Here is a 105,654-nt window from a genome sequence, read left to right as displayed (position 1 = left end):
CAGCTGTTTTTACCCAGTCAACCACTGAATCCTCATCCAACACACACACACTTCCAAATCTACAAACACAGGCCGACCCCCTGCGGTGCTTGTGACAGCTATTGACTTTACTCAATAGATGTTTTCCATTGTAACCCAAGTGCACAGGCTAAATGTCACGGCAGCAGGACACTGGGCTATTATAGAGCATTATGTGTCTCTGAATGGGGATAAGAACCTAAAATTTGACCTCACAATTGCTCAGCCATTGTCCCAGTTCTCAAAGACTTATGATAATACACTGAGTGTCCCTGCAGCTGCTGAGTGCCCCCCCCCCACCAGCCTCTCTCTTCTTTGGGGAGTTAATTTTGGATCAGGGCGGGGCTTGAACGCTCACCTTCGCTGTTATTGGACAGTGCCCGTGTCCGTCAGTGCTGCTGCTCCCTCCTTTGCTTTTAAATGAAGCTGCAATGGATCCAGGCGAAATTCAACCTGTGGAAGCCGCAATGAACAGCTGATCCTCCCACAGTGGATAAATCCAATCACAATGGTCACCGCCGAGTCATGATTTCTGAACCCACGCAGGACACTATGTGAATAGTTACTGGAGAAGTAGACAAAGGAAAATCACTGACAAGGAAAGTAGGAGCGTGTTCTTTTTCCTCTCCACGGTGTGGACCTGTTGATCAGCAGTGCGACGCACGGACCCTCCGAGCGCACAGCCTACCTGCCGCTCCCTGCTCCGCCGCCGCTCACCGACCATCAATTATGTTATTGTCAAGTTTCCTAATCGTCACCTTTGCTCACTTTTTGGCGCCTCTGCTTTTTTGTTACCTGCCACAAGTCTCCGCACAGAAGCCTGGTTCACGGGTGAGTGCATACCTGGGTCTACACACATGTGCGTAATGTTCGGGGGGAGTTGTTAAACCGACTGAACCTTAGGCCGAATTCAAGCCCCGTTAACGGCGAGTCGCAGGTCGTGACTGGGTTTGTGTCCTGACCAAGTGTAAAACAGAGTAAACGTCACCTGAACAGGTCATCCTGCCGCAAAACGAGTCCTAAAAACGGATCAATAAAGTCAACAAGTGGCGTGAGAATGAAAATCGGTTCAATCTGAACTTCAACAATCTGAAGATGCAATAAATGAGAATTAAAAATATAAAATATAACAATTCATTTATTACTGATTGATCTCACTTATTGAGTCCTAATGTAAATTCTGTTTTAATACTAAATTTAAATTAAATTAGTGTATTTATTAAATACATCTCATCTATATGAGTTTTATTCTGTTCAGTTTCCCTCAACACAGCATCCCATCTCCATCTCTTTTCTCAAACCCTCTGCCCTCTCTCTCTCCCTCTCACACACTCACACTCTCTCTCTCTCTCACACACACACACACACACACACACACACACACACACACAGCTTGTGTTTGTTCCCCTTCCTGTTCAAGCTGTTTTACAGATACCCACGGCACCGTCCAGGCAGAAAGTGAAAGACGTGATACGGAGTGGAGGGTTTCAGAGTTGTTTGTGTTTGTTTGTTTTTCAGTTCACAGATGCAGCGCGATATTCGTGGTCAGAGGAGGGAGATGAGTGGGGGTGAATATGTAATACACTCTCACATATTGGAACCATTTCACAATGTCTTTGAACCCCCTCCCTCCCTCCACACCTCCTTACACAAGACACTGTGGTCAAGACAGTTCTATGGAAAGAGTCGCAGGGATTTTTATACTTTGTGTAATCGCATCTTTGTTCCTCACTGAATAGTTGTTTTCCTATTGGCCAAATAATGGGAAGACTGGTTTTACAGTTATGCAAGTGCATATATTATTTTTTGGGTGGTTGATTTAGGTGGTAGATCTGTGGTTATAGGCAGAGCAACAGAACAAGTAACTTGACTCACCCCACTCTTTTCCTTTTGTCCAAGGCTCAGTGAACAACTGCAGCATCTCCGTCAGTCTGTCCACTAAACTGAACTAAGACATTTCAGACTTTTGGTTTGTCGTTGCTGCTGTTTGTGTAGTTCAGATACGTCTGTCTGGCCCACTCTGTCCAAATCCTTCATAGTCTAAACTTAAAGTAAGGATGATTGACACACTACCATCACATTTTCCTGTAATGATACTGCATAACCAAACCACAGACAGGAACATTTAACTAAAGAAGGAGATGTCATTAAGAACAATTAAAGTTGTGATATTCTGCAGGTTTATCTGGTCTTTATCACCAGGAACAATCCCAACGAGGCAGATGGTGTGCAAGCAGGCACACTCTTTATCAGTTTCCCACAGGGGATGTGTTCAGTATTCATTAAGAATACCTTCCACGCTTCCCCATCAATCCTTAATCCACTTCATCAAGTCAACCTGTTAGTACCAGGAGACGATGTGATGAGCATTCAGCTCGCATACTTTAGTGAAAGCATCAGGGAGGACTCATAAACTCATCGAGAAACAAACAAACATCCGAGCCTCAGCGACAAAGCAGCCAAGACTGCATACTTTGAGCATGGGAAAATAAGAGCCCCAGTTCAAAAGCAGGAGAGCTGTTTTATGATTGTGAGGCAGATCACAGCCACAGCACAGGTGCGATGCGAGTAGTCTGCAGATATGTTAGTGTGAAACGTACCTTATGTGTGCAGATGCTTGTAGTGATGGCTGCATGATCAGCCATGACTTATTTATGCTTCAGGGCACAAACGAATGGGGGTCATGAACTCAGCCATCCTTTTTAAATGAGAGACAAAACTAATATAAATTAAAATGAGATTAATGTTTGTTCTGATATTTAAAAATTAAATGTGCCCCTAATAAGCTCCTAATAAGTGCTTTATTTTTATTCGTGTGAAGAAACCATTTGAGATAAGTGACCCCACATATTGAGAACTTAAAGGATGAAGCTGTGAAAGTGGGAACTAAACAATGTCTGGGGAATACAAATTATTTAAAGTTGTGCTTTCTTAAAAGTATCTTGCTATTGTAGACTGGATATAAACAAACTGGAGACTTACAATCCACTGTAGTGTATCAAACGGTTCTACACTTTACTGACCTTTTAAAACTTAGAAGCCAGTAGCATCTTACAAACCCTGTCAACTCAGCAGTGCTGTTGTCATTCTGCATTCAACAATGACTAAACATGAGTAAAATAAAAAGAAGATGAAGAAATGTGGACTTTTAAGGTGTCTAACGATTGCTGCAGGCTGGTGAGTTTGTCAGGGACAACAGTAAATGAGCAAGATTATTTTGAGTAATGGCTACATATAAATAGCACACAGGACCACTAAACCGAGTGGCCTTAATAAGAAAGCTTTCTTACAGATTATCTAATGAATGACAAGAGGTTCAAAGCCAACTTAAAAGAAGTATGGTCCTGATTCTATCAGTACAATGTGTTATTTAGACTTCGTTATAATCAGCATCTTTCCAAAAGAGGCTGGATGCAGTGTTTACTGTAAGTGAAAGCAGAATTACTGATTTTGTGTGCATCCACATTGTAGAGTAATGGAAATGTAATCCACACTCAATGAATGAGCAAAGTTGTATTTAATTGATTTTAAAGCCTGCATATGACAAAGTAAAAAACATTTATTTCCAGAAAAGGTGCCACAAGGGCTTCTGTTTAGGGGATTTTAAGGATAGACTAAAGAAACTATTTATTGAAGATAAAAAGCATAGAATAGTTCTAACAAACATAAAATCTACTTTTAGGATATCCAGTACATGCATTTTATTTATTTTTTATTAGACATTAGCAGTTATCCTTTAACCAGCTACCTGCTGAGACGTATAGATGAGGAGCCATTTACCATAATCACACAGATGTGCACAGCACATTTCTCCATTTAGTCTTTATGGGGAAAAACAATCTTGGCAAAGTGATAAGGTCATAGTTTGGCATCACCATCTTGTGTGATGAGAAGCCATGAAATACAAACCTTTTAGATTAACTTTGTCCTGACGTTTTGTTCCACAGCCGTTTCTGATTAAGAACTGAAAAGGGAAGTCTCTAAAACATTTTTTGTTGTATGGCGGTGTGATTTTGCATTCTGATAGAGCATGATGATACATTGCCTTTGCATTGCATTACACAGTATTATGTCTGCGCACGTGAATGTCCAATAGATACTGCGTTTTTTCATGGTGGTGCATGAAGAAAAGTTCAAGGTTTATTAGCCTCTGGTTTAACTGTCAGACACTTTGACATTACCACACTTTGAGACTTAAAATCGATCCACCCCACTCTGCCAATCCCTCCTCCTTCATGCTCTGCTACACTCAGTCCAACGCTTCATGTGTTAGTCGGATGAAATTAAAATAACTAAGAAAGCTCTAGTTAGAACGTCGAGCTCTGTGAGTCTGGGTCACGGAAGCCTTTAACAACACCTCTCTACATTAGTGATGTCACCTTTTATTGATCCCCTTGGGGAAATTGTTGTTGTTGTTGAGATAAGGTTTGGAGCATACTTAAATGTCTTAATGTAATGCAATGTCTTAATGACTGATAGATTATTGTGCAATTTGGTGCAAATATTCGTGGTCTTTGTAGACTTCAGTGAATGTGTATTTTCATCTAGGGCCATAATGAGCTAAAAATTCAACTGTCTAATCATGGTTTTATCAATTTAACTGTGTGATTGTTATCTACAACGAGAGCTACTAGCACGGCTGTGTGCCGTTAGTCGTGCTGGGAAAAAGAAAGGAAATTTCTAGATAAAGTACAAGAAGTTAAGGAGAACAGGCTAAACACTAAATAAATGACAACTCCTTAAATGTTAAATCAGATTTCTGTTACTAAAAGTTCAGGTCAGGTCTGAAATCTTAGGTTCCTAAGCCAAGGCCTTACATAAGCTGACCCTAGGATCCACTCACATATCACAGGACACTGACATTTGGCTTTAAGCAGCCGATCAAATTGCTCACATATGGTGATTCGCTCTGATTGCATGATCAGAAAACACATTTCATGCTCAATTTCGGGACTTTCTAATCAGTATAATGAAATTCAGCCCAACTCTGGGATTTCAGGCTGGTCAGCTCCATGTATGGCTCATCACGGTTCTACTCAGCCTTTTTCCTCTGCAGAGCCTTACAGTGATTTTTAGGGTGTGTTTGCATTAACATGGTTGTCTAGTCCATTATGGGAACTTGCTCTATGTAAATTCAGTGTATTGGCAAATTTCACAGACTCCTGTTTGAGAGCAATACTGAGCTATGGCCTGTAATCCTTCAGATTATCAGGACGACAGAAATACTTCCTCTTCCCTGTCAAACTAGCCGGCAGCCTGCAGATTAGCCGCCGCGCTTCCGCATTATTAATCGTTTCCTTTGATATGAGCAAGTGTGTGGTCTCAGCTGTACCTGGCAATGATGGTGTGGAATCTGTTGTAGTGTGTGATGAACACACACACACTTCCACTTTTCCTGGGAACAGCAGAGACAGCTGACTGTTCTGTAGCCAGGATGTAGCATTAGTGACAAACAAGGAATGTTGTTAATCAGATTTAGAGCCATTTCTGAAAAGGAAGAAAAGCCCCCTCCCCGTCACTTACTCACACTTTTCTTTTAATTTCTTTGTACAACTTTGAAAGAAAATAAGGTAGTCATTCCTCCCATTATCATCATCTAAAGAGGAAATCCGATTTCAGCATGGTGTGAAAATATTTTTCATCAACTCTGCAAGAGATGTATTAAATATACTGTTTAAAACCAGAACTAAGACATGAACACTGTTAAAAATCATTATTGTTTTATTAACAGTGGATCAAATGAGTATGTGTAATGTGAGAGTAGTTATCTGTGGTGATAAAGCGACAAACACAAGAGAAACTTCCCTCTGTTAGTATTAATTAATTAAGTATTCACACTATCTGTATTACTGGCTTACTTATTCTCTAACTTAGCTGCAGGGAGTCAGTGCCTTTCAGCTCATTGTTTTGGTTTTTACATTGGCTCACCACTTGTTAGCGCAACTTTATCAGATATTAAAAAACTAACTAGTTAAATAAAGGTAGTGCAGTAAAAGTGCTACTTGAACAGAAAAGGAAAAGTAGAAATCCCCCAAAATGCAACAGTATTCAGTTCATCACTGTCCAAATAAACGCTAATATTGCCTCATATGTTCTGTGTGTGAAAATAAGCAACTATTCACCAAAGCAACATCACAGTGTGAGGTGTTAATGCCGTTTCTCAGTATTGCATTTCTAATTTATTTCCTCAGCCCTCCAGTGGCCAGGAAAACATCTGGTAATGCAAGTGATTCCACTTTGAAACAACTATCCTCAATCTACTTTAAAAAACAGCTTTGCCAAATCTTTCTAGTGAAACATGACAGTAATTAGATAAAGAGGTGGAATTAAAAGAAATGCACTACACTTTCATGCTTACGGCTCCATCCCCAGCCCTCCTGCTGCATGTGGCACACACACTTTACACCTTCTGCGTAGCAGCTCTTTTAGCGTTTGCCTGTTCACAACATGCTAAAACTGTGTTTTGAGAGTTTTAAAGGCATACTAGGAAAACAGGAAGACAAAACCCAATTAGAAATTTTAAATGAACACAACGAAGGAAGAGAAGCATTGCAGCTTTTCATAGATCCCATTTTATTCTCTGCATTTTTTGTTAAATAACACGGTTAAGTTTGTGTGATCGTTGACACTGCATGAGCGATGGCATTCGTTTTAAAGAAAACAAAATGCTAATAATTGGATGAAAGTGGTTACCACTGCTTGTTAAAAGCACAACAACAGTGCACAATTAGCCTGGTGGACAACTTTCATTAGCTTTTTATCTCCATAGTCGGTTCATATTTATCCTCCTTATCCTCTATTGGACTAATGCACTCATTAGCTAGAGAGGTAGTACCAGAAACAGCTGGTGATTAGACGATCATATGCAGTATGTATGCATTTATGTTTGTGGTTATGTTGTTGCGGTGTTGTTATGGCTAAAGGGGATAATGAGCCCGTCGCACATTAGCTGGCACACACACATGTAGCTGTGCTTGTAATGAATCTACATCTGTTCATGCAAAAAGCTGGGTTTTCCTTAGAAGCAGTGACATCACTCACGTCTAGTCCCAGTTAGGTAAATAGAACAGATGTTTTCCCCACTGTACAGGATGTCATTAGGTCAAAGTATGAGCTTAAGTTGACCCTTGTTAGAACAAAGTGGAGAGGGTTGTCACTGCAGTGTTCGAATCAGGAGAATCAATGGCAGAATCTGGATCATATCACTATAGAACATTATTTAAAAACCATATCGCAGAGCTTTAAAGTTAACACTTGGAATGGGACCTGCAATTATTACTGTACTTAAGTCTACAGACAAAAATAACTCTAATCAACAAAGACAATTTAGCTGTAAAGCATAAATTACATCCAATCTGGGACATAATCCCAGATCAAGCAGAAATTTCTTGTGTTATTAAATTCTTAAGAGGTGTCCGTTACTTATTTGGACATGAAAACACAGAGCTCGGGGAGTTAGACTGTAAACTAAAGTATTATATTAAATGGGTGTAGTATAATTTTAAGTTTTAATAGTGACAGTAATACAGCCGGTCATTTCCAAACACAACATCAGTTTCAAGGACAACATCTACTGCATGTTACTGGAAGGACTGGCTGCAGGTCTGAAACCTTAACTCTCTGTGCAGCTCATAAACTGGATTGCACTAACACTGAAAAGACTTTTTATACAACCTTCGTTATAAGAGAAAGAAACACACAAACACACCGTGACTTTTGTTAGCCGCCACTGCTCCCACAGGCTACACTTACTAATGCTAAATCCAAGGGTTTTAGCTCCTCAACCACAAATTATATTTGTATTATATTAATAATAGTGACAATGAAACCTACAGTGTTCTGTTGTGTTTTAGAACACTCTTATTATAGCTATATACATGTTTTCATTAGATAAACAATAAAAAAGCATAATGCTTTCTTCAGGCAGATTCATCAAGTCTGCACTGGCAAAAGATTATTTAGACTTGACATTCACATCTTGAGCAATCAACAGATTTTCATACCTCATTACTGAATATCTGGATTAATGAATTCAAGTTTCTAACACAGCTATTTACACAGATATGAGCTTCCCTCTGTGTTCAGTTCCTCATCTCCAATTGAACTTTGAGGAAACATTAGCCGCTGATTGCCTAACAGACTTGAATCTCTGATCTCTGAACTGTTAGCGGTTAAGTTGGATTATGGGTAATGTAGGCAGCTTGTTTAATTGTTTAAAAAAAAAAAGTTTTGATATTTTGAAGAATGCTAAATCTGTCGAACACAAACAGTGTTTGAGACGTGATTAAGACATAAAAGCGAAATAAAAACAGTTTAGTCAGGTTTGTTTTGTTCCGTCCCCCCTCTGGTGTATCTGGGATCTAAATGAGCTAAAACGATAACTGGCCTGTTCATCACTAAAGGAAGAGCCGATAGATTTAATACATTTAATGTTTACATTGTCTTACATGTTTGTCATCTACAAGCATAAAGCCAGTTGGGAATTCAACTTAATTGCATTGCGTAATCCACAGATTTGTTTAATTACTACCTTTGAGCCGTTTCACATAGCCTGCTTTCCCGCCCCCCCACCAGCCTGGTAAGCGTGCATACATAAAAATAATTATATTCTAATCATATTCTTTCTTCTTGCTCCACTGCTGTGGTTTGAGTTGGAACAGTTCTCTGCCAGTGACGGTTTAGAATAAAAAAAAAAAAAGACCATTTTGCTAATGCTGCAACGGTTACACAATGGGGGTTGCATTTCACTTATTTTATGAGTGGTGGAGAGAGCTCTGGGCTCTGTGTGCTTCTGGCTGAGATGTGTGTGTGTGTGTGTGTGTGAGCATGTGTGTGTATTTGTGTGAGTTGGGGGAATTTGGCTTGTTAAATGAGATTCTCTGTGCTCATTGTTTCCCGGTCAAGATATCAGTACCAAACCATCCTGTAACTCCCCTGGTGTTTTACCTTCGGTTCATCTTTGACTTCTTCTCTTTGGTGGGCCATCGCGCAGAAGAGGATAGCATCTCCTCACTATTGTAGGGGAATTATATCTAATGTTTGCTTTTCTATTAAAGAGTAAAAAAGTATTTTCTCTTGTTTTCATGTAGGACAATTAAATAAAGTGTCTCGGAGCAGTTGTTAAAATGAGATTATTCCCTCAGGGATGCATTCAGTGTTCCAATATGTTGTTTGGCACTTGAGTTACTCTATAAATCTTTGATGTGGTGCCTCTTGCACTATGATGTAAAACTCTGCACAGTCATCTTCAACAAGTGAGTATGAGCGAGTTTATCCACACGGGTTTAGGTAATGAGTGTTATTTAGAGCAGCACATGTTCCTCAGCAGATCCAGTAATGGCTCCTGTTACATGTTAGTCGATCTAATTTAGATGTGTTTGTTTGGTTTTGATTATAGGATGTCGGGTGGGTGTCAGGCCCAGCCATTATTGTGAGAATGGGCTGTTTTCTCTCAGGAGATAATGCCAGGTGCTGTCATTCTGCGTAATACTTTAGCAGCTGATTCCTGTCCTGGGTAAGACAATAACCTTGCATCTTAAATTGTGACGTGGGTCGAGTTTTATCACATCAGTTCAGTTAAGATATTATATTTGGTGAGCTGGAAACCACAGAAACTACTGTTGTTAAATGTTTCGCTCATTGCCTTTTCTACATTGTACGGCACGAAAAGACAAACATCACTCATGTGGTTTCTTCTGCTCAGCTAAAGGAGTAATTTCTCAAATACCATGTGATCCAGGCTCAGATTCATTCGTCACTGGTGTGAGTGGCCTTTATTTTGGCAGTTTGTAAATTTGAACCATGTGAACATTTAGTGTTGTGAAGAATTTAAAGAAAAGTCTTGTAGAAACTGTTGATCTGACCTGAGAGGTGCCTGTGATGCAGAGCAGAGTCTGAGTCAGCGCATTGAATTAGATAGGTCCCTCAGTAAAGTCCCTGATATTCGATAATCTCTTCATGGCATGATGTTCTTTATTTTTCTTATATTTCTCCATTACTTAGATTTTATTAAGAAACTGCTGGAGAACATGATCAGACCACAACGTTACAACATGATCGACAGGTGCCATGTGTGTCCATGCTGACCCTGGTCCACCAGTAAAGTTAAAGTAAAATGTCACGTGCTGTGAAACGGGAGTTTACTAAATAATAATACTACCTACAGTATAAATTGTATTTTAAACATACAGCTTAGTGGTAGTGACACTAAAGGATGGTTGCTAACACATTTAAAGCTAAACAATGAGTAAAGATGTTCCAGTAACATGTCTTTGCCCTCTAAGAAAACTTTATTAAAATTCAATTCAAGTAAAAGAAACTTTTTTCCATGAGCCAGAGTCTCTGGTTTCACCTTTACGGGATGTGAGTCTGTGGGTGGGACAGTATGACTAAGAAATTATATGTGGGAGACAGGGTAGGAGTGTTTATTTCCACTTACCAGACAATGCTGTCTCAAAAACTGTGATTTAACTTTGCTTTATTATGACAGTGGAGGTAGAAGGGCTGCATCCATTAAGGCTGTGAGTCAGGGATGGGGAGGACGGGTCAGTGTGTGGGCACAAACCAGACTCTGTGGCTCTTAACCTGGAGGAGTGGTTGGACAGAGCTTCTTTAAGAGCAGCTTGTTTTGTATACTAATTTATAAATGACACAATCCATCACATAAGCAATTTGCTTTATGTTCAGTGTGCGTCGTCTCAATATAGTCCCCACTTTTCTGCTACTACTGCTTCATGTTACGCTTTCTCCTTTTCTTATACCTGAACAGAGAGTTATTATGGTGGAGTAAAAATAACCCAATTGCTTTAAGCTTTTACTTCTACCTGACTACTGAATTATTCACAAAAGCCAAAAGGAGGACACGCAAGTTAAAAATAAAATGATGTGCAATGTTTTCCTTTTGGTCTGCACTTTCTCATAAGGAGGCTTCAGAGCCAAAGATGAAATCACATTAAACTGTCTGGCATGTTCATGACGTATTGTTAGAGCGAGGTGAGTGAATTTGTGTCCTTTAAAGTATTAAATCTCTTTGTTTAAAGCTCCTTTCACCTTGTTAAACTTTATTTTCTTTTGCTAAAATCAATTTAAAGAAACATTTCTTTGTTGGAGTTAAATCAGCAAAAGATATGATTTTATATAGAGGTTCAGAGTATTTCTATTTATTTTAGGAAGGGTATAATGCCTTCCTGTACCCACACCTGTGACAGTTACAATAATTAATAATAACCATGATAATTCCTCACCTGCAGAACACTTTTTTTTAGGTTTTATTTATTACCACAAAATTGTATTTCTCTGAGAAATATTTTGCCTATGAGGTGGACTACTGTAAGATTTTTCTCCGCCCCGATGAGGCTTCGTCTATTTGAGTAAACGTTTTAAAACAAGCCAGACAGAGGCATTTTTCTACACTACTATGAAGAAAAGGATCCACATCAATTGATCTGGAAACCAGAGACATTAACTCACCACTTGGCGGATTTTTCATTTTCATTTTTGGACTCAGCTTGTGATAAAACTACTAGCATATAGAAATTAATGTTCATGACTGTCATAACTGTCAGCACTGGCAGAAACCTGCATTTGTAAAGTAAATAAAAAAAAAAGAAGCTCAAAGAACTGGAAATACATTATTTTCTGACCCGTGTCACATTTTCCTCTCCACATTTTAGATTTGTAATTAGAGTGGTTTTAGCCAGAACATGACAAAAAATCAAGTAGTAAGGCTATTTTGCCAATGTGGCACTGTGAGTGAGTCTTTGTCATTTTTTTGAGCCACACTAGCAGCATGTTCCACCATTTTGGTCCAGACTTTTCATCTAGTGCCACCATGTGGTTCACATTTATGGTTTTGCATGAAATATCTCAACAACTATTTAATATATTACCATGAAATTGCTACAGACATTCACATTCCCTTAGGATTAATTGCATTTTTCTGTTGATCCTGCTCTTTCCTCTAGAACCATCATCAGGTCACCATTTAAATGCGTTTGAAATTTGGTTTTAAGCCAAAATAACAGCAAAATTAAAATAAAATGTAGATTTTAAAAATGCTGATAAACTCTTTCAGTAAAGAGCAGATTACAGGTGATTAGTTAAGTGTGGGCTGACTGATTAAAGGCAGATTTCACAGGCAAATAGTGGTGTCAGTGACAGATGTTTAAAGTATGATTTTATTGGAAGGTTAAGGGTATACACTAATGCTTTAGCAGAAAGAAAGAAAGTCAGATGGCTACTCAGTTAATCTGTCTAGAGCACGTTAGATCAAAAGACCTGGTGGATATGAGATCCAGTTGTGCACCAGCTCATTCATGACATCAGTGGTTTGGCTTTGTTACCATCTACACTTTGTTCAGGTTCGGTCTGATTGCTCTTTAAATATGCAGAGAAAATCTGTCTCCAAGCAACATTTGTCATGTTTTTCAAACTAGTTTTATTTTAGGTCAGGCATTTTGAGAAGAATGCGGGTGTGCATGCAAACACGCATGCATCCCTGCGGTGGATTTGATAGGAGTTGGCATGTGAATGATGGAAACTGTGTCCCTTGTTACTGACGGTGTCTCGTTTCCCACCACTCTCTCCTGTGTCAGAGTCACAGCTCCAACTAGCTCTCTGCTAATTGCTTGAAAGATTTAAGATGAAACCTTTATTTGAGGAAGCCTCTCAGTATTTTCTTCATTAATCTTTTTGAAAAAGGGTTGAGTTTTGTCTTGTGGAACAGGTGTCTAAGCAGCCACTAAAACACAACCATCGCGCTCGTGAGATAAGACAAATCAAGTGCTGTTTGCGTTTCTTTCTAAAACCTGAAAGCTTTTCACTGAGGCCTGGCTGAGCTGCACTGCTGGGCCACTTCACAGCACAGGATTCTGGTGCTGCTCAGTACACACCTACTTTTTCTCCTGACTAACACACAGCTCCATCTTTTTGGCAAAGTTTATGCTCCCCTGAAATCCTTAAATATATTTAAAGCATCTGCAAAGCCAAGAACCATTACTGCTGTCAGAGAGAAGGCTGTTGTCCAACAGTAGAGTAGAATTGACTCCCTAATAGATCATAAGTAAAGATTCAGGGAGAGAGGGAGAAGGATTCCCATTACTCTGTGTGTGGTTTGGCGCATTGGAAGTTTAATCAACTCGTCCTCAGCCAAAGATCAATTCCATAAATTAACTACTATGTTGAGCTTCACTGCAAAGCAGCTCATATATACGCGCTCATTACAGTAGCTTAAACAAAGAAAGGCATCCAACAAATGTTTTGATCAAAATGGGAAGGTGACTCTTGAGTCCAATTTGTACGTTAGCTTGGCATCCTCTCAGATTCAGCTGAATGCAACCTTTGTTCAAACATGGGGAAACTAGAAAGGAAGAAAAGCAGCCAAGAAGAAGGTGCAAATCATGTCATATTGTGAAAAACCTGAGGTCAATTCTTCATGTAGTGCACTATTGTTATGTTTTAAATTGCAGTGGCTGATTGGAGACAGAGACAGTCACTGTGGGGTCATCTGCTCGCGGACGCATGGAAAGCCGGTGTGTGGCTCAGACGGACGGAGCTACGAGACTGGCTGCGAACTGCAGAGGGCGCGATGCAAAGATAGGACGCTGACACTGGCACACCGCGGCCGGTGTCGAGGTGAGAGAAGAACTGTGTTCATAAAAATGCATTACTACTACCTGCATTAATGGAAAAGATACTACCAAGCAAAACAGGCCTAATCTCTAGTGTGCCTTAAGAGTGACTGTGCCTTTTAGACTTTGCAGGACACTGGAACACCTTCTTGTCTTTCAGGTAAAAGCTGGGTAAAAAATGATCAGCTGCAGGTGGCTCCAGCACCAACTTCCACATCTGAGGGGAGAGACTTGGAACTCAAAGGTAAGTGAGGGGGCGATGATGGGGAGATAAGGTCAAATTGTGGATCTGTTGGCAGGTTTCAAAGCCAGCACAACATCTACACATGCATTTCTAAAATAATGTTGTATCTAAGTGTAACCTAATGTTCCACTGTAAACCTAGAAAGCATGAAAAATGCACTGATTTAATTAAAGATTCAATTAGCATGTGTGAGATGTTGAAGCTTGGAACCACAGACCAAAAAGTATGGGAAAAGTGGAACCGACTGAGAAGATGTCTTTTGTTTTATGCCTATGATAAGGCGTGCAAATTTTTACAGACCTCAGTCTCTGGATGCCGGCCACTTAACAACGGCAGAGATTGATAGGTCTAGAGTCAAGGTTGAAACTTGGCATTTTTCCCTCTTTGTCAGCGCCCCTGCAATAGAGCAGTCCCAACCAAATCCATTTTTGGAGTGATTTTTGTTCCCTCTCTATGATAATACATGGTTTTGTTTCATAATATCATGGTGTGCCAAGGAAAGGAAAGCTGGGCAAGCAAGCTCACGCAGTGCTTGCAGATGCAGCAGGCCTCTTTCGTTCATGAGCATGAGATTCAGATGAAATGCAACAGCTAAGACTGATTACAAAGACCCTAACAGGCACAGCAAAGTATGTCAGACAACAGCAAACCTGTAAATATGACTAGCACATCAGACCTTTGTCGGCATTAATTAGCTTTTAACAAGCAGCGTGTCAGAAACCAACTCTAATACTTTAAAATTAAGATGATTAAGTCTTTTTCCACTCAACTGTAGTCAATCCAGTGGTGGATATACAGTAAATGCTTGCAGCAGTACCTCACTGGCTTGCCTTACAAAACAATAATATAAAGAAACACACCTTTGGCTGTACATATATTGCTGGCTTGTCACAACTAACAAGCACAGACAAGCACAAGGCAAGAAATAATGAAACTGCAAACAGCCTCTGATGATGAAGTTGTTTTTACATTTTAATAAATCAGACTTATTTAAATGAGCAGTCAATAGGAAACAGGACTGACATGAGCACTACAATGTTTAATGAGCCTTTTTGCTAAAGCAGGACTCAATATACTCATAGTCCACATTTATAAATGCGTTTAGCCGTGTCCTTGTCAGTGACATCACCACCCGGTTCTGGCTCTGTCTGTATTTTATGGAGGAGACAACATGTCTGTCTCCTCTCAGGTCCAGAGACAACTTTTTTTAAACTGTTAAATTTATCCAGGGAGGAGGTTTGCCAAAAGTGGAGGTGAAAATGTGGTTGCACTGGTCAGCTCCCTGGTGTGCATGTGTGTACATGAACAGTCAAACGTGAATCTCGGCTCCACGGGAGCTGCGAGTACATTTAGGACTGCTGGCCAGCTGGTGTGAAGATGACTTTATTCTCTGACCTTTCAGTCACTTCCATCTCTGTCCCCTGAGAGCAGGTCTGGATCATCAGAGCTGCAGAAACACAAGCTTAGTTTCCACTGACATTTCAAAATATCAGCGTACAGAACATGACGTAGCCCCAAGCACTAACACTGTGCTGCTCATGGCCAAACTCTGGCACTGGTACTGGTCAGTGGCAGTGTAATTTGTCAGAGAACGTGTTGTTTTAGCTTCGTGGAATAGTGTAATAAAAGGTCTGACTCGTCTAGGCTTGATGTATGTGCAGCCATGCAAAACGTTTTTAACATGGGTATGAAAGGAGTGTGTTTCTTTTTACTGTGTTATGGGCAGTCGTCACTGCAGCTCGCTAAAACCTTGTAATCTTATAGCACAAGCATCACTTTTTTAGCAGCTACACAACAGAAGAGCAGCTGGTGGAGGAGACTCACTGTAGGTAATACCCCTCCATGCCTAAACGTGCTCTTGAGCAAGGCAGTCGAAAGTTACACCAAGCTCAGCGGCCAACAGTAGTAAACTGTGGTCATACTGGTCAGGTCCCAGGTGTGAACAAGGCGCTTGTGACAAAAAACACACATTCAGTAATAAAAACTAACAGTAGTGCTGCAGGTTTTAAAGCTGTGTATGAGACCAGACTGTCCTGTCAACGTGCTACAGATGCAGGTCAGTCCAAGTGTCGGGTTGAGAGGAACCAGGCGTTGGAACAAGCCAGGAGACCTCAGGAGTTTATCCCAGAATGCAACGAGGATGGGACATTTGCCCAGGTCTGTGTCTCAGTACTTGATTTCTGTCTTGTACTGCTGATTTCTTTTCCTTCGGCTTCTTCATTTACTCACATTTAGTCCAAGGGATCAGTTTCAGTTCATTGAGCGGCATCTTTGATTATACTTATATCATATTCTGCTATTTCCACACTCAAATATACTAACCAAATCACACACGTAGATTACAAAGCTACAAATACTTTTTATGTGGCTTACCATTTTATCTCTGCAGGTCCAGTGCCATACTCTGACCGGTTACTGCTGGTGTGTGACCAGTGACGGCAAGCCAGTGAGTGGCTCCTCTGTGCACAACAGGACCCCAGTGTGCTCAGGTACTGGGAGGCAAATACCCTGGCAACCTGTGGAAGGAAAAATCAGGCATTATGCCAAAATATTTATATAAATAAGAGGGTCCAAAACATTAGAAACACCTGTTGATATAATGAAAACACAGTATAACTCCATCAGCCACTATGGCCTCTATAATAAGTGCATGAAGATATAATCACCTTTCTGACAGCTTCAACAAAACCTGACAAATCACAACCTTGTAAAAGTAGATTTAATGGCAAAGCTGCTGTATTTGATTACATTAGATTGTACAGGTGTAAATACACAGTCAGTGCACTGAAATAAACGCCTTACAGGAAGCGTGATCGTGCTGATGAAGGATAAAGAGTGAACAGCCTTTAGGCTACAGTTTAAGAGGGTTTGTCGTGCCATACTATGGAAGCATGTGTATTACATGTCATGTGGCATATAGCAGGTGTAAGGTCAAAGAGAAGGTTAATGGCCATACATCCAGGGGCCTCTAAACTCTCCTAGCCCTCTCTACTTGTCTAAGTGCTCTCAGCAGGCCAGAAGAGAGAGTACGGGGCTCTGAACACTCATCCTGGATGGGAACACTTTATGATAATAACCATCATTTTCTCTTAGAAGATAATACATAGGGGTCTTTGCCAGAATTGGATTGCAGTCACTGGAACATATGGTGCAAATTTTGTGTGGAAAGTGCGGTGAGGGTGGTTGCATGCCCGTCTGAAACTGCTCAGCAGACGGCCAGAGGCTTCCCGCTCGCTGTGTCTTTCCCTCTGTCTTTCTCACTCTGTCTCAACTCTTCAGCCGACTTTCTTTTCCTGCTTTTCCCCACGTGTGCCACTAATCGTCCTCTATGGCTGCCCTCAGCACCTGCTGTGCTTTAGGCAAAGAGATTTAGAAAAGTTCACAAATAGAGCATGTCCATTCACAGTAGGAAATCATATCATGTTTTCTGTTTAGAAAAGTATACTTAGATCTGTTGAAATTTTGATATAGGTCCATACATCTTTGCGGTTACTGGACTGAATCAAACAGTCTATCACAATCTGATTAAACAGATTTCAACCCTGTACTAGTTTAATTAGTTCTCAGGCAGTAATATATTTAAAGATCGATGTGTGGTGACTTTCAAGTTTCTACAAAAGTAGTATTTTACGCACTACAGCAGTATTTAAGGGATAAATAAACAGAACACTTAAATGTAATGGCACAAAAATATCATCTCTACCAGTCTCCTTCCTGTCCTGCATAAGATCCGATATCTTCATTGTTTCTTGCAAAGGTATGTATGACACCGGAACCAGAATCTGGGCACAGTAAACGTGACGCTACATTCTCACCTTCCCCTACATGCCTCTGAACTGACAACAGATAACCTTTACTGACATGCACAGATGCCCCTGTACACTATGATCCAAATCAATCATCTTGCATACATTTGCAGGAAACATCCGTGAATTTATGGGAACTCATGCTGGGACAAGTGGATTGTCAGGTAGTAAATTTCCTTTTAGTTGCTTTAACCCAAAATTGCCCATTGCGATTTTATAGTAATTGGTTGTACTGTCTAATTTTGCCCTTTTTTATCAATGCATGGAACTGACTGTCTGCATGCACCAAACAATGACTTGGAACTGTGCAACTCTATTTAATGATCATTTTCCACAGTTGGACGAGAGCACTCAGGTTTGCATTAGCCAGCACTACGATAATGCAACAAGCCAAACGTTTCCATGTGTGCCTACTATCAAGTACTAACAGAATGTACACATCAAACTTTGATAAACCTCAGTGTCTAAAAAAGAAAGATGACAGTGGGTTGAGTAATTTGTGGGAGTGATGTTTTTCCTATTGGCCTGGGTCCTGTGTTAAACTGGAACAGTCAAATTGAATTCCACATCAGAAGATAGTCATTAAGAGACACATGCTTTTGCACAATCATTTAGTTTTCGGTGAGCTGTGCCAGATTGATAGGATTTACATTTTAAGGTATTTTTCCATTTCTGAAATAAATAAATAGCATTTTAGAATCTAATTCTTTCAGTGCTCCCGGGGAGTTGTTGCTATTGTCTCGTCTTTGCTGTGTACATGTTTTTATTCCCCTTCACAGGGTCGGTAACCGATAAACCACCTGGGCCACCGAACTCTGGTAGAAAAGGTGAGTTGAGATCTGCTGCATGTCGTGTGTGCATGTGTGTGAGTGTTTCTGTTTGTATGAGACATCAGTAACAGAGCACAAGTTAAAATGTCTTTTGACCTGATTTTGTTCCGTCTGTTTGGTGCAAAGTCCATTCAGTATTTGTGCAGAGCAGAAAGGTGCATGATGTAATGTTAAGGGGATGAAAAATGTATAGGTTTACAGTTAAAAACCAAAAGCACAAATTAAATCTAACATTTGTTTTAGCGTTTAGCATGAAGCTGATCTCTTCAAATAAATAAATGTATAAAACCTATGACACAGACCCGACAGTATAACTAACACTAAGCTAAATGATACACTACACAAACATGACTAGTTGCATTTTAGTTTTGCCTTTTGTTTTGTATCTGCTGAAACCATAAAATATGCAACAGCTGGTGACCTCTGAAATAAAAGATAATCCCGCTGCTCCTTGTAGTGACTGTTTTCACCCCCACAGTTTGTAGTTTACAGTTCAGACGTGGATCAAACACTGCAAGTTACGTGTTGTTTTAACATGCTCAGCTTACGACATCCGTTGTCAAAATAATAAATCTGTAGCTTATCTATAACTAGGTTTACACTTAGCTGAGCTCAGCCTCAGAATGACTGTATATTTATTTAGAACAGTTTGATCAGCTCAGGTCAGTTTGACCTCAAGTATTTCAAGATACTGGCAGGACTTCTGATTTAAGCTCATAACATTAGTGTTTGTAATATGACTCAAAGTTTCTCTGTGGTTTGCTTTTGACCAAATTATTTCCAAAGGAATGTTCCAGATGCTACCAAACTGCACACGGGTGAGTATCACAGGTAGCAGAATTAACATCTTTATATAAAGACCTACAACAAGTCCTCCAACCTTAACATCCATTCAGGCCGTTTGTCCCAACCCTCTCATATGAGTGTTGTAAGTGCACCACCCACGTAAATTGCACCTCTTTTGGTGTCAGGTGCCAAAATGGCAGATGCTGTATTGTACAATGGCATCAAAATGGCAGCTGGTTTAACACTTATTTTTACCCTAAACTGTCACAAACACTGGATAAAAACTGCAAACAAAGCAATTTGGTCGGGATTCCACATAAAGACATCTGGGTTCGACTTAGGCACCAAACGAACATGGTTAGGGTTACTAAAAAGGAATCTTTGCTTTACAAACGACTGCTTCCTTAACTTGCCGACGTTTGTCATGAACATTATGTTCGTAACCGCTCATGTTTGATACATGACTGGGTACAATAACAGCAACCGACGGTTGTTTTATACAGGACTCGAACTACGCTCTCCCTGTGGGAAAGTCCTGGGCTTTGTTGGGTCAGCCACCCCCCCGGCAAAGTTTGGTGGTATAAATAGTTGGTGGCTGTGTAATGTTCTCTGCAGCCGCTGCAGCCACACTGTCAAATGGTAACTGGATGTACGCACTGCTTGTTTTGTTTTTCCTGCTGTTACAAATGAGCAAGGCGTATTTTACACGAGGACAGTCTGTTTTAGAGGACTGCTAATATTTACTACATGTGTTACAGGATAGTTGTTCCCAAGTTTTTTTTTTAAATAAATGATATATATTAAATAGAAAGTTATGTGACATTGTATATTTACAATGGCTTTTATTAGAATTATTTTTATTTGCACAAAGTGATGATAGTGACATCCATTTTGACTCAAAGATGAAGACCACATCTACTTTTTGGTCATTTTTACATTTGATAATTTGAGTAATGATGAAAAGTTTTTCACCAACACTGAGTAAAAAGTTTAACCTGCAGCATAGAAACTTAAATTTTACAAACTTTATTGCTACGGTAGTCTTTGTGTACCAATAAAAGTGTAAATGTAACAGTGCTCAGACCATATTATTGTCCTGAGGAGACTATTGTTACTCAATTTAAGTACAGTCTCCCTTCTTATTTAGTTCATATTCTGGACCAACATAATGGGAAACTGACTGGCCAAACCTTCACTATCCTTAGTAGGATGTAATCAGTAATGATGATCTTTACAATGTTCATTTTGTTCAGAGGTCCAGTCACCTCTGTTTGGATTAGCTGTGGGTGGGCTTTCCATCCCCATCAGCACACACAACACCTGCACTGCAATCATGCGGGCCCTGATGAGGGTGGGGTCGGTCTCCTCATGTGAGTGTATGTATGCGTATGAGCTTTACAGCCTGACTGTCAGCGAGTGTGCCGAATGTGCAGGCTGATCCTGTTTGTGTGACGATGTCGGTGTGAGGAGTTGATTTATTGACGTGAGTGTGTGAGAGAGATGTAGAGCCACATGTGGGTGGTCGTCTTCTGTTTTTCTATTTTTCTATCTGTCTTTCTGTCTGTTTTTCTATCTGTCTTGGCCGGGCCATGTGCAAATCCCAACCATTCAACAGTTCTGGAGAGTAGATTGTATTAACCTCAATAATGGTAGTCTCTTTCCGTTTTTTTCTCACCCTGAACCCAGACGATGGCTCCAAGCCCACACCCACTATGGAGACGCACGTCCCCCCTGAGGGTGATGGTAAGTCTCCTCTAACTACTCCTCCACCTGTATAGTGGTAAAACTTTCCCTTAGTTATCCAAGATGGTAACTCAACTATCTAAAGTGCTTTTTATGGAGTTACATCAGCCGTCACTGATTAAAATTTCTCCTTTGTGTATTTTTAGGCTTTTTACCTACCACATGTTCCAAGTCTTTAGTGATGCTACAGTATTTTATGACTTTAGTACTGAAACCCAAGACGATGCGAATTAGTCATTCACCATTACATCAAATGGAAAAAGTCTTGATGTTAAAAAAAGAAAAAGAATAAAATGACATATTTGATATTTTTGGACATAGTGGAATTTCTGGATGCACTTTAAATTAGGGTTTTGTGGTAAATGCAAGTTGTGTCTGAACTATGCAGCTACTGGTGAAGTTTAATAGATGTTTAGATCATCTACAACTGTTAAAGCGATTTATTTATACTTGGTCATTCTGTCACTATAGAGATAACCGCTCCAACGCTATGGATAAAACAGCTGGTTTATAAGGAGAACAAGCAGAACAACTCCACTTCCAGAAAGCAAGGTGAGAGAAGGAAATCCTTTAACAATCAAAGTGACTTTTTGTTTTATAATTTAATGCATTTATAAAAATGAGTCCTAATGAAAGTCCTAATTGACATGACAGCACTGTCAGTATCCAAAGACTGCAAGTTTGAGTGTGGGAAGCCAGTGAGGGATCACATCCTTTACAACTGCTTCACCTACCAGTAAAAACACCTACACTTCCCTCTAAATGTATTGGAAAAGTGATGCCAGTTCAGTTGCTATCTTCTAAATTGTGTATGAGACCCAGATATAAACATCTGGAAATGAAAGCTGAAATGTTGATCTTTTGTCTCATATACACTCCCCTCCAAACGGGGAGTGGATATCTCCTTTAATTTTAAGATATCATCACTGCGCTGTTTGTCGGATACAAACATTAGCAACATATTGATCTTAAGAAGAAACCGGAGAAGTAGCTGGAACCCTAACAAACGTGCTGCTGGTTTCAAAGCAGTTTAGGTGGAAATGAAGAAGCTTTTCCCGTGAAAACAGCCCCACACTACTGGGATTGTGTTTCTTGGTTTTTCTTCGGTGTAATTTGTTTAGCTTTCTCTGTCTCCTTTTCAATTATGTCTCAACATGTTCACTACCCTCTAGGCAGCTGGACGCCTTTCACGCTTCTGAAGCAAGTAAAGGAGTGAATGTAGTGGGGGTTATGAGTTTGTGAGCTGGTGTGTGTGTGTTGGGATTCAGTGGATATACTGATTAGTAAAAACTCATAAAAGTAAAAAATGTACTAAAGGAAAAGATCAATTTAAACTGATTTGCACCCTAATTTTATTAACTTTAAATTATGACCCAGTAAATGCATACAAGAAGGAAATAAATATAAGGAAATACAATACAGTATATATATATATATAGATATATAGAGTATAGTGTACTGTATGTGTGTAACCCTTTTAGTGCTGTATTTGTTCATAAATATTTGAGTAATGAGTTAATAAATTAGTTTGTCTCACTATTAATATAATATTCATGAATTTATATACTGTGTAAAATGATCATGGTCTAGCTGCAAGGTCCGCTGTCTTGTTGAGCTTCAGTTTTGGAATGGATACCTTCATATTTTCTGTACAACTCAGAATTCATAGCTCCATCAGTGATGATAAGCTGACAATAAGGGAGGCCAAATGAACAAACTGTAAATGGACTGCACCGTCCTTTGTGGAGCATAGTGGCTTCCGTCTTGCAACTCTGGCAACCTTGTTGTTTTTTATTGTCCTGATGGACTCATGGATGGTTCATGAATTCCAGCCATTCAAAATAGAGCTTTAGTTTCTCCTGAACTATTTGACAACTTGATCTTGATATATTCGTTGTAGGTTGGCTGCTGTACTTCAAGGCAGGAACTCTTTTAAGCCTGTTGCTCATCAATAACTCTTTTTATGGGGTCTTCAGAAATCTCCTCTGTTTGAGGCATGAATCCAAACCTGCCTTGTCAAGATTAGACTTCTTTAAGATTTTGCTTTGTTACTTCTTTTTAAATTAGACATGACCTCCCATTGATTAGATTTTAGGTCATAATTATGCAGAAATAAGAAAAATGGCTAAACTACCACACCGAAGGTTCATTGTAATGCAGGATTTCTTTTGAATGATGGCGATGTAGCAGGAATAACTGTGGTCAGGGCAGCATTGAGGATCATATTTTAGCTGAGAGATATTTGCTGACAGCTCTTTGAAACTTTTGTGGAAACACCAGCTTCCTGTTTCCAATTAGCGTCTGGTGTCCTCAAAGAACAAGCGACAAGGCCGACTGAGGGGGCGATGTCATCACATACAGTTTTAGTGATGTGTGTGTCTGCCTGTCCATCTGTACGTGATTGCATATAATGTGTGTGTGATTGGTTTGCGGACGTGTGTATAGAATTTAAATTCTATACCTTGTCTATGTTGGTGAACGTTTGTATTTGTGAGTGTGTTAGTTTAAAAAAATGTATGTTTATATTAATGTGCATGGGAAAATGACGATGCTTGTGTGTGTGTGTGTGTGTGTGTGTGTGTGTGTGTGTGTGTGTGTGTGGTTCCAACTCACTGCAATATTGGTAACTTTCTTGCCCCAAATGACCCTGAACACTGTCATGTTAAACAAAAAGGAAAATTTAGAGACAATAAAGAGATTAATACTAGAAATAATTGGCAGATTAAGCAAGATTGTGTAGTGGCCCCAATTTGACCTGATCAGGTACCTTTCTATGAGGAGTTAGCTTGTTTTGGTTTCAGGTTTAACTTTAGACTAAATGTCTAAAATTGTGTTTGGAGCATAAATGTTTCACTAAACAAACAAACAAACTAACAAACAAACTAACAAACTAAAAACACTACATAAGGTTAAATTAAAATGCTGCTAAACTTAAAATGATGAGGTAGTTAATGCTGCTTCCTTCACAAATTCAACTGCTTTGGGTTCGGGTCGGGTTTGGCCACTATATTTTAAGGCTGGGGCCTGATCCACACTCTAGCTTCAGCATCCCTGCAATCCTTAACAGGAAAAGCAGTTTAGATAACAGATGGACAGATCACTAGCAAAGTAAATCTTGTATGTGCTAGTCTTATAGGGTAGGGAGTTTTCTTCATCCTTTATACTGTGTTTTAAGTCCAAATCTAGTCAGAAGCCGCAAGCAGTCAGCTAAATAGATGAGCCTGAGATAATTATTCAGAGCTTCCTTTCTTTCTTCTTTCCTAAAACTGAGAGGATTTGCTGCAACAAGTCCTCATTATTTAAACCCTTCTTTAGAAGCTGGAAGCTTCAGAGCAGCTGTCCTGTGTGCACATAAACTACGTTCTTCATTTACTGTCTCTGGACACCTCATAGTGATGATTGAGAGTGATGCAGAGATTGTGTTAGGGAAACCTGTTTGCTTAGGCAAAGCAATGCAAAATCCATTTTTCTAAGAGATGTTTCGTTGCCAGACTGCGACATGCTGTTCTTCCAATGTTGCAAGGAGGAGGAAACACTCTGTCATGTAGCTCATTTATATAAAAGTGTGGAGAACCAGAAACTTGCCAACCACCGCTCCTCCCTTGTGGTGAGGAAAACAAAAGAAAAACAAAATGTTGAAGTGATATAATGTGATCGTGTCAGCTAAGAACATGATTTTGTATAAAAATCTGCAGGGTTAATTTGATTTGCATGTCTAGTTTGTGGCAACATGCACTTGTATTATACTTCCCAGGACAATAAGTGATGACAGTAACATGTTGCGTCCTTTGCTAATGACTGCTGTGCTGAAAACTAACAACTGTGTCAAAAATATCCATTTTATGAGTGAACTCGCCGTCATCTTCCTGTTTTATTGCACTCAAGGTAATAAAGACAAACACATGCACCTTCCTACCTCCCTATTACTAACATTTCCGCTATTTTAACTGCACAGAAGAGTCGCTAGAGACAATATTGCAATGATTACTCCACAGCTGAAAACTATTGGAGTGAAGTGAAGAGGAGAGAGAGCTCTGGATGGATGGGGAGGGTGGGGGGAGATCAGAATGGAGGAAGGCAGAAAGAGAGAGATGAAAGGAAAGTGAAGGCATGGGAGGTTTAGAAAGGTGGAATGGGTGCACGAGATTGAGGGAGTGACAGAGGTCGTATGCTAAAGGAAGAGAAATAGAAACTGAGACATAAGAAACGTAGAAAAGGATTTAAAGTAGTATACCTTGGCTCAAAGCCTGGGGAACAAGGGCCAAAATGAAAGGCATAAAATGTTCCCATCAAAGATACCGTCTTTTGTCCATTATCAGTCTGCCCCGAAGAAAATCACCACAACAATGTTACAACTGTTCCTGAAATCCACTTGTGTGGTTTTCCCTTTTTTCAGGACATTATTTGTTTTCTGAGGGTTTGTATTTCTGATCATTCAGTTCCGGCCAAGGGAAAAGAAATAAAACTCAAAAAGCAACAAAAAAATAAATAAAGCAAAAATGCAAATATCTAAGTCAGGCACAGAAGTTGTAGATAAAATTTCACGTCCCCACAAAACTAAGAGGTTTACATTGCAAGCGCCCAGCCTTTTTCCATTTATATGTATAAAAACAAATTTCTTTTTGGGATCCTAGTGCCTGGCGCCAGGATAACCTCTGTATAATAAACAGTGCTAAATAATTTGGATGAGAAGGAACCTGGGTGAGGACCAGAGCCACGGCGCAGCACTAAGAACACTTCAGTGCAAGTCTTTGCAGAAGAAAAACTTCTTTGGTGCAGGGACACGTTTAGATCTACATTGACAGCCATGGTCAAGAAACATGAACCCCCCCATGATCTTCCACATTCTTGCAGCTAAACCTGCCACCACTGTCATCAGTAACTTTATTAAACAAAGGCGGAACAATTTGTACTTGATGTTTTGTGTTTCAGTCAGTCTCTTCCAGTTCACTCCAAATTCATTGTTCTATTCTCTGAAATCCTGCAGACTTGTTTTCCTAAAAAATTGCAGTTAGATAAGGACTAATGTGAAGCTTCAAAATCAATTATGAAATCAGTTCACATGCTGCTGTAACGTCTGTCCAATGTCAATGTTATTAACATGCATATTCTGTTCGGTGTGTGCCGATTTAGTTGGTACTATTCCTATTAATCTGTTATTCATTCATGTTTTTTTGGACCTTTTAATGGCAACTCAACAGGCTATTGACCTCATAATGCTGTCATGGCAAACATGTCAGGAAACATTTGTCTGTTTTAGAAAATACACTTTTCATTCTGCGATATAAAGGTGGAGTTTCTTCCCTAGCTAATAGCCAACTCTGCAGCTGCTCGCTGTGACTGGAAACAAGTTTAATGACATCAGTGAGACTGAATGAAAAAGTTATTAGCTGTGAAAAATCAATAAGTTAAAAGATGCTAGAATTTTCCGTATAGCTACAGAGAAACTACAGAGAGATTCTTAACATCAGTTATTTGATTTACAGTTAATATACTTCTACCTTTGTTGTGGTGTTGAAAATATGCAAAAAATTCTGTAGAACAGGAGACCCTTATCGAATTTCACAAGCTCCTTGTTATTTACAATCGACCAGCGACTGTGCCGTATTGTCCTAATTATGGTTTGGTTACTGGAACTGTGTGAGCTGTGACTACCGGCAACACTGTGGCACTAATGAGCTCCACAATGTAAAAATACCACTTGTCACCACCCCATAAGAAAAGGCTCCAAACGATTAGCATGACCCTGTTATTGTAGCATAATGCTTCACAGAGCACTTGAATGTAAAATGAAGAATGGATCCAGAGTGGTAAAAGCACACTTCATCATCATGGTAACAAGCTCTGTTGTACTTGGCTCAAGAGTGAGCAATGGACTAAATGGATGTGAAAGTAAATACAGTGTGGTTGGACAAGGTGTAGCAGGAGCATCTTTCAAGCTCAGAGTTGTTGTTGAAAAGGCCAATGTGAGAGATAGTGATGAGTAACGACAGCTCTAGGGTCGCGGTTCTTCAAAATCCTTGGAGCTGGACCAGTCAAACATGCCACTGGACACCATCTAATCTCAGTGACTCTGGATATTTACCAACTGGGAATCAGATCAACAACAGATCTGGCTATTGGATCCCTGTATCTCAAAACAAGTAGTGCACGTTTGTAGCATCCAATGCTCGCCCTAGTCTATAAAATCTGTAAAATACTAAATGATACTTCTACCAACTAGAAGCTGGTCAATGTCTGAGCAGCTTACCTCCTACAAACACATGGACGTATGCCACCATAGGTTTTGAAGTCATAGCTCAAATATTAGTTCTGGATTTTATTTCTCCCTACACTGTCACAGACTTAGATCTCTGCAATGTGTGTCTGAACTCCCGATCTTGGATCTCTCTGTATTGAGTGTGTTTTTCATGGTTTTAGAGAAAGTTCCCTCTTGTGACCAGGAGAGACAAAGTGCCCTGGAGGAGGATCGGCAGAACCCCCGAGAGGTCACGTTTATCCCCGACTGCGGCCCTGGTGGTCTTTACAAACCGGTCCAATGCCATCAGTCCACAGGATACTGCTGGTGTGTTCTTGTGGACACCGGACGGCCCATTCCTGGAACCTCCACCAGGTAATTTATACCTAATTAGCTGAATGCTTCGGTCAACACGCTAACAAGCAGATGTTTAGCAGGTGCAATGTTTACCATGTTCTGCACTTTAATTTAACATTAACAATTAGCATAGCATAAATGTTGTTAATTTGCACCAAACACAAAGGTTTTTGTTCATAAAAAGTATTTGATACAGTAAAATTTGTAGTTTAGCCATCACCAACAGCAATTGAATGAATCAAGAGGGGACCATGAATGTCTGCACTGAATTTAATGTTAATCATAGAGAGAGATCACTCAAAGCCACAAATCTGTCTTTTTGAGTGAACCAAAGTCATTAAGATTCATCCATTTGGAATAAATCTTAATGACTTAATTTGTTCCAAATTTCATGGCAATCGGTCACATAGTGGTTGAATTATTTCAGTCTGGACCAAAGTTGTGGACAATGGACCCGCAGAGCGCTTCTGCATCATGCATAACGGCTGCAAAGACATTACATTTCTTAAAGAATTCTACCTCCAAGCTGCTTTTGCCATTGTTTAGTTGGCCATAAACACAAGTATTTTGTATGACGTTTGTTTTCACTGCAGTTGCTATTGTTTATATTGAGGTACGGTGGGTTTTTGGATGAGCTGTGTGTCAAAAGGATGGAGATTAGGCAATACCAAAAAATTTTAAATAAATTATGCATATTGCTCATGTTTTGGTTGTTGAAAACCGTTAACGTGCCCTGCTAGATAAACTGTTTTTGTTCCTGTAAGGGCATCATCAGTCTCTGTCCAGAGGATTTACATTGTACATAATCAAGTACAGATCAGACCAAAAATGCCGGTTTTTAGTTATTTGCATACAAGACAGTTCAGGTTGTGTTTCTTGGATAGATAATTTACTTTCAAATAAATAAAATACCTTGTTTTTCCACTAATTAAACACTGAAACCAACTCAAAATGTCTGAAAGCCCAAAACATACTGAATGACAACCTTGCGGTGATTATTTCTTAATAAAGGAATTTATTGCTTTTTGGACTAGACCTCATGGCACACATCCCAATTTCTTTCTTCTGGATAGCTATGTGCACAGTCATGCATCACTCATCCCATCTTGGATCAGTGGCTATGTAGACTGTGAAAGACATGACAACTTGCTTTTTCTTACGGGGAAAAAAAAGCCAAATGAGATACACATGCTCAATTTTCCATCCTATTCGAGAAACCTTGATACAATAGCCAGGACAAAACAAGTCATGCTATGCATAATGCTGAACACGTTTATTATGGCTCTGAAGCAAAACTTTGTGCACGTCAAAACAAATTTCTATTTCTATTAAAACTTCGAAAATTTTTGTTATCTCTCGTGGACATGCAGATTCAAGCAAAACTGTCAGATTTACAGAAGCCTTAATCAACAAGCACACGTAGAAGTGTGCATGATTTTGTGATCATATTGTAAAACAGTATCTTCTGCACCAACAACATCTCCTGATTTTAAGCTCCAGCTCAGATTGTCCCGAGGCCTGGAAGAAAAACAGGAAACTTCTGTGGTGTTTTTGTTTTGTTGAGAGTTTGGTCCCAGGCCATGTTTGATTTCTGTTATGTTCTACGGCTGAACAGATTTTCAACATGGACTAACAGTTCCCTAAACGTTTGAGGCTTTTAATACGTTGCTAAAACAGGTTTTTCTTTCCCTCCTGCTTTGTTTCTGTCTCATGCAGCCATGTTCCTGCTGTCATCTCTTCTCTTTATAACAGGTACCAGACGCCAGAGTGTGATGGAACGGCACGATCACACATCTTAGACACCGAAGATCCATTTCAAGGCAGAGACTTGACAGGTTCAGTTCACCTTTGGGCTTTGGATTGCAGAAACATTCCTGGATTCAAATATCTAGTAATTAGGGGTCTAAGGATTCTCCAAATTGTTGCTTCAGATGAGAGACATTCACTCTAAGAGCCCTTGAGCACAAATCTGATGATCTCAGATGAGATATTTTAAATTATTTCTGCTCGATTAGTAAGATTATGATTCTTGTTTATTATAATTTCATAACCATGATCACCTGAAGTGCTGGGTGGGGCATGGTGGAGTTTAACAGAAGTATAGCAGAGCAGGAAGAGGGTTGCATACTCACTGGTGTTTCATAAAGCGAGAAAACATCTAGATAAAATAAAAAACACGTTCTAACGCTGCCGTGCAGCCCCGGCGAGTCCTCCAGCTGTGACTAGGGAACAGGTAACTGTAGCTTCGCTTGGCTAGTTTACACATTTTAAAACTGTAACAGTTTCACTGCTGTTGTAAAAGAAAGTTCTTTTAGGATGTGTCTGGTGACTGTACGGCCTATCTAGGATAACTATGCTGCCTGTGGTTATTGGAGTCTAAAGAGTGGGGCAGAGCTGCCTGCGGTACCCCTAAACACTGATAGCATCCAGACCTGTTTTACACACAGTGGTAAAATACCGCACAGTGGATGTGTTAGTACCATGTAACCACACAAAATTATGTGCTATGAAATCTCCTTGGCTCTGGAAGCAAAATTAAGTCACTATACTGAGGGTAATAATAGCAGCATATTCAAATGTTGGCAGCTTGTTTTCGAGCTGACGAACACACCGCTTCACCCATTTCTTTTCTGCGTTTTTGTTTTTGGTTTGACTACAATTAAAACTAAATAATAAACAGGAGAATGTCTGGACACTGATGGAATCGCAGCCTGGAGCTGTGTCTTGTCTATGTATTACTTGCTATGGTAGAATAATTTTTCACCTTTAAGCTAACTGATCAGTGGAAGGTTTTAGCTCAAACACTCGGTGTTGGATTCCCTGGAAGCTAAGATTAGAGACTGCCCCCTAAACCAGAGGTCGTACCCTCAGCTCATGCTCCTCTGCCCTTGTTACTGCTCACTTACTTTTGTTGCCCCTCTGTTTCCCCATCATTTAAGGTTGCATTGTAACTCTTATTTAATTCCCCATCTGGTGAGTTTACAGAGTCAAGCATGACTCCTGACTGTGCAGCAGATGTGTGGCATGTTTTATGGAAGGTGTGAGTGTTGCGGGGTGCAGTAGTGAGGCTGTGGGGGGCTGATGTGGGCGTTGGAGCCTGCAGGGTGCTGAGTGGAGATATTTTTATGTACTGTAGGATGACGTTCTGAGCCGCCACAACAAAGCCCAATATTTCATAGCCATCACGTCAAGACAGGAGATTAAAGAAGGCTTGAGAGGGCAGTCTATTACCAACACGCAGCTACAGGTTCAAGCTCACTGAACACAGAGGGCCACAATATGACCTCTGTCAGGAAAACCCTTCAGCACTCAAAAGGCCTAATGTCATAAAAATAAACTGTACCACACATAAAACCAAATTGATTTTGATTGTCATTGTTGGGGCGGCATTAGCTCAGGTGGTATGGTTCGATTCCCGGTCTCTCCTAGCAACTTATCGAGGTGTCCGTCTTGTTTTACCTTGTGACCTAGATTTTAATTTCTCTCTGTAAAGGACTGTGGTCATACATTTATATAAATACATATGGCTTAAATGAACAACATCAAATCTAAGTGGCCCACTGTAAGGTGTCATGAGCACCACACTGTGCTCTTAACACCTTGCCACATAGGCTGCAAGCAGCACAACTCTTTGTGCTTCCTAACACCCCAATTTAACACTTGGATTAAGGCGCAGCAAGCCATTGCTTCTCCAACTTCGATGTGTCGTAGGAAATGCTAATTGGATTCACCTGGCGGGGCACCATACCACCTCCCACTGACGCTCTGAGCCAGCACAAAAACAATGTAAAGAAGTGAACAGAGCAAAAGAGAAGGGAGCCACGAACACTGTGAGTAAGGGAAGAAGGGTTTCGACTAAGAAAGCCTGGGAGAAAGATGGAGAGACAGAAAAAACAGAGAGAATGAGAACATTACTATGCAGCTGCGTTTGAAGTTTCCCTATAAGAGACACAATTAGGAGGGAAAAATTTGCACTGGTTTAGCATGCTATTAAAACCATACATCTGGGCAATTAAAAAGAGCTACCCAAGGTGTTCAGAATTGTGTCATAAAAGTTAACAGGTCTGCACTGCTCAACAAAGCTCTCTCATCACCACACACTTCTGTTCCACCTCTTGCCATGTGTGTCAGCTCTGTTTTTCTCAAGTCTGTTGCCATGAAGCCAAACTATGCATGTTGAAAAAAACATTACAAATCATGTATCAGTAATAGTAAAGGTAGGCTAATTAAAACACATGGTTTGCCATTCAACTCTGGACAGTGTTTGTATGCTATCTTTTACTGTGCCACAGCCGTTTTCTGTTTGACATCTGTCATTCTGGTTCACTGGTGCTGAGGCTTTAAAGGCACTTCAGCTTCACTGTGCCGTAATGACTCAAATTAGTTATGGAGGGTAATTGGTGCATTTTTGTCTTTGATTTGTGCCAGGCTGCCCAGAGGGGAAGAAAGTGGAATTCATTACAAGCTTGTTAGATGCCCTCACCACAGACATGGTACAGGCCATAAACTCACCAGCCCCCTCTGGTGGTGGGAGGTAAGTGGTGTCCTGTACCACTGCAGACTCGGTGTATTGTGTGTCAACAGCCTTTTCACTTCTGCCTGTTCCTCTGACCTTCACCAGATTTGCAGAGCCTGACCCCAGTCACAATTTAGAGGAGAGGGTGGTGCACTGGTACTTCGCCCAGCTGGATAACAACGGCAGTCATGACATCAATAAGAAGGAACTAAAACCTTTCAAGAAGTACCTTAAGAAGAAAGCCAAGCCCAAGAAATGTGCTCGCAAATTCACAGACTACTGTGACCTGAATAAGAACAAGGCCATTTCCCTGCAAGAGCTGAAAGGCTGCTTGGGCGTCAGCAAGGAAGGTAAGCACGAAAGGAAGGCTAGGGAAAAACTGATCGGGGGTGGGGGGGGGACTGGATGCAAATAGGCAGGACACGGACTAGGGGTCATAACCCTGGTGTGTCATATGCCTTGTCATAAAAAAGTCAAGTCAGTTGGTGTCAGTCAGTCAATTAGAGGAAGGGATGAAGTAACTGTGGTACAGTACATGTGACAAACAGATGTGTTGGCTGTCTTAACAAGGTGCACGGCTCAACTCGGATCAAAATGTTTTTGGATCCTATTCACTGTCAGGTTTGGAGAACTGTGACTAGCGACTTTACAGACTGGTCCTAACAGCGACCATTCATCATTAACTGTCACAAGAGAAATAATTATTTCTTACTGACATTTGTCTTTAAACATTTTAAAATAATGTTTTAAGCTATTTATAAAAGCCCACATACTACATTTACTTAGTTAACTGTAATATTTAGATAAGGAATGGCAACTGTTTAAAATAGTGACTCAGAATAAAGATAATTATTAATGTTCTTTTAATACAATTAATTCAAGTTTTTGAATAATGTTTAGAGTTGTACTTGCAAGTATTAATTTAAGGGTCTGAAAGCATTTGTAAATGAGATTTTAGTTTATTTGCACATAAAGATGTTTGATTAATGGGGAAAAAATTTTTTTAAAATTAAATCTACAACACTAACATGTAAAAAGTGCTGAGCATTTATACAGTATGTATGACTGATGGATGAACAGTACATTTTAAAAGGTAATAAAATTAAAATTTGAGTTATTGTAGTTTCTGTTTTTCTTACAGGTAGCTCAACAACAAGTGGCAACCAAGCAATAAGGCAAGGGACAAAAGGTAAACTAACCAAACCTTCACCAACGCTGCCTCTGGCTTTGAGTTGTAATTGGCTTAATATGTAATCTATTAACATGCACTTTGGAGTAGTTCCAGCACTGACTGATGTGCACTTTTGAGCTGTGCCTCTTTATTTTGTATTCAGTAAGCAACATCCCTCCTGACATTTGTGGCTGGTCTGAGAAAAAACAAAACAAAAAAAAGCTTCAAAATCATCTTGACATACAGGTAGTGAGAAAAAAAGTTAAAATGTTTTATTCCTAAACTATCATATTTGATTTACTGCAACATATGACAAGAAAGAAATGAAGCACATCCTGATATTTGAGAAACTAAAAATCAGAACAAGATCAGCACTTGTGCTTAAGAAAAATAAACTGCATAGTAATTATCTTTAAGTCAACTAATCAATTAAAAATTACAGCAAGAATTATTGGTCCTATTGGGGCTGTTGACTCTGGCCTTCAGGCCGGTTTAGCGCCACATAGGCATGAGGTCATGAGTTTACCCTGGCGCTGCCCATCTGTGTCTGGGGAACAGTGGCTCGGAGAAGGCATAACGTCAGGCCCCTCATTCCAGAGGCACAGCTGCCAGGATAAACAGCTCCAATATTGCAGCAACAGAGAAGGAGGCTGGATCTCTTGTTTTTGCTGTAGTCACTGAATCTGTCACCTTCATGCTTAAGAGCTGGAGTTAAATGACCCAGCAGCTTTACATGTCTCCTTATGCTACCTACTTGGGGCCTTTACGGATAGAGTGAGATGTGTAAAAATAGAAAGAGACAAGCAAAGCCTCCATGAAATAAGCAGGAATCTGTGAGAACATATGGCAGCATTCTGTCTTGACTAAGATGGACAGCCACTGTGTTCAGGTATGCCTAGCTGATATTTAATGGGCTGGATCCCTTTAAGTCTGGCTGCCTTTGCCAGACATATCTTACCATGCACAGTCGCAGCTTTAGATCGTCACTGACATGTTGCTGGACATATTTACAGTTTAAAGTTCTTGCTTTAAGGTAAAGGATTGTGAGCATGTGGGGTAGAGTAGCGCACATCTGTGTGAGGTTCTTCACTCTCAACATGTTGGCACCAAGAATACCTTGTAAGTTTGGAAGTGGTGGAGATGGTGGCATCCATCCTCCATAAGGACTGGAAACTTCATTATGGAGGAGATTTTCTCTTCTCTCTTTAAACATTCTCATGGTCAGGTCATTGCCAAGTAGCTGATCTGGTGCTTCAGGTGGGTCCAGAATTGCGTTTCTTCCACTGTGATTAGAGAAATACAAAAATGTTAACAGTTAACCTTGTTGCAATAGGATCTGGCAGCAGGGTTCATGATGTTCTATTTCAAAAACCTTAATTCTATTTACTGTAGAAAGACACAAACATGCTCTTGAGTAAGTGCAAACACATGCTGGTGTGCATGTATAAGTGCTTGCGCACACAAAAACACCACAGACGTGGGCATACGAAATTATAAGATATTACTGGGTCTGCTGTGAGCGATTGTTTTATACAAACGGTTTAGATTGTAGAAGACATATTCTGCTATGGAGCATGTGTAGCTGCATGTGTATGAGATAACTAACACACAGTATGTACTACTATGCATTGTAAACAGTAGGACTTTAACCCAAATTGTCATTTTTTTATAACGTTTAATAAACGTTTTCCTGAAAAGTCAGTCAGTTTATAAAACATACATTTTTTTATGACCTTTTATGAATATCAGCTGTTGACTAAGAGGGGACATTATAATACACCTGATTACTTTAGGTATTTATTAGTATTTAGTTTTTTTCCCCTCACTTCCTGTCCTGGTCTCCTCTTCTCCTCATGTTAGTTCTAGCTGCGTCTGTCATTAGGCATGAATTAAAGGAGAGTATTATTCATTAGGCCTGGAACTGGGGCTACGGGACCATTAGAGTCAGGTCCAACAGTAATTACTCCACACCATATGGGTTTTAATTACTGTGAAAACAGCTTGACACAGTGCACTGTTGAAGACAGTGATGGTTAGCTTTGTATTGTTTCCCCACCATCACCTCCTGAAATTCTGGGGATGTGTTACTAGAATAGAAATCAATTTCTCAAGTCCTCCTTGCATAGTCTTCTGTTCAAGTTGCCAACATGTACAGGTACACCATGATTCCCAGCTCCTGAGCCAAGTGTCTTTATTGGTTGGCCCCAGGTGAGGCCAGGCGATTCTCTACTAGACAGGATCTACTTTCAGTTCTTTATCACAAGTGGGGCCAAGGTGTCCAGGGAGAGGCCTGGGGGCTTTGTGTTGTTAATGGCACAGACAGTGCCCTCAGTGACTAGGAGGAGAGAAGGGAGACGACCAGTCACTGCCCTGGAGCCTGGTAATTGCTAAGCCGATTCATTAACAATACTTGGGCTCAGCTTTTTACAACAGACATTGATCTGAGTTAAAGAGAAGAACAGCATGACTTCACCGGAAAGAGGCATCAGAAAATATTGTGATATTTGCAGAGAACACACCACTAATGCAGCTAGTGTTAAGGATTTATGATAGTTTAATATACACTGAATATGCATCCCAAACACTCTCAGTGAGGTTAAAGTCTGGATTCTGTGTTAACCAGTCCATGAGGCTGATGAAAATGATGTCTAATGCTCCCTGCACCAGTCTCTCACTATTTGAGTTTGCCAGTGAAGCCTGGTATTGTCATCTGTGCCATCAGAGAAGTCACTCAGAGCATTCAGGTAGCTGAAATATATTAATCACTGCAGTAATTATCCAGGAAGGCTCTTACCTATGTGCTTAGTTAAATCCAGGCAGTGACTTTTTTTTGGCCAAGCAGGCTACGTACTACAGTTCTGGACCCTGAGCTGCTCGCTTAAAAAGCCATAAACACCAGAGTGGCCAAACAGCAGTCAAATAATAGCTGGTTTAAATTTCTCAGCATTGAAGTGACTTCTTTATGTGTCATTTGCACCTAAATGTTCGATGTTTGCCAGGTTAATAGAGGATAATGATGTGGGTCAGTCTGTTCAACAGACAGACACACACAAAAAAAAAAAAAAACTACTGGCAAGGCTACCATGAAATTTGTAGTGTTTGTTTTTATTGGTCACTGGAGGGGAGATTGTAATCATGTCCACAATCAGGCCAAAACCTCCAATTCTACTTGTATGGAAGAAATGCCAAAATCCAATAGGCACATTGCCATTCAATTTGTTGCGCATGCTCATGCTTAAAAAGGGATACACATTTTAATTTTGGATACTCCCACTCAGATTTCTTAAAGGATTGCTGTGGATATTTGTGATGATTGCTATATTGCGGAAATGACCATAGCTAAACAAAGCACAGCAGGATACAGCTGAGCAGAATTTCCTTTCAATAAAGCAGACTTGTTGTCTGCAACATGATTTTATGTGAAATTTAGCTATAACAGTGTTTGTTATCCAAAACTGTATTTCTGTTTCCGATAAATGTTTCACAGATAAAACTGAAAACAGACACAGTACAAATAGATGGCCCTAACTTTTTTATTTTATACCAGTAAAAGGTATAGGTGAAAGCATTCACTACCAGGTTTACTCAGGAGGAAGGTGACTTACAATTTATGGAGCTGTGCAGAGATAGTGGCACTTTAGAGTTTGACCATATGACACAGATGTAAATGCATCACCTGAAACTATAGAAGCTTCCAGAGTGAGTAGGGAACTCAGTCGGACATCCAGTTCATGACTAACATAACCAGCACTGACAGAGCGAGCACCTGTACATCCCCACCTCCACAGGCGGCTCTCACGCACCCTGAGGAGGTCCTCTGCTCTCCAGCCATCTGTAAGCAATCTAAACTCTTCACTTATCTCCTTTTCCCTCTCCTTCTCTTTTCTCTGCCACCATCACTCGTTTATCTGATGGATGAGAGGGCAATATATCCTTAAATGCACCATTATACATTTGTTTGTAACATCACCAATCAATGGTACAGTACATGTGGATTATTGGGGTAAAGACAGTATACAGCTGCTTAGCAGATGATCTGTGGTTAGAAATAGCCATCTTTCCTTTAGTCATATAGTAAATCCATCCTTTTCTATCCTTCTTTTATTGAAATGGTAAAGAAAGGATAGAGGCAGTGGCAACAGAAAGAAAAATGTCAACAAACCAGGCTGCAGAAGACGCAATGCTACGATTTTAACCAGACACACACGCGTGTATTCATACGTACAGCGGGGTAATGAATGATGTGGCTGTTTTGTTTGATGCTGATAAAATGTAGTGAAGAAAAGGTGATAGGACTGTAGCGAAGAAAAATGGTGTCAGCTGCAGAGAGCGGGATCTGCTTTCCACATGGTCAGTCAGAGCCGTGCACATATCGAGAAGAACACACACATACACACAAATAAATACATACAGCAATGACATGTGCTAAAGGGTTTGATTAATGCAAATGTATTCACTGGCAACAACTGCAACATCCATCAACAATCTTTTTTTTTTTATTTTATTTTAACTAATTAGCATTTTCCTTTCCTCTCTTGTCTGTCTTTCTGCTCCCAGTGGGTCATCTGGTGTGAGAAGAGAAGAACCCAGAAGCTGAGACGAGAGCAGAGGGCACAGAGGGAAGGCATCAGTACGCTTGTTGACAGGAAAGAGAAAGATGGAGCAGAAAAATTAAGAAGTTCCTGAGTTAAAAACAGAAAATGAACAGAAAAACAAGAGAAGAAAACAAAGCGGCGCCAAAATATTTGCACTTTCTCCTCCCTAAGTTTGACATGTTATCTGTTTGTATGTGTTATTTTTTCTTAAGGTGACTGAAAAGGCTTAAAACATAAAAATAAGGATATATTTGTAAAGAGATGACAGACTCACCACTGGAAGAGCAAGTATGTGTATAACACACTTCTCTGTGTGTTCAGTCACTGTTGTGATCTGTTCTGTTCTCGGATAAGAGCAGGCACTAGCACATATTTTGTCGTTATTATATTAAACTTACATGGCGTGCTATTAAATCATGTTAGATTTAATAGCACGCAGGCCAACAGTAAACCTTATAGAAAGTCACATTGTGTGTGTGATATATACAAACACACACAAACAAAAAGAAAAAACCTTCAATCCAGACCAATTCAATCAAATGTGTAATGGATGTCAACATACAATACAAGTGAACATGTATTAGAATTAAACTGTGACCGTGGAATCAAATCTATCTGCACAGAATTAGCTGGATGAATCTTCTTGCACTGTACAGAACTTTTATAGAAACATTAACATGGTTCAAGAATCAGTGTTGAACAGTCCGATTTGTTAAGTCTGCTTTTATTTCAGTACATACCAGTGTTGGGGTACTATTCACTCTAATTACTAAGTAGTTACTTCACTTGCATACTTAAAAAGACTCTGTGCAGCCCAAAACGACGGATGTAGTTTGCATCTTCCTTAGTTATTGAGCATGTAGTGTGCACAGGCCTTTGCACTGTTTTCCCTGTAGTTTGTAGCTCAAATAAACAACAACAACAACAAAAAAAGAATAACTATAGTTAGAAAAAAGTCAAAAAGTAAATGGGAACAGCTTGTCAGGTTTAGAAATATGTATGAAAAGAGGTGAGAGATAATCTCAAAGCCATGCATCACCCTAGCACTGGTACGGTACATCCACACAGATTAGAATTGACAAGTTCACTTCTCGGATGTCACACCACAGAAAACGTCATTGAGATACTAATTTTGTTGGCAGGGTGGGATGGGGATCAGTGGTTTCTGCTCATTCAGCTTGAGCACTTCCAAAATCCATCTGACCTGCGCTCTGAACAGTCCCCTGAATGCTTCATATCCATGACACACACCGAGTGAAAGATGGTAGAGACGTAGGAGGAGGGAGAGCAAGCATTAACCACTCAGATTCACATACATGCACATTGTAGTTCAAACCGATGAAACATTTTTACATTCATACATACGTGTGGTTGTAAAGATGTTTCATAAGGAAAAGAGGTAGCTAAACCCAAAAAAAAAAAAAAAAAAAAAATCAATGGACCAGTATTCCATCTCTATTCACTTAGCTCAGTTGTCGTATTCACATTTATCCTCATTATGTAAACAGGGTGTGGCATTTACAAGTGCTAATTTCTAAAAATAAACATTTTAGCATCCCCCAGTAAAATCAGAGTACATTGTGTGTATGTCAACACTTTTATTGTCTTTCCTCCAACAGCTGAAGTTGCTCTTGTTCTGTGAAACACCACATATATTTGGAGCTTTGCCACCTTTTGTAAGACAATGCAGTTGGTCTTAAAATACCCTCCAGGGTGTCCGATTAATAGGCAGACAAATGAGAAGGAGAAGAAGAATAAATAAAAGTTTTAGATTGCAATAAAATGTCTCTCACATTTGGGAACAATTGAGTTTCAAAACTGGAAAATTGCAAGTTTGCTGTGGTCTGAGTGCTTGAGTATTTCTTAGCGTACTCCCAAGAGTCACTGCAGTAGCTCATGAACATGAGACGATAAAGGTGCCTATTGTAAATATGTACAATATAACCTTCATTTGCTGGTTTTAGTAAATTGCATTGTGAGACGTGTTCACTTATGTCACTGTCATCCTTCTATACTTTCCAGTGTGTTTGTCATGTCAAACAGTAGGATATTACAGTAGCTGATTCACAACACTGAAATGCTTAGACCAGACTGTATGTTATCAGCTCTGAACAGTGTTTATTTTATCTGTGGAAGTGTGTTTTATGATTCCTGCCATTGCTATTCACGGTCAAGAATGTATACAGTATCTGGTGCTTAATCCATAACAATCCCAAATCCAGATTTGTCTAAATTGAACTGCACAAGTGTGCCAAGAATGAGAAAAGAAGCTTTTCATTCTTAGAGGTCTGTGGAGACTCTCCTGAGTGCCTGCTTCAGTCCAGGTTTTGAACACTGGGCTTGTGTGTGTCTGCTGAAGTGTTTCCAGACCCTGTAGAGCAACAGATCACATGCAAGATCTAAAAAACCTAACAGACTAGTAATCACTGCTAATCACGATGGGGGGATGTATAGCGAGGAAGGCTTACAGATGACTATCAGTCTGACAGTGAAAAGCCAAGATCGTCTTACTGCTCACCAGCCACTTTTCCGCTCTAGGGCCCTAACAGGATTGTCAGGATCATCCCAACATTTCTTACTAATTCTTATCCATAGCTGCAGGAATTAGAGCCGCCGGGAAACGAAACGCCAAGATGTGTTGTCTTTGGGTGAAACTGCTCGGAGTAAAACAGCCAATGTGGCACGAGGTGCAGCGGTTTGGCTCAGCAGTGAAAACTAAAATGCTTCTCCGGTGTAATGTAAGCCTTCATTCCTGAGCTATTTGAACCTCACAGTAGTAGTGTCGCAGCAGACACTGAATAGACAGAAGGTAAATAAATAATGATAATGACACACGAAGAATAGAAAGGTCCCACTGTAGGAATCCACTTTATGAAGTGCCTCTTGGCTCTCAGCAGTAGCTTTCACCTGGGTTGTATCAATGTTTTCAATAGTTCCCACCTGACGTGTGACTTCAATTTAAAGTGTCCCTAATGAGAAAAAGGGCTGTTGATGACCTGCAATGAGAACCACTGAATAACAAACGTACCAGTTACTTTAACTTAACGCCTCTCTGTGGAAGTGGATGAGGTGTGATTTGCCTCCCAGAGCACACAAATCCCTTGAATAAGGCTGTTATTTATCTTCTGCAGAGCCAAACGAAGGGAATAAAAGTGCACACAGTACAAAAGATGAGGCCCTTAGGTGGGGAAGAGTTCAATACTGACCCCTATTAGCAAAGATGGTTCATTGCAGACTGCAGATTCACACACTGATGCCTGTTAGCCAGGTATGCACACGGTGGATTGAATATCATTAAATGCCAATAAAAGTTTTAAACAAAGGTTATGTGTCGCAATTTTTTTTAATTGTACTGGGTGCTAACAAGTTGGAATTAGCATGAAAACACAATGAAATTTGGCAGAAATCATGTTATAAATAACAAAAAGTGGACTCTATGGTTTCTATATAAATAATTAAGTGTAACTGTCCCAATGTTTCAGTGTCAGAACTACACTGTTGATGTGTGTGTGCTCTGTGAGATGCTTTGATTTAGAGATGAGACTTCAAAGGTGCGGATGCTCAGAGTGCATGATGGGAGGTGGAGGGTTTTGGGGTGAGGTTTGCTGGTGGAGGGGGGGAGGGGTGTATCACAGATGAAATTGGAGCCAAGAGGCAGCTGCACTACATCTGTCTTGTACTGACACATGTGGCTTTTGACTTCCAGTGTGAAGTTCAAAAGAGTTTTATAATGACGCAGCTGCTTAAAGATGTGTGTGTGTGTGTGTGTGTTTTCTCCTTTGTTAAAGGTGGGGTGGCGGGTAGCAGGTTTGCCAAGGGGGTTTCATAGGTGAGGACTGGAATTTGGGTTTTGAAAGTGAAATGTGGGCAGTACAGGTGCTGTATGATGTTTATCAGGAGAGTTTTCTCCTGATAAAGATCTTTAAACCTGTTTTCTACCATTTAGACATGAACACATCAGGTTCATGTTATTTATTAAAATACTGTATGTGAATTATTCACTTAACATCTTGATAATAACAAATATTTAAGATGTCCACACAAAAAGATCCAGTGGATTCTTTTTCATATCATTATAAATGTCTTTAAAAACTGTTAAGATGTAATCCTAGGCTCTGGGAACATGTGAGCGGGGTATCAGTCCAGGTAGGGGTTCCCCAGTACAATAGTCTACTATTTTACATGCCTCACATGCTTTGATAGTGATTAGTAATTTTGCATAGTTTTCTTTCCTCCCGGCGCCTTGAAACACTTAGACACAGATCAAATACACCATTACAGGTAATTAGAGAGGGCCATTAGCTTGTATGATAGCCAAGCATTAGCAGTGGGGGGATGATGGTGCACCCTGCTCACCATTTGTGCCTGATGCCCTCTGTGCCTGCAGCAGCACCTGCCCAGCAGCATGAGTGCAGGGTCACGGGGGTTGCTTGTCAGGAGAGAGACACGAGGGTCAAAGGTCAAGTTCCAGACAGGCGTATCCCCGCACTGATTGACAACTCAGCTGCAAGAACACAGCTTGCAGGTGGACACTGTATTTTACACCCTAACACAAACCAATCTTTGTAGAATCACAAATTAAATCCCTGTTAGTTTTTACTGAATTTGTTGTTGAGATTTTAATTCTTAGAAAAATAGAAGAGACACAGAAAAACCTGTTAATTGGGTTGATTTAAACACAGATGTCCTCTCTTCTTTAATGTTAAAAATAAAGCAAAAGATGCAACGTTCATGATGGAGAGATTTCAAAAATAAAGTTTCCTACTTATCAGTAGTCTGGAAAATAATTATAAATAATTTACAATGTTAAGAAATAAAGTTTTGCAATATTAAACTACCCTTTATTTTAGGTCTAAAGTTTTATGGGAAGTCTGTGTGTGTTTTCTGTCTTTGATAAAACCCGAGTATTTCACACATGAGTCAGTGCTGTGCAGCTCTCTGAATTAAAACGATCTGCTTTTCATCACCTTCATTGCTCACAGGCCACTTAGTATTTATTTGCACATATTTCACTTTTTTAAGTTTTATTATAACTGTTATTTTCAGGCACAAATCATGTGGTTTGTGGTGAGGCTAGGGAATGTTTCCTCAACCAAAATTATGGTAGTTTTTTTTTTTCTTCCAACCTTTTATTTATTTGGCTTTTGCATCCTGGCAGCGAGAAGCCTTTACTGCCCATTTGGATTTGTTCAGCAGGCAGGCGAGCATGCACTGACGTCATGATTTCATTTTGCTAAGTCACATATAACCTTGTTATTAAGTGGTAATGGCTCGTGTGCACACATACAGTCTACATACGTTCATTATGGACATGAATGTCATGGAAATATTGGAGTTTCACCAACACAACATACGGTTCATCAGTTCAAATAAGTTATTGGAAGGTGTAGTCACTGCGCCAAAGTCTGGAAGAAGACCCACACTGTGCGCCACAGTTGGCCAGTCAGGAAATTAGTTTGGCTGGTCAGGAGCAACCGAGGAACCATCAGGACACAGGTCTGCCATGACCTAGCTGCTGCTCAAGAGTTTTACAGCACCATGGGCTAAAAGAAACAAAAAACAAAAACATCCAAGACAGAGGCCCCTGCTCCAAAGATCCACATCTTCAAGCTGAGCTAAATTTGGAAGATTATCACATGGACAAAATAAAATCCTTCTGGATTAAAGTTTTATGGTTAGATGAGACAAAGACTGAGTGGTTTGGCCACAATGACTCCAAGGTGAGACTCTCAATCCCAAGAACACTGCAGCTACTGTTGAGCAGTAGCGTGCTATGAGGCAGCTTTCAATGCCTTTGCTTACCCTGCTGAAAATCTGCAGATTGATTTAACCGAACATTCAGGAGTGAAATGCAGCCAGAATTCTTGTTGATGGCCACCTTTGGTTTGGTATTGATTAAAATTCATGTCTATTATAAAGTATGGACTGTAATCTTCTGACTACAACTATAGCCTAGACATGAAGGACTATGTGCATATACTATCAGTAAATCGAGACAGTGATAGTATATATCACTGTCTCGATTTACTGGTGTAACAGTAATTTGATAAGACCAGATTTGATTAAATTTCACTGATGCATGTTAACAAACACGGGACATGCCAGTAAAGACGACTTTAATTTATGAGATGGAAATAAAACAAAACCATAAAACTGAAGTAATGAGATTCAAGTACTAAATGACTTCATAGGTGGAAAACAGTGGATAAAGTGTGTATATTAGCTTCATGGAATAAAGGATATAATATTTATCATTCATTAAAAGTTTTGCTCCACATAAATATACTGTAAAATACAGGCCCACACACAAATCTGTTCACCATCACATACTGTACACTAAAATGTGAACTCGAGTGACCTGATCATACAAACAAACACATCAGGCCCAGATGGTTTTAGCTCCTAATGCTCCATCGCTCCCCCTCATATGAGTTGTGCTTATTTATCTCTGATCAAGCTCAGTCTGATTTTGGGATCATGCTGATCCAGTCTGTGCATGTTGCTTCTGTCACAGGTCCAGAATGAACTGGCAGATTTTGGAAACTGATACGTCTATGACAGATAACAAGGAGCATTTTAGGCCAGCAACAGGGTCGACGTCACAGGACAGGGGGGAAGTGCACACAACTATTTCACCCAGGTCCAATCTGTGGCTAATTTGTCACAGCATTGCACGACAGATGTTAATAACTCTTCTTAAAAACACCCAGTGTGCATTGAATTAGGGTTGCTGTGAAAGATTTTTTCCATTTTCAATTACTGATTATCTGCTCATATACAGATATGCTGACATAGGGAGCATTGTGATGTCCTCAAACTGCTTGGTTTGTTTCAAAACCTTTCATTCAGTCAACTAAGCGACTAATATCTGCAACTCTACAATTAATTATGCTGCTGTATGGGTCTGTAAAAACAATTGTCATTGCTCGTAGGATTTGTCCTATACAATTGTCATTGACAATTGTTGGATAAATTCAGAAACATGTGATAATTACTTACTTATTTACTATTTTCTTAGTTCCTAGAAAGACAGCTAGGTATATTAGGTGTTCCCCTGTTGTTCTGACACTCAGGAGACGTCCTTTTCTGTGAACATCTTCACAGTACACAGACAAAGATAGTTACAACCCCACACAGACGCACACAGCGTGTTATTGTGTTGCGTTACTGCCAAATACCTATTGAGTGTTCCAAAAGGAAATAAATTGCTGCCTAATGCTGACTTGGGAACAGTTGTGTTCTCTCCAACAAGGTTAGTTTAAGGCGTTGGTGCAGCAGACCGACCGATCCACAGTCAGTTAGAACTGAGGATGTAGATCAGCTGGTCAATGAGAACCAGAGGAGGCCACAGCTATTCTGCTACTCTGACAAGTGTGTCTCAAATTCACCAGCTGGGTGTGACTTCATCACCGGACTCACTGGTCCAGTGTGTGTGTGTGTGTGTGTGTGTGTGTGTGTGTGTGTGTGTGTGTGTGTGTGTGTGTGTTTGTGTGTGTGTGTGTGTGTGTGTGTGTGTGTGTGTGGTTTGCAGCAGTGTCTTCGTGAAGAAAAACTGAGACAGTCATATCTGAAACGAGACTAGATCGAGGTTTGACACTCGGGAACAGTGGTGGGAACGTTAGATATAGATAATATTGATAAGTAGAGGCTGATATTCAACATTTTAATTCTTTGCATGCTGCACAAAGTATAAAAGCTGTACTGGTTTTCCATTTTTCTATTTATATTTGTGGACAAGACCTGCAGTGGGCTTTACTCCAGGATACAGGTAAGTCAGAATACAGCAATACAGAAAAAGACATTAACATAGAAATTTACTGATTAATTTTTTTGATGCACAGATGATTATTTTTTTTTATTGCTTATGCTGAAACATTCCTCTGAATGTCTGTGTATAAGTAAAATAACAACTTCCACACACTACACTTATTGTGTATGACAATTATACAATATTGTGATGACTTTAAATTGTTATCTTACATGTACTAATATTATTTGTCAACATAAGCAAATGTCAAATCCTCTACTTCTTTATTTAAACTCTGGCAACACTTGGGTTTTCACTGAAGATAAAACCGGAGGAAAATAAATGCACCTACATTCTGAAGGAGTGATACCCCATCTCACCAGATCAAATGGCATCAGAGGAGGTTTGTTTTAATATTTTTACAGCTGATCAGTGACACACAGAGACTAACACTCACTTGTGGTTAATTAAAATACTGGACGTCTTGCCAGTGTGTGAACATGCTGCTGTTCCTGCCTTGACCTTTACAGATTTGTCACATGCATGTTCAAATTGGGGAAACCATGAAGAGTCAGTGAGATTAGTCACTGAGCTGAGTTCACATGTTTTAAATCTGTGCTGCACAGAAAACTTTACATTGTTTAAATAATTTTGATTAAAAAAAATATTAAATTTTACACCATGTCATTTAAAATGCAAAAGCTAAACTCTCAGGAAATCTGCCTGATATGAGTAAATTTGACTTATTTGAGACATTTTCCCTGTTGAATGCTGAGAAGTTAAAATGTAAAGTAATAAATTTCACTTACCAACACTGTCACGGCAGAGCCATCTGACAGCCATGCTCCTGACCTCCATCTTGGCTGTGGTGCTTGGCTCCCTACAGATCGGCTACCATACCGGCAATGTCAACGCTCCAGGCAAGGTGAGCTGAAAGGTTGAAATATTACCTGATGTTAGTTAATACTAACAACAATACTTTTATTTTAGAAGTTCTCGATACTGCAAGTTTTGTCTCTTTTGTGGAAATGTTTAATTATCGATGTGACTATGATGCACTTTTACATAAATATCAGATTAGCTGCCTGAAAAAAAATACTAACTCCTTCATTTAAAATAATGGTTCCAAATAAGCATATTTATTCACTCAGACCCTGAAGCAAAGCTGCAAAAAGATCTTACAGAGCAATAGTCTTTAAATGCAACTCAAGTATAGAACAACAACACGGGACCATAAATCACAGCAGACAAATGAACACAGCCGACTCTCAAGCCTCCATAAAAACACTGAAATGTCCAGGCACAGCTCCAGGCCTGGCTCTCCTGGGCTGGCAGGACTTTGCTTTTTCACAGGTAGACTTTACTACACTTTGACAAGTGAGGTAAATTTAGTCCATCACAAACCTTCAGCTTTCTATATTTCTCTCAACACGTTCTTATCCTTTAAAACACCCCTGAATTAAGTCAAGAGCACCATTGAGTTTTCTGATGTAACCCATCTCTTTACCATGTTTCAGATCATTGAAGAGTTCTTTAACCACACTTGGAGAGCCAGGCACAACCAGTCGATGCCAGACCACAGCCTGACCCTCCTCTGGTCGCTCTCTGTCAGCATTAAGGACTTGGGAGCCTTGTTGGGCACGTTGGGAGTAAAATATTTAGCGGATTCTTATGGCAGGTAAAAAAGGGCAGAAGAAGCACTTTAGAATTTTATTTCATCATTGTCTCACTGTTTTCATTTGTGTCCTTCTCCTTCAGACGTAACTCCATCTTAATAGTCAACTGTCTGTCTGTGGTGGGAGCATGCCTGATGTCCGCCTCTAAAGCGAGCAAATCGTTCGAGGTCCTCATCCTGGGACGGTTGGTGTTCGGTCTGTTCTGTGGCCTGGTGATGAGCCTTAATCCCCTTTACATCCAGGAAGTATCCCCCACCAATCTCAGAGGAGCCTTTGCTACACTCAACCAGGTGTCCTTTGCCTCTGGCATCCTAGTGGGAATGGTGAGGACGAAGACATCATGAGTTGGCTGATGCCGATTTTAGTTGGGGTCAGATGTCTACATTTAGAAAACACAGTCAGTCTCCACATACAGATGTGCAGTGACTGTAAGATCCAGTGGTCTTGGACAAAGATTTCTCTCTAATTTGAGTCACTCAGTGATTTATCTTTTATTAATGATGTGTTCGCTTTAACTTGCATGTTGAGATGGTCAATATTTGGATTTGCTGACTTAACTGGACTCGTCCAATTTATTAGGCTGCTAATACACTATCAATCATGTCTTTGCCGGTTGTCCTAAGACTTTTTTAGTGTTCGTGCTTTTCTTCTTTTCCTCCATGTAAAGATGGAGATTTTGTTTTGGTGTTAAATTGTGATTAATCACCACAAGCTCGAGTCGTTTTTGTGGGTGATGCTGACGAGAAACATCCTGACGTTCGAGCATTCCTTCTTCGCTCTTACCACTATTATCTCATTAAGTAGAACAAAGGCATCTTTATGAAGTAACTGTTACTAAACTTCTAACTGGGACCGTTTTGGATCCAGAGAAATGACATGAATAAAGTGTCATTTAGAAAGTCCCTGTATTTGTTTGCTGCAGGTGGCTAGTCTTGAGACAGTGCTGGGCACGGAGCACTACTGGGCCATGATGTTGTCCCTGTCACTCATCCCAGCTCTGGCACAGTACCTGGTCCTGCCTTTCTGCCCCGAGAGCCCTCGTTACCTTCTCATCAACCGGGGGGAGGAGAGCAACGCTGAGGCCGGTGGGTCCCGCTGCAGATGTTGACTTTACTGGTCACACTGTTTTCATTAAACTGGAAATAGATACTGTAGCTGCCGAACAGGGTTCCTACATCAGTAGTATCAAAGTTTTTCAATGCATTTAAAGCACACTGTACTATAGCTGCACCTCCAACAGCTTTTAAGATATTTTAACCCTGCAGCTCTGCTGAGGCTGAGAGGCAGCACAGACAAGGTGTTTGCTGAGCTGAAAGAAATGAAGGAAGAGGCTGCACACGCCGAGAGCGGCGTCACCACACGCGAGTTCTTCAAGAAGCGCAGCTACAAGCAGCCCATCATCATTGTCCTGGTTGTCAACTTGGGGAGCCAGCTGTCTGGATTCAATGCGGTAAATTTAGCAACTAAACGAGTTTCTTCTTTGGTGATTAAAGCTTCTCTTTCATTATCATGTGAATGCCGAGCTGCAGTGATATTTGTTCATTAAATTATTCAGCCTCAGCACTTCTAACCAGCTCCCACTCGGATTCTGGGGCACTGTGTTATTCCACTACTGCAGCTCTACATTCCTAAAAAGCACTAAAACATGTCCCAGTAACCCAAATTAAAGTCAGTTCCTGTTTTCTTCTTCCAGATCATTAATTATTCCACCAGAATGTTCCAAGCAAAGTTTGACCAGGCCAAATACCTGACTCTGGGTGTGGGGGCTGTTAATGTGACCTTCACTTTGGTAGCAGTAAGTCCAAAATCTACTGGTGACCCTTTACAGTATTGTATTAATACACTGGATGCTCAACAGCAACTCAGCTATTTCAACTAAAAATTTAACTTGTCACATTTTTGCCACAACGTGCACCAACGTCTTGGCTTGAAGAGAAAAGTATTGTCACCATTTCCTCACGAATGGTTTTGCAACTTAAACCACAGCAGGATAATTGCCCTGATGATTAATAAAGTTCTTTGAATCTTGAATTTAGAAGTTGGGATGAAATGTGAGTACGGTCACCACATTGTTGTTTTTTCCCCTCTGCAGTTCTTCTTGATGGAAAGGGCAGGACGAAAGAGGCTGCTCCTGACTGGTTTCATCTCCATAGCAGTGTGCAATTTACTCATGACCATAGTTGATTCTGTCCTGGTAAGATCATCTTAATGTGGTGATATTATGATTTGCCCAGAAACAGATCTATTTTAATCTTGGATTAAAACGATGACATTAAGGCAGAGCAAGGCCTTTACTGGAGCATTTTTTCCGAGAGCTGTTTTTACAAAAGGAGATTTGCTTTAAATTAAAAATGTGAGTAGCAGCGTGGTTCCAACCAACCATCTTTCAGTAAGTTGAACTTGAACGTCTAATCACTTCACAGCATCTGGTCCCAGAGCTGCGGAGCCTGCAGGTCCTTCTGGTTTTCTGCCTGATTTCAGCCTACGAGCTGGGCCCCGGCCCCATCTCCTGGTTCATCGCTGCTGAGCTGTTCGACCAGCCTGGTCGACCCATCGCCATGGCTTTCACCAGCATGCTCAACTGGGGAGGGAAGTTTGTTCTGGCACTTCTCTTTCCCCCGTTACTGGTGCGTTTATACCTTTGGCTCGCACGTTGTAAGCTAAACGTCAGGGGAAACTCTGAAGGTGGATTTCTTGTTTGCTTTTGCCGCTTCTCTTTCACCTTAGAGATGCAGACGTTAAATACAGACTGTAAATCTGTTCTACACATATGCATCTACTGTAAAACAGAAATAAATCTTTTAAACGTTAAATATTTATAAATCTGCTGCTAAATCATTTAAAAATAAGGTTGAACCAGTAGAAATTCAATTAATAGTTAACATGGGAGACATCTGTTTGCAGTAGAGCGACAGAGATGGCGGCCAACCTGAAACTAAAACCATTGAACCGACTCAAACAGCCTTTTTTGGTTTTCTCCTCTTTTATTCTTCCCCATCCTCTGCAACTACTTTTAACTTTGTTTCATAGTACTTATGCTGTAATTTGGGAGATGATGCTTAAAACTTAAGATCAAATACCCCGATTTAAAAATCATCTGTCTCTCCCACACACAGAAAGTCTGCGGTGTGTACATCTATCTCCTCTTTATGACTGTGGCTCTGCTCGCCTTCATCTTTACCTGGATTCGCCTCCCTGAGACAAAAGGCCGCACATTCGATGACATAGCAGAGGAGTTCAGAGGAGCCGAGGGCATCCCTTTGCACAATAAGGCTGGATTCAACACTTTCACCTGACCGACCTCTTGTGCCTTATTCAGTCTGGTCGTGTTCAGACTGTTTAGGGTCAGTTTAGTGCATGTTGTGATTGACCTTTAGTGTGAAAGGTATCATGTTATTAAACTTTAGGTTATGTTATATGTCAGTGTAACTGTTTTGTACAGTAAGTGTGCCTTTAAATGCACCTGTTCAGCTTCAGGTGAAGCCAACAGACAGAGCAACCTCCCAGTTTGTTATTTGTCTGTGAAATCTCTCATATCCCTGAGCAGTGTACACTTGTAAGATGTCTGTTCAAATAAATCACAGCTTTGTGAATAAATATTGTACTCTATATGATCTACAGAGTCTAAGAAACATGATCAGTACAAGTTAGGGTTTTAAAACACCAGGGAAAAAGTAAAATCTAAATTGTGCTTGATTCTAACAATCTCTACTGATGTTCTGTTAAACTGATTGCATTGTTTTAATTTATCAATCAATATAATTTAGTCATGTGTGGTTTGTAATCTGTAGAGAAAAATAAGCTAAGTTTACAGAGTTCTTGGAATTTAATATTTTTTCTGTAAGAGTTTCAAGAACAATAGTGAAAGTACGAGGATGTTATCAAGTAAACAAATCGAACCTACCAGACTTCTCCATCTATCTGAATCTTTGGAGAATAGAAACATCGCCATCTACTGGACCAGACAGTTTAGAAGCTATTGGGCTACTTAATATTTCCCTCATGGTACCTTAGAGAGCTCATAACAGTGTTGGAAGCAATTTAAAAATAAAAAAGACAAATGGCAAATGGTCAACGATTCTAGCAACTTCCTGAGCTGAAGTGTTTTTACTTTAGTGCTGATCTGTGAGTTTGCATCCATGAAGGGTTGAGTAGATTGTTTTTTTTAATAAAGCAGCTGCTATTTGAGCAGGAAACAAACCTCTCAACTGTAAATCTTCATATCTCTGTAACAATCTGAGTCGGGTTCTGTCCAACAGAACATGGATTTTAATTTTAAACCAGGGTTTCTCACATTGTCAGTGCTTGTGCTGTGGACTACAGGTAATAGAGTTTCAATGTTTTTCTATTAATTTATATTTTGTGGCTTTTCTAATACAATTGGTTCAGAAAATGTTTACATGTGGTAACATTTACTATTCTACAAACAGGTCAAACTAATGGGAGTGATGTCACCCAGACGGACAAACTGTGGAAAAATGAGGGTGAAGATGCAACAATACACTGCAGCCACACACAGGGAGCTACATATTGTACTGGTACAGACAGCTGCCAGGAGAAATGATGAAGCAAATGTTCATTAGTCATCATTACTTCAGACACCAACTCTGAATTTGAACCGGACTTCAAAAATGAAAGATTCTCAGCCACCAAACCTGATGCTCACACTGGGACGTTCACAGTGAAGAATCTGGAGTCAGGAGATAAAGGCCTGTACTTCTGTGCTGTGAGTGAACACAGTGACACAGACACATGAGAGAGCTGAACAAAAACCTCAGCACACTGTTCACAGAACAACAGGAACTAAAACAGATCATTTGATGCACTGTAGGGGGACCTCAGGTACCACATATTCTCACAGTTACAACTAGATTCACCATGATTGTTGATACAGCAGAGAACAGAATCAGAGAACATCACAACATTCACACAATATTATTTTTATAAAGTATAACAACTTTCTGGTTTCTCAGTTTGTTATGCTGCTCAACACCTGCAGTCAGCCTCCATCTAACCAACACTTTCAATGATGAACTACAGGGGGACCTCCAGTACCACTAATACTACAATGAAGTAATACTGTATGAAATGTCTCTAGAACTGCCTTTTTTACCTGACAAACATTGGTAAAATTAGGAGCATCCTGAAGGTCGACGCAGATGGCCGCCCACCATGAACCTGGTTCTGCTGGAGGTTTCTTCCTCTAAAGAAAGTTTTTCCTCTCCACTGTTGCCTAAAGCTGCTCAAAAGGGACTGTTGGGTTTTCTATATCATTTTTTATACAGTTATACTCCGTCAGGTCTTAAACCTTAAACACTGTAAAGTGCTTTGAGATGATTTCTGTTGAGATTTGACACTATACAAATACAACTGAATTGAATTGAACCTTAAAGCAAATGTAGACGTGTAAAGAGCAGCTGATTGGATCACAGCACACACTGCAGTGACACTCCCACCTGCAGCTCTTCATATCAAATACATGAGGTAGTTTCTGTCCAACAGATCATGGAGACCATCATCAAACAGCAGCTTGTCAAACTGTCTGTCTTACTGTGGACTGCAGGTGATAAAATGTATGAAATCAACTCTGCTTTAAAATCACATTTAACATTTACCATTTTGTTCTCACTAGAAAAAATCATCTATAATTTGTACTTATTTTTATGTCTACAGGTTTAATTGATGGAAGTGATGTAACTCAGATCTTAACACTGTGGAAAAACAAGGGTGAAGATGCAACAATGAACTGCAGCCACATCTCTACCAGCATCTTAAGTGTACCACCAGAGCAAATATTCTGGACAAGGTCTACACAAACACTAAGCTAGTCTACAAGTGTAGACCATTACCTCACCTGTGCCAGTCTGTCCCTCTGTCTCTGCTTTTAATCTCTGCATACGCCCCCTTGGGAAAACTGCTCTTACCATCTCAGAAGTTGCAAAAACATGGCCTGATGATGAAGCAGCCTCAGTCTAACCGTGAAAGAGCACATGGCAAGGGGCATATTGAGGAATGTCAACCCAAGGAAGGCTGCTGGACCCGACTGTGTCTCTGGACGGGTGCGGAAGGACTGCAATTTTCAACCGGTCTCTGGCCTAGTCCACTGTCCCACCGTGCCTGAAGTCCTCTAACATAGTCCCCCTGCCCAAGAAAACCCACATCACTAGCCTCAAAGACTATCGGCCAGTTGCACTCACCCCAGTAGTGATGAAGTGCTTTGAAAAACAGTCAGCCTCCATCTAACCAACACTTTCAATGATGTACTACAGGGGGAACTCCAGTACCACTAATACTACAATTTAAAAGTAAATGTAGACGTGTGAAGAGCAGCTGATTGGATCACAGCACACACTGCAGTGACACTCCCACTTGCAGCTCTTCATATCAACTACATGAGGTAGTTTCTGTCCAACAGATCATGGAGACCATCATCAAACAGCACCTTGTCAAACTGTCTGTCTTACTGTGGACTGCAGGTGATCAAATATATTAAATTAAGTCTGCTTTAAAATCACATTTAGATTTAACATTTTGTTCACACTACAAAAATGATATATTAAAAAAATCATCGGTAATTTGTACTTATTTTTATTTCCACAGGTTTAATTTGTGGAAGTGATGTCACTCAGACTTCAATACTGTGGAAAAACAAGGGTGAAGATGCAACAATGAACTGCAGCCACACTAAGAGTGGTAGCTACTACCAGATGTACTGGTACAGACAGCTGCCAGGAGAAATGATGGAATTAATAGTGTTTACAACTACAGCCAATAAACTAAAACATGATTTTGGAGAATTCAGTCAAGACAAATTCTCAGCCACCAAACCTGATGCTAACACTGGGACGTTCACAGTGAAGAATCTGGAGTCAGGAGATAAAGGCCTGTACTTCTGTGCTGTGAGTCAACACAGTGATACAGACACATGAGAGAGTTGAACAAAAACCTCAGCACACTGTTCATCTCCTGTACTGTAGGGGGACCTCAAGAACCACAAATCGTCCCAGTCACTTTTTGATCCCACACAGATCGCGTTATATGACACTCCCATCTGCAGCTCTTCATATCTATGTAACTACACTGACAGTGAAATAATCTGACTTTCTGAACATGGACACTATCAGTCATGTTCGTATCAGCTTGTTACTTCTTCTGCTGCAGATTAAAGGTAATGTACAAGACGTTTAGCACTAAATTACTGACAAACTTCTACTAAGAGGATAACACTGTACACTGTACACAGGTCTAAGTGATGGGAAGTACGTTAACCAACCTGACATGATGTGGAAACATGAGGGTGACAACGCAACTATTGACTGCAGCCACACCAAGGGTGGTGGCTACATCCAGATGTATTGGTACAGACAGCTGCCAGGAGAAATGATGAAACTAATAGTGTTCACAACTACAGTCAATAAGCTAAAACATGATTTTGGAAAATTCAGTCAAGACAAATTCTCAGCCACCAAAACCGAAGCGGAGAGTGGGACGTTCACAGTGAAGAATCTGGAGTCAGGAGATAGAGGCCTGTACTTCTGTGCTGTGAGTAAACACAGTGATACAGACACATGAGAGAGCTGAACAAAAACCTCAGCACACTGTTCACAGAACAACAGGAACCAAAACGGATAATTTAATGCACTGTAGGGGGACCTCAAGTACCACATATTCTCCCAGTTACAGCTAGATTCACCATGATTGTTGATACAGCAGAGAACAGATTCAGAGAACGTCACAACATTAACACTATTTTTTTAAGGATTGTAAATTTCTGGTTTCTCTGTTTGTGCTAATAAAACTGTCAGATCAATTATTTCCTAGCAAACACACACAGGGCCGATTATAAAAAAAATATAAGAATCCAACTTCACAAACTTCACTTGATAAAGTCTTTAATGAAACAAACTGCAGAATTCCTCAGACCAGCAGAGGGAAACAAACTTCTACAGATGAAAACACCAACAACTGACATCACTGACTACAAACAGGATCAAGATAACACAGCCCGTCACTGTGGCTAAGATACAGCTGTTCCTCTCCGACACCTCCCCTCTTCATTATGTTCTAACAGTGATGTGTCTCATCCACAGGTGCTGAACTGACGCCTCACATCTAAACTTCTTCAACATGATCTTCATGGTTTTTATGTTGTGTTTTCTTCATCTGCCACAAACTCAAGGTGAGAAAAATAAGAATAATCCAGAGTCAGTCCATGTGAAGTTGATCATTTGTTCATGTAAACTCTGGTCTTTTTCCACAGGTGCCTCTGACTCCAAACATGTGGACCAAACACCGCGGTTCATGATGAAGAGAACTGGTGAATCTGTTGACAGTGAGATCAGCTGTTCACACAGTATAACAGATTATACTGTTATTCTCTGGTATAAACAAGACAAACACAAAGGTCTGAAGCTGCTTGGATATCTAAACCTGTTCAACCCGTATCCAGAAAAAGACGTGGAGAGAAAAATCAACTTTAACGGAGATGGTAGTAAACAGTCGGGCCTCAACATTTCTCGTCTGACATTGGAGGACAGTGGTGTGTATTTCTGTGCTGCCAGTCAGCACAGTGCTGCAGATTCCTCTCAGCTCAATACAAAAACCTTCATCTGTCAGACAGACAAGACTGTTCATGCTGCTCAACACCTGCAGTCAGCCTCCATCTCACCAACACTTAAGATTTTACAGCGCAGCTGATTGGATCACAGCACAAACTGCAGTGACACTCCCACCTGCAGCTCTTCATATAAACTACATGAGGTAGTTTCTGTCCAACAGATCATGGAGACCATCATCAAACAGCACCTTGTCAAACTGTCTGTCTTACTGTGGACTGCAGGTGATCAAATATATTAAATTAAGTCTGCTTTAAAATCACATTTAAAATTTACCATTTTGTTCTCAATAGAAAAAATAAATAAGATTATATAAGTACAAATAATCTATAATTTGTACTTATTTTTATGTCTACAGATTTAATTTGTGGAAGTGATGTCACTCAGACTTCAATACTGTGGAAAAACAATGGTGAAGATGCAACAATGAACTGCAGCCACACTAAGGACATCGACTACATCCAGATGTACTGGTACAGACAGCTGCCAGGAGAAATGATGGAACTAATAGTGTTTACAACTACAACCAATAAACTAAAACATGATTTTGGAAAATTCAGTCAAGACAAATTCTCCGCCACCAAACCTGATGTTTACAATGGGACGTTCACAGTGAAGAATCTGGAGTCAGGAGATAGAGGCCTGTACTTCTGTGCTGTGAGTAAACACAGTGATACAGACACATGAGAGAGCTGAACAAAAACCTCAGCACACTGTTCACAGAACAACAGGAACCAAAACAGATCATTTGATGCACTGTAGGGGGACCTCAAGTACCACATATTCTCCCAGTTATTGCTAGATTCACCATGATTGTTGATACAGCAGAGAACTGATTCAGAGAACGTCATGACATTCACACAATATTATTTTTTAACCAGTATAAGAAATTTCTGGTTTCTCAGTTTGTGCTAACAAAACACTAAAATATTTTTTATAGTAAATGCACACAGGGTGAATACAACAAAAATAGGAAACAGTAAACATACAATATGAACTTGACTTACATTTCTAACTTGTGGCTCTGCAACAACTTGCATCAATAAACTGAATACATTAAATTCAGTGTTAGTTACAGTATAAATATCTGTGAAATAGGAAAATATAAGGCCCAACTTCACAAAGACTTTACTTGATGTACAGTCTTTACTGAAAACAAACTGTAGAGGGGGCCCAAGTTCCACGTACCATCCTCCATTCTTCAATAGATAGTTTTTTTTAATACAGCAGCTGCTATATAAGAAGGAAACAAACCTCCCCACTCCAAATCTTCATATCTCTGTAACAATACGAGTTGGGTTCTGTCCAACAGAACATGGATTTTCATTTTAAACAAGAGTTCCTCACATTGTCAGTGCTTGTGCTGTGGACTACAGGTAATAGAGTTTGTATTATATTGTATTTCTGAAAATTTATATTTTGGGGCTTTTGTAATAGAATTGGTTCAGAAAACATTTACATGTGGTAACATTTACTATTCTACAAACAGGTCAAACTAATGGGAGTGAGGTCACCCAGACGGACAAACTGTGGAAAAATGAGGGTGAAGATGCAACAATACACTGCAGCCACACAAAGGGAGCTACATATTTCCAGATGTACTGGTACAGACAGCGGCCAGGAGAAATGATGAAGCAAATGTTGTTCATTACTTCAGACACCAACTCTGACTTTGAACCGGACTTTAGAAATGAAAGATTCTCAGCCACCAAACCTGATGCTAACAGTGGGACGTTCACAGTGAAGAATCTGGAGTCAGGAGATAAAGGCCTGTACTTCTGTGCTGTGAGTCAACACAGTGATACAGACACATGAGAGAGCTGAACAAAAACCTCAGTGTTATATTTTTCCAGTTCCACTTCAGTTTTATGATACAATCCCCCCACCTGCAGCTCTTCATATCTCCAAACAGTGAAGACACCACAGACAAACCAAAGGAAGTTCACTATGTCCAGATGAAGCCTACTGATAAACAACTGTATTTCCAGTGAGAAATAATGAGAACAACTTTAAACACTTCAGCCAAGAGAAAAAGGAGATTAATAATCTGTGAGTCACAGTAAATGTACTGTGTTGTTTGTCTAAATGCTACTCCAGCATCACTCCAGCATCACTCCAGCATCACTCCAGCATCACTCCAGCATCACTCCAGCATCACTCCAGCATCACTCCAGCATCACTCCAGCATCACTCCAGCATCACTCCAGCATCACTCCAGCATCACTCCAGCATCACTCCCACCGGCAGGGGGAAACAAACATTAATAAATGAAATAAGTTCATCAAACTCTAGACTACAGAATAATTAAAAAAAACACAACACCGCCCCTCTATCTAACTTAAAACTCTGCTTCTCTGACACCTCCCCTCTTCATTATGTTCCAACAGTGATGCGTCTCATCCACAGGTGCTGAACTGACGCCTCACATCTAAACTTCTTCATCATGATCTTCATGGTTTTTATGTTGTGTTTTCTTCAACTGCCACAAACTCAAGGTGAGAAAAATAAGAATAATCCAGAGTCAGTTGATGTGAAGTTGATCATTTGTTCATGTAAACTCTGGTCTTTTTCCACAGGTGCCTCTGACTCCAAACGTGTGGACCAAACACCGCGGTTCATGATGAAGAGAACTGGTGAATCTGTTGACAGTGAGATCAGCTGTTCACACAGTATAACAGATTATACTGTTATTCTCTGGTATAAACAAGACAAACACAAAGGTCTGAAGCTGCTTGGATATCTACACTTGTTCAACCCGTATCCAGAAAAAGACGTGTAAAGAAAAATCAACTTTAACGGAGATGGTCGTAAACAGTAGGGCCTCAACATTTCTCGTCTGACATTGGAGGACAGTGGTGTGTATTTCTGTGCTGCCAGTCAGCACAGTGCTGCAGATTCCTCTCAGCTCAATACAAAAACCTTCATCTGTGAGACAGACAAGACTGTTCATGCTGCTCAACACCTGCAGTCAGCCTCCATCTCACCAACACTTTCAATGATGAACTACAGGGGGACCTCCAGTACCACTAATACTACAATGAAGTAACACTAAGAAATCTCGGAGTTATCCTTGTCCAGGATATCTCCTTTACTTCATACATAAAATAATTTACATAAAGTAAATTTCTAGAACTGCCTTATTCACCTGAGAAACAGCTGCTTTTAGCAGACGCTTATATCCAAAGCGACTTGCAAGTGAGGAACAAGGCAAGCAAACAAAATCTAAAGTCAAGAAGAAAAAACATCAAAGCAGAGAGCTGACAAAACAGTGTTTTTGTTTCAACATTGTTAAAATTTGAAGGATCTTGTTTCCAAGTAATGCTGAAAAACTAGTCCATGCATTTGTTTCTTCCAGACTGGACTATTTTAATTAATTATTTATAGTCCCACTAACTCCTAAAAAAGCCTCCAGTTAATCCAGAGTTCTGACTGGAAATTGCAACAGAGATCATATTTCTCCTACATTAGCTTCTCTCCATTGGCTTCTTGTAAAATCCAGGACTAAATTTGAAATTCTTCTGAGTTATGAAACACTTAATGATCAGGCTCCATCTTATCTTAAAGACTTCATAGTTCCATACTTTCCCAGCTGAACTCTACGTCTCCGAGTGCAGGTCTGCTGGTGGTTCCTACAGTTTCCAAATGTAGAATGGGAGGCATAGCCTTTAGAAATCAAACCCTCTCCTGTGGAACCAGCTCCTAGTTCCTCTCACCCCAACTGGTCAAGGCAGATGGCCGCCCACCACGAACCGGGTTCTGCTGGAGGTTTCTTTAAAGAAAGGTTTTCCTCTCCAATGTTTTCTACGGCTGCACAAATGGGATTGTTGGGTTTTATATTTTTTAAGGTCTTAAACCTTAAACACTGTAAAGTGCCTTAAGATGACTTCTCTTGAGATTTGGCAGTATACAAATAAAATTGAATTAAATTGAAGTAAATGTAGACGTGTAAAGAGCAGCTGATTGGATCACAGCACACACTGCAGTGACACTCCCACCTGCAGCTCTTCATATCAGCTACATGAGGTAGTTTCTGTCCAACAGATCATGGAGACCATTATCAAACAGCACCTTGTCAAACTGTCTGTCTTACTGTGGACTGCAGGTGATCAAATATACAAAATTAACCTTGTTTTAAATCACATTTTCCATTTGTTTCTCAAAAGAATAATGTAGTGTCAAAAAATGCATTGGTAATTTGTACTTATTTTTATGTCTACAGGTTTAATTTGTGGAAGTGATGTCACTCAGACTTCAAGACTGTGGAAAAACAAGGGTGAAGACGCAACAATGAACTGCAACCACACCAAGGGCGATTTATACTTCCAGATGTACTGGTACAGACAGCTGCCAGGTGAAATGATGGAACTAATAGTGTTTACAACTACAACCAATAAACTAAAACATGATTTTGGAAAATTCAGTCAAGACAAATTCTCAGCCACCAAACCTGATGCTCACACTGGGACGTTTACAGTGAAGAATCTGGAGTCAGGAGATAAAGGCCTGTACTTCTGTGCTGTGAGTCAACACAGTAATACAGACACATGAGAGAGCTGAACAAAAACCTCAGCACACTGTTCACAGAACAACAGGAACCAAAACAGATCATTTGATGCACTGTAGGGGGACCTCAAGTACCACATATTCTCACAGTTACGACTAGATTCCCCATAATTGTTGATACAGCAGAGAACATCACAACATTCACACAATATTTTTATAATTTTTTTTAAGTATTACAAATTTCCGGTTTCTTAGTTTGTGCTAATAAAACTGTCAGATAAATATTTTTTATAGTAAACAATCACAGGGACGATTAAAACAAAAACAGAGAACAGTAAACATACAATATGAACTTGACTTACATTTCTAACTTGTGACTCTGCAACAACTTGCATCAATAAACTGAACAAATTAAACTCAATGTTAGTTACAGTATATATAATCTAGCCACAGGGGTTGCAAGCCAGTGATTTCTGTGCCGGTCCCAAGCCCGGATAAATAGAGAGGGTTGCGTCAGGAAGGGCATCCGGCGTAAAAATTGCCAAAATAACCATGCGAATCATCCACAAGACTTTCATACCGGATCGGTCGAGGCCCGGGATAACAACGACCGCCACCGATGCTGTTAACCTACAGGGTGTCGGTGGAAATTTGACTACTGTTGGTCGAAGAAAGAGGGGAGGCAGAAGGGTTCGTGGGCAGAGAGAGAAGGGGAAAGGCAGGGACATAGATCTGAGAATAGGGACTCTTAACGTTGGCACAATGACAGGGAAAGGCAGAGAGCTGGCAGACATGATGGAGAGAAGGAAGGTAGATGTACTGTGTGTACAGGAGACAAGGTGGAAGGGCAGCAAGGCACGTAGCATTGGAGGAGGATACAAACTGTTCTACCATGGTGTGGATAGGAAGAGAAACAGGGTAGGAGTGATCCTGAAGGGGGAGTTTGTAAACAGTGTTCTAGAGGTGAAAAGAGTCTCAGACAGGGTGATGAGCATAAAGCTAGAAATTGAAGGGGTGATGATGAATGTAGTCAGTGGGTATGTGCCACAGGTTGGCTGTGAGTTAGAAGAGAAGGAGAGATTCTGGAGTGAGTTTGATGAGGTCATAGAGAGTATCCCCAGAGGAGAGAGAGTTGTTGTTGGAGCAGACTTCAATGGGCATGTTGGTGAGGGCAACAGAGGTGATGAGGAGGTGATGGGCAGGTTTGGTGTGAAGGAAAGGAATCCGGAAGGACAGATGGTGGTGGACTTTGCTAAGAGGATGGAAATGGCTGTAGTCAACACTTACTTCCAGAAGCGAGAGGAATATAGAGTGACATACAGAAGTGGAGGTAGGAGTACACAGGTGGACTACATCCTATGTAGACGAGGTCATTTGAGAGAGGTTAGTGACTGCAAAGTGGTGGTAGGAGAGAGTGTAGCCAGAGAGCACTGCATGGTGGTGTGTAAGATGACTCTGGAGGTCAGGAAGAAGAAGAGAGGGAAGACAGAAAAGAAGACCAAGTGGTGGAAGTTAAAGAATGAAGAAACTTGTGAGGAATTCAGACAGAAGTTGAGACAGGTTCTGGGTGGTCAGGATGAGCTTCCAGATGACTGGGAAACTACAGCAGAGGTTATCAGGGAAACAGGTAGGAAGGTGCTAGGTGTGTCATTTGGAAAGAGGAAAGCTGCCAGGAGATCATGGTAAAAAAGGTAAAGACACTTGGTGGTGGAATGCGGAAGTACAGGAATGCATCCAGAGGAAGAGGTTAGCTAGAAGGAAGTGGGATGTAGAAAGGACTGAGGAAAGTAGACAGGAGTACAAGGAAGCGCAGCGTAGAGTGAAGAGGGAGGTGGCAAAGGCCAAACAGAAAGCTTACGATGAGCTGTATGACAGGTTAGACACAAAGGAAGGAGAGAAGGACTTGTACAGGCTAGCCAGACAGAGAGATAGAGATGGGAAGGATGTGCAACAGGTAAGGGTGATTAAGGACAGAGATGGAAAGGTACTAACAACCCAGGAGAGTGTGCAGAAAAGATGGAAGGAGTATTTTGAGGATCTGATGAATGAGGAAAATGACAGGGAAAGAAGGGAGGAAGATGTGGATGTTGTGGAGCAGGAAATAGCAGAGATTGGAAAGGATGAGGTGAGGAAGGCTCTGAAAAGGATGAAGAGTGGAAAGGCTGTTGGCCCTGATGACGTACCTGTGGAGGTGTGGAAGTGCTTAGGAGAGGCAGCAGTGGAGTTTTTAACCAGTTTGTACAATAGGATTCTAGAGAGTGAGAAGATGCCTGAGGAATGGAGGAGAAGCGTTCTGGTTCCGATCTTTAAGAACAAGGGTGACACGCAGAACTGCAGCAACTATAGAGGAATAAAGTTGATGAGCCACACAATGAAGCTGTGGGAAAGAGTAGTGGAAGCCAGGCTTAGGAAGAAGGTGGAGATTTGTGAGCAGCAGTATGGTTTCATGCCTGTAAGAGCACCACTGATGCCATTTTTGCTTTGAGAATGTTGATAGAAAAGTACAGAGATGGTCAGAAGGAGCTGCATTGTGTCTTTGTGGATTTAGAGAAGGCGTATGACAGGGTGCCGAGGGAGGAGCTGTGGTACTGTATGAGGTCGTCTGGAGTGGCAGAGAAGTACGTCAGACTAGTTCAGGACATGTATGAGAGAAGTATGACGGTGGTGAGATGTGCTGTAGGTCAGACAGAGGAGTTCAAGGTGGAGGTGGGACTACACCAAGGATCAGCTTTGAGTCCCTTCTTGTTTGCTATGTTGATGGACAGGCTGACAGATGAGGTCAGACAGGAATCACCCTGGACAATGATGTTTGCGGATGACATTGTGATTTGCAGTGAGAGTAGAGAGCAGGTAGAGGAACAGCTGGAGAGGTGGAGGTTTGCTCTGGAAAGAAGAGGCATGAAGGTCAGTCGTAGTAAGACAGAATACATGTGTCTGAAGGAGAGGGATCAAGGTAGAAATGTTAGGTTACAGGGGGCTGAAGTGAAGAAGGCACAGGAGTTTAAGTACTTGGGGTCAACAGTTCAGTGTGATGGAGAGTGTGGAAAAGAGGTGAAGAGGAGAGTGCAGGCAGGTTAGAGCGGGTGGAGGAAAGTGTCAGGAGTGTTGTGTGACAAAAGAGTGTCAGCAAGACTCAAAGGGAAGGTGTACAAGACAGTGGTGAGACCAGCTCTGCTCTATGGGTTAGAGACGGTAGCAGTGAGACAGAGACAAGAGGCTGAGATGGAGGTAGCAGAGATGAAGATGTTGAGGTTCTCCTTAGGAGTGACCAGGTTAGACAGAATAAGGAACGAGTACATCAGAGGGACGGCTCACGTTGCCTGTGTTAGCGACAAAGTCAGAGAGGCCAGACTGAGATGGTTCGGACATGTTCAGAGGAGGGATAGTGAGTATATTGGTAGAAGGATGTTGGAGATGGAGCTGCCAGGCAGGAGGGCAAGAGGACGACCAAGGAGGAGATATATGGATGTCTTAACAGAGGACATGAGGTTGGCTACCCCTGATGGGAAAAGCCGAAAGAAGAAGAAGAAGTTAGTTACAGTATAAATATCTGTGAAATAGTAAAATATAAGGTCCAACTTCACAAAGACTTTACTTGATGTAGAGTCTTTACTGAACTTGATCAGTATATAAAAGATCATTTTAAAAATGTCCTGATGATGCAGCTTAGCAGCTGTAGCACTGTTTTGAGAGGAACAATTGGGACGTCTTTGAACATCCAGACCCGGAGGTGTTCACGGACAATATTTTATGTTACATTAAGAACTGTATAGACACTGCTACGGTGGAGAAACACATCAGAGCGTTCCTTAACAAGAAGCCCTGGATGAACTGAGTGGATGAGGGAGAGGAACATTGCCTTTAGGTCTGGTGATATTGCTCTCTACAGCTTGACAAGAGTCAATCTGAAGAGAGGCATAAGGAAGGCCAAACTGGATTATAAAAGGAGGATTGAAGGTTGTCTGGATAGCAGCAGCAGCAGCAGCAGCAGCAGCAACGGAACCTCTTCTTCACCTGCTACGAGGTAGAACAACGTGACACACCCCCACATCTTCATCCTGCGGCCCACAGCAGTCTCACCGCAAAAGGAGCACGAGGTGAGGGGCGTATTGAGGAATGTCAACCTGAGGAAGGCTGTTGGACCCAACTGTGTCTCTGGATGAGTGCTGAAGGACTGCGATTTTCAACCAGTCTCTGGCCTGGTCCACTGTCCCGGTCCACTGTCCCACGGTGCCAGAAGTCCTACACCATAGTCCCCCTGCCCAAAAAAACCCACATCACTAGCCTCAAAGGCCATCGGCCAGTTGCATTCAATGACTGTCTAAATGCTACTCCAGTATTACTACAGTATTAGTCCCACCGGCAGGGGGAAACAAACCTTAATAAATGAAATGAGGTCAACAAACTCTAGACTACTGATTAAATTAAAACAGCACAACACCCCCCCCCCCCCCTCTGTCTAATATAAACTATGCTTCTCTGACACTTCCCCTCTTCCTTATGTTCTAACAGTGATGTGTCTCATCCACAGGTGCTCAACTGATGCCTCACATCTAAACTTCTTCAACATGATCTTCATGGTTTTTATGTTGTGTTTTCTTCATCTGCCACAAACTGAAGGTGAGAAAAACAAGAATAATCCAGAGTCAGTCGATGTGAAGTTGATAATTTCTTCTTCTTCTCTTTCAGCTTTTCCCATCAGGGCTCGCCACAGCAAATCATCCTTTTCCACCTAACTATCATGGGCATCTTCTACCCTCACACTAGCCAACCTCATGTCCTCTGTTAACACCTCCATATATCTCCTCTTTGGCCGTCCTCTTGCCCTTCTGCCTGGCAGCTCCATCTCCAACATCCTTCTACCAATATAATGAAATTGATCATTTGTTCATGTCAAATCTGGTGTTTTTCCACAGGTGCCTCTGACTCCAAACGTGTGGACCAAACACCGCGGTTCATGATGAAGAGAACTGGTGAATCTGTTGACAGTGAGATCAGCTGTTCACACAGTATGACAGATTATCCTATCACTCTCTGGTATAAACAAGACAAACACAAAGGTCTGAAGCTGCTTGGATATCTAAACCTGATCTACCCGTCTCCAGAAAAAGACGTGGAAGGAAAAATCAACTTTAACGGAGATGGTAGTAAACAGTCGGGCCTCAACATTTCTCGTCTGACATTGGAGGACAGTGGTGTGTATTTCTGTGCTGCCAGTCAGCACAGTGCTGCAGATTCCTCTCAGCTCAATACAAAAACCTTCATCTGTCAGACAGACAAGACTGTTCATGCTGCTCAACACCTGCAGTCAGCCTCCATCTCACCAACACTTAAGATTTTACAGCGCAGCTTATTGGATCACAGCACAAACTGCAGTGACACTCCCACCTGCAGCTCTTCATATCAACTACATGAGGTAGTTTCTGTCCAACAGATCATGGAGACCATCATCAAACAGCACCTTGTCAAACTGTCTGTCTTACTGTGGACTGCAGGTGATCAAATATATGAAATTAAGTCTGCTTTAAAATCACATTTAGATTTAACATTTTGTTCAAACTACAAAAATGATATATTAAAAAAAATCATCGGTAATTTGTACTTATTTTTATTTCTACAGGTTTAATTTGTGGAAGTGATGTCACGCAGACTTCAATACTGTGGAAAAACAAGGGTGAAGATGCAACAATGAACTGCAGCCACACGAAGACCCCCGACTACATCCAGATGTACTGGTACAGACAGCTGCCAGGAGAAATGATGGAATTAATAGTGTTTACAACTACAACCAATAAACTAAAACATGATTTTGGAAAATTCAGTCAAGACAAATTCTCAGCCACCAAACCTGATGCTCACACTGGGACGTTCACAGTGAAGAATCTGGAGTCAGGAGATAAAGGCCTGTACTTCTGTGCTGCGAGTAAACACAGTGATACAGACACATGAGAGAGCTGAACAAAAACCTCAGCACACTGTTCACAGAACAACAGGAACCAAAACAGATCATGCACTGTAGGGGGACCTGAAGTACCACATATTCTCCCAGTTATTGCTAGATTCACCATGATTGTTGATACAGCAGAGAACAGAATCAGAGAACGTCACGACATTCACACAATATTCTTATTTTTAAGAATCATACATTTCTGTTTTCTCAGTTTGTGCTAATAAAACTCTCAGATAAATTTTATAGTAAACAATCACAGGGACAATTATAATATACAATATAAGCTTGACTTTTCTAACTTTTGAGTCTTCACCAACTTGCATCAGTAAACTGAATACATCAAACTTAGTGTTGGTAACTGTATGAATATCTGTGAAATAAGAAAATATAAAGGTCCAACTTCAAAAACTTTACTTGATGTCGAGTCTTCACTGAAACAAACTGCAGAATTCCTCAGACCAGCAGAGGGAAACAAACTTCTACAGATGAAAACACCAACAACTGACATCACTGACTACAAACAGGATCAAGATAACACAGCCCGTCACTGTGGCTAAGATACAGCTGTTCCTCTCCGACACCTCCCCTCTTCATTATGTTCCAACAGTGATGCGTCTCATCCACAGGTGCTGAACTGATGCCTCACATCTAAACTCTCACATCTAAACTTCTTCAACATGATCTTCATGGTTTTTATGTTGTGTTTTCTTCAACTGCCACAAACTCAAGGTGAGAAAAATAAGAATAATCCAGAGTCAGTCCATGTGAAGTTGATCATTTGTTCATGTAAACTCTGGTCTTTTTCCACAGGTGCCTCTGACTCCAAACATGTGGACCAAACACCGCGGTTCATGATGAAGAGAACTGGTGAATCTGTTGACAGTGAGATCAGCTGTTCACACAGTATAACTAATTATGATGTTATTCTCTGGTATAAACAAGACAAACACAAAGGTCTGAAGCTGCTTGGATATCTAAACCTGATCCACCCGTATCCAGAAAAAGACGTGGAAGGAAGAATCAACTTTAACGGAGATGGTAGTAAACAGTCAGGCCTCAACATTTCTCGTCTGACACTGGAGGACAGTGGTGTGTATTTCTGTGCTGCCAGTCAGCACAGTGCTGCAGATTCCTCTCAGCTCAATACAAAAACCTTCATCTGTCAGACAGACAAGACTGTTCATGCTGCTAAACACCTGCAGTCAGCCTCCATCTAACCAACACTTTTAAGATTTTACAGCGCAGCTGATTGGATCACAGCACAAACTGCAGTGACACTCCCACCTGCAGCTCTTCATATCAACTACATGAGGTAGTTTCTGTCCAACAGATCATGGAGACCATCATCAAACAGCACCTTGTCAAACTGTCTGTCTTACTGTGGACTGCAGGTGATAAAATATATGAAATCAACTCTGCTTTAAAATCACATTTAACATTTTGTTCTCACTATTATAATGAGGTTAAAAAATATTAATCTGTAATTTGTATATATGTTTATGTGCACAGGTTTAATTGATGGAAGTTATGTCACTCAGACTTCAAGACTGTGGAAAAATAAGGGTGAAGATGCAACAATGAACTGCAGCCACACAAAGGGCGACTTTTTCTACCAGATGTACTGGTACAGACAGCTGCCAGGAGAAATGATGAAACTAATCGTATTTACAACAACGGGCAAAAATGATCACGACTTTGGAGATTTCAGTCAAGACAAATTCTCAGCCACAAAACCTGATGCTCACACTGGGACGTTCACAGTGAAGAATCTGGAGTCAGGAGATAAAGGCCTGTACTTCTGTGCAGTGAGTGAACACAGTGATACAGACACATGAGAAAGCTGAACAAAAACCAAAACACACTGTTCATCTCCTGTACTGTAGGGGGACCTCGAGAACCACAAATCATCTCAGTCACATTTTGATCTAACACAGATCGTGTTATATGACACTCCCACCTGCAGCTCTTCATATCTATGTAACTACACTGACATGAACAGCCTTGTCTGTCTGACACATGAAGGTTTTTGTATTGAGCTGAGAGGAATCTGCAGCACTGTGCTGACTGGCAGCACAGAAATACACACCACTGTCCTCCAATGTCAGACGAGAAATGTTGAGGCCCGACTGTTTACTACCATCTCCGTTAAAGTTGATTTTTCCTTCCACGTCTTTTTCTGGGGATGGGTTGGATATGTATAGATATCCAAGCAGCTTCAGACCTTTGTGTTTGTCTTGTTTATACCAGAGAATAACAGTATAATCTGTTATACTGTGTGAACAGCTGATCTCACTGTCAACAGATTCACCAGTTCTCTTCATCATGAACCGCGGTGTTTGGTCCACATGTTTGGAGTCAGAGGCACCTGTGGAAAAAGACCAGAGTTTACATGAAGAAAACACAACATAAAAACCACGAAGATCATGTTGAAGTTTAGATGTGAGGCGTCAGTTCAGCACCTGTGGATGAGACACATCACTGTTGGAACATAATGAAGAGTGGAGGTGTCAGAGAAGCAGAGTTTTAAATTCGATAGGGGCGGTGTTGATACTGTCATGAGTTTTGACTCATTTCACATGCAGAGGTTTGTTTCCCTCTTCTGGTCTGAGGAGTACTTCAGTTAGCCTCCGTAGAGGTACTTTATGTAAAGGCTTTGTGAAGTTGGACTCTATTTTATGTATAAACTGCACCAAGGCTGATTTAATCAGTTAAATGCAGCAATATGTTGTTCTGTCACATGATTATGTGCATTTGTCTCATCTTTGTGGTATCTGAAGTCCCCCTACAGTGCATCAAATGATCTGTTTTGGTTCCTGTATGGGGACCTCAAGTACCACGTATGTGGATCAGTATATAAATGATGATTTGATCACATGATCACAGATTATTATTGAAGATATATACAAAATGCAAAAATACACACCTCCAGGGGGAGACAAACCTCAGTATATGTATAACCACGCTCCCAGAGATCAGAGTATCAACAGTGGGCAGTGAGAAGCTGGTATGCAGACGTGCAACACCTCCGCTGTTTGGTTATAAGAGTGAGATACTCTCATCTACAGGAAAGGAAGGCAACGACCGTCTTGTTAATGTGTCTAACATGATCTTCACAGCTTTCATTTTGTGTGTTCTTCACCTGCCTGGGAGCAGGGGTGAGTATTCCTGCAGACACTGTGCATGCACATCCAATAACGTCAGAGTTTTTAAATGTTCCTTTTCCCTCCACAGGTGTTTCTAAAAGCTCCAGTGTCCAGCAAACACCTAGTTTCATCATTAAGAGAAGTGGTCAGTCGGTTTCCAGTGAGATCAACTGTTCACACAACATCTCCTCTTATGAGCGAATCCTGTGGTACAAACAAGATGAGCACAAAGTCTTTCAGTACCTCGGATATCTAAATCTCAAGTTCCCGTATCCTGAGGATGACGTGAAAGACAAAATCAGCTTTGGTGGAGACGGCAGCAAACATTCAAACCTGACTGTATTGAACGTGGTATTAGCAGATAGTGGTGTGTATTTCTGTGCTGCCAGTCAACACGGTGCTGCAGATTCCTCTCAACTCAGTGCAAAAACCCCCAGAACACCTGCACACAGGCTCCCTCATGAAAGATGAAATCAACTAAACACAGCTATACATTGTTGGAAACACACCTCAGGTCTGCAGAACATGGTATTTGTCAATGCGTCTTATCTGCTACTGTAAAAAGCTGTTGAGCTGAAAGTTGAATTACATGAATGTGTTACCACGAATGTGCAGTAAAGAAATATCCTCAGTTTTATTGTTTTCTTCTGTGTGTAACAAATTATAGACCTGAAACGGTCAAACGGAAATTCAAAATCCGACTTCATCACATGGCCAAGTATTTTCCTGGCACTTCAATTTCCTTTACACAAATGTTGTATGTATGAATAAATCTAATAAAGATTTGTGACAGACAGTGGTTTTATTTTGTGTCATGTTTAAACCAAATGGATGTTTTGACTGCATTAAAAATAATTAATCTTTTACAATATATATCACTACACTGAATCAGTACTCCTGTATTGTGATACATATAACATCACCTGACTGTTGCCAAATACATTAAATACCCATGTAGTCCCATGTGTACTGTTGAGCTCGTCAGTACTACTGATATAAAGTAGAGGTCATACTGTTTGTAGTAATCTGAGCATCTCACAGAATCATTCACTGCGGTGACACTTCCTCCTACTACATGAGACTTGCAGTTGAAGTGAACATGAACATCAGACTGCACCTCCTGACTTTATCAGCCTTTTTGCTTTGGACTACAGGTAATTTGAAATAAAACAGCAGCTCATATTTATAGGATTTATCTGGATTAATATTTGCGTTTTTCACTCTCACTATAATTATTCTGCTGGATAACAACAAGAACAAAATGCTGACGAGTTAAAAGCATTTCCACTGTTTTACACAGGTTTTATTGAAGGCAGCGATGTGACCCAGACTGATGTACTGTGGAAAGTTCAGGGTGAAGATGCAACAATAAACTGCAGCCACACCAAGGATGCTACCTACTACCAGATGTACTGGTACAGACAGCTGCCGGGAGAAATGATGAGACAAATACTATTTGTGTTTGAAAACAAAGAGCCCGAGTATGAAGCTGGCTTCAAGAAAGAGAAATATCCAGTGACCAAACCTGACGCTTACAGTGGGACACTGACAGTAAAGAGTCTTAAAGCAGAAGATGAAGGCCTGTATTTCTGTGCCGTCAGTGAGCACAGTGATACGAACAGGTTCAACAGCTGAACTAAAACTCCAGTACAATGCTGGGACACCTTCATCCCTCCTTCTCCTGTACTGTAGGGGGAACCCAAGTACCACGAATGCTCCGAGTCACGTTTGATTCACCACTGACAGAGTCACCAACAGGAGGAGGGAACGTCACATAATGCAGAGGCACTCCCACCTCCAACTCTTTATATCTCTGTAGCTACTCCGACAGTCATACATAAGACTCTGACTTTGATAAGATGGACACTATAAAGCATGGTGGCCTCAGCGTTTTGATATTCATACTATTCATAAATGGTTTTATTGTTGGCAGTGATGTTACTCAGACCTCCATACTGTGGAAAAACAAGGGTGACGGTGCAACAATGAACTGCAGCCACACCAAGGACATCAACTTCTACCAAATGTACTGGTACAGACAACTGCCAGGAGAAACAATGGAATTAATAGTGTTTACAACTACAACCAGCAAAGACTTTGGAAAATTAAGCCAAGACAAATTCTCAGCCTCCAAACCTGATGCTCGCACTGGGACGTTCACAGTGAAGAATCTGGAGTCAGGAGATAAAGGCCTGTACTTCTGTGCTGTGAGTCAACACAGTGATACAGACACAACTAGTAGCTTAACAAAAACTCCAAAGCACCACGATACAACGTCAAAATGTTTAATCTCATTTAAATCTCTGGCACAGTCATAAGAAACACACAACAAAACCAAGAAACACTCAACCACCTGCAATCCGTCATATCTCTGTGGTCACAGGCAACCTCCCATCACACAGTGTGTGACAGCGACTCTCCGTCTCCTTCTCATTAATACTTTAATAATAAATAAACATTTACCGAGTTAAAATACAGTAAGTTACACAAATGCATCATTCGGTGTAAGTTAGCTGTTTTAGGTTATTGTTAATTTATCCACTGAAATGTTCATGTTCAGTTTTTGTTCTTTAGTTTCCTTTCATGAGGCGGCACTACAGTATATATATATACAGCACAGGGACAGTTCAGGAGGAAGATGACGCACTGTGACACCAAGGGGAGGTTTAACCTAGGGAAAGATCTGATATTGTTCAGTAGAACAGCACAAACAGTGATGGAACCAGTGCAGATAACAAGGATGTTTCTAAATTCAGTGGTGAAATGCTGCATTATGATCAGTGTCACACTCACACTGGTTTCAGGTAATTAAACAGGTTTCTGTTCATTTATTTTTATTTGTATTCTTTTCTCAGGTTTCATGTGAAAATCCTGTTGTGCATTCTTCTACTTTTATATTTTATATTAAGATTCAGCCTGTTTTTCCAAAGGTTGCATTATGTTCTTTGTTTTTTTATTTTAATAGGTGCCTCTCTGAGTGACCAGGTTCACCAGACTCCAGCTGAAATTTACAGCAAACAAGGAGGAACAGTTAAAATCACATGTTCCCATAGTATTGACACTTATAATCGTGTCCTCTGGTACAAGCAAACGAAGGACAGACAACTACAGCTCCTGGGATACATGTTAGCAGACAACGCATATCCAGAGAATGAAGTGGATGTGGAGATGAATGGGAACGCAAATAAAGACCAGAACTGTACACTGACAGTTAAAAACCTCATGCAGAACAGTTCAGTTTACTTCTGTGCTGCTAGTCTCCACAGTGTCACATGTGTCTACTCCACAGTGCAAAAACCTCATCACTCATTTCTTATTGCAGCTCCGTGCACCTGAGTCCCCTCATTAGCTCCATACTCAGACTGAACCAAATATCATGACAGATGACGTGTGTTATAATTCTCAAAAAGACGGATGCACTAGGACACTTCCTACATAATGACTTGATAACTCAGTTGAAAATACTTTTACTGTGTAGACGACTGGACTTGATCAAAGTTTTGCTTTTTTTTTTTTTTTAATTTGTATATAAGCACTTTATTGATGCATTTCGTTCTCTGGTCTCTCTTGTAAAATATACTGTTAAGGACCAGAAGTGATCTAGAAGGAATGATTAAAACAAAATGATGTATAATTAATGGTATATACAAGGAAAACATCTGAACATTACACAGACTGTTAGTGATGGTTGGAAATGAGAGAGAGTTTCTAACAAGGTACACTGTGATTTCTATTGGTGGGTTATTATCAAGATAAATTTATATGACTTTTATCAAGAGCCATATTGTGACTGACAGCTGGACCTGAGCAAACAAACATTTAACCTTTTCTAAGTTCAAGCCAGAGTATCAGGGTTCATTTCAGGCCTTGGGCATTTAGATTCATGCCACAAGGTGGCAGTGCAGCATGTCTGTACGGTGCAGGACCAGTTTAGGAAGAACACAATGCACCATGACACCACCCTCAAAGAATTATTTTCTTAATGGGAGGGTTTGCTCAGTAGAACTGCACATACAGCTGTGAAATCAGTACCAGGAGCAAGGATGGTCCTAAAATCAGTGATAAAATGCAACATTAGGATCGAGGTGTTCTGCCTAATGTTTATTGTCTCACTGGTTTCAGGTAATGTTGAAGTTTGTTTTTATTTTTATTATTTTCTGTTCTGGTTTCATCCAGCTGAGCCTTCTTCTACAGTAATTATGTACTGTGCATATTTAATGTACGTCTGTTGTTGTGTTTTTAACAGGTTCCCAACACAGTGATAAAATCTACCAGACTCCAGCTGAAATTTACAGCAAGCAACAAGAAACAGTAAAAATCAGATGTTCACACAGTATCGAAAACTACGATCGAATCCTTTGGTACAAACAAGCGAAGGACAGACGGCTGCAGTACCTGGGATTTGTTTTAGGAAATGGTCAATATCCAGAGGATGGAGTGCAGCTGGACGGGAGCGCAAATAAAGACAAGAACTGCACATTAACAATTCAAGAAGTGAAGCAGAACAACAGTGCAGTTTACTTCTGTGCTGCTCGTTTTCACCGTGCAACATATCTCTGCTCCTCTGTACAAAAACCCCATCGCTGTCATCTTGCAGCTCCCAGCTCCATGCACCTGTGTCGCCCCCTCCTCAGTATCTCATTACTCGGATGTTCACACCAGTGGTTGTAGCGGTAGTTTTAATATTCAAAGAGGATCATACACATTGACGTCACCCACACTGGGAGGGTTTACTCAGCAACAAGTATGTGAAGCTCTGTTAGCGTTCATCAACTTATAGACAGTAGATGGTATCAACTTCCTGCTATTGGCTTCTTGGGCGACAGATACTGTAAATACACAGTTATAATAACAGCACCAGTAACAAGGATGTTCTCTCCGATCATGAAAACCAGCTCTGTGATCATCGTCTTCTGTCTAACTTTTCAGATCATGCTGGTTTCAGGTAGAGTTTAACATATCGAGGAGGTTCTGAAGCTACACTTCATATTTCACAGTTGTAAAGCTGTTGTGTTTTCATGTCTTTGACAGGTTCCTCGATGAGCGACAAAGTTCAACAGACTCCAGCTGAAATTTACAGCGAACACGGAGGATCAGCCACAATCAGCTGTTCACACAGTATAGACACTTATAATCGGATCTTCTGGTACAAACAGTCCGACAGACAACTACAGCTCCTGGGATACATGGTCATCAACAGTGATTATTTGGAGACTGGGCTGAAGGTGAAGATAGAGGGAAATGCGAATAAAGGCCAGAACTGCACGTTAACAATAACAGATGTCAACTCCAGCAGCAGTGCAGTTTATTTCTGTGCTGCTAGTCTGCACAGTGCAACACATGAGAGCCCGTCAACACAAAAACCTCCTCATCGCGTTTCCATCTCAGACTAACAGCTCACTGCCCTGTGCACCTGCATGTAGTACAGTAGCTATTAGAAGAAGGAGACGCAGATGCACAACATGAACACACACAGGATTTGAAAGAGATGGGGAGGAGCTTGGTGCAGAAGGATAAATTCAAAACCAAGGCAGAAAACACGTCTTAATCCGTTAAAGAGAAAACACAAAATGATGATCTCCTTCCTTTGCATTATGTTAAACTCTGTTGTGGTTGCAGGTAAATGTTTTTAATATAATTTCAACACAACCAGTGTATTGATGAACTGTATGTGTCTATATCCAGGCCTGTATTGGAGCAGCTTTAGATTTTCTAAATATTTTTTAGTACCGAGCTTGTAAAACTATCATTTCCCACAGGTTCATCTCTCAGTGACCAAGTCCACCAGACTCCAGCTGATGTTTTAAACACACGAGGAGGAACAGTCGTGATCAACTGCTCACACAGTATTGACGGCTACGATCGAATCCTTTGGTACAAACAGCCAAAAAATCAACAGCCGCAATTCCTGGGATACATGTACAAAAACAATAAGAACCCAGAGAGTGGAGTGGATGTGGAGATGGAGTTGGGTGGGAATGCAGACAAAGGCGAAACAAGCATGTTAACAATTAAAGAACTGAACCAGAGCAGCAGTGCACTTTACTTCTGTGCTGCTAGATATCACAGTGCTGCACATCACTGCTCCTCCGTACAAAAACCTCAGCACACAGTTTTCACCTGTGTCTTCCAGCTGACGGCCCTGTTCCTCTCATTAGGTGGCAGTTTATCATTATTAAGACATTAATAATCAACCAGTGATGTAGGAGCTATAATGTTAGGAGAAGGGGATTTATTACAACAACGAGATTACAATCTAATGATCTTAAATATAAATCACAATACACAAAATCAATGACTATTATTTGTTTCCAGGTGATGAACTTTATTCCAGGTTTTAACTAAAAGTGTAGATTTGCAGCCAGGGCTCAACTTCAGGTGTGTTACTGGATTTTACTTCTTTTAAGTTCACTAGTGTTTATACTCGAGCTGCATTTCATCATCAGCTTTGTTGATGATTTAAATTCTGCTCAAGTTGATTCAAGTTGTGATGTGCAAATAAATTAGAAACTGAAACCTTCTGTGCTGCCAGTTTATTGTAAAACCTCCTCATCTCATAATCATCATCTCAGTGTTACAGCTCACAGCTGGAATTAACCACCATTAATCTTTGCCCTGATTAAAACTTAGATTTAACCCCTTTCCGAGAAGCAACGCCCTTTAACCTCCCTCCTCTTGTTATAAACAGCAACCTCACCGATCGAGTTCATCTCCTGTGGCTGCATATCAGCTAAACAGGATCAACATGACTCAAATACTCATCACGTTTGCAGTCTCATTTCTGTGGCTTCAAGGTACAAGACTATATTACAAGTCTTAAGTATTATTATTATTGTAAAGTAAAGATTCTTTAGGTTTAGTGTACATGTGGTACACAAAGCAAATTACTGTAAAAGTCTGAAGTAGTAGTCTGAAATGCTAAAACATTAAGATATGATGGAATTAAATGTTTTTGTTGTTGTTTTTAATGCCTGTGATCCCAAATCATGCGTTTCACATTTTCTCCACACAGTTCACTGTCAGGGTGTGACCCAACACCCCGATATCAGCTGGAGTTATGTGTCCAAATCTGCAGAGATGAACTGCAGCCACAACAAAGATGCCGGTCATAACCAGATGTACTGGTACAGGCAGCGTCCAGGGGAAACCATGACCCTCATTGTTTACACCGTTTTTGGAGGGCAGCCAGATTATGGCGAGAATAAAGACAAATATTCAGCCATCAGAGGTAAAATGGAGACTGGAGCTCTCACTGTGAAAGACTTGACACCTGAGGACAGTGGTGTGTACTTTTGTGCTGTCAGTAAACACAGTGATGTGAGATGTACGAGCTGCTGAACAAAAACTGTTTGACAATAACTGAGTGTAATATTTAGTTTTAAATTGCTCCTGTAGGTGGCGCTGCAGTCCCACAAATACTCTTCAGCTCAACGTACAAACAAACTTATTCTAACTGTTTCATGAAGGACGTGTTTACTCCGAGTCAACATGACAACGTGTCTTAACTCGGGCTCGTCTGTAATCACAGTCATCACTTCATCGACGCCTCTCTACGCTGTTCTACCATTTTATCTCTTTCCAGGTCGTCTCAGGTACCAACGCTCACCTGAAGACACAGCTATGAAACAACTTCCAACTTATAGTACAGTACAATTACTACACAAAACATTTTTCTCCATCTATCTTCATGTATAAACTGCTTTAATCTTTTGGCCCCTCCCAGCCAGCGGCCCCTGAGTTTCCTGTTATAGCCTCAGCCACTCACTAAAGCCATCAGTGGGTTTTATATCGCTGAGCATTAGATAGATAAGAGCTCTGACGTTAGATCTCACTAACCTGTATCACTGAAACGCTGATAAATTATTTTGCTTTGATAAAGTCAAAATGTTCAGTTTACTATTTTTCTGTTGCCTAGCAGGTAATTAATTAATTGTATGAAATTAGCTGCTGTACTCATGATAATGGTTTAAGTCTTTTCTTTCTGTGTCCAGGTTTATATCTGGGTCTCGAGGTCCGTCAGTCTCCCTCTGATCTCGTCACCAACCTTGATGACAAAGTGCAGATTTTCTGCAGCCATGATAAAACCGACTACAGGGTGATGCTCTGGTACCAGCGCTCCCCCGGAGACACAGCTCTGAAACTCATCGGATATTTGTACTATAAAGACGACAACATGGAAGACGCATATAAGAAGGATTTTAATGTCACTGGAGATCTGAGTGGGAATACAGCGAAGAATGGATCTCTTCTAGTCAAAGCTGTCAGACGAGAGCACAGTGCAGTTTACTACTGTGCAGCTCGAGATGCACGCTGAGAAAAACCCCGTGTGAACTTTACAAAAACTCTGCACAAGCTTATCTCTAGAGGTTTATAATAAAAGATGAACGCACTCCTCTCCACCTGCTCTTGTGGTCGTGTTTTGGTCTCGTGATATCACATCATCATCAGTTAATCGATGATGATGTGTTTTTATTATGATATTATTTAATTGTTTGGACCAGATAAAAACTATAATTATAAAAACACTAATTAAAATAACGTTTGTGGGAGAATCAGGTGAAGACTGAAGTTCAACCGTATGAACCCACGTCTCTCTACGTCACATTCACTTCCTCTTTGTGTTATGACTCACAGCAGAGATACTGTCACACTCCAACACTTCATTTCAGTAACTCGGTGCTCCACATCACACGTCTACATGATGATGATCACATTTCTCTTTTGCCTTTTCCTCACAGGTAACAACTGCTTCACGGTGAAGTGAGATCTCCTGCATTCACCTTCACATCTTAAATCAATAATCTGTCTATCACTGTCTACAGCAGGGTTTTCTCTGGGGGTTCAGGTCCATCAGTCTCCATCTGCTCTCATTAAGGAGGTCGGTGATGGTGTGCAGCTCGTCTGTACTCACGGACAAGCTGACTACAGAGTGATGCTGTGGTACCAGCAGCTCCCTGGAAACAAGGCTCTGAACCTCGTTGGATTCGGATATGTTAACTTTAAAAACGAGAGCGTGGAGCAGCCGTTTAGGAAACATTTCCAACTAGCTGGAGACTTAAGTGGAGACAAAACTAAAAATGGTTCGCTCTCTATAGCCGATGTAAAACGTGAACACACGGCAACGTACTTCTGTGCTGCTAGGCCACAGTACATCAAACACCCATCTGCTCTCTACAAAAACATGTTTCCTCCTCCTCTCCTCTTAAAGCGTACATTAACCCTTTGAGGTTCGACTGATTTATCTTCCTGATCCTTCAACTTCACTTCTTCCTGAGACAGTTTAACAGCTTGTCATTAAAAACCCACAGGAACATGAACAACACTTCAATCTTCTGATCATCACCATCCTAAGTGTTGTAAATTGTTTGCTGTCAAGTAGCTGTCAACCTGTGGTGTGTCTATCTCATCTATCACATCCCTCTGAATCCAGAAACAGAAACCCAACATGACTCTTGACGTTCAACATGTCTCCAGCTCTCCATCATCACTGCGTTGTGAATTAAAGGCGTTTTACATTCGTTAAATCGGGTTTTAACACTTACAAACTCTATGTTTGTTAGTCTAGTTTGTTTTAGTCCGACATTACCAAGGAGGCAACCATCCCTCCATGCTTTGGTGCAGATACAAATAAGCAGCCGGTCTGGATTTGTCTGCTTTATTACAAAAACACAAACCTTTCAGCAAGTTTTAGCACAACAGACCATTTAAAAACAAAGGCAGCTGAGAACTAGTTCAGGGAGAAGCACAAAACCATTTTAGCTCCTTTACAAAAAGTTGGTGGACTGTTTCAGAAGCTGAAAAGCAGCTGCACACTTCAAATCACTATTAATATCAAAAACTGTGCAGCTCCCACTAAAAACGGCTCAGGAGTTATGTGTCGTCAGCTTCCTTCTGTCTTTGCTCTATTGATCCTGGTACAAACAACTGAGAATGAATTGTCTCTGACAATAAACAGCATCGAGCAGAAAGATGAGGCTGTATTTTTTTTTATTTTTTTTATTTAACTTTTATAATATTTAAGATAAACTTATTAAATTTACTGACAGGCAACTACCGGTATAAATGTCAATGCCCTAAATCACTCAACAGGTGGAGACAGAGCACATGGTTCATCTACTTTCCTCAAGTGAAGGTGGTGATAAGTTTTTCCTTAATCTGATTTTCATGTAAGACCAGAAAACTACTTATTATCTCGTTTACAGTTTGATCTGAATCTGCAGCCACGATGACACCAACCTTATAATGATGCTCTGGTATCAGCAAAGAAAGGACAGTCTGTCTATGACCCTGATTGGATACGGATACAAAGGCTCCCCAACGTACGAGGAGAAGTTTGAAGAACAATTCAAGCTGACAAGAGAAGACACAGTAAAAGGAGTTCTGACTATACGAAAAGCAAACCTGTTGCACTCTGCTGTTTATTTCTGTGCTGCCAGTACACAGTGATGTGGTTTAATGTCGTCGCTTCACTAAAACCTTCACTATAGTTACTGGTTAAATATGTAGACAGATAATAAAATAAAATACATTACAGTAAATATAAAATAAATAAACACACAAACAGTGAATGTTGAATCATAGAAAACTAATAATGAGCCGAGCAGACAAACATCAGCTGACATTAAATTATAGACGTCATCAAACGACCTCTCCTGTTGTATGAAGACATGAACTCACCTAGAAACTGAAACAGGAGAAGTTTCAGTCTGATGCAGCAGGAATGAAAAAGTTCCGACTTTAAATCCACATCTGGGTCCAAACAGAGGACAAAGAAACAGAGGAAGAGTCCTGGAGCCGCAGCTTGATTCAGGTGTTGGTGTTAAATTAACTCACACATTTAAAATGAGGTGTTTCTACGACTTAATTCACTAAATTAGCTTTTAATTTGACATGTGCTTGGTTCACAGGAGACGGGTCAAAGTGGGCGGAACACGGAGGAGTTCAAACGAGCTTTTAAATTAACGTTGACCAATCGGGTCCCAGACACCTGACAGGTGCATGACGTGTTTCCAGGGGAAGCTTCTCATTGGTGCAGGTTAGATCAGCTGTGGCCTGTCTGTGGTGTGAGGGGTCACATCTTTGTTTCTGGACCTGTACAACAACACTGACAGGATTTAGTCAACTTTAAACAGAGACGAAAATCAAGTTGCTGAAAGCATCATGTTGTTTTTTTAACGTTTTAATTCCTGTTTTCCCGGTTTTATTTTACTAATTAATGAGGCCATAACTACACTAATTAATACTGTAATTATATTATATGTAATGTTTCAATATTTAACACAGTGGTATAATGTCATTTTCTTATCCAGTTATATTGAATTAGCACAATGTGTTAATTCAAATTCAAACTTTGTTATTATACAAGAAAATACTATAAAATGTATAGTCAGCTGCATGGAGTAAAATCATTTTAATTAAATAACTGCAGATGAACAGCAGAGATCTAACAAACATATTAGTTCCAGTATAGACACAGTACATAAAAATCTATCTTTTATATTAAATAAATTAACTATATAAAAATCAACGAATGAGAAGCGCAGGCAGTGATGGCGTCATCACGTGATGACGTGATCAGGGTCTTAAACAGGGTGATCTCTCACTCTGCATCATTCTGCTACAGGAGGCTCTGCACTAACATGCTCACCACACTCGTTTATCTGTCACTTCTTCTACACTCAGGTGCAGTTGATGCTTCAACTTAACAACATGATATTTATTAAACGCCGTTTGTGTGAATGTGTGATTCTTGTCCTACGCGATGAAACATCATTCTTCATGTGCTGCAGGTCTCGCTGTTGTAGTTCTTCAGCCTAGAGATCACATTTCTCATTCAGGAGAGACAGCGATGTTGGAGTGTCGAATGGGTGAAGGGTTCAGCATGGGCAGCCAAACCATGTACTGGTACCGCCAAAGCCACCACGGTGCCCCTGTTGAATTCCTCAGCAAAGAATATGACCAAAGTGTGGGTCGCATCCATTCGTCTATTGACACATCCAAAAACAACTTCTCCCTTCAAATCACTGAGCTGTTCCTCAATGACAGCAGCACCTACTACTGTGCTGCCGCGCACAGTGATGCACACACACCAGAGGATCATACAAATAACCAGTCAGTGTGTGACAGATGGTGAAGCAGGCAGGAAGGAGCTGTGGCTCGTTGGATTCTTAACAATAAAGAGATGATATAGAAGAAACATGGAGCAATACTGATGTTTACTTACAGTAGATATACTGGATAATATCACTAAAACAGAATTACACTACAGACATCATAAAGGTTGCTGCTGCAGACAGTTACTGAGAATATAACACATGAAAGCCGGTTGTTTGTCTCATATGTGCCTAACAATCATGTCAGTGTTAAAATCAGATGTCCTGACCAAGGCTGTGCACATAGAACTATCACTAAATACCAATTACTATAAACTGTGAAGCCCTTAAATGACTGCAGGCACTTTGCTGTTAAGCAAGGAATCTGCAGTTGCTGCTCAGTGTCCACTAGGAGACTGTCTGTGTACAGAGAATCTGCATGAACCTGTGAAGCAACGTTAATGTGGTCAGAGAGCTGCTGGAGAAGGAGGAGAGCTGGCTGACGTAGCAGCAGCTCATTCAGAGAGTTGACAACACTCGTAATTGTTGACAATGAAGATCTTTTTGGTGGCTGTCTTTACCTTCTGCAGTAAGAACAGTTCAATTCAACTTAATGGAAAATGTTTTGTTTTCCCCTTAAAGATTTTCTTGTTCAAGTTGTTTATCTACGCTTTGCTCTCTTTTCATGCAGATTTCTCCTTCTGCATAAAAATCAATCAGCCTCCATTTGTATTGAGCCGTGAAGGAGACCTGGCTGTGACGCTGCAGTGTGAACAAGATGACGATGAGTATTACTACATGTACTGGTACAGAAAAAGCAGCAATGGGAATATACAGCTGGTGACATATTCTCTTGGTAAAATGGCATGGGACATCGAACCTCCTTTCAAAAAAAATAAGTTCACCATGTCCCGGCCTGAGCTGCTGAACTCATCTTTGACGATACACCCTGTTGAGGTGGCAGACTCAGCTGTGTATTACTGTGCCTCTAGGAGAGCACAACGGTTCAAAGAGCCCAAGGGGCTCAACAACAACCTCAGAAACAAACCAGGTAGAGAGAATGTGGAGCAATGAACAGCGGGGGCTTCATTTCTTAACTGATGAGGTTAAAAAATGAGTTTGTTGAGATGTGGGATGTGATAGTTTTACTATTCACATAATCAGTTACTTGTGGAAGTGATATTTCTAATAAAACTGAAATCATCGTGCTGGTTTTAGTTTGTTGAAGGAACTTTTTGTGGACAAAATCAACCTAAATATAACCAAGCTGTTATAATGTACATACATACATAAACATATTATTGTAGACACCAAAACAACTGACTGATTAAATAATCTGCAGAACAACAATGAAATAATCTGTGACTGCAAACACAAACATGAAAAAAACTAGACATCCATGAAAAAAAACAAACTTTAAAAACCCACTTGTTGATTAAAAGGCACATGATGATGATGATGACGACGACGATGAGCCTCTTCGCAGTTCAGTGATGTTTCAACACCACAAAGCTGATCAGTTCAGATAAGTGAGCAGGTGTCAACTTGTTCACGATTATTCATCACAACAACATTAGTGACATGAACATCAACGGACTCCTCTGTTCATTTGGAGCTGTGACATCTGGTGTATTGAAGTTTAGTGTTCACTCTCCTAAGGGAAAAGTCTGAATGACCAGCTGTGTGCAAACTGTCTCCACCAGCTGGACAGATCGAGTACAGATCACCTGGGATCCAGTGTGTTTATCCAGTCTCTTGCTGTTTGAAGTGAAGGTTATGAGAACAGTGACACTGACAGGTGCTAAAACACAGCAGAGTCCAGTAGATTATATCTGTGGGCTCCTCACTACACATGACATCTTTCACGAGTCAGTTTAAAAGAAAAAAACAAAACAAAACATCAAATCAAAGAAACCAGTGACGTCTAACAGTGAACACATCTCAGTTAATGTGTCTCCTCACTGATGACTGGGTGGATGAAGGAGGTGTGACCAGCAGAGATGTCACCTCCTCTGAGCCGTTACAAACACAAACTAAACCCAGTTTCCTGTTTCCTTCCCTCAGTTTCTGCTTCTTTTCTTAGTCGTCACTGAAATAGCAGCAGTCAGGCTGGAGCCTGTTCAGCCGTCAGTCAGCCCGACCTGTACAGCTGCTCTCACACACTGACAGAGATGGAGGCTGAGATACGGAGAAGCGGGGTGGGGGAAGGAGAGAGGGGAGAACAGAAAAGACTTCAGGTTTTTGTGTGATGGTTTTTCACTGTGGGGACAGGGGGCACGGTGATACAACCCCATAGAGCCGCTGTACAAAAACCTCCTCCCATTAAATCCCATAGTGTTGACTGCTTCATGCAGCCAGGGACACTTTGTAGAGAAGAAACATCCATATACTGAAGGCATGAAGCACATCAGGACACTGTGGTCCTGGAAAGTGAATAAAAATGTGGAAATATGTCTGAAATAAAGTTCTGCAAAAAACATTAATAATTCAAATGTGGTGCATTTGTGTCAAAACAAATCAGTTGATTATGAAACTCAACCTGCATGTTATTCATCATCTACATTATGACATCTGACACTCTAAATTCACTTCAAGACTCATCTGACTCTAACCACCAATAACTAAACCATGATTACAGTTCTTACTATACTAAAGAATCACAGTAATTTATTGTGCATTAAAAGAAATGAGTCGTTAGACGGGTTAAAACTGTTCCAGGAAGAGTTCAGTGTTTTCAAACTAAAGTTGATTTAAGTCTAGTTTTTTTTTTTTTTACATGTGCACACGGTGACACAGTTGGAATAAGTGGCAGATGAACAGAGGCAGTAGGAAGAGTTTTTGTTACAGTTGAACGTCTCTGTGCTCCTACACCGAGGCTTACTTTGGAGCTGGAACTAAACTCACTGTTTTAGGTAAGAAAACCTGCAAAAACAAATTCAGAAAATAACGTAGAAATAACCTGATATGATTAAGACCTAAATACTGGATATTGAGAATATAGTTCTTAAATTATTTGAGATAACAAAGTGTGTAAATTTGGAAGAGTTAAATGCAGAAGTGACAATAAAAAGGAGACTCTTCTATGTTCTCCTGTAAACGTAGGGCAGCAATAAAAGTATTGGCTCTTTGCCCAGATTATTACACTCAAAGCGAGTTCCCATCAGCTCTGAAATACTCTAAGTTCTCATACGTTTTTACTTTGGAGCTGGTTCAAAACTCACTGTTCAAGGTAAGACGGTAAATATTATTTGATATTTGTTAACATAATATATGAAAAGAAATAACTGTAAGCTATTAGAATTTATAAAAACTATGCATATTGTTCTATTGAATCAGCTGCTTCTCACCAACGGGAACTTTTAATTTGGTTTGAAAACAACTTCCATAGTTCTGTGTGCAGAGATACCATAATGTATTTTTAGTTTATCGAACAAAAGAGCAGAAAAACAGAAAACAGCACTTAGTGCTGAAAGGTTTAGGATTTTCCTGTAGGCTTGTATCAGCGTGACCGACTACAACCCTCCTTACTTTGGCAGTGGAACCAAACTGACAGTGTTGGGTAAGAACATTGTTTAAAAAAAAAAAAAAAAATCCTGCGTAAATGTTTGTTTTCTGCATATTATTGAACACAAATCTGAAAAATAATCATGAATGTGCTTTTACAGCTTATTCAGTGATTGTTTTGTAGGTTCACTGCCAAAGAAAATGTAATAAATGAAAAGGATTTGTCCTTATTTCTCAGGGAAGGGACAGGTTTTCAAAATTCAACATGAAAAATCATTGTGTTGTTGTGTTTTGTATGAAAACTAAATGATGAAGTACTAAAATACTTTATTTAAAGTAAACAGATATACAATTTAAGGTTGAGGTTTAAATGATGTGCAGTATGTGTTATTCTTTCTTAAACACCTTAATAAAATCATAGCTAAAGGAAAGATGATGCAGTAAATTAATGATTCCTTTTATTCATTCTTGCAGACCCAACGCGTAATATCTCCTCACCATATGTAACAGTGCTTCCACCTTCACCAAATGAATGTCAAAAGGAGAAACATGTCTCCAAGACCATCGTTTGTGTGGCCACCAGATTCTATCCAGACCATGTCACTTTGTCCTGGGACATCGACGGGAAGAACATCGCCGCTGGTGTGGCGACCGACGCCGATGCCCAGCTGGATGACGACGGCTACAAGATCACCAGCAGGCTGAGGGTCTCTGCCCAAGACTGGTTCACACCTGGAAAAAAATTTACCTGCACTGTCAGTTTCTTTGATGGAAGTTCAACCACAAGTTATCAAAGTTCAGTTCGAGGAGTGAAAGGTACAGTAAGTTGTTTTCAGAGCATAGACCTGATCTGAATGTTAAATAAATACATATATATCTGTCCTTAACTAATCAATTTAATTCTTTTATCAGGTAAAATTGGGACCATGACAAAAAGTGAGTAAGACTTCTGTTCTTTAATCTTTTAATAATTAAATTTTGCTACATCATGAAGCTGTACAGTCACTGTAAACTCCTCTTTGAATCACATCTTATATAAACTTTCCACAGAGACATATCTGAAGATCACACAAAGTGCCAAACTCTCCTATGTTGTTTTCATTGTCAAGAGCTGCTTGTATGGAGTCTTCATAGCGTTTCTGGTGTGGAAGCTCCAGGTTTGTGCATAACTTTCCCTACTGTCCATGTGCACGTCTTCTTTCTCATTAGCTGGTAGTACTGCGAATGAACTATTGAGATATTTGTCTGTTGCAGAGTTCAGCTGGAAAGCAGAACGACTGAGAGCAGAAGTGGAAACAAAGGATGTTTGCAAGATGGATAATCTGTAAAAGACAGAGGTTTTAACACATTTTGAGGAGGCTTACATTAGTGGAACAGCTGTATTTGTTTTCTCGTAACTATATTAAGGCTTTAACTAAATGTTTTTACTAACACATTAGTTTTGTGTTTGTGGTTGTTGAATCATTTGATGCTTAATTTTCTTCTCAATAAAAGTGTTTCAGAGGATCCTATCAAGTATTTTATTACATTTTCTGTTGAACATCAGGTTTCTGCTAAAACATTAAATGGTTATTGACACTGATAATGTGATTAGCAGGTTTACCTACACAACACTAGATATTGGCACCAGAAAAGTACAGTTTACAGTTTGTGTCTAAAAGGTTTTAAATTTGGGGCAAACTACAAAGAGTTTGCAGTTAAGACACCACCTCCCACTGTCGCCCCCATATCTCAGTTTACACTAAGCATCACTTTTTCCAGAGATACTAAGGGGTATTTCTAGCAGCTCACTTTAACTGTTTGATTTCTAAGAAAGAAACTATTTTTACCCAGACAAACATGGGTTGTTGAACCTGAATATCTCAGCTTAGGAAAAGTTGGTTCATAACAATGTTTAAATGAGCAAACTGAAAATGAACTAAAGTTTCTTCTGTAACATTTATTCCATAAATTAACATTCAACTGACTAATGAAACATTTAAAAAACATCTGAACTTCTTATTGGGTTTACTTCAGTCATATCCATTTTTTCATGAGCTACATGAGCTGAACACAGAATTTTCTCTCTTGGTTTAAACTCTGTCAGTAGAGCAGAAGATAGAACGATGTGAGTCTATCACATAACACAAAATCAACATTGTCACTTAAAAAAAGGTCAAAACTGTTGAAGACAAACAGGGGCTTAGAGGAGAGCAACAGCAGAGGAGAGGATGTGGTCACAGAGCAGCTTGCAGATCGTTCTCTGTGCTGAGAAATGATGGAGGTGCAACTTTCAACTTTACCACAACCTCCGGCTGTGCATCTGCACCAACCCCCACGCTGCACATCTCTGAGTGAACAGCTGGAAAACGTGCGTCAACCGAAGCGACAGAAAGAACAGAAGTGTGTGTTGTAACACATTACAACGTACAACTATGTTTTACTGTGATCTGACATTTTCAAATTTGCAAAGTGGAATTTAGTTTCAGCTTCAGACTAAATACAAATATCACCAATAATAAACAGTTAACAACTATTAAACAGTTACAGTCCCATCATCCTGTGAGACACATTAACATGATGCTAATGTCTCAACAGAATCTGATTATATTTTTAAAGGCTCCATTAGGAATCAAATATAGGAAGAAAAACTCTCTACTTTTTCTATTTGTTTCCAGGTAAAACATGTTTCTTGTTAGATGAGTCAGATAAACAGGAAACTGTGTCTCAGGGAACGCAAAAGAACAGAAACAGAACAAAACACAGTAAATAACATTTGAACGCAAGATGATTATGTCTCTTCCCCATCAGTTAGTTAGAAACCAAAATGTCACAATGTCAATTTGATTTAGTTTAAGATTATTAAGAAGATCTGAGGAAGCAAAAACAATCATGATCATCTTAAATTAAATGGAAGTCAAATGTATGCAGTATTTTTTAATACACCGCATGAAATGTGGCCTAAATATTTAATACAATTTGTAGTGCACATCAACTGCAGCACGTTTAGGTGTCAAAAGATAGAGAGAGAAGTAACAAGAAAACTGATGAGGTCTAACTTCTGTTTATTTTAAAACTGTAATTATAACAATTATGTACATTATATACTTGTAACTGACATAAGAGATTTTCACATGCTTATATGTATAATGATCTGTAAGTTTGAACATTAACATCAGCAGCTGTGTTATGGTAAGATAGCCACCTTCCATGTGGGAGAATTGTGACTGTCCTTCCTCCAGTAGGGATCCTTGTACAAGACCCCTTTACTCTTACCCTGCCTGTACCTTGTACTCACATGTAAGTCGCGTTGGATAAACGCGTCTGCCAAATGACTAAATTTAAATGTAATATACAGAATTTCTACCTGTGACATCATCAGCTTTAACAATACTACCGTGAGCTATCAACCTTCTGATGAAGGTTTTAAGACTGAAAAACTTGAAACAGTAAATGTGTCTCCATTATTTAACCACACTTTACAAGCTTGATATAATTTAATATGTAGCAGAGAAAGTGATGTTGCTTTCATCACATTTAATAGACTCCATCTTTAACCTGTAGGCTATTCTAACCTAACTGAATAATCAAGTATGATGAATGTCCACAGGTGGAACTGAATGTTTAATACTGCAGTTTCAATTATATTCAAAGATACTGAACCAAAGATAATGCATCATCTATCTAAGTGTGTTTAAAGCAACATCACATCGCAATCTTATTACTTTAAATTGCCCATATCATGATCCCAAGCCCCCAAAATGTGCCTGTACACTGTCATGCTGTAAAACCATGTAGATTATAGTGAGCAGCCAGTCTCAATTTTCACTCTCAGTGTGCTAAGTGAGATCTTTTGCATAGTTTTAGGACTGTAATGAGTAGGTAAACAACTACAGAACCTCAACAGGCTCAAATTCACTATGATGGCATGCATTCATGTGATATATGGTGAGTTTCTCATGTGTTTAATGTGATGACTAAAACTCACGGTAGACCTGAGTTGCAGCCGTTTCTGCTCCAGTCACTGCTCCGTGGAGGCTGCACACATGGACACAGCAAAGTTTGTTAACTTGAGCTGGTTGAAAGTGAAGGTGCCATCTGCTGGATAAACCTGTAACACAGCCGGAAGTCAGAGCTAAAACATCTACAGTGTTTGTGAATCACTATTAAACAGAAAAGAAGAAAATAAACTTCAAATCACTTCATAAGAATAATTTCTAACTGAATCAAGTCTGCAGCTTTATATATAAATCGGAGAGTCAACAGGTTATTTCTATGCAACTGGAAGAGTGGGTTTTCATCGTCCATCTTCAGTCTTTACTTAGTGAATTCAACTAGACACCAGCAGGAGGAGACACACCGCAACATATCAACAGATGTATTGGTGCTATTCTCTGAAACACTGTTAGCTGTAATATAAGTAAATGTCAAGATCCCGGTCATTATACTAAAATATTTTCTATTATCCACTGTTGTCATTCTGTCTTTGATCTCATGTTAAAGTACAAATTCATTGAAATTACTTCTTACTTGTATATGAACTGTACTGAACTTCCCTCTGTCTTCCCAATATATATAATAAAACATCTTTGTTTCTATTTGACAACTAAATGAAGACCCCCTTGGAACTGTGTATCCAACAATATATACTTCCTCACTGGATTTAAGGTTGTTATTTGTTTGTTTGTTGTTTATTCTTCTTTCATAAGGTGGCAGCACTGAACAGCATGTCTGTAATGTGCAGTGACAGTTAGTAAAGGAGATGATCCACTACAACACCACCCACACCTTCTGTGATGGGAGAAGAAACTGATGCAACTATTGTTCAACGATTAACACAGTACCAACAAAAAGCTTGTTCACAAATTCAGCCATGAAAAACTATGTGATCACAGTTTTCTGCATAACCTGTAATATGATGGTGTCAGGTAATGTAACATCTGAAATTCCTGTTTTATTTTCCATTTGTAGAATCTTCTTTTTCACAATGATCATTTGTTATTGTGTGTTTTTTTCTGTCTCTTCAGGTTCTTCTCGCAGTGACCAAGTCCACCAGACACCAACTGATATTATCTACATACCAGGACAAACAGCTACAATCACATGTTCACACAGTATTGACAACTATGATCAAATTCTCTGGTACAAGCAGTCAAACAGCCAGCTGCAGCTCCTGGGATATTATTATTTTAACAGCGGATATCCAGAAACTGGAGAGGATGTGAAGATGGATGGAGGTGCAAATAAAAACCAAAACTGCACGTTAACAATTCCAAAACTCGAGCACAGTGCAGTTTACTTCTGTGCTGCTAGTCTACACAATGCTACACATCGCTGCTCCTCAGTACAAAAACCTCCTCACAGCATGTTTTCATCTCTCACAGCTCGGTCGCACCTGTGTTTCTCCCTCAGAACATCATTATTCACACTCGTTTACAGAACCAGTGGTGTATGTTGGTTGGTGTACTTTGGTTTTGATACAAGACCTCACTGGATCACGTCACACACTGCAGTGACCCTCCCACATGCAGCTCCTCATAGTTTCTGTTTTTAGCGTCATTAAACACAGTGTCCTCAGTTTGCTGTGGACCACAAACGTAGTTGATCTAAACCAACAAATGACACTCTCACCTACTCCAGTCTCTGAAACATGGACTTCAAACACAGTGTCCTTTGTTGGGCAATCCTTCTGCTTTGGATTAAAGGTAAAAACTACTAAAACTGAAAAAGCTTCAAAATGATCTGTACATATTTTATTTATTTATTTTATTTTATTGTTTTACACAGGTTTAACTTATGGGAGTGACGTCACTCAGACTGATGAACTGTGGAAAAATGAGGGTGAAAGTGCAACAATGAACTGCAGTCACACTAAGGATGCTAACTACTTCCAGATGTACTGGTACAGACAGCTGCCAGGAGAAATGATGAAACTAATTGTCTTTACAACAACAACTACCAAAGACCACGACTTCGGAGATTTCAGCCAAGACAAATTCTCAGCCACCAAAGCTGATGCTCACAGTGGGACGTTCACAGTGAAGAATCTGGAGTCAGGAGATAAAGGCCTGTACTTCTGTGCTGTGAGTAAACACAGTGATACAGACACATGAGAGAGCTGAACAAAAACCTCAGTGCTCTGATCACAACTGTTACCAGATATCTCAAGTACTGTTCCACAAACACTCCCAGTTACATATTTTGATTCACCATGTGGACTTGAATAAAGATGCGACACACAGGATCAGAATATGTTTACTAAGGATGTCATAAACTTGAAGTTGGCCTAATTTTATCATTCCATGCTTTAATTTGTTAAACTTGCAGACTCAAGAAGTAAATGTCTACCACCTGAAAACAACCAGATTAAAATATCATACAGATTCAAACCGCATATACTGCATCACCATTTTGAAAAGCATTCAGGCTTTGAAACAGCAGTGAGCAGAATTAGAGACATCACACTGTAGCAACAAAACTGTTAGTCCAACCACAACAGACTGCACTCTAACAACAGGCAGCAGGCTATATTCAGTTTGATTGAATCAAAGAGGCTTCAGAAAAAATTGGAGCAACATAGAACGATGCCCCAAAAGGATCTTTGTCTGTGGAGAAGCTGCAGACTGAAAACAGCACAGTGTCATTTAGTACTTCGACTTACTGTAGAAGCTGCTCAAATACTAGACAGCTGCTGTCACAGTGGACAAAAAAGAAGTTTTTTTTTTACTAACTGCAGAGGAACTACACACAAACAGCTACATTTAGCAGATGCTTTTATCCAAAGCAACTTACAAGAGTAGGCAGTGCAGGGTGAAGATGTCTTGCCTAAAGACCCCTACTGGTGGTAGACCACAGTTGGGATTTGAACCCCAGTCTCCCACAGGGTAGGTGGTGATGTTACCACTACACTAAACAGCCACATTTATCTTTAGATAAATGTTAAATGAATTAATTCTTTTCATTTAACAATATCTCTCTTATTTCTATATCTGTGAATATTTCCTTTCAAATTTTGTCTAATGTTTTACAAACGATATTACTAATGAACTCTTCCAGTTCCCTTAAAAAATGTTATTTATCTCTTTTTAATGTTTATTGTCTACAATTATTTCACGGCCATTTCTGTAACGTTTAATCAAACTTGTAAAACTGTCTGAACAGTGAAAATGAGACACCGCGTGTACTCTGTAAACAACTATCATTTTGGCATATCTTGTCAAAGACAGTGACTACTACCTGGAATTACCTATTTTATTTTTTATTCGTGACCAACAAATGTTAGGAACAAATGTTCCTGAGTAAACTATGTTATTGTATGAATGTGTTCAGCTCTGTGCTTCACAACATTAATAAACCTCTGGTTGTCAGTGTCACTGATCGGACTGTAGAGGGAGCACCGCTTCCACTTTAATCTATCAACGTACACTTCCACTGAAATGTTATAGAGCAGCTGAACGTATTTGAGAATGTCGCACAGTGCAGAGACACACCCACAGTACCTGCAACCCTTCATACCTCTGTCACAGTTTTAGTAGTTTGTTAGTTAGTTTTAGAAAATGGACAACACCAAACACCGTCTCCACAGCTGGTTGGTTTTTGTGCTCTGGATAAAAGGTAAAGTTCTGTATGATCAGAAGAGGTTTATTTGAGGGATGAGGGAAACAAGCATGTTAAAAATAATATATAGTATTAAATATAAAATATTCACTTGTGCTAATTTTTACTGTTACACACACAGGTCTAGTTGATGGAAGTGGGGTCAACCAGCCCTCTATACTGTGGAGGGAAATGAGACAAGATGCAACAATAAACTGCAGCCACACAAAGGGTGCTGGCTACTACCAGATGTACTGGTACAGACAGCTGCCAGGAGAAATGATGAAACTAATTGTCTTTACAACAACAACTAGCAAAGACCACGACTTTGGAGATTTCAGCCAAGACAAATTCTCAGCCAACAAAACGGATCCTGAGAGAGGGACGTTCACTGTGAAGAATCTGGAGCCAGGAGATAAAGGCCTGTACTTCTGTGCCGTTAGTGAACACAGTGATACAGACACATGAGAGAGCTGAACAAAAACCTCAGCGTACGTCTACAATTACCTCATGTACTGCAGGGGGACCTCGAGTACCACAAATCCTCCCAGTTACATGTGATGTACTCTAACCAATTATGTTATCTGCTGTCTGTAGGGGGGCCACAAGTGCAACCATAGAAAAACTAAAGTCCCATTTACCACCATTCATAAGATCAGAACACAACCATGATCCCGCCCGTCTGACCAGACTCTCTGCAGTTCTGCTCTATATTGCAGGTCTGTACAAAATCATACTGAGGACAGAGGAGACATTTTCACTCATCTTGATGTTATTTAATATATATTAAATTTTAATATATGTATTTTGACATTCACCTGAGTTTACCTGATGACTGTGACTCGCTGGTGGATCTGTAATGTAAAGATTTAGGAATGTAAAAGCAATGTTTCTCAATTTATTTGACAGTATCTTCACTGTACAGTATGTGTGGATATAGAGTATGCATCTACAGCATATCCTCAGAAATAACTCAGCACCATAACACGATGCAGGCACTGTGAACTTGATACTGTCATTTACATTTACTGTTTGACAGATGAAAATTAGCAAATTTGTGTAAAGAATTAAACTGTCTGCTCCTTTGAAGCCAAACAGAATAATTCAGATTAAGTGCTGGACTAAATATTTACCATACTGTTATTTCAGGGCTCATTCTAGGTTGTTATTTGGTTGTTTTTTTATTCTTCTTTCATAAGGTGGCAGCACAGAACAGCATGTCTGTAATTTGCAGTGACAGTTAATACAGGAGATGATCCACTATAACACCACCCACATAAAAGAACCTTCTGTGATGGGAGGGTTTATGAAGAAACTGATGCACTGAATCTTCAACGATGAACACAGGACCAACAAAAAGCTTGTTCACAAATTCAGCCATGAAAAACTATGTGATCACAGTTTTCTGTATAACCTGTAATATGCTGGTGTCAGGTAAAGTAACATCTGAAATTCCTGTTTTATTTTCCATTTGTAGAATCTCCTTTTTCACAATGATCATTTACTGTTGTGTCTTTTTTCTGTCTCTTCAGGTTCTTCTCGCAGTGACCAAGTCCACCAGACTCCAACTGATATTATCAACATACCAGGACAAACAGCTACAATCACATGTTCACACAGTATTGACAGCTATGATCAAATTCTCTGGTACAAGCAGTCAAACAGCCAGCTGCAGTTCCTGGGATATTATTATGTTGAAAGGGCATATCCAGAAACTGGAGAGGATGTGAAGATGGATGGAGGTGCAAATAAAAACCAAAACTGCACGTTAACAATTCCAAAACTCGAGCACAGTGCAGTTTACTTCTGTGCTGCTAGTCTGCACAATGCTACACATCGCTGCTCCTCAGTACAAAAACCTCCTCACAGCATGTTTTCATCTCTCACAGCTCGGTCGCACCTGTGTTTCTCCCTCAGAACATCATTATTCACACTCGTTTACAGAGCCAGTGGTGTATGTTGGTTGGTGTACTTTGGTTTTGATACAAGACCTCACTGGATCACGTCACACACTGCAGTGACCCTCCCACATGCAGCTCCTCATAGTTTCTGTTTTAGCGTCATTAAACACATTGTCTTCAGTTTGCTGTGGACCACAAACGTAGTTGATCTAAACCAACAAATGACACTCTCACCTACTCCAGTCTCTGAAACATGGACTTCAAACACGGTGTCCTTTGTTGGTCAATGCTTCTCCTTTGGATTAAAGGTAAAAACTACTAAAACTGAAAAAGCTTCAAAATGATCTGTACGTATATTATTTATTTATTTTATTTTATTGTTTTACACAGGTTTAACTAATGGGAGCGACGTCACTCAGACTGACAAACTGTGGAAAAATGAGGGTGAAAATGCAACAATAAACTGCAGCCACACCAAGGATGCTGGCTTACTACCAGATGTACTGGTACAGACAGCTGCCGGGAGAAATGATGAAACAAATGTTGTACATTACTGCAGACACTAAACCTGACTTTGAACCAGAATTTAAAAATGAAAAATTCTCAGCCACCAAACCTGATGCTCACAGTGGGACGTTCACAGTGAAGAATCTGGAGTCAGGAGATAAAGGCCTGTACTTCTGTGCTGTGAGTAAACACAGTGATACAGACACAAGAGAGAGCTGAACAAAAACCTCAGTGCTCTGATCACAACTGTTACCAGATATCTCAAGTACTGTTCCACAAACACTCCCAGTTACATATTTTGATTCACCATGTGGACTTGAATAAAGATGCGACACACAGGATCAGAATATGTTTACGAAGCATGTCATAAACCTGAAGTTGGCATAATTTTATCATTCCACTGCTTTAACTTGTTAAACTTGCGGACTCAAGAAGTTTTTATTCAAAATTTATTTCATGTTATTTCATATGTGCAATATTGTAGCTTTATGCTAAAAATAAAGAGTCAACAACACTGTTTCCTACATTTTCTAAGTTTAAAAAAATTACTCACTGTCTTTCTTGAAGGACCATATAAAACAAAAATTACTTTTTTCATATAACAAAACAATATCTTTCTTATTTATTTATCGGTGAATATTTCCTTTCAAATTTTGTCAAACATTTTAAAAACTTTATTACTAATGAACTCTTTCAGTTCCCTTAAATATTTAGATTTGTCTATTTTAATCTCTATTGTCTACAACTATTTTATACCCATTTCTGTAAAGTTTAATCAAACTTGTAAAACTGTCTGAACAGTGAAAATTAAACACCACGTGTACTCTGTAAACAACTATCATTTAGGATAACTTGTCAAAGGCACCTGGAATTTTTATTTATTTATTTTATTTCTATTTAATTTTTTATTTGTAACCAACACGTGTTAGAAACAAATGCTCACATGTTAAACTCATTAATTGTATGAATGTGTTCAGCTCTGTGCTTCACAACATTAATAAACCTCAGTTTGTTAGTGTCACTGATAGGACTGTAGAGGGAGCACCGCTTCCACTTTAATCTATCAACGTACACTTCCACTGAAATGTTATAGAGCAGCTGAACTTATTTGAGAATGTCGCACAGTGCAGAGACACACCCACAGTACCTGCAACCCTTCATACCTCTGTCACAGTTTTAGTAGTTTGTTAGTTAGTTTTAGAAAATGGACGACACCAAACACCGTCTCCACAGCTGGTTGGTTTTTGTGCTCTGGATAAAAGGTAAAGTTCTGTATGATCAGAAGAGGTTTATTTGAGGGACGAGGGAAACAAGCATGTTAAAATTATCTATAGTATTAGATATAAAATATTCACTTGTGCTAATTTTTACTGTTACACACACACAGGTCTAGTTGATGGAAGTGAGGTCAACCAGCCCTCCATACTGTGGAGGGAAATGAGACAAGATGCAACAATAAACTGCAGCCACACAAAGGGTGCTGGCTACTTCCAGATGTACTGGTACAGACAGCTGCCAGGAGAAATGATGAAACTAATTGTCTTTACAACAACAACTAGCAAGGACTTTGGAGATTTCAGCCAAGACAAATTCTCAGCCACCAAAACGGATCCTGAGAGAGGGACGTTCACTGTGAAGAATCTGGAGCCAGGAGATAAAGGCCTGTACTTCTGTGCTGTGAGTGAACACAGTGATACAGAAACAAGAGAGAGCTGAACAAAAACCTCATGTACTGCAGGGGGACCTCGAGTACCACAAATCCTCCCAGTTACATGTGATGTACTCTAACCAATAATGTGATCTGCTGTCTGTAGGGGGGCCACAAGTGCAACCATAGAAAAATAAAACAGTCCCATTTACCACCATTCATAAGATCAGAACACAACCATGATCCCCGCCCGTCTGACCAGACTCTCTGCAGTTCTGCTCTATATTGCAGGTCTGTACAAAATCATACTGAGGACAGAGGAGACATTTTCACTCATCTTGATGTTTTTAATATATATTAAATTTTAATATTAGTAATTTGACATTCACCTGAGTTTACCTGATGACTGTGACTCGCTGGTGGATCTGTAACATATAAAGATTTTTATTTACCCCCACAGGTCTAAGTGTTGGGAGTGATGTCAAGCAGACCCCCATTCTTTGGAGCAAAGAGGGTCTCTCTGCCACAATGAATTGTAATCACACTAAAGATGCCTCATATTCCCAGATGTACTGGTACAGACAGCTGCCAGGAGAAATGATGAAGCTAATTGTTTGGACGACTTTATCTCCTCCACATAAATATGAAAGTGGCTTCAGTGAGGACAAATTCCCAGCCAAAAAAAACAATTTTCAGACTGGATCTTTGACAGTTGAAAAGCTGCTGCCTGGAGACAGTGGAGTGTATTTTTGTGCTGTGAGTCAACACAGTGACACAGGTGATGTAGACGGCTGTTCAAATACCGACGTGGTGTCACAGTCTAGAACAGTCTCTGATAAACTACAGAGGGAGCTGTAGACCAACACTGATACTGTGGTCTGTGAATATTTAGATTTTGATGATCATCCAAATTTGTTGTCTTTTTTTATTCTTCTTTCATAAGGTGGCAGCACAGAACAGCATGTCTGTAATTTGCAGTGACAGTTAATACAGGACATGATCCACTATAACACCACCCACATAAAAGAACCTTCTGTGATGGGAGGGTTTATAAAGAAACTGATGCACCAAATCTTCAACGATGAACACAGGACCAACAAAAAGCTTGTTCACAATTTCAGCCATGAAAAACTATGTGATCACAGTTTTCTGCATAACCTGTAATATGCTGGTGTCAGGTAATGTAATATCTGAAATTCCTGTTTTATTTTCCATTTGTAGAATCTGCTTTTTTCCAATGATCATTTACTGTTGTGTGTTTTTTTCTGTCTCTTCTTCAGGTTCTTCTCGCAGTGAACAAGTCCACCAGACTCCAACTGATATTATCTACATACCAGGACAAACAGCTACAATCACATGTTCACACAGTATTGACAGCTATGATCGAATTCTCTGGTACAAGCAGTCAAACAGCCAGCTGCAGTTCCTGGGATATTATTATTTTGACAGCGGATATCCAGAAACTGGAGAGGATGTGAAGATGGATGGAGGTGCAAATAAAAACCAAAACTGCACGTTAACAATTTCAAAACTCGAGCACAGTGCAGTTTACTTCTGTGCTGCTAGTCTGCACAATGCTACACATCGCTGCTCCTCAGTACAAAAACCTCCTCAGAGCATGTTTTCATGTCTCACAGCCCAGCCGCACATGCAAAATGTCACCGCCCACTTAGTGACTGGAAAGATAAACTCAAAACCAAAGGCTGGAAACACTCAGTTCAACTGCTTCATTCATATTTGAATGAATACGTCTAAACATTTTAAAACACAAAATGATCACCTTACTCCTCTGTATTACATTTACCACTATTTTTGTTGCAGGTAAAGTTAACACAAATAATTTTAATTTAAGATAAAGATTGTTTTAACAAAATCTTTTTATAGATGTATTTCTGTGTTACTTTTTTATTTTTAGTTTGTCATTATCTGTTACTATTACTACTTTTGCAATTTATGCCAAAACTGCACATCTGATAGTTTGTGTTTATACCACTGTTCTACTTTATCTGACAATTTGTTGATAATGTTTCTACAGGTTCCACTCACAAAGACAAAGTTCAACAGACTCCAGCCATCATGTACAAAAAACCTGAAGAAACAGCTGAAATCAACTGTTCACACAGTGATGACAATTATGACCGAATCCTCTGGTACAAACAGTCCAACAGAGAACTCCAGTTCCTAGGATACATTCTTGGAAACATAGGAAAACCAGAGCCTGGAGTCAGCATGCACATGACTGGGGGTGCAAATAAAGGGGAGACAAGCACATTAACTGTTCAAAGAGTCAACCTGACAAGCAGTGCCGTTTACTTCTGTGCTGCTAGTTTACACAGTGCTACATATCACTGCTCCCAAGTACAAAAACCTCACCAAATACTGCAGTTTTTTTTTTTTTTTAATCTCAGTATCTCAGTTCCCTGCACCTGGAATAAACCATCTAACCAATGCTGTATTTGTTCACATTAGGATCATAGATTAAAATGGGAGGTTTCTTGTACAGCACTTCAACCTCCCGTCCCTCTATATAAACAATAGCCTCAGACATTCAGCATATCTACTGTGGCTATATCCTAAGCTGACAGGATCACTATGATGACTCCATTACTCATCACTTTTGCCGTTTCATCTTTGTGGTTTCAAGGTACAAAGACACGTCCATATTTGTAAAGTGTGTTTTTAACCTTTTTAAACATCCACAAAGTGAAAATATAACTTGTTGGACTGAACTTTTCTCCACACAGTTCACTGTCAGGGTGTGACCCAACACCCTGATATCAGCTGGAGCTATGTGTCCAAATCCGCAGAGATGAACTGCAGCCACGACAAAGATATAACTCATACCCAGATGTACTGGTACAGGCAGCGTCCAGGGGAAACCATGACCTTTATTGTTTACACAGTTTACAATGGAAAGCCAGACTACAGAGGAGCTGAAAAGAAATATTCAGCCATCAAAGATAAAATAGAGACTGGAGCTCTTACTGTGAAAGACTTGACACCTGAGGACAGTGGTGTGTACTTTTGTGCTGTCAGTAAACACAGTGATGATAGACGTACGAGCAGCTGAACAAAAACTGGTCACCAGCTACTTTTCTATTGCTCCTGTAGGTGGCGCTGGAGTCCCAGAAATACTCAGTTTAACACTCAGCACTAACAGACTTTTTGCAGCAGGTTTTTGGAGGAGGGTATAAAGAAAAGAGGCTGGAGCTGTTGTATAAACTATGAGTTTGGAGCCACTCGGTGTTCTGCGCTCACACAAGACGTCAACATGCCAACACTGGTCTTTTTATCCTGGCTTATTGGTAAAAACTGGCGTCCTTAATCAAATTTACTTCTTCTAGACCTTCTACACGCCTTATTCATTTTCTCTCTTTCTAGCTGTTGGTCTGGGGGTTGAGGTTTACCAAACTCCTCCAGCACTTCTCAGAAGACCGGGCGACACAGTCCAGCTGGTCTGTAGCCACGGAAAAACAGACTACTACCTCATGCAGTGGTACCAGAAATCACCTGGAGACAGAGCTCTGAAACGAATCGGACACGTTTATTACGGCAACATAGAACATGAGGAGTCTTTTAAAAAACATTTTAATATCACTGGAGATATGAGCGGAACCACAGCAAAGAATGGATCACTGTTTATTGTTGACCTAAAGGCTCCTGAGCACACTGCTGTGTATTACTGTGCAGCTAGCTATGCACACTGACAACATATCCCCTCTCCTCTATACAAAAACCCTGAAACACCTTTTTTTAACATTTATGGTTTGAAATTAGAAATTGAACAAACTCCTCCCATCAACTGGGAGAATAGTATCAGTCAGCAACTCTACTATGATGCCTTCACTTCCTTTTCAGCTTGTTCACAGTCACACATGAGGTCAGATGTCAGATCCTAGCACCTCCTCTACAACACTGGAACATGTTGTCACGCATGTTTTTTACATGTTTAGGAACCATTTTATGTTGAGCAAGTCAAAATGATCGGTTTTCTCTTTTTCTGTTGCCTCTCAGGTAATGTGTTTTAATACTCTAACTTAGCATAAATGTGGAACTGTTTATCATTTATAACCAAGTAAACACTTTGCTTTACTTTCCTTCTCGGTCCAGGTCTTGGTCTGGGTGTGGAGGTCCGTCAGTCTCCCTCGGATTGTATCACAAAGGCTAGAACAGTGCACATTTTTTGCACCCATGATAAAACAGACTATAGGGTCATGTACTGGTACCAGCGTCCACCTGGAGACACAGCTATGAAACTTATAGGATTCCTGAATTACCAAGCTGTTACTAAAGAAAAGGCATATGAGGAAGATTTTAGTATCTCTGGAGACTTGGGGGGAGATGCAAAAAAGAACAGCTCTCTAATCATCCAAGTGAAAGGAACTGAGCACAGTGCAGTTTACTACTGTGCAGCTAGCAAAGCACACTGACAAAAACCCCTTTTGAATGTGACAAAAACTGCACAGATGTTTATCGTAAGTGGTTTTGAATCAGACAAACTCTAAACACCTGCTGTGTTTTTTCTCTGATGCAACCATATCAAAGCAATATATGCAGTTCTGTTTTAATCATACAGTTTTATAGGTTCATTCAAGAAATATAATATATAATATTTAAAAAAAACTATTAGGAAAATAAATATTCAATACATATTTAATTAAGTGAAACCAGATCGCTACAGCAGTGATAAACACCCTGGGACAGTGTCAATGGCTGTGCAGTGCTGTAAATCATGTTTCCAGGTGTATTCAGTCCAAATGTATTTTCATCTCTCACCCTTCTTTGTATTTCAGCCTACAAATATTTTCTTCATTGCAATTTTGCACAGTGGAACACTTGCAACAAGTCACTTGTTACTAGGGGAAAGCTCCTGACAGTAAGCTGCATTTTCTGTTTAATGGTTAACGTCTAAGGCCAGTATAATTATAAAATATGACCTGATTCAGACAAGTGACATCTACAAAACCTTAAATTAATTAGTGTTAAATGTCATGTCATGTTTTAGATTAGGAATTGAATAAAGTGCTCATAGACACTGACTCTTATGGTTGTTTTATTTCAGTGGGGATACAGCTTCTTCACGCCTTTTATCGACATTTAAGACTTTGAATTCGAAAAGCAAGAGGCCCCTCCCAGTAGCTGCTCTTGACTCCATGTTTTCCAGATTATACCTATACACAGATATAATCACATCTTTCTCAGGCAGCTCAGTAGAGCCACCAATGGATTTCTGTTAGTACTCCATCTGATCTGATGCCAGATTGCAACACAAGATGGATCTCTTGTAATGAAAGCTGTTAGACGAGACCACAGTGTAGTTTAATACTGTGCAGCTAGAGAAGCATACTGAGAAATGTTCCCTTTGAACTTTACTAAGAATCATTCTATTGGTTATGGACATACTGCACTGTAGGAACTGACAAATCAGTTGATGAAAAGGATGCAAAATGTCACCGCCCACTTAGTGACTGGAAGAATAAACTCAAAACCAAAGGCTGAAAACACTCAGTTCAACTGCTTCATTCATATTTGAATGAATACATCAACATTTTAAAACACAAAATGATCACCTTACTCATTTGTATTACATTTAACTCTATTGTTGCTGCAGGTAAAGTTAACACAAATAATTTTAATTTAAGATAAAGATTGTTTTAACAAAATCTTTTTATAGATGTATTTCTGTGTTACTTTTTTATTTGTAGTTTGTCATTATCTGTTACTTTTACTACTTTTGCAATTTATGCCACATCTGATAGTTTGTGTTTATACCACTGTTCTACTTTATCTGACAATTTGTTGATAATGTTTCTACAGGTTCAGCTAACAAAGACAAAGTTCAACAGACTCCAGCCAACATGTACAAAAAACCTGAAGAAACAGCTGAAATCAACTGTTCACACAGTGATGACAATTATAACCGAATCCTCTGGTACAAACAGTCCAACAGAGAACTCCAGTTCCTAGGATACATTCTTGGAAACACAGGAAAACCAGAGCCTGGAGTCGGCATGCACATGACTGGGGGTGCAAATAAAGGGGAGACAAGCACATTAACTGTTCAAAGAGTCAACCTGACAAGCAGTGCCGTTTACTTCTGTGCTGCTAGTTTACACAGTGCTACATATCACTGCTCCCAAGTACAAAAACCTCACCAAATACTGCAGTTTTGTTTTTTTTTTAATCTCAGTATCTCAGTTCCTTGCACCTGGAATAAACCATCTAACCAATGCTGTATTTGTTCACATTAGGATCATAGATTAAAATGGGAGGTCTCTTGTACAGCACTTCAACCTACCGTCCCTCATTATAAACAACAGCCTCAGACATTCAGCATATCTACTGTGGCTGTATCTCAGGCTGACAGGATCACTATGATGACTCCATTACTTGTCACTTTTGCTGTTTTATCTCTGTGGCTTCAAGGTACAAGGACAACGTCCATATTTTCAAAGTGCGTTTTTAACCTATTTAAATATCTACAAAATGAAAATATAACTTGTTGGTATTTTCTCCACACAGTTCACTGTCAGGGTGTGACCCAACACCCCGATATCAGCTGGAGCTATGTGTCCAAATCTGCAGAGATGAGCTGCAGCCACAACAAAGATTTAACTTACACCCAGATGTACTGGTACAGGCAGCGTCCAGGGGAAACCATGACCCTCATTGTTTACACAGTTTACGAAGGAAAGCCAGACTACAGAGGGGCTGAAAAGAAATATTCAGCCATCAAAGATAAAATAGAGACTGGAGCTCTCACTGTGAAAGACTTGACACCTGAGGACAGTGGTGTGTACTTTTGTGCTGTCAGTAAACACAGTGATGAGAGACGTACAAGCGGCTGAACAAAAACAGTTTACCAGCTACTTTATATTGCTCCTGTAGGTGGCGCTGGAGTCCCAGAAATACTCAGTTTAACACTCTGCACTAAGACTTTTTGCGGCAGGTTTTTGGAGGAGGGTATAAAGAAAAGAGGCTGGAGCTGTTGTATAAACTATGAGTTTGGAGCCACTCCGTGTTCTGTGCTCAGACAAGACGTCAACATGCCAACACTGGTCTTTTTATCCTGGCTTATTGGTAAAAACTGGCGTCCTTAATCAAATTCCCTTCCTGTAGACCTTCTAGATGCCTTATTCATTTTCTCTCTTTCTAGCTGTTGGTCTGGGGGTTGAGGTTTACCAAACTCCTCCTGCACTTCTCAGAAGACCGGGCGACACAGTCCAGCTGGTCTGTAGCCACGGAAAAACAGACTACTACGTAATGTACTGGTACCAGAAATCACCTGGAGACAGAGCTCTGAAACGAATCGGACACGTTTATTACAGCAACATAGAACATGAGGAGTCTTTTAAAAAACATTTTAATATCACTGGAGATATGAGCGGAACCACAGCAAAGAATGGATCACTGTTTATTGTTGACCTAAAGGCTCCTGAGCACACTGCTGTGTATTACTGTGCAGCTAGCTATGCACACTGACAACATAGCCCCTCTCCTCTATACAAAAACCCTGAAACACCTTTTATCAACATTTATGGTTTGGAATTAGAAATTGAACAAACTCCTCCCATCAACTGGGAGAATAGTATCAGTCAGCAACTCTACTATGATGCCTTCACTTCCTTTTCAGCTTGTTCACAGTCACACATGAGGTCAGATGTCAGATCCTAGCACCTTCTCTACAACACTGGAACACGTCACGCATGTTTTTTACATGTTTAGGAACCATTTTATGTTGAGCAAGTCAAAATGATCAGTTTTCTCTTTTTCTGTTGCCTCTCAGGTAATGTGTTTTAATACTCTAACTTAGCATAAATGTGGGACTGTTTATCATTTATAACCAAGTAAACACTTTGCTTTACTTTCCTTCTCGGTCCAGGTCTTGGTCTGGGTGTGGAGGTCCGTCAGTCTCCCTCGGATTGTATCACAAAGCCTAGAACAGTGCACATTTTCTGCACCCATGATAAAACAGACTACAGGGTCATGTACTGGTACCAGCGTCCACCTGGAGACACAGCTATGAAGCTTATAGGATTCCTGAATTTCCAAGCTGTTACTAAAGAAAAGGCATATGAGGAAGATTTTAGTATCGCTGGAGACTTGGGGGGAGATGCAAAAAAGAACGGCTCTCTAATCATCCAAGTGAAAGGAACTGAGCACAGTGCAGTTTACTACTGTGCAGCTAGCAAAGCACACTGACAAAAACCCCTTTTGAATGTGACAAAAACTGCACAGATGTTTATCATAAGTGGTTTTGAACTGTTTTTTCTCTGATGCAACCATATCAAAGCAATATATGCAGTTCTGTTTTAATCATACAGTTTTATAGGTTCATTCAAGATATACAATATATAATGTTTAAAAAAAAACTATTAGGCAAATAAATATTCAATACATATTTAATTAAGTGAAACCAGATCGCTACAGCAGTGATAAACACCCTGGGACAGTGTCAATGGCTGTGCAGTGCTGTAAATCATGTTTCCAGGTGTATTCAGTCCAAATGTATTTTCATCTCTCACCCTTCTTTGTATTTCAGCCTACAAATATTTTCTTCATTGCAATTTTGCACAGTGGAACACTTGCAACAAGTCACTTGTTACTAGGGGAAAGCTCCTGACAGTAAGCTGCATTTTCTGTTTAATGGTTAACGTCTGAGGCCAATATAATTATAAAATGTGACCTGATTCAGACAAGTGACATCTACAAAACCTTGAATTAATTAGTGTTAAATGTCATGTCATGTTTTGGATTAGGAATTGAATAAAGTGCTCATAGACACTGACTCTTGTGGTTGTTTTATTTCAGTGGGGATACAGCTTCTTCACGCCTTTTATCGACATTTAAGACTTTGAATT

The 105,654-nt window shown here is 40.1% G+C and overlaps 4 protein-coding genes and 16 gene segments (V, D, J or C); all 20 read left to right on the top strand.

Annotated features, from left to right (window-relative positions):
- Positions 1 to 437: 437 nt before the first annotated feature.
- Positions 438 to 39,365, top strand: smoc1 (SPARC related modular calcium binding 1). Of its 4 annotated transcripts, none has more exons than XM_026340504.2 (15): positions 438 to 849; positions 13,485 to 13,650; positions 13,807 to 13,890; positions 15,941 to 16,047; positions 16,280 to 16,379; positions 17,810 to 17,860; positions 18,476 to 18,523; positions 20,999 to 21,055; positions 21,527 to 21,607; positions 27,476 to 27,668; positions 29,403 to 29,485; positions 32,079 to 32,184; positions 32,272 to 32,516; positions 33,308 to 33,355; positions 37,895 to 39,365. In XM_026340504.2, exons 1-15 carry the CDS (start codon positions 748 to 750, stop codon positions 37,909 to 37,911), a joined length of 1,488 nt encoding a protein of 495 aa, XP_026196289.1. In that variant the 5' UTR covers positions 438 to 747; the 3' UTR covers positions 37,912 to 39,365. The 4 variants fall into 4 exon arrangements, with proteins under 4 accessions (XP_026196289.1, XP_026196288.1, XP_026196290.1 ...); XM_026340503.2 differs by having other exon boundaries at positions 20,966 to 21,055; XM_026340505.2 differs by lacking the exon at positions 17,810 to 17,860 and having other exon boundaries at positions 20,966 to 21,055.
- A 4,276-nt stretch (positions 39,366 to 43,641) lies between these two features.
- On the top strand, positions 43,642 to 50,651 carry LOC113148458 (solute carrier family 2, facilitated glucose transporter member 1). The gene is made up of 10 exons (XM_026340162.1): positions 43,642 to 43,652; positions 46,472 to 46,604; positions 47,197 to 47,357; positions 47,438 to 47,678; positions 48,278 to 48,440; positions 48,621 to 48,805; positions 49,049 to 49,150; positions 49,448 to 49,549; positions 49,779 to 49,982; positions 50,472 to 50,651. The coding sequence occupies exons 1-10, from the start codon at positions 43,642 to 43,644 to the stop codon at positions 50,649 to 50,651; spliced, it is 1,482 nt and encodes a 493-aa protein (XP_026195947.1).
- Positions 50,652 to 53,746: 3,095 nt separating this feature from the next.
- Positions 53,747 to 54,284, top strand: LOC113148457. The segment is given in 2 exon segments: positions 53,747 to 53,831; positions 53,956 to 54,284. Coding segments are annotated over 2 exon segments (387 nt in total).
- A 151-nt stretch (positions 54,285 to 54,435) lies between these two features.
- On the top strand, positions 54,436 to 54,927 carry LOC113148456. The segment is given in 2 exon segments: positions 54,436 to 54,523; positions 54,599 to 54,927. Coding segments are annotated over 2 exon segments (387 nt in total).
- A 508-nt stretch (positions 54,928 to 55,435) lies between these two features.
- LOC113148720 lies at positions 55,436 to 56,081 on the top strand. The segment is given in 2 exon segments: positions 55,436 to 55,534; positions 55,616 to 56,081. Coding segments are annotated over 2 exon segments (489 nt in total).
- A 1,174-nt stretch (positions 56,082 to 57,255) lies between these two features.
- On the top strand, positions 57,256 to 57,796 carry LOC117152820. The segment is given in 2 exon segments: positions 57,256 to 57,346; positions 57,460 to 57,796. Coding segments are annotated over 2 exon segments (387 nt in total).
- Positions 57,797 to 65,020: 7,224 nt separating this feature from the next.
- LOC113148455 lies at positions 65,021 to 66,422 on the top strand. Its single transcript, XM_026340161.1, has 3 exons — positions 65,021 to 65,093; positions 65,390 to 65,968; positions 66,094 to 66,422. Exons 1-3 carry the CDS (start codon positions 65,042 to 65,044, stop codon positions 66,420 to 66,422), a joined length of 960 nt encoding a protein of 319 aa, XP_026195946.1. The 5' UTR covers positions 65,021 to 65,041.
- A 620-nt stretch (positions 66,423 to 67,042) lies between these two features.
- Positions 67,043 to 67,640, top strand: LOC113148454. The segment is given in 2 exon segments: positions 67,043 to 67,152; positions 67,234 to 67,640. Coding segments are annotated over 2 exon segments (459 nt in total).
- A 40-nt stretch (positions 67,641 to 67,680) lies between these two features.
- LOC113148452 lies at positions 67,681 to 68,258 on the top strand. The segment is given in 2 exon segments: positions 67,681 to 67,814; positions 67,933 to 68,258. Coding segments are annotated over 2 exon segments (384 nt in total).
- A 1,172-nt stretch (positions 68,259 to 69,430) lies between these two features.
- Positions 69,431 to 70,262, top strand: LOC113148723. The segment is given in 2 exon segments: positions 69,431 to 69,578; positions 69,655 to 70,262. Coding segments are annotated over 2 exon segments (435 nt in total).
- Positions 70,263 to 76,227: 5,965 nt separating this feature from the next.
- On the top strand, positions 76,228 to 76,915 carry LOC113148727. The segment is given in 2 exon segments: positions 76,228 to 76,360; positions 76,579 to 76,915. Coding segments are annotated over 2 exon segments (375 nt in total).
- A 406-nt stretch (positions 76,916 to 77,321) lies between these two features.
- Positions 77,322 to 78,703, top strand: LOC113148732. The segment is given in 2 exon segments: positions 77,322 to 77,484; positions 77,558 to 78,703. Coding segments are annotated over 2 exon segments (357 nt in total).
- A 2,305-nt stretch (positions 78,704 to 81,008) lies between these two features.
- LOC113148722 lies at positions 81,009 to 81,731 on the top strand. The segment is given in 2 exon segments: positions 81,009 to 81,248; positions 81,356 to 81,731. Coding segments are annotated over 2 exon segments (477 nt in total).
- A 13-nt stretch (positions 81,732 to 81,744) lies between these two features.
- LOC113148719 lies at positions 81,745 to 83,068 on the top strand. The segment is given in 2 exon segments: positions 81,745 to 82,247; positions 82,350 to 83,068. Coding segments are annotated over 2 exon segments (420 nt in total).
- Positions 83,069 to 84,740: 1,672 nt separating this feature from the next.
- Positions 84,741 to 86,673, top strand: LOC113148451. The segment is given in 6 exon segments: positions 84,741 to 84,887; positions 85,151 to 85,217; positions 85,637 to 85,978; positions 86,075 to 86,098; positions 86,213 to 86,319; positions 86,417 to 86,673. Coding segments are annotated over 6 exon segments (714 nt in total).
- A 4,036-nt stretch (positions 86,674 to 90,709) lies between these two features.
- Positions 90,710 to 91,460, top strand: LOC113148726. The segment is given in 2 exon segments: positions 90,710 to 90,846; positions 90,929 to 91,460. Coding segments are annotated over 2 exon segments (381 nt in total).
- A 1,237-nt stretch (positions 91,461 to 92,697) lies between these two features.
- LOC113148450 lies at positions 92,698 to 93,205 on the top strand. The segment is given in 2 exon segments: positions 92,698 to 92,755; positions 92,880 to 93,205. Coding segments are annotated over 2 exon segments (384 nt in total).
- A 188-nt stretch (positions 93,206 to 93,393) lies between these two features.
- Positions 93,394 to 95,123, top strand: LOC113148717. 2 transcript variants are annotated; one of them, XM_026340508.1, is made up of 4 exons: positions 93,394 to 93,456; positions 93,937 to 94,171; positions 94,270 to 94,946; positions 95,029 to 95,123. In XM_026340508.1, the coding sequence occupies exons 2-4, from the start codon at positions 94,075 to 94,077 to the stop codon at positions 95,032 to 95,034; spliced, it is 780 nt and encodes a 259-aa protein (XP_026196293.1). In that variant the 5' UTR covers positions 93,394 to 93,456; positions 93,937 to 94,074; the 3' UTR covers positions 95,035 to 95,123. The 2 variants fall into 2 exon arrangements, with proteins under 2 accessions (XP_026196293.1, XP_026196294.1); XM_026340509.1 differs by lacking the exon at positions 93,394 to 93,456 and having other exon boundaries at positions 93,690 to 94,171.
- A 1,212-nt stretch (positions 95,124 to 96,335) lies between these two features.
- LOC113148449 lies at positions 96,336 to 96,861 on the top strand. The segment is given in 2 exon segments: positions 96,336 to 96,407; positions 96,533 to 96,861. Coding segments are annotated over 2 exon segments (387 nt in total).
- Positions 96,862 to 100,051: 3,190 nt separating this feature from the next.
- Positions 100,052 to 100,723, top strand: LOC113148730. The segment is given in 2 exon segments: positions 100,052 to 100,098; positions 100,175 to 100,723. Coding segments are annotated over 2 exon segments (360 nt in total).
- Positions 100,724 to 105,654: the final 4,931 nt, after the last annotated feature.

The sequence above is a fragment of the Anabas testudineus genome, chromosome 22 (genome assembly GCF_900324465.2).
Source record: "Anabas testudineus chromosome 22, fAnaTes1.2, whole genome shotgun sequence".
In the NCBI taxonomy this organism is placed as follows: Eukaryota; Metazoa; Chordata; class Actinopteri; order Anabantiformes; family Anabantidae; genus Anabas; species Anabas testudineus.
Note: the sequence above shows the minus strand (reverse complement) of the source record. Positions and strands in the feature narration are given on the sequence as shown.

What these genes read in the sequence shown, in the direction of transcription:
- smoc1 (XM_026340503.2), top strand. Translation starts at nt 748, where the DNA reads ATGTTATTGTCAAGTTTCCTAATCGTCACCTTTGCTCACTTTTTGGCG. An exon ending in CAGGACCCCAGTGTGCTCAG is followed by an intron (nt 16,380 to 17,809) that starts GTACTGGGAGGC and finishes ATACATTTGCAG; the next exon opens with GAAACATCCGTGAATTTATG. An exon ending in TCAAGGCAGAGACTTGACAG is followed by an intron (nt 29,486 to 32,078) that starts GTTCAGTTCACC and finishes GATTTGTGCCAG; the next exon opens with GCTGCCCAGAGGGGAAGAAA.
- LOC113148458 (XM_026340162.1), top strand. An exon ending in AGCTGTCTGGATTCAATGCG is followed by an intron (nt 48,806 to 49,048) that starts GTAAATTTAGCA and finishes TTCTTCTTCCAG; the next exon opens with ATCATTAATTATTCCACCAG. An exon ending in CCATAGTTGATTCTGTCCTG is followed by an intron (nt 49,550 to 49,778) that starts GTAAGATCATCT and finishes ATCACTTCACAG; the next exon opens with CATCTGGTCCCAGAGCTGCG.
- LOC113148455 (XM_026340161.1), top strand. Translation starts at nt 65,042, where the DNA reads ATGATCTTCATGGTTTTTATGTTGTGTTTTCTTCATCTGCCACAAACT. An exon ending in TCATCTGCCACAAACTGAAG is followed by an intron (nt 65,094 to 65,389) that starts GTGAGAAAAACA and finishes GTTTTTCCACAG; the next exon opens with GTGCCTCTGACTCCAAACGT. An exon ending in TGTCTTACTGTGGACTGCAG is followed by an intron (nt 65,969 to 66,093) that starts GTGATCAAATAT and finishes TTATTTCTACAG; the next exon opens with GTTTAATTTGTGGAAGTGAT.
- LOC113148717 (XM_026340508.1), top strand. Translation starts at nt 94,075, where the DNA reads ATGAACACAGGACCAACAAAAAGCTTGTTCACAAATTCAGCCATGAAA. An exon ending in CTGTAATATGCTGGTGTCAG is followed by an intron (nt 94,172 to 94,269) that starts GTAAAGTAACAT and finishes CTGTCTCTTCAG; the next exon opens with GTTCTTCTCGCAGTGACCAA.